The sequence below is a fragment of the Plutella xylostella genome, chromosome 23 (assembly GCF_932276165.1).
Source record: "Plutella xylostella chromosome 23, ilPluXylo3.1, whole genome shotgun sequence".
Taxonomy (NCBI): Eukaryota; Metazoa; Arthropoda; class Insecta; order Lepidoptera; family Plutellidae; genus Plutella; species Plutella xylostella.
Window position 1 is genome coordinate 7,670,311 of NC_064003.1, and position 144,179 is coordinate 7,814,489.

At 38.0% G+C, this 144,179-nt stretch overlaps 11 protein-coding genes across 20 annotated transcripts; 5 read left to right on the forward strand and 6 right to left on the reverse strand.

Annotated features, from left to right (window-relative positions):
- The first annotated feature begins 3,515 nt into the window (after positions 1-3,515).
- On the forward strand, positions 3,516-27,673 carry LOC105383941 (apoptotic protease-activating factor 1). Of its 4 annotated transcripts, none has more exons than XM_048629664.1 (22): positions 3,516-3,672; positions 7,608-7,765; positions 8,077-8,307; positions 9,828-10,036; positions 10,273-10,579; positions 10,964-11,196; positions 11,462-12,029; positions 12,380-12,570; positions 13,141-13,258; positions 13,689-13,739; positions 14,293-14,491; positions 14,751-15,107; positions 15,227-15,488; positions 20,531-20,683; positions 21,137-21,431; positions 21,777-22,116; positions 22,706-22,875; positions 23,948-24,076; positions 24,522-24,662; positions 25,010-25,284; positions 25,631-25,795; positions 25,947-27,673. In XM_048629664.1, exons 2-22 carry the CDS (start codon positions 7,628-7,630, stop codon positions 26,110-26,112), a joined length of 4,698 nt encoding a protein of 1,565 aa, XP_048485621.1. In that variant the 5' UTR covers positions 3,516-3,672; positions 7,608-7,627; the 3' UTR covers positions 26,113-27,673. The 4 variants fall into 4 exon arrangements, with proteins under 4 accessions (XP_048485621.1, XP_048485624.1, XP_048485623.1 ...); XM_048629666.1 differs by lacking the exon at positions 3,516-3,672 and adding an exon at positions 7,268-7,324; XM_048629665.1 differs by lacking the exon at positions 3,516-3,672 and adding an exon at positions 7,327-7,453.
- A 1,031-nt stretch (positions 27,674-28,704) lies between these two features.
- LOC105383943 (cell division cycle protein 20 homolog) lies at positions 28,705-37,616 on the forward strand. Its single transcript, XM_048629674.1, has 10 exons — positions 28,705-29,193; positions 29,298-29,404; positions 29,914-30,081; positions 30,419-30,512; positions 31,010-31,239; positions 31,677-31,823; positions 34,462-34,589; positions 35,240-35,387; positions 35,884-36,083; positions 36,571-37,616. The coding sequence occupies exons 1-10, from the start codon at positions 28,899-28,901 to the stop codon at positions 36,668-36,670; spliced, it is 1,617 nt and encodes a 538-aa protein (XP_048485631.1). The 5' UTR covers positions 28,705-28,898; the 3' UTR covers positions 36,671-37,616.
- A 326-nt stretch (positions 37,617-37,942) lies between these two features.
- Positions 37,943-52,138, reverse strand: LOC105383942 (sodium-dependent transporter bedraggled). Of its 4 annotated transcripts, none has more exons than XM_048629671.1 (17): positions 51,836-52,138; positions 49,870-50,932; positions 48,917-49,047; positions 48,179-48,460; positions 47,277-47,476; positions 46,798-46,935; positions 46,332-46,566; positions 45,878-46,003; positions 45,355-45,446; positions 44,816-45,010; positions 43,935-44,016; positions 43,280-43,407; positions 42,856-42,923; positions 42,114-42,240; positions 41,738-41,770; positions 41,299-41,483; positions 37,943-39,320 (listed from the first exon to the last, which is right to left on the reverse strand). In XM_048629671.1, exons 2-17 carry the CDS (start codon positions 50,883-50,885, stop codon positions 38,885-38,887), a joined length of 3,474 nt encoding a protein of 1,157 aa, XP_048485628.1. In that variant the 5' UTR covers positions 50,886-50,932; positions 51,836-52,138; the 3' UTR covers positions 37,943-38,884. The 4 variants fall into 4 exon arrangements, with proteins under 4 accessions (XP_048485628.1, XP_048485629.1, XP_048485626.1 ...); XM_048629672.1 differs by lacking the exon at positions 51,836-52,138 and adding an exon at positions 51,280-51,326; XM_048629669.1 differs by lacking the exon at positions 51,836-52,138 and adding an exon at positions 51,011-51,216.
- A 1,228-nt stretch (positions 52,139-53,366) lies between these two features.
- On the reverse strand, positions 53,367-68,035 carry LOC105383974 (exportin-4). Its single transcript, XM_048629678.1, has 15 exons — positions 67,792-68,035; positions 67,250-67,528; positions 65,998-66,825; positions 65,739-65,905; positions 64,772-64,939; positions 63,332-63,438; positions 62,664-62,820; positions 59,764-59,923; positions 58,820-58,989; positions 57,866-57,996; positions 57,321-57,472; positions 56,812-56,981; positions 56,347-56,446; positions 55,853-56,038; positions 53,367-55,444 (listed from the first exon to the last, which is right to left on the reverse strand). Exons 1-15 carry the CDS (start codon positions 67,837-67,839, stop codon positions 54,971-54,973), a joined length of 3,297 nt encoding a protein of 1,098 aa, XP_048485635.1. The 5' UTR covers positions 67,840-68,035; the 3' UTR covers positions 53,367-54,970.
- A 5,260-nt stretch (positions 68,036-73,295) lies between these two features.
- Positions 73,296-75,503, reverse strand: LOC105383944 (acetyl-CoA acetyltransferase, mitochondrial). Of its 3 annotated transcripts, none has more exons than XM_011554086.3 (3): positions 75,367-75,503; positions 74,808-74,996; positions 73,296-74,634 (listed from the first exon to the last, which is right to left on the reverse strand). In XM_011554086.3, the coding sequence occupies exons 2-3, from the start codon at positions 74,982-74,984 to the stop codon at positions 73,612-73,614; spliced, it is 1,200 nt and encodes a 399-aa protein (XP_011552388.1). In that variant the 5' UTR covers positions 74,985-74,996; positions 75,367-75,503; the 3' UTR covers positions 73,296-73,611. The 3 variants fall into 3 exon arrangements, with proteins under 3 accessions (XP_011552388.1, XP_011552386.1, XP_011552387.1); XM_011554084.3 differs by lacking the exon at positions 75,367-75,503 and adding an exon at positions 75,211-75,353; XM_011554085.3 differs by lacking the exon at positions 75,367-75,503 and adding an exon at positions 75,078-75,199.
- Positions 75,504-77,084: 1,581 nt separating this feature from the next.
- LOC105383945 lies at positions 77,085-78,508 on the forward strand. Its single transcript, XM_011554087.3, has one exon. It carries the CDS (start codon positions 77,194-77,196, stop codon positions 78,079-78,081), a length of 888 nt encoding a protein of 295 aa, XP_011552389.3. The 5' UTR covers positions 77,085-77,193; the 3' UTR covers positions 78,082-78,508.
- Positions 78,496-80,922, reverse strand: LOC105383946. Of its 2 annotated transcripts, none has more exons than XM_011554088.3 (5): positions 80,669-80,922; positions 80,370-80,441; positions 79,881-80,093; positions 79,434-79,586; positions 78,496-78,894 (listed from the first exon to the last, which is right to left on the reverse strand). In XM_011554088.3, the coding sequence occupies exons 1-5, from the start codon at positions 80,771-80,773 to the stop codon at positions 78,547-78,549; spliced, it is 891 nt and encodes a 296-aa protein (XP_011552390.3). In that variant the 5' UTR covers positions 80,774-80,922; the 3' UTR covers positions 78,496-78,546. The 2 variants fall into 2 exon arrangements, with proteins under 2 accessions (XP_011552390.3, XP_048485634.1); XM_048629677.1 differs by having other exon boundaries at positions 80,655-80,790.
- Positions 80,923-81,382: 460 nt separating this feature from the next.
- LOC105383947 (protein inturned) lies at positions 81,383-89,991 on the reverse strand. The gene is made up of 13 exons (XM_048629673.1): positions 89,885-89,991; positions 89,404-89,576; positions 89,116-89,249; positions 88,072-89,010; positions 87,626-87,867; positions 87,346-87,436; positions 86,790-86,970; positions 86,206-86,473; positions 83,823-83,919; positions 83,553-83,638; positions 83,181-83,363; positions 81,847-81,996; positions 81,383-81,591 (listed from the first exon to the last, which is right to left on the reverse strand). The coding sequence occupies exons 1-13, from the start codon at positions 89,983-89,985 to the stop codon at positions 81,486-81,488; spliced, it is 2,751 nt and encodes a 916-aa protein (XP_048485630.1). The 5' UTR covers positions 89,986-89,991; the 3' UTR covers positions 81,383-81,485.
- A 388-nt stretch (positions 89,992-90,379) lies between these two features.
- LOC105394991 (UDP-N-acetylglucosamine--peptide N-acetylglucosaminyltransferase 110 kDa subunit) lies at positions 90,380-105,782 on the forward strand. Its single transcript, XM_038113220.2, has 11 exons — positions 90,380-90,695; positions 90,965-91,175; positions 92,975-93,158; positions 97,823-97,891; positions 99,600-99,796; positions 99,998-100,392; positions 100,555-101,801; positions 101,931-102,222; positions 102,939-103,119; positions 103,881-103,985; positions 104,184-105,782. The coding sequence occupies exons 1-11, from the start codon at positions 90,548-90,550 to the stop codon at positions 104,341-104,343; spliced, it is 3,189 nt and encodes a 1,062-aa protein (XP_037969148.2). The 5' UTR covers positions 90,380-90,547; the 3' UTR covers positions 104,344-105,782.
- Positions 105,783-106,300: 518 nt separating this feature from the next.
- Positions 106,301-110,796, forward strand: LOC105394987 (toll-like receptor 7). The gene has a single exon (XM_011566904.3). It carries the CDS (start codon positions 106,735-106,737, stop codon positions 110,479-110,481), a length of 3,747 nt encoding a protein of 1,248 aa, XP_011565206.3. The 5' UTR covers positions 106,301-106,734; the 3' UTR covers positions 110,482-110,796.
- Positions 110,797-114,454: 3,658 nt separating this feature from the next.
- LOC105383976 (facilitated trehalose transporter Tret1-2 homolog) lies at positions 114,455-118,257 on the reverse strand. The gene is made up of 7 exons (XM_048629675.1): positions 117,852-118,257; positions 117,315-117,544; positions 116,489-116,812; positions 116,061-116,190; positions 115,558-115,781; positions 115,055-115,249; positions 114,455-114,728 (listed from the first exon to the last, which is right to left on the reverse strand). The coding sequence occupies exons 1-7, from the start codon at positions 117,940-117,942 to the stop codon at positions 114,471-114,473; spliced, it is 1,452 nt and encodes a 483-aa protein (XP_048485632.1). The 5' UTR covers positions 117,943-118,257; the 3' UTR covers positions 114,455-114,470.
- Between the last annotated feature and the right edge of the window lie 25,922 nt (positions 118,258-144,179).

Sequence of the window (144,179 nt, forward strand, 5' to 3'; positions counted from 1 at the left end):
AGATAGAGAAATTTCAACTTATCTTAGAAGATTAAGACTCAACTTATCTTAAATTTTGTAAGTGGGCCATTTTAGGAATAGGGCCATCTTTGGCGCACGTACCTTATTTAAAGCTATGGCTGTCTTGCTGTGACACTATATTGTGAAAATACGCTTTTTGATTGCTTAAAGAAGCTATTTATGTTTAGGTCTTATGAAACTATTAACTACCTATATCTAAAGTTTCATTTTCCAAAGTAAATAAATATGATAAAGTAAGACTGTTAATTTGAGAGTGACTTGTAATAAAAAAGTTACTTATCGACGAATGGATTTTGACTTTGGTAACCTTTGTTAACCATTATTTTCAAATAGTTTTTTATAAAAAGTACCTACTGATATTCGCAAAACATTCACACCAAATTTTGCGAATGCGAATGCGAATGCGAATATCCAAAAAAGTGCGAATATTCGCGAATGCGAATGCGAATGCGAATATTCGTTACATCACTACTAGGCAGTATGTATGAAATGTACTTATCAAATAAAATCTGCACCTTACCTCGCCCCTCAAAGAGGGCTTAAAAGTATATTCTATGCATTTGTCAACTTACGTGTTTCATTTTATACAGGGTGTTGCAAAATTGGTATACTAAGCCGAAACCTACACTAAAATAAATAAATTAAAAAAAAATAATAATAAAAGTAAAAGTCACGTGACCAACAAAGCTTCTATGGAAAATGAATTTTTTTTTTCGCGAATTTTCAAATTCTGATTTCAGTTTCGGGCTTAGATATAACATGCTGCACATGTAGGTTTCGGCTTAGTATACCCTTTTTGCAACACCCTGTATAGCTACCTAAGTTTTCATATATTCATCATATTACCTACTAGCTGTTCCCGCGCGCTTCGCTTCGCCTTAAAAAGTTTTCACGTGGGAATTCCGGGATAAAAAGTAGCCTATGTTCTTTCCCAGGGTCTAAACCGTATGTATACCAAATTTCATTCAAATCCGTTCAGTAGTTTTGGCGTGAAAGAGTAACAGACAGACAGACAGACAGACACAGTTACTTTCGCATTTATAATATTAGTTAGGATATATGGCTACGTACGTGCCATGGAAACTAACTGTGTGTGGAAGCACCCGAAATAACCAATTGTCCCCATCCTTACTTTTTACCGTTAATGCACAATAAAATGTTAGTGTAGTTTAAAGGCGATAAGACTGGCTTTCAAATATATACAGTAGGTAGGTAAATAGAGTATGCTTGGTACCTCCAACAATTATCGAAATAATAATCGGCTAGAAGGACCATTAAAGTTGTAAAAGCACGCAGGAACACTAACGGTGATAATCGCTTGAAAGCAATAAATTGTGATAAAACTGTTTTTATTACCCTTTTTAGTGTTTATTCAGCAATAGAATTGTAATTTGATTTCTCTTGAAAGTGTTTTGTAATGAATCAGAGATAATAAGTAGTTCCCTAAGTACGGAAGTGATAATGCCATCTTGAAGGTATAAGCCACATAAATTAAGAAACAATATGAGTATGGCGGCTAGTCCTATTCCTACTCTCATCTGTGCAATGTGCGTGTGCAACTGTGCACGCACCGTTAATAAATAAAGTATATTAACCAAGTTGACTTCGTTAATAGTTAGGTATATATATAATCCGCTACTTATTGAATTAAAAAGCTTTTCGCAGACGAGATTTGCTTTCGCTTTTTTTTATCATACTTTTTTCAGCATATGTTGGCTATCTACTTGTTTTAGTTTCTCACGAAGACTTTCCAGTCAATACTGGCCAATATATCGCACACCGCGATTTTTTACCCTTACCAGCTGCACCGCTGTATAAACATCAATTTTTGACTTTTCACCGCGAACAATGAAACCACGAGACCACACAAAGCTCCATTTACCGCCAAGAACCTTTACACCATTGTGATTGTCACAACAAGATCGGTTACAATAAATCTTATTAAAATACTTACCACCCCGTGAATGCTTGATCCTGTAGCTCTTATTATAACTTCTCTAAAGTTCCATTTTGCACATGAATTTGCGTGTTTAAGGTTAGCGACGCGCTTGCCCATTCATATGCCTCTAAGATATTTTCTGAAAATAATAGTGTTTACGTTTGAGTCTCAAAGATCTTCGGATAACATCTGCTCTACCTGGCCTGCGGTTGATGTCCAGATAAAAACCATACGTCTTGTAATTATTGCGGATATTGCATCTCGATTGATATTGATAGCCATTGCTCAATGTAGGTAGGAGGTAGCGGGACCATTAAGTCTTGAACTAACCATAGTTATGTGTTAACTCATAAATATTATTTATGTTCAATCATCACCAGCCAATGGTCCGATCTCATCTGCAGGGTTACGGGGAAGCAGTGGACCAGAGCGGCACAGGAACGGAAAAATGGCATACAAAATATACCAACAGTCGGCGATAGAAGGCTGATGAAAATGATAATATGTTAGATAATCATCATCAGCCGTCCACTGGCTGGCTGACTAAGGGCTGAAGGGCTCTTCTAAGGAGCCACAAAAACACTTTATTTTCGGACTCCTCATCCAGTAACTACCTACCAGCTACCGTTTAGGTCGTGGGGTCGACCCCACGGTACGTTTGTGGTCTATACAGTGTACAGTATCCACTCGAGAAATATTGCATATACAATAATACAGGGTGGAATTTTATCAGTGTACGGTATCAGTTTCGGTGCGGCAGGTGACTGACCACTGTAAGTCTGTAACTCAACTTTCAATATGAAATCGATAAAAACTAAAAACGTATTTAAAATTTCAACTAATTAAATTTGATACGTGGGTCTAAATCTAAAGTTAACTAGTTTGGTATTGTTTTAATTAATAGTACCTACTTACTTAATGCTGTTTTGAAATTTTAATAAACTTTAATATCTATAGGTAATACTTACACAAAGTAGTTAACTAGATGTTGCAAAAACTTCACTTTTGAAATGTGATGTGAAATAAAAATATTGTTGTTATAACGCCATCTATTAATATTTGATCGCACTACTTTGAGTAACTCGTGAAATTACCATATTATTGATTCAACGCCATCTATTAATATTTGTTTACATTACTATGTATAACATATACAAAGTCCTTGGTATAACGTTTGAAACTATAAAGTAACGGAAGTTTTTATTCCGAGAGCCAAATGTTGAAGCGTAAAAGCGGAACGGAAGCATTTGCGATCATGAGTGCGACTTTGAATATCACATGAAATAACATCACATCATTTCATTTATATTTTGGAAAATAAATATTACGGGCTTGAGGCTCGTGTAAATCGAACCTAAGGATGTACCTAATATTTTCTTTACTGGCAACATCGATAAATGTCAAGCATGTTTTCAATAGTTTTCATTGACTGACTCTGAGTTAGAAGTACAATAAAACTTTTCAGCCAATCACGTTCGTTTAATTTCATAGGTTGACGAATCATTGCCTTGTATGTTCAAGTATTATGCATCAAACATGTCCATCGAAAACAAACCAAACCATTGCACTTTTGTTTGTTGTATGCACTTGTTGGTTTGCTCGTATTTTTAATTTAATTTCGAAAAAAACTAATTTGATGTGGATTGTGAATAAATAACCATTGATGGCTTCGATGTGGAACCAATAATTATCATTCTTCTCTTAGGAAATGGGTAAGTAGCAGTGTTAGAAATATTTTGAAACTTTCGTCAGTTACTTGCATCGGAAGACAAAAAAAACACTTCTCAATAACACAACACAGTATCGGAAGCATTTATTTACAAGTTATTTATGAAAACTAGTTTAGAATGCAATAATGTGAACTGATTTTATCGTATGGTTAGTTTAATTTTCTATACCACCTGCAATTCACTATTGCAGTATTTTATTTAAGCACAAAGACATCCCCTAGTGCAAACTAAAACGTAATACCTAGGTACCTGATAATTATTTCCTAGGACTACTAACAGTTACTTTAATTGACTATATGCAAAGTAAAGCCATACAATTAAATGTATGATACAGTTCTTGTACAAAATTTAATGTATCTTGCACTGCACTCACATCAATGTACATAATTATCTAGTGTGAACCCAAAATGATCCACCAACAAAAAACTCAGTTTGTGAAATTGCTATCTCACTAACATATTCCATGTATGTATGTAAAGATGTTATTGTGGACAATTTGGGTTTTGTTGACGTTTTGCCTCAGCTTTTTGAATGATTTCTTGTGGGAATTCGAGACTTAAAGTACCCGTCTCACTGTAATTCTGTACTAGATAGCCTGCCCATTATTATCTCAAGTTGTCACTATATTATGTAGTCTGCAAGGCTCACACAGCCGGACAAAGGTTGGTCACCGTGGAGAAAGGATTTGCCAGTCAGATCAAGTCTCAATCAGTGACTGCCATGAGTGGGGCCAACATTATTATTTATAAATATCAGGTGATACATCACTTCAGCACCAACCCACACTAGGCCAGTGTGGTGGACTAGGCCTAAAACCCTTCTTTCATTAGAAGGAGACCTGTGCCACAGCAGTGGGGAAGTGATGGGTTGTCAAAAAAATAACATTACTTGGGAAGGATTTTTGGCTTAAGGACTATACATAGAATTATTCTCAACATTTATGGCTTAAACTTATGAATGACATGAAATATTATTTATTGGATGTAAAATTTTACAATTATTTGTCCACTGTCATAATATATTATCACTCTACCACCATTTCACAAAGGCCCCGTCATTAAGGAGGAAAGAAATGGCGAAACAAACTCCTCGAGCATCTTATCAACTTTTTGCTTATATCCAGCTTTCCAACAATAATATAGCTTATTTCACTCTCCTTTTCATCATTTACATTCTATTGTAACTGCAAAGAAACAACATTTAAATCTACAAATATAATAAGTAATAACATAATTGAATGATTTTAAAAAATTACCACAAAAGGAACTTCTTATCAAATGACACCAATAATAGTATGCCCTTGGCATAGAATAAATGACCAATAGGTAGATAGTAGGTTCTACAGGGAACATTAACACATGTTAGCAATGCTTATGATATGACTCATCAATGATTTTATTTCTTTATCACTATACCTACTTAGTGTAATCTCTTCCTGTCACCCTTATTTATTTATTTATTTTATTTATTTATTTAGTATAAGTAGTAGCCTATATTATTATGTTAATCTAGCTTCCTGCTAGAGGATAAAATCCTAGCAAAAGTGGAAACCATCAACGCCAACTGGAATCACTGGACGATGCCCACTATCACTTGGGTGAACGGGGTACCTGGATGTGGGAAGACAACCTGGGTGATAAATAACTTCGATGTGAGCAAAGACACCATTATCACAACAACAACTGAGGCGGCCATCGACATAAGAAACAGGCTAGCGCATCGTATTGGTGACATGGTCAAAACTAGGGTGCGTACCATGGCATCAGTCCTGGTAAACGGCTTTAGAGAACATGTCGGTTGCCAACGCCTGATAATTGACGAAGCCCTGATGAACCATTTCGGGGCAATCGTAATGGCCGCCCACCTGTCTCGTGCCTGTGATATTGCTCTGATCGGAGACATCAATCAGCTACCATATATCGACAGAGAGAACCTATTCGAGCTTAGGTACAATCGCCCAACACTGGTAGCAAACATCACCCAGGAGCTGTTGTGCTCATACAGAAACCCCATGGATGTTGCATACGCCCTAAAGGAAGTATACTCAGGCATATACGCAGCCACAGCGTGCATCCAATCCCTGCAGCTGAAAAGGTTAACAGACGCAGTAATTCCCAAATCCCAAACCAACACTCTGTTCCTGGTACATACACAGGAAGAAAAAGAGACCTTGACCAGCCAAGGGTATGGTGAAGGAATGGGCTCACGCGTCCTAACCATACACGAAGCACAGGGATTGACGTACGAATCCGTTATTATCATAAGAACAAAAGATAAAATAAAGTTGCACGATAGCATACCTCACGCAGTAGTGGCGCTGTCGAGGCACACCACCGCCTGCACCTACTATGCGGATGACACCGAGGACGCTATCGGCAACCTCGCTAAAACGGCAATAACAGCGCCAAAGAAACGCATCCTCGAGTACAATCTAAAAATGGCAGTTAAGAATCGAGACGAAGAGGTCATTGCACTTTCTGGGGAAATGTTAAGAAGGCAAAACGGGGCGGAATAAATCATAAAATATAATTTTGGTTAAGAGCGCAAAATATAGGTCAAATTGGGAAAATAATTTATATAACTAACCTATTGATTATTATATCATAACTAACAATTAAAATAAGTTATCTTTAAGAACAGAGTCACACACTAACATCAGGCAAAACATGACCTATAACGACTGAGGGGCCGAGCCATTGCCAGGTGTCTACTAAGTTCTCCGAAGACAGCTGGCATTGGCCCTGTCCTTGTTAAGTTTGTTGCCATTACTAATGTAAGTGTGACTCTGAAAACCATTAATTTAAAAAAAAAGGAAAAAAAAATCTTGTATAATGAGATACACGGCTGGGGGTTTTTAGTCGGTTAACGCCCGACACTACCTGGGTCCTCTTCCCAGGTGTCCATGTGGATTTTCCCCCAGCAGTGGAAAAAAGAAAAAGAAAAAAAAAAAAAGAATAATATATATATAAAAGATAGAATATATATACCTATATATAAATGAAACTTCCTTACCGAGTAGAAAGTAGATAAAAGAATTAAAAACTATCTCATAACCACTCTTACCACTCTTCAAAAAGCACGGACATAAAGTCTGTGGAGTGATAACAATTAAAAAAAAAAAAAAAAAAAAAAATCTAGCTTCCTGGTATTTAACCAAAATTTCATCAAAAACTGCTCCAGCCGTTTCACAGATCATGGTAGAAAACTAGGTGTATTATTGTTTTTATCTGAATGTGTTTTTGATATTTATTTAGGTTTATCAATACGCTCGCACCGCAACTACCTATAAACTACATATTTTTAAAATCTCTCCATCTAATGGTTGTCTGGAAGAGATTGCAACAAGTCCACCTTTTTTCTTTTTAAGTATTATTTCTTCTATGTTTATTGGTTCAAATAAAGAGTATTGTATTATTTATTTTTTAATAGTACTTACCTATACATACTTGTTTATCGTCTATTTTAGTTTTATAAACAGATCTACAAATAGGTACTATAGGTAGTATAGTTATCATTATCAGCGGTCTCATTCGGCCTTCGCGGCCAGCGGTCAATGTACTCATGTAATAATTGAAAGATTTCGGAGATGTTTGCGTATTTTGTTGACAAGCGCAACGCAACCTACTACGTACAGGTAGGTATCTCCGAAATCTGCCCATGTGGGAGGCACAAGGTCATGGTGAACTCAGTTTGAATTCTAATTTGTACCTACACAGACGCTTCCAATCAAATTTCAATTGAGGAAAATATTTTATAAACATAGGTATTGGACACTCAGTTCCTCAGTGGTATTGAATTTCTATACTGAAGATTGTATTTACCTACATTCTACCTACATTGCATGCCATAAGTTTTGGCATCATGGAAAGTTTAAAGTAAGTACTTAATTAATTGATGTAATCTTGTTCTTGTTCTAGATGAGTGGTGATTTAGAAAAATGGATATAAAGAAGAAAGGATTGCTGCAACAGCACCAGAAAGATGTAGTTAGAGATCTAGACATAGTGTACATTATAGATGAATTATTTACCAACGAAGCCATATCCAAAGAGGATTTCGATCATGTCTTTACCCTGGTAATTTCATTATTTATTGACTTTGACTTTGCCTTTACATAAACTTGATTGTTTTATTTTACCAAAGGTTTTTAAAAAGTATGATATAATTTACAGCTTGTTTAATCGTTTTGAATTGTTTAGTTAGTGAAAATAAACATTTTGTGTGTACCAAGACCTTAGAAAGATAGCTGGTAGTGGTTTTATGGAGTTGCAATGCAACCCAGAGATTATCCTGAAATCTAGCCACACTAGGCTTCTCCTTTCCACATTATTCTATACTATGGGTACAATATTTTCATTCTTTCCTCATCTAACTACGTTTCTTTCAGACGAGCCGCGCAGAACGCACCCGGTACCTAATCGACACCCTGATCCAGAATGGCACCAACCATTCCTTCGAAGTGTTCGTGGACACTCTACAGAAGGACCACCGCTGGCTGTGGGAGAAGTTCACTATAGACAACATGAAGAACCCTGACTTCAATGACAGCTTCGAGGACAGTCTGAGCCGCGGGGATGTGCCCAGACTGCCCGACCACTATGTGCCGAGGATGAAAGTGGTAAGTACTGAACGACTATTGCCCCTTGTTAACCGTTAATGGGCGCATAGGAATGTGGATCTCCTTTTGTTCTGAACTGTACTGTAAGGGGGAAAACAGATGAAAAATTTGAAGTAGGCATGGGTTTTTAAGGGTTAATAGCGAAGAGATAGGACTTGTTGACCATCTTCGGCCTATTTGTCAAGCCTCAACTCCGTCCGTCTGAAGTCTAGGCGGAATGTATGAACGAGACATACTGTTGGAGTATAGTATAGTAATAGATTTTAAATCACTTATCAGTTGGGCTTTTAAACAATTATTGGAGTGTTATTTGGCTTTATCCAAATAAGTGTTTATGAATGATGACTACCTGTCCAAATCCGACCAGTAATAATTACTCATAACGATAACAAAGTACTTAATATTTAATTATAATTACTACATCCCTTTCTGGGATTGCCATTTCATATTTTATTAGTACAATAAATATGGGAGGATGTACAACATTTTAATGCTCCTACTGAAAGAGTATATTCCAACAAAGCCTGTTTGTTCTGTTAATTGATAAAGTACACATTCTCAACACGTACATTGTAATACTGTAGTTAGCAAGGGAATGTACCTCTAAAAATTTTGTAATCGCGTAATGCCGAGTGACTCACACTAGTCAATACCCTATCAACATCGACCAAAAACAAAAGTCATAACTACTGATTACATTTACAGGTGTATTCCTAAGTAAGTACATTAAAATGATTCCGTTTTAGCTTGGAGTAAGCCCCGATAAAGCTCTAAATCCATTAGTGGAAAACATATCATATTAGGTACTTATATTTTCGTAGCTTTGCTAAGCTATTGCTAACGTACACAATACAGCCATATAGTATCTTAAAAAGTCCATTCATAAAACCAAATCATCCAGCTAATTTACTTCTGCCCAAAATGCGTGTCTGGTGTGATTCACATATGAACTGTTTTGACATTGCAATGCTCTGTTTAACTCATGAATAAACTTCATCAAGCGGACATGGTACCAGATATTTTAGCCCAATTTATTCTGAATTACCGTTGTTAGCATGATGCAGTTTATTAGTCTGTTTAATGAAAGAAATAAGACACATTCATCGGGTATGTTTGTACTACATATTCCAAAGAGAGCTTATATCATCCATAACCATCAGCCCAGCAATTGTTTCCTCCTATGCATAGTCCTCTTCCAAGGAGAACCACAAAACTATACCCTTTACCTTCCTTGCCAACAACACTTCTTAACATAACAAAACAACAACTACCGAATCTATCCTAACTAATATTATAAATGCGAAAGTAACTGTTTATGTCTGTCTGTTACTCTTTCACGCTAAAACTACTGAACGGATTTGAATGAAATTTGGTATACATACCTCTAGACCCTGGGAAAGAACATAGGTTACTTTTTATCCCGGTATTCCCACGGGAAATCTTTTTAAGGCGAAGCGAAGCCCGCGGGAACAGCTAGTCTTCTATATGTACAATCTAAAATCTGTACCACCACCTTACAGGAGCAAGAAGTGGCAGCCAAGTTGAAACTCCTGTCTCGGCACAAGATTCTGACTCTCCACGGCATGTCGGGTTCTGGCAAAACGTGTGTGGCCATCGCAGCACTGAGGAATAACCCGGAGTTGATCACTAACAACTTCAACGGAGTCGTCTTCTGGCTGAACTTGGGCAATGTGAAGAGTGAGGATGATGTCTTCTTGCAACAGAATAAGTGAGTTTTTTAATGTATTTGATAAAGATCTATGTATTAGGTGGTGAGTAATTGAAGAGTATATTGCAAATAGGGGCATTGACCGATTATAGTAATAGTGTCGTCACATTCGCAAGGTTACTGTGTTAGTCAGATTACAAAAATGGGTACACATTTTATTTATAAAATGTGGTTCGTCATTTCGATCATGATAAAACTTCTCCCTATCACGTATCTAACCTATTTAACTCCCGCAGGCTCCACCGCAAAGCGTCATCAATGTACACGCACCGAGACAGCACTTTCATGAACAGCTCAATATCCATGTCCAGCATCGGCTCAAACAACGACAGCCATTCCCTAGCCAGCTACGAGTGGTGTAGACAAGACCTTAAAGACACACTCAAGTCCGTATTCTCTGAGCCAGCGTTGAAAGACTGTCTGCTGGTCATTGATGAAGTGAATGAGAAGCGATGTGTGGACGCCTTCGATATTGGATGCAAGATGCTGGTCACGACTAGGGATACGGACGTTGTGGCCAATTTTCATCCGCAGATTGTTAAGGTAAGGAATAAAATGAATTAAGTTTTGTGACAGGAATATACTAATAAACATATTGTCAGTATTTTGAGGCCCCGCAACTAATTTTACAAACTTATTGCCTTTCAAATGCTAATCGTTGTGGTTGTTTAACAAACACTTCATTAACATAATCAGTAACGCCATTTGTTTTGCCTTTAGACGTACAAACGTACATTCTTAAATAATTCTCTAAAATAGGAAAACGATTCCTTGAAGAACTACAAAATCACTGTAGTAGGTATTCTTCTTCTTAGCATGTCGGTGAAAGCATCAGCCAGTCAGGATAGCGTCGTTCACTGACTGCCCCTACAAAATTCCGTTGATACGTTACTCGAGCAGGCTCCTAACCTTCTTATGACCTTACAGATAGAAAACCACTTCGAAGAGAAGGAATCCCTGCAGCTACTAGCTTCATGCCTCGACATCGACGTGTCTCAGCTGCCGCGACAAGCCAGGAAACTCAACGAGATCTGCAAAGGAAGCCCGTTTCATATAGCGCTGCTTGGGGCTCAACTGTGCGAGAATAAGGAACGACTGATTCATGACACGAGTCATTGGAATTTCTATATCAATAAGCTGGCTAAGAAGGATTTCTTTTTGTGAGTTTTGTTGTTGTTTTTGTTTATAAGTAGCTTAAGTTTTGTTTATAAGTTTGTGTTTTAAGAGCGAGGTACAGACCTTATTTACTTACCTCTGAGTATGGTAAGGTACTTACTTGTTTTTTTTAACAGTATACAGGGGGTTGCAAAAGGGTTCAACTAAGCCGAAAGGGGGTTACGCAGGGGGTCATTCTGAACACCCCCTTTCTGAAACATCCTTTATAACAAAAATCTAATTTCTAAATATAATTTGTTCACATTGCAGTAGCCTATCAAGACACTCGGACAACCCGATGAAGACAATAGAAATGTGCATCAACTCTCTCAAACCGCACATCTTGCCGCTATTCAAAATGCTAGCGATTCTGCCCGACAACGTGAAAGTATCCGCCAAAGTACTCAGCAAACTGTGGGACAAACCAACCACTGACGTCGAGGTCATCATGAAGCAACTCCGAAGCAAATCCCTGATCATTGAGAGCTACAATCAAGAACTAAGGAACTACAGCTACGAAGTGCATGACCTAATCATGAATTACCTCCGAACATGTCTGAGTGACGATGAGATTAAAAAGCTGCACGTTGAGTTTTTGAAAAGCTACAACTATGATACGCTGGATACTTGTCCGCTGGAGTTAGTAGATGATGGTTATATAGCGTTCTATATCGGCCATCACATATTTCACACGGCGGATCTGCAGAACAAGTGGAATTTGTTCAGGTTGTATTTGAATCTGAAGTTCTTGGGCAATAAAGTGCGACTGACGGGTCCGGCTGACGCCATCACGGACTTTCAAAAGTACGAGGCCTATATAGCCAGGGGTTTGCATTCGGTAAGTTCGATTACGTATGTACTATTCATAATTTTAATGGTACGCCGTACGGAGGCAAATCCGTAATTATAGTTGTAGATGGCGCCACTAGTATGTTTGCAACAATACTATTTTACTGTGAAAGTAGTTTACGAAAATTAGCCTGAACATTGGCTTCTGCATTATGCACGATTTGTTAAAAATACACTTATATGAAAAATATATTCCTTCCACATCTACCTCCTGTCCTCCACCCAAAAAAATATTGCTTTTAGCGATAAGACCGCCTATTGAGTAATTTCCACAGTATGAAATTGGTATGTTGTACTCTGTTTTATCAATAAATACTAATCATTGTTAAATACTTTCAGGAGATAGATCGTGAGCTTCTTCTGCACATCAAGGCGTACCTGAGCACTCACGGCAACGATCTCTACCGCTATCCTTGCACCGATATAGTGCAGAGCATACTGCAACACGAGTCCAAGGGAATACTCTACAGCAAGGCGTGTGAGATAGCGCAGGACAACTGTGCCAAGAATGAGCTTTACTTTGAGTTGCTGTAAGTACTTATGTTAACATATCGCTTATATATAACTATAACGTTCCACAACACACTTTTACATATTTACTACACACATATTTGTGTTTGGTTGAGGCTCCACTCCCACTCACTAAATTGGTCCTGGCCGAATACCAGCGCTGTGATTATTTAATTATAATCATAGTATTATGCTGAGTCAGAACCCTTTTGCTAAAATGATAAATACACTTGTTGCTTATCTATCTGTCTGTTCATAATAATATTTTGTGTTAATGTAATCTTAAACTTAATGTTAGAAATCTTTCTGTGTAACCTGTGTATGTGTTGTGTTAAGTAAATAAATATCTTATCTATCTATCTATTCACCTGTGTGGTTTTCATGTACCAGAATGGCAACCTTTTGCAACAATCTGCCTATTTAGGACAGCTTTTGTCAATTGCGTTAGCGAAAATGTTTCCCGCTTTCTTTTATCATCTGCCTACATTTTCGGTCAAATGTTTTATTATGGTTTCCGCTAGAGGCGCCACTTTGTATGTAAGTAAAAAGTATCCTATTTAATCTTCCTGAAAAAAAATGTTTTCTTTCAGCCATGAACAAAATGTGGACGAAGTGAAACATTCGACGATCGATGTCAAAGAGCCTGTCAACTGTGTGTGCTTCCTCGGAGATTATGTGCTTGTGGGGACCACTACCGGAGTCATCAAGGTAACATTACACATTATAAACTACATTGACGTTTACATTTTTTGGTCTTCTAATAAATAAATAGTTACATAAAAATGTAATCGTATGCAGAAAGGTTATTGCCAAAAGTCATAGCGCAATAGTGGTTATAACACCTGATAAACCAGGGTTAAACTTTTTGGTAGCAATAAAATATGTGTGTTATACACGAATTATGTGTAGAACTATCTCTTATGGTTACAAATTAAGAATTATAAATCCGCTATTGCAGGTGCAATAACCACCCGCCTTGAAATATGGTAAGCTTATGTTTGGACTAGGTTCCCGTAATTTGATCATCGATTATCGGGACCACTTTTATTTTAACAAGGCACTTTTACTTTCCATACTTTGTACAATGTATCCAACTAACTTTTTAAACTTTTAACGTAATATAATTATACTTACATAGGTGCTGCTAACACCGTTACAGTTTGGTCGTTGTTCCAGAATAGATAAGTTTGTACGTTATCAGTAGTTTTGTGTGTTGTTTGTATAGCTTAGTGTGTTATGTTTGAAAAAATTGTCTATGTTACCTGCGTAAAGGTTTCATTCATTAATTTCATAATTCATGCTAAAAGTTCGAATTTTCTTTTCAAGAAATGCAGTCTCTGACCAAATTTTTTCAATCTTTACTAATGAGCCACTAGCACTTTGTCTCGTGTAAACTTACCGAAAATTTACTTTACACATCTCTGTATTTATGCGTATAAGAAAATTTTATGTTTTAATTTGTAACATATCACTGGTGATCTACATCAACAACCATGACTTTCGTCATATTGTGTTCGTATGACCGTATTTTTATGTTATCTGTAACTATTCTAATTTTACTATCTTCATCTTTGGCACTCACAAATTGTATTGTTCTTTTATTGTTAATGTAGCAACAATAATTAAATTTTAATAATAAAGTAACTAAGCTTACCACTACTCATTCACTCGCCTAAAACCACAACACCTTCACACATTATCTCCAACAAGAAACCCCTCAACAAAACCCTTAAACATTCCAGGTATTCCACATCCCGACAAACAAGCTGAAGAAAGACCTGCCCAGTTCCGGAGACCCCATCAAGTGGATGGCCAAGTGTCCGTCAGACGCGCTCATAGTGGCTGCCTTGAATAGTGACGGAGTCGTGAAGATATGGTACATGGATGAGCTAGAGAACGATATACATGACCTGTCCGATAGCAATACTATTGATGAAGAAGGTATTTATTGTGTTTTGTTATAAGTGATGTGTTTATGCGGGTGTTTTTACATGTACATTTTACATGGATTGTAACAGCTCATTGCTTTGAGTATCCTATGAAATTTGGATAGGGATTTATTATGTTCATGATTTACTAAGAATCGCAGAAAATTAGGTTGTATTTGAAAGTATATCAAAATTTGCCTACTGTTCGTATGATTTATTAATTTCCAATAAAAACTAACCCATCACCAACTAACATTATCCCCTAATCACAGAGGCAGAAGAGAGCATATTATACGACAACTACACGCCACCGCCACCCGTCACTATCTACCCTAAACTCGGGCCTTTCATCAACTGCCGATGGGCCAACAACGAAGAAATGATCATCACACACACAACCAAAATGATCATCTTATACGGCATAGACGGAACTGTGAAGAAAGTCCTCGATAGCTTCGAAAGGGATAAGGAAATCATAACTTGTATTCCGTCCAATGATGATAGACATTTGATGGCGGTTACTGTGATGAATTCTACACACTATGTGGAAGTGTTCGATATGAGGACGCGAGAGAAACTGATGTCGTTTGAAGAGAATATTCCTATTATGAATATTTTGAATGTTCCTGGTAAGTAATACTAATATATTTAATCACATTTTTAGTTTCATTAAATCCAACATCGATTAATCGGAAAAAAAACTCCTAAAATAAAAAACCCAAATCCTAACTCTAGCTTATCTTTTCAGGCACCAACAGACTCCTAGTACTAAACGAAAGAGAAGTACTAGAACATCAGTTCAAAATCCATCCGTACTCAACGATGGCCTACAACACATTTACCAGCAAGAAAATCATATCCAGTAACGAAATAAAAGAGAATCTGCTCTTTATATCGGCCATTGTGAACAAATCTGGGACGCTATTGTTCATATCGACTAATGACAGTCGCGTTATCTGCATCGATCTCAAGACTAACACTTATGTGTTTGATTTGGATAATAGGAGAGGGTAAGTTTATTTACATAACACTTTTTATAGTATTGAACATGTGTCAGGTATGTTAGAGGTCCCAGAGTGATTCATCATGATATGAAAAAAAATGGCGGCCATCTGTTTTATGGGAGTCAGCGAAGTCTAGTACGACGACTTCGTGCCGGGCTCGGACCTTCATTAACTAACTATAGCAACCAAATTCTCAAGAGACTCTACTTTCCCACCTTACAACAAACTTCAATTTCCAAAGTGCCCAAGTCAGCTGCAAGAATATTCAATTCAAAAAAATTCAATTCAAAAATGTTTATTTGCGATAAATAGGAACATGCATACATTAACCGTGATTGGTGCCTCCTTTTAAGGGGATCCCTAAAGCTAAAATGCTAAAGTCGGCTTGATATACTTGATTAGATTGGAAAAACGGTGGCTTCTATCACATTGATAAAAATATATTTTGTAGCAGAGGGTATACTGAACATGTTAGTTGCTTATAAATTGGTGCAGGATTATAATAAGTATGTTAAAAAAAATTGCAAACACACCATGTCTTTTGCCATTTTTTGACTTATTATGAAAAAACCCTCGAAATCAGAGGGCCCATTTTCATGGAATCTTATATGTATGTGTAGGTAATTAAATTCTTAACAAAGTTACCTTAAAGAGTTGGATTTAATGGACCAGAAGTCAACTTTTTTTGCAAAAAACTAATAAATTCCGGTTTAAAAATGATGACACCGTGACAGATTTCAGATTTCTTCAGTCGTCGCCCTGGTGGCGGCCTGTTAGGAGCGATACCCACGCCATTTTATTTTTTATCAAATATTTCACAAAAACTGATTAAATCAACAAATTATGACTACAAGTATTATAATACATATGCATTTGCTATGGAAAGTTAATTTTCTAATCATTTTAGATGCAGAAAAGCCGAAAATTCTTAGAAAACATTTCGCCTTTTCGATTTGTTTACATTTTTTACTATAGAGTTACAGATGCATAGATAAAGGTAAACATTGCACATAATGACACTTATTAGATTCTCCGAATAAGAACTATACGGTCAATGCAGTATGCCAAAGCGCGAGCCTGTTTATATTCTGAGGGGTAATTTATTTTATTTTAACGGTTGTGTATGGTAGGTAAGCTACACAATATACAGGGTGTTGAAAAGTAAGTTCATAATTTGTTTTAAATTTGAAACCAAAAACCGTAGTTAATTAAAAATATATATATTTTAAGATGTGGTAGCCTGTACACTACAGGTTGTTAAAAATAAGTAAGTATTTTTAAAAATTGAAGATCTAAAATTTACATAATTTTTTAAATCTATTTAACAAGCTTTGCAAAAAAGCGGTTAAGTGCGACTGTATCTCGCCATGAAAAAAATGAAATGTTTACTGTAGCTATGAATTTAATGCGTTACAAGTGGAATAAAATACCGCATAATATTATGTACAACTATGTAAGAGCCTAGTTTTAAAAAAAAAACTCATAAGAAAATATTAAATACACAGGTTTTTTAACCCCTGAAGGAAATAGAGGGGTGTTATAAGTTTAAAGTAAGGGCTGAATTTTTTTTTTAAATTAGGTTGATAGGTAATGTATATTTTTAATGATTTTTTCAAATAGATAAATGTTATACCATTTTTAAATTGCCATAAAATTACCTATAGTTATAGTTATAGAAAAGGGCAGGGCTACCAGTGCCCATTCGCCACTGCAACCTAAAAGATCTATAAATTATGACTCCCCATGCCGAGTCTCACTCTACAGGCCCAGGTCTTTTATAAACCTGATATTACCTATACAGGATGTTGCAAAAAGGGTATACTGTGCCGAAAGGGTTTGACTCAGGGGTTATTCTGAACAACTTTTGTTCTCCAAGTTTTGGAAATTCTCGAAAAATAAATTCGGTCTCTATAGTAAAAAGTCACGTGATCGAATAAGTTTCTATGTAAAAGGTTTTGTTACGTGAATTTTCAAAATTGTAGAAGAAAAGTGGATCAGAATGGCACCTAAATCCACTTTTGGCTAAGCTTTATACGCTTTTTTCAATACCTTGTATAAAATATCGTCAGCGTCACCTTAGATCGTAATCATCGTAACTCCTCGTGACCAAATTTTAGAGGAGACAAAAATACTGTTTTATTTGTAGTTCTAGTTGGCATACTACCCACCTAAAGTTTTTTTTAACTAGCCTAAAAATGATTTGTTTAGACAGTCTATCTTCCTGTTCAACCGCAGCCTGAGTGCCAGTGACTCAATGACTGAAAGGAGGCCATTAGTGCTCCTAAATAAATAAAGCAGGCCTGTAGATTATCTTTCAGTGTACCGACACATCTGATTGCTGTAAGAGCCTGATAAGCTCTTCGAACGAGTCATACCTCTGTGGTGGTACGGTTTCGACCTTTCGGACAGTCAGTTTGGCATCCGAAATGCGGATTCGAATAGTGGGTACAATACTTTGCGTTCGTTCACTGTCGGAGCAGGATAAGAACCACGGGCGAGTTGTTGCGCTGGCTGTTTGCTTAAAAATAGTAACCGCGTTCAACACTATCCCCTAGAGGGCGAACCTTTAGGGCGGCTCTTGTATACCATCACTTGTCTTCTTATCTGCAGAAAATTGACAGAGGTCATACGTGTCTAACAAGTACATTAAGGATGCGAAAAGAGAGGGTTTGTTTTCACTGAAGAAGTTCAGTTGCGGAGTTCCACAGCGGTAGGTCTTGGACCCCTCTGCTGTGGAACTTGGCATACAACGCGGTCCTGCAAATCAAGCTCGCAAACGGCGTTAGCACAGTGCATTTTTCTAATGTCACACAGGTCGTGAGGTAGGCTGAGAGCCTCCTTCGGGGATGACATCCCAATGATTCATTACGAAAAAATTGCTGCAGCTGTGCTCGCCATGCAGTGCATGGGCTACTTCCGAATCTGGGGGGCTGTTGCAAAGGAGTCCGTTGCCTCTATACGGTACGGGTTCCGTGCGATCTATGATCCTTCCGGGAGCACCTGTCTTGTCAAGTCGAAGAGAATGGCTCGTATTCGACGCAACCTGCAGTACTGGTGGGATTGGTTGGAGGACAGGACACCAGGAAGCTGCAGCAGCCGTCATGCTGTGATTCGACGCATAGATGCAAAAAAAAGTTGAAAGTAACTTCATGTTAATAAAATATTAGATCTTAATTTAACAACATAACATTGCAAAAAAAAAAATAACATTGTTGAGTATGTTATTGTAATTTACTAAAGTAGTAATAAAAACAAAGGCTTATTGCATAGTTTTCGTTCACGTTCGCCTACATCGCACGTTGTATATGAGAATAAAGGGTATAATTACTAAGTTTTCTTGTTTAAAAATCACGGTTTGGGGTTTAGAGGAAAACAAATGGTAAAATGCGGAATACAGTTTTTTTTTTTTCGAATAAAGAGGAAAACATGTGAATTCAAAAAACGTTTCTATTGACACCAAAGAGTACTTTTCGCCGAGAAAAGTGGAGTTACAATGTTTGCGATCTAAAGTGATGATAGAAGAATATGAAGAAGCGTTTTTTTCATGAATATAAAAAATTACGTAGGATAAAAGTTTTTCAGAGTGACGCCTGAGTAACGCCCTTTCGGCTAACTATACTTTTTTTATTACACGGGGGCAGAGTTTAATACAACACCCTGAACTATTAAACTCTGATAATATTTTCGCGATTTTTTTACATTCTGATTTCATTTCCTGGCTTAGAAATAACATCAATAACATGCTGCACACGTAGGTTTCGGCATAGTATTAAACCCTTTTTGCAACAACCTGTATAAATATCGGCACGGGTACGACTTTATATATAATTAATTATTAAATATTAAAAATACTTTCAAATAAAAATAAATATTTTCGTATCACAAAACAATATTACTTACTTAGTATATTTTTAACAAAGTGGCATGTCTTCACTTTTATGTTTTCGAGTACTATGTTAAAATTTCATGTCATTGTCCGTAGAACGCCCCGCATACCTCAACCCCCCCTCACTAGATTTGACAGATTCTGATTTTCTTCCAGCTTTAGTGACAGCCTTAAGCAGAGCCTGTGACAGGAAGCACCGCTCTTCCTTAGCTAACAGTTAGTGCAAATAAGCAATTAATTGCTATTATAACAGCATTTGGGTAACTACATATAGTTATTACACTACGGGCAACAGTTTACAATAGTTTGCAACACATAACTATACTTAAAATTAAATCTAACATAATGAAATTTCAAATTTCGACAGTTTAGGTATTTATTACCTACTTTTTTACAGCAGTTCGGTAAGTATAACGTTAAGTAATATTTTAAACCAAAGTAGGTACAGAAGAAAAATACTATAATTAGAATTAAGTAAATCTAAGCAAATTTTGGTAGTTTTAGATAGAAGTAGGTAGGTATATGTGAGTGAAAAAGAAATATACATGGTTACATATTAATACAAATTAACATACTGCCTTATAAGTGTTTGCGTCTGTGTGTGTGTGTTTGTGTGTGTGTGTGTGTGTGTGTGTGTGTGTGTGTGTGTGGGTGAATGTGTGTGCGATGATATTAGGTTACATATTCCAGTAGTGCCTCAGTTTCTTCATAATTTTTATTCTGAAGCCATCTAGATAGTATATGTTTGACTTCATAAAACGGTTTGTCATATATTTCAGTATATTTATTTATTTTATTATAGATATACGCTGAGCGTTTGTTAAACTGTATGCTCGCAAAAGTGGTATTAGTAGCGGGAATCCGTACTGCTTTATCTTTTCTTCTTTTTTTGGTGATATTAACATCACAAGGTAATGTTTTATGTACTTTGAGAACAGTTGATATTATGTAAAGTTTCCTTACGGAAGGGAGTTTACAGGTTTCGTATAGTAGGTTAGTAGGAAAAAGTTTATTTTTGAAGTACATGACCTTAATAAGTCTGCGTTGTGCACGTTCTAAATCCAGGAATCGTGTTTTTGCTGCTCCACCCCATATGTTTAAGAATATCTACTTACTTACCTTAAAAAACGCTCATTAATCTCATTATCATTTTTTTTCTTAGCAACGTAGTTTCTATGGGAGTGAGCGAAGTCTGGTACGACGACTTCGTGCCGGGCTCGGACGTGTTGCTCACCGGCACCGGGTCAGTGGAGCCCTCGGTCAAGGTGTGGTACCTGGACGCGGCCTACGTCGCCATGACCACGAGGAGACACAGGTACACACACACACACACACACACACACACACACACACACACACACACACCGGCTCCGTGGAGCCCTCGGTCAAGGTGTGGTACCTGGACGCGGCCTACGTCGCCATGACCACGAGGAGACACAGGTACACACACACACACACACACACACACACACACACACACACCGGCTCCGTGGAGCCCTCGGTCAAGGTGTGGTACCTGGACGCGGCCTACGTCGCCATGTCCACGAGGAGACACAGGTACACACACACACACACACACACACACACACACACACACACACACACACACACACACACACACACACACACACACACACACACACACACACCGGCTCACTGGAGTCACTGGTACCTACATTATATATAGTAAGCCGAAAAGGGGGGACTGAGAGGGTTGTTGGGAATAGCCCCCAGAATTCAAGTTCACTTGTTTTTACTCTGCCAACAGAAAAGTCCGCTTGACCACAAACTTCGACGTCAGCTTTCTGTCAAGCGTGTCACCAGTAACACCTTCCGGCCACGCCACGCCCCCTAGCGACCAGCAAAGCCTAAGCTCCACCCCCAAACGACACCAGTCTTTCATCTCATACAACGAAGTGGAAAAGAAAAGGACAGCGAAGAAGACTATGAGTCTAGATCGGCATTCGCTGAAGCCGCTCAATTTGAAAGGCATTTGCAATGGTAATGATGAATGTGGCAGTCTTCCACTGTTGGCCGTTGTTGATGACAAGAATAATATACAGGTGAGTGAGTTTATAATAATTTTATTTTCATCAACTCCGTTATAAAATTCTGTATGTAACTAAATAAAATCAAATGGTACGCATAAATCGTATAATATAAGGTTGGCAATCTGCTATACAATGCCAAAATAGACCAATAGCGCGCCCCTATTGTATCTTTTAACAGTTTTAACACATTACACCCGTACTTCCAAATGAACCTATGTTATTCAGTAATTCATACATGTGTAGTTCCTACTAGAATATATTTTGAATATACGGAATTTATCATTTAAGCTTGTCGAGATTTTCACGAGCTAGAGATAAAAAATATGCAGGTACCCAAGAAATTTATATTACTTTCAGATAATCCGCGGAAGAAAAGTCCTCACAGAAATAACATGCACATCGGACGACAAAATCACCACAGTTAAACTCTCCCCGTGCAACCAATACGTCATATACGGACTACAATCTGGCACTGTCAAGAAATACATCCTACGCTCCAAAGAGACAAAAATTATCACAGACGTGGCTAGTACAGTCCAGTACCTAAGCTTTGTCACGCCGACTTTGTTGATGGTTGCGGGTAAAAACAAGTGTCTGATGGCGTATTGGCTGGCCAGTGACGGGGAGTGGAAACTGGAGATGCTACAGAAGGGCAGCATGAATCTGGGATCGCAGGAAATCTTGAACGATATTCAAGGTGAGTGATGGTGTGGGTTTTTGTTATAGAATACATGCATATGCTTACGACTATTATCCCCGAACGGGTACTCAGAGCCACCCGCTTTTCGCTGTACATTAATTTAACTCACGTGATAATTTGCAAGCCGTATCCCCATTTGTTTATGAGTACAATGCACTTAGGTTACAGGTCTAGAATCTAGATGTGCAGGTTTCCTCACGATGTTTTCCTACATCGTAAGAGCACGTGGTATAAATTGTACTATAATTGCTTATTTCTCAAAAATTGCTACATTGCAGGTAGGGATTGCAATCCGGGTCACTAACCACTACACCATTCGGAACTATAACTACACTAGTCGGATTAGATAGAATAGATAGATAGAATATTCTTTATTTGTACACAAGAATAGATTATACAAAGCTTAAATACAAACACATTGGTACAAAAAAGGCGGTCTTATCACTAAAAGCGATTTTTTCAAGACAACCTTTGGGTGGAAGAATATTTATGTTCAGATAGGGTCAAGTGTACTAAAGAATTTATTAATTAACTATAAATACCTACAAACTAAACAATATAAATTCTAACCAACCTTCCCTTCCAGGCAACAAAAAGAAGAACGGCCAGCCCGACACAGTGTCCCACAGCGGCAGTGAAGACAGTTCCAAGGAGCGGCTGTTCCCGCACGAGCGGCCGCGGCTCAGCGCCGGCAGCGGGCTCGTGCGCTGCTTCTGTGCCGCCGCCAGCGTGCTCACTGTCGAGAACAACGCCACGGTATGTAGAGCACCATGTCACGGTATGTAGAGAGCAATGATACGGTGTGTAGAGAATAACGTCACGGTATGTAGAGGACAATGTCGCGGTATGTAGAGGACAATGTTGCGGTACGTAGAGAACTACGCCACGGTATGTAGAGAATAATGTCACGGTATGTAGAGAGTAATGATACGGTGTGTAGAGAATAACGTCACGGTATGTAGAGGACAATGTCGCGGTATGTAGAGGACAATGTTGCGGTATGTAGAGAACTACGCCACGGTATGTAGAGAACTACGCCACGGTATGTAGAGAACTACGCCACGGTATGTAGAGAACTACGCCACGGTATGTAGAGAGTAATGACACGGTATGTAGAGAACAACGCCGCGGTATGTAGAGAATAATGTCACGGTATGTAGAGTAATGACACGGTATGTAGAGGACAACGCCCTGGTATGTAGAGAACTACGCCACGGTATGTAGAGAACTACGCCACGGTATGTAGAGAACTACGCCACGGTATGTAGAGAACTACGCCACGGTATGTAGAGAACTACGCCACGGTATGTAGAGAACTACGCCACGGTATGTAGGCAACAACGCCACGGTATGTAGAGGACAATGTCGCGGTAGGTAGGGTGCAACGCCACGGTATGATAGTTTAACAAGAACAATGAGACACAGTATCACACAGTAGCAGTGAACATAGTTGCGTGTTGACAAAAGGTATGGCAGCCAGATCCATCATCAACATGCTCCACTCATAAATAAGTACATTTTAAACACAGCTATTAGGTAGAAAGTGAGGTAGTATTATGGTTAGGTACATTGTTTTACTGTTACCACAATAATAAGTGAGTATCCCTGCCTCCTTCTGTAAGTACGGCCCACGACGCTCAGTTACCTCACGGTTTCCTAGGAAACGTTACAGCACATACATACATACCTAAGTGATGAGCGTAGTAGTTTAGTTAACAATGTAATTTTGTACCTATTCCTCGTGCAACTGATGTATACTATACATATATTTTTTACAACAAAGCATACATTCAAAAAGGTATATAATTAAACAATCTTAATTTTCCAGGTGAAGCTATGGAGTTCCGAGATGAAGTTAATCTGCGTACTGAACGGCCGGCAATCTGATGTTTTCATCAACTGTGCTGCCTTCCAGAAGAATATACTCGTCATTTGTGATGACTACGGGAAATTCCAGGTTAGTTACTAGCTCTGTTTCAAAAAAATAATCTGTAAAAATTTAACAAAAACAGAGATAGACAAATCAAGTCCGAATTGACGGACTTATGTACGCCGCGAGGCAATGAGCCTCCCCTAGTGACGTTCAATTGTACCTTATAAATATTATACTTTCGGCGCACCCTGAGCAGTCCTCGACTGATAGCTAACTGGCAAATCCTTTCACAACGGTGACGAACCCTAATCTGGATTCTCTAGCGCTTATCACCAAGAAATGCGTGAATATGTTTATATACGCGAGTATTATTTTGTAGTTTTAGATCACATTCATCTCCTAAACCTCATGGTCGTCCAAACATTACGAAGAGTAGAGGACCTAACAATGATCCCTGTGGAACACCGCTATACCTGATCCATACCCTTTTAGCGTAATACAGAGCTAACAACAACCCATTTTCTTTCAGATATTCCAACTAAGAGAAGACGAGTCTGGCGTGTCCTTACGTACTCTTCACGAGAACAAAGTGAACAACAAGATAGTGTCGTGTGACCTCACTGCGGACGGACTGGTGCTGGCACTCGGGCTCGACTCGGGCGATGTCGTGGTAAGGACACCGCTATAGAGTGTCGTGGTATGGACACCGCTATAGAGAACAAAGTGAACTACAAGATAGTGGCGACCTCACCTTCTTAGTTTAGTTACTGTTCGTTTCATGAAAGAAAAACAATATGGCGGCCGATGGCATAAATATAACACTCCAGTTAGTCTTCACTTTAGGAGCGCGACAAAACTGTCTGCGGCTTCCTCTTTCAGCTACTACCGGATACCTTTCTTAGGTCGTCTACAATGCACCACTCTTTTACCGATTTATGACTCTTTCTAGTAATGTAGCTTATACATAATTCCCTCGTGAAAACTATCTAGGAGTTTTCAATTTATCTCTCCTTCCAGATATGGAACGTGCCTAACAAGTGCCAGCTGTACTACCTCCGCCACCACAAGTCCAAAGTGCAGACTTGTTTCTTCTCTCCCGTCCCCGACAAGTTGTATCGAAGCAACAGTACCGCCCAGTCGCCTGTAGTTGGACAACCGATGCTGAACTATTCCAGTGCTAGTGTGGATGAGGAACAACCCCCGTTGGTGCTGGTTACCATGGCAACGGAAATCGTGTGGTGGAATGTGACTTATTTGATGAAGATGCGCTCGCAGAACAGGAATTCTTGGAGGTTTGTTAGCGTTGTGTTTCTGTGAAGTCCAACAAAACAATGAGACCTCATCATTTAATTCATCAGCTAACTTTACTGTTCAAGTACACAAACTCCATTCCTCATACAGAACACGTGTGAACGGGCAAGATCAATAATCTATCATTATTCATCATCATCAAACCCCGTAATTTAGCTAGCAGCTAAACATATACTTTTTACGAAGGACACCACAATACTCTGTCCTCAAATTTCCCCATCAGCTAACCCTACCGTTCAATAACCTAAACCCCATTCCTCAGCCATTATCATAATTAATTACATAATTTTACCATTTTCTATAATAAATATAAACCTCATTCCCCAGAACACGCGTGAACGTGCTAACCCCGCTCGCGAGCCCGCTAGACAACCGCAACGACATCACCACGGCGCTCGGCAACCTCAGTCTGAACAGACCTAACAACTACTTCTTTGGAGAAGGGGATCAAAACGCGCACGGCTGTTGGGAGGCGGTCTGGAAGAATAAATGGTAAGTTATTATATTAGGTGTACATGCCGCTTTTTGGCAGATTATAATGTAGTTGTAAGAGTCTTGACAGATAGAGGATATCGCGACACCGCCGCTGCAAATACGGTCAAACATAGTACACTACTTAACTTCCAGCATCTTCTTTTCACAGTTGCAAGGAAGGCTCGAAGAGGAAGGAGATACTAGCGTGCATCAAGCTGTCAGGAATGAACGCTAAGAAGCTGTGTCACGACGATAAGTTCTGCTGTTTCGTCACCGTGGACAACCCCGGACATATCCACATTATGAACGTCATGAAACCCAATAACTGTTCATAGCACACACTGCCACACGCATTTAGCTGGCTGCCTAAAGTCTTATGGCATAGCCTAGCGTTTTTCTTATAGCAACCATTTTAAGTAAAAAGTTCTATTGAACGGGCGAAGACTTATGCGGAAAGGTGCATGGAATGAAAGTGATATGGATAGTAGAATTTGGAATGATTGGACATTAACCCTCAATTAGAGATTACTAAAATCTTCTTTAGATCCAAGCATTAGAAGAGGGTAAGACTGGGGATAATGCGAAAATCAATTAATATATGTGCATGTTCCAACATTTTGTTCAATCAAAGCCAGATTGTATACGAATGTAATATTTTATAGTATAGATTAATTATCTGTAGATCAAATTTAATAATTGTAAGTACAATGCGTTTATAATAATGGATCAATTTAAGCAATTTCAACTGCCAGTTGCAACTATGAACAAATATTACTCTACTTAAGTAACCTCTTGCTCTCAATGTGCATTTCTTTATTTTACTTAATGAGTAATCGCTTCTTTGTCATCTATTGATACAACGAAATATTATTGCTCACTATTCTAAAAGACATTGTGATATTTTTAAGTTGATGCTAAAATACGGTGCCTTTTTTGGTTAATGATATATTTATTACCGACATGCGGTCTAATTATATTATTCAGATTAAAACCCAAGTTTAGTTGATTTAAAGTAAGGTTGTTCTGCTTTTGTATTAGATTTACAAGTACTTACCCACCATATGATATTCTTAAGCATATAAATTAGGAGGACTTATTGAATTCAAGGGGACTTCAAAAATGTAATACTTTATATTTAATACCAATTATTTGATATTTAAATTCAAAATAAATTTTACGGTAAACTTAAACATTTTTATAAATCAATTGTAATGTAAAAGCTTTCTGATGATGCCTACCTACTGCCAGGGTCCTGAACTGAGTCAACTAATGAACGGGTATATTCTAATAAAGCCATGGTGCTGCAATCTGCAATTAGCCTTCACTGGCCAAGCCCATATACAATTTTACTTTGAAACAAAGTAAGTCCATGTACTTTAATTTGTCATTGCTATATGTACTATGCGCTAAGTTTTTGGCACTGTGATATCGTTAGCATTATTCACTGTGCCATTACTTGTAAATATCGTATAAGTAGAAACTTTCATACTTTAATTAAAATAGTATCCAATGAAGGATCTCTATAGTTTAAGATGTTATGCATAAGAAATCGTGGTGCTATATAAAATCAATTATATGGATAATCGAAATTAAGTGATGTGATCTATAAATGAGTGCACAAATTATAGAAATATTTTTAGTCCGTGGATCATCAAAAATGTCAATGCTCAATTACGCATTTTAATTACTCGTTCCTATTTTTTATCAGTTTACAATACATTTAAATAGTATGAAAAAATAACAGATGTCTTATTCTTGAATTATGTAGCAATAATGTAAGACTTAACACATTTAATTAAATTCGTAAATTTATAAATATTTTATTACAATTTTTAAGATGTTTATTTCAATACTTATGTATGTTTAGTAAATAAAGTTATATGATCAAACTTGCAATATAGGTATTACTCTTGTAAGCTCTCTAATTATTATGTATGTGGTGTGATGTGAATCCAGGCATGTCAAAGTGCATGAACAGGCCCATCTTACTAATGATAGCACAGATTACTAAACGACACCTACCTTGAAAAAAGTAAACTCGTGTTTACCTTCATCTCGGGGATAATGGTGGGCTAACTCATAAAGCGGGTCCACACATGTATCCTTTGCCCGATCCTATCACCGTACGGTATCTGCGTATTGTATCAAGTTGTGGACGCCTCCTCTTTATCCGTATCTTCACATTAGTCAAAATTCCTTTGATGATCGGACAAAAACCGATTCGACATCATGGGACGGGCCATATCATAACGGCGTATCGAGATCGCGTATCATTAACCGTCTACATATGCGATCATGATACATATCTGGACCAGCTTAAGTTTCATATACCTATTTCATCCAAAGTAGAAAAAAATTCAAAGTTGGTAGATGCTTATACTCAGACATGGGCATGGGGCTCCTGCACCACATTGCGCGGGGCTGTTATTATTCTGAGATAGCTATGATGAATGTGTGAGATGTGTCAACGATTTTTTTTTCTAGTTGGTCATACTAATAAAAAATCAATGGAAATTGTCTATGGTTACTCATTCAATAGTGATGTGCTAATGAAATTCATTTCATAATCGATTCGTAGATTTATAACGAATGAAAAAAATATGTATATTCACTCGACTACTAAACGATCGTAGTTAGAGACTACGATGTATAGGTACTGTTAGTTATCGACAAATAATTGTAAAATTTTACGTCGATTAAACCATTTGAATTGAATTTGTCTGTCGAGTATAAGTTGGCTTTCCTATGGAGGAAAAGGTAGCAGTTAGTATCGTCCGGTAAAAAGTAAATTTTTAAGAACTTGTCGGCTTGTTGCAGAGTTATCGTGGTTTGTTTATCGTAAAATAAACTATAAATTTATCGATTATTTTGCTACATAGGTACATCACTATTCCTGTTATATTTTTTGACAGATGCTTTTGCTTTTGTCATTTTGTAACGGCTGTTTCATTTTGAATATTTCTCGACGTTGCTTCGAAAAGTTGATAAAAAGTTGACTTTTTATTTAGACTCTGCTAATTATGTGTACAATTTAATAAAAATACAATATATTGAGACTCAATACACTCATATCCACTCTAAAACGTGTGTGTAAAACATAACAGTGAGTGTTCGGTGAACAATGGCCCAGTTCAATTACTTGAACGAAATTAACAGTTTAGCGACAATGGACGGGCCAATAACCAGGGGACCTCTGCAGAGATGGGCTAAGAAGACAAACGAGAACATAAATCCTTCTTTGAGCGCCTCATTCAAGAATATTTCTAACGCTAACCTGAGCTGCAACCAGTCGATGCAGAAGCTCTCGATATCCTCGAATCAAAGCTGCAACAACAGCGTCCTCTCCAGCAACAAGACCCCCACGAGAAATGACAATAAAAAGGGAAAGAAAACACCTTCTAAAAACAAATCCCCAGGTACGTACCTACAGTTTTTCAATAAACAGTACTGTAAAATGGTAGCCTCCGCTGCCATAATTATGCCTTTAGAAATCTGTATTTAATATTTTGTATAACTTCAGGTCGCTCTACAACGCCGACGCCTAATAAAGCCTCCAAGACACCCAATAAAGGTGACAGATTCATACCATCCCGGAGCAACTCCAATTATGACTTGTGCCATTACAAGGTAAGCTATTTTATACAAACCAATCATATTCTAAAGGCAATGATTTATATGTATACTTAAGTGTAAGATGCTCGAGGAGTTTCTGTCGCCATTTCTTTCCTCCTTGACGGAGCCTTTGTGAAATGGTGGTAGAGTAATATTTTGACAATGGACAAATAATTGTAAAATTTTATGTCCAATAAAATTCTATTCTATTCTAAATATAGAATAGAAGAGAATATTTAGAATAGACTATTCTATTCTAAATATTGTATTCTATTCTAGTGTCTAAAGTGTGTAGGTGAGGTGGTGACCATTAGAGTTACATGTCCACTTATCAAGTTTCATACTGTCAAGCCATCGCCACCAGAAAATCATAGTGCAGGAATAATCTTTCATCATAACCCTCTGGTTACCATTGATCCAAACAGTAAATATGAGTTTACACTGACAAGTACTTAAAATTTATATCTCTTTAGTTGTTATGTGTTTGTCTTTTTTTCTTATAACAAGTGAATACTCAATTGCAGATGAGCCGAGATGATGACAAGGGTGAAGAGGGAGCGCAGACGGCCGCGGCCGAAGCCCTCGGTCGAGCGTTGACCGACACAGAGCCCGGGCGCCTGCTGGCATACACCTGCAAGGCACCCGCCGCTCCTGAAGGCTACCAGAACAGACTTAAAGTTGTTTACTCACAGGTATGGATTCATTATTTTTTGTTACTGGTTATCTGTAGGTAAATTAGAAGTAGACAATAAGATACTTTTTAGAAAAACTATTCTTTTTAATTAATAAGAAAGCAGAGTGTGCACATGAGAGAAAAAAAGAATACTTACTGATAGTCTTACCTATGTATTTAGAAACTTGGAAATATCTGTGCTCTGTGCTGTGCTACTATTTTGTTAGACAATAAAATGTAGGCATTGCAGCTTACGTGGAAGACTGCCGTGTGTCAGGTGCTTGATGCAAAAGTAAAAAAAAACACTACATCACTATATTTTTTTTTAAATCTTTTAACATTTGTATAATTTGCAGGCCAAAGTGCCATCGACGGTGAAAAACACGAGCCGCTACATCCCGCAGGCGCCCGACAGGATTCTGGACGCACCCGACATCCTCGACGATTACTGTAAGATATTGTTTACAATCTGAAATTCACCTTTTCATCAACTTTTATCTGTATGTATTCCTAGCAAATTCATCAGATTCTTGGACAATGTTCGTTTACTGCTGGAAGTAGGCCTATCCTTATGATCGCCACAACACTGTGGCTTCCTCATTTAAACTATAACTAACTATGGGGATGAGAGTTTTAGGGCCTGTTTAAGAAGCTCATTCCTTTTTATTTATCGTTTTTTTGTGCACACTTTAACATAATTATACCTAGTTACCGTTATATACTGGTTTTCAAACAATTTTAATATTTATAGGTATATGGGTAGATTGAGATCAATATACTCCTTTAGTACGGTAGGTTATTTTACTTGACAAGAAGATTTTTTATTTAGGTTATTGGTTGTTGTGTACTATCATTATTCGAGAGTAAGCTATATCTATCATCATAATCATCATCACACACGTCACCACCTGTCCACACTCTTAATCCACCCACATTTCTCCCAACAGACCTAAACCTAGTAGACTGGAGCGCGTCCAACATCTTAGCCGTGGCTCTCGGCTCAGCGGTCTACCTGTGGAACGCAGGCACGGGGCAGATAGAACAACTCTGTGCCCTGGAGGGGTCAGAGACGGTGTCTTCAGTAGCGTGGGTGCAGGGGGGTGGGTCGCACTTGGCCGTCGGGACGTCTAGCGCGACTGTTGAGCTGTGGGATTGTGAGAAGATTAAGAGGTTGAGGGTGAGTGTTGATGTTTGTAACGTAATTACTTGTCAAAAACATAAACATATCATCTTCTGCCAATATTTTTGCATTGATGGACATATTTAATTCCTAAAGAAGTCTTATTCGTCATCGAACTGCTTGTCGATAATAGTCGTCCTGTCTTAAAATAAATAGTCTACTTAAAGTACTGTAAGCTTCAAACAGTTAAATTTAAGCTTCTTTTCCGCTACTCTTACAAGGTGTCTAGGGCTGACCCCGCTATCATTTTCTGTCGCTGGTCAGCACGATGATCTTTATTTATCCCTCAGATAACAATATTTTCAATCGGACTATTGAAAATTCGGTTCTAAATACAATTTAAACTTTTAACACCTACGATATTTTAATGTTCGTAGGTACCTATATTGTGAATCTAATTTCGACACAATACGTAACACAATCTACATCCGCAGGTAATGGACGGTCACACGGGCCGCGTGGGCTCCCTCGCGTGGAACATGTACGTGTTGTCGAGCGGCGCGCGCGACGGCAACATCGTGCACCACGACGTGAGGCAGCGGGACCACGCCGTGGCCACCATCGCTGCTCACACGCAGGAGGTAAATAAATAAAATAAATAAATAATTTATTGATCCAAAAACATGTAAAAATATACATCGAGTGAACACTATAAATATGGTAAACCTTGCCACCTAAACTAGGTTTAAGGCCTGTAATATAGGTGACAAGCTCTTCCGTTAAATCTAAGTAAGAGCATGTGAATGTATACAATTTTACAGACTAAAGTATTGACAAAAACAAGAACATTATAAAAATAACATGCAAACTTAACTAACTATAATATCTTTTGAAAAACAATTTTGAAAGTTATATTATGTAATATATGTATGTATATAATCACTAAGATTATTTATTTTTATATGTATGTAGGTATCTAGTTAGTAGACTAAAACTAAAACTGTGAACATAGGACTGAGTGCGTTTATCCACCACACATCCGTTACGTCGCCGTCGCGTGTTTTGAAACTATACAAGGCCAGAACGCAGAGAGTGGGACTGCTCGCGTATATTTTCAAATTAAAATGGTGCCATGATTTACTTGAAAGTATACAAGGCCATTACGCACTAATCGCGTATATTTTCAAGTAAGTTGGGCCAAAATTATGGCTTGAAAATATACTGCAGCAGTTACCACTGCGTACTAATCGTGTATATTTTCAAGTGCCAGGCGGCAATGCGAGCACTTGAAACTATACGTGATTAGTTACCAGGTAGTTATTTTGAATTGTTGCGCTCTCTTTCTTTCATGCGAAATAGTAATAAGTCTTATGCTTTCTAAACATTGCATCATCATTCCGCACTTGGCATTGTTTTCGTAACGTGTTTTTTGTTTACATCGTACAGTTAAAAAGTAAATTGATTTAAATTAAACTGTTGTAAATAGTAAAAATTATCTCAGAAGAGGGTGTAAAACAATTCATAAAAGACAATTAAGTACGGTGAATTCAAAACTGATGAAAAATATGTACACACCTACCTACCTACTACACTCACGAGCAATGAATAAGTCCAAGTAGCAAAAAGTCTAACACACCAAATGACCCCAATTTTAATAAACATTTAATTTAGGAATTGATCAAAATTTACGTTTTTTGATGGTTATAACATAGAATAACGAGACTAGCACTTGTTATTCTATGGTTATAATAATATTTTGATGCGTTGTTAAATGTACTTTAATATTGCCGACGGCGTCATTAAGCTAGTCCTTTCCGTTCAGGAGCTATCGTCACTGGAATTTTTCTTTTTCATTGCTCGTGAGTGTAGTAGGTATTACTCTTAATTCATATAAATAGTAAGATATTAGTATTCTTATTTGCAAGTATGATTGCTATAAATATCAATTTATCGATCAAATTAGAGCTTGTTCATCTTTATTCAATAACATTCTATAGGTATGACAGGCAGAACAAGTAAATTGTAGTCAAATAGTCATGTACATTTGGTTAATTTGCGAGGCCGCTGATTGGTTAATTTTCGTCGCGCGCCAATTTGGCTCCGCCCCTTTGAACATTTTTTCATTAAATTTGTAAACTCATATATTAAATTGTTAACAAATTATAATATTTTAATAACTGAACCTATTAAAATGTAACTACTGCAATGCTGACAAAATATGAATTAAAAAGAAATCGCAATATGCGACCTAGAGTCAATATATTTGCTGGCAAATCTACTATTCTGCGGGCGCAGTTATTATTTATTGAGCAAAAATAATATTCTGCAAATAAAGTTTTTATTTATGTAATAAACTCAAATTTTTTGGCAATCGATCTATTATTTTAGATTTTTGTATTGATATTATTTGCTAATTCATACCAGAGGACACTTTTTATTTATTTGAGGATAAAAATATTTAGTTACGGTGGATCTATTAATTTGCTGATACAAGTTGATGACAAAAATAAACTTTGCTGGCAAGAAATATAGTTCCCAATCAGAATCAGCATGTAGGTATAAATTATAATATGCGACAAGTACGCCAATCAAGCAATGTGCGTAATAGCAATGTATATTTTCAAGTACGATTCAGTAAATCCCAACTTGAAAGTATACGTGATTAGTACGCACAAATCGTGTATATTTTCAAGTAAAATAATATATTTTTTCACTTGAAACTATACAGTGCTAGTACACTATGGGTGCGTTCTGGCCTTGTATAGTTTCAAAACACGCGTCGCCGTCAAATCATATTAAACTCAGCTAAATAATCTCGTTCTCGGTGTCGCGTGACGATGATTGCGGCGGTAGACAGACGCACTGATGGTACACTGTGGACATAACACTGCTCCCGCAAAATTACATCTTAATAGACGTAGAAAACACTTTTCATAAACTACCCTCTAATCCAAAACAAAACTTAGTAGCCTTAGCGCCAAGAACATAGTAGCTTCAATATGCTGCTGGCTGTTGTCGATCCTACACTATGGAACTTGCTGTCTAGTATTCCAACAAAACAAGTCCTGTGTAAAAATACAACAATAAGTAATTAGAATGTTATTATTAATAAAAGAGAATAGAATGTTCCAGAAACATTAGTGAGGAGCGCAACATGGTAGGTGGAATTGATAGCTCGCCGATCATTATGTTCACTTACATTGACTTTCCCCCTGATTCCCGCTTCAACATTTTCAAATCAACTCCTAAATTCTCTACATATATATATCTTCCTTCCAGATCTGCGGTCTCAAGTGGTCCCCCGACGGCAAGTACCTCGCGTCCGGCGGCAACGACAACCTGCTCAACATCTGGCCGCTCGCGCAGGGGCAGCAGTACTCGCAGCCGCAGTATCTGTATTCATTCAAGTGAGTTCGACAGATATTATGCATGTTATTATAAGTTAATCATCGTCAGCGGCTTCATTCTTCTTCTTCGGTGACAAACATTATATCCCATTCCACGGGGAAAGACATCTGATACAAACTAAAAGTACCCTAATTTGAATGTCAAAAGGGTTCTGTCAGATGTCTTTCCCCGTGGAATGGGATATAGAGCTGAACCAGGGTTTGTCACTGGTAAAAAGCATGGCCAGCCAGCATGCCTAGGACGGGGGGAGGCAAGATGTGGGAAAAGCATCTCACGCCCTGTGTTAGGTACACAATGACATATAATATTATGTTGTCACGTTGTCAGTCGCTGACTAGTTAGGGTGCGAACATAATGTAAGGTACAGTTTATCTGCGGGCTCTAGTGGTCTCCAGACGACAAGTACAGTCAGCTGCATAAGTAGCTATACACTTTTGTACCTTGTCAATCTGAAACCGCCTATCAATTCATTTAAAACTTTGACGGTTCGTTAGTTTGACAAGGTACAGAAGTGCATAGCTACTTATGCAGCTGACCGTACATAGCGTCTGGCGGCAACGACATCGCTGGCCTCTAGCGTAGTAAATTATTATTAGCTGATAATGATTTCATTGAATAAAATAAATAACCCCTATTTTCCCCCCTCCAGCCAGCACCTAGCGGCGGTGAAGGGGCTGGCGTGGTGTCCGTGGAGCTCCGGCATATTAGCGTCGGGCGGGGGCACCGCGGACCGCACCATCCGCATCTGGAACGTCAACACCGGCGCCAACATCAACACTGTCGACACTAAGTCTCAGGTATGTGGCAGCAAATATTGCAAACATTGGGGCAGCTACTGGCGGCGATAAAAATTGTAACCATTTTTCAATGAATTTCGAATAAAAATACTAAGTTTTTGCGCAGCTCCTGCTACAATTTGTATCTTAATATTCTTAATCGACCTAGATAAACTCGACACTCTAATCAAATTGCTGTGTTTTACGTGAATCCCCATGAATATTGTAATGTTTATTTAAATCGATAGAGATTTGATGTCTTAGCCATAGCCTATGCAGACCTCTTTACATCAAAGATACTTAAAATTGGCTCTGCAGAAGTTAGTCAGGTATTTCTGTCATGAAATCGTTTATTTTTTCGACGTAGAATTAGAATTACTTATCAAAAGTCATAATCTACCACGTCAAGAAATAGCCGTACTGTGACGCCTACTGGCAATGAAAGCCCTTGCTTGGCCACAAACTACGGTCACAGCTTATCCCAATGCTAATGAAAATCCTTACTTATCCCCCACAGGTCTGCTCAATCCTATGGAGCACGCACTACAAAGAGCTAATCTCCGGCCACGGCTACGCACACAACCAGCTCATCATCTGGAAGTACCCGCTGATGTCCCGCGTGGCGGAGCTGTCGGGGCACACGGCGCGAGTGTTGCACCTCGCCTTGTCGCCCGACGCCACTACAGTCCTGTCTGCAGGCGCCGACGAGACGCTCAGGTAGGTTTATAATATACAGGGTGTTGCAAAAATGGGATACTAAGCCGAAACACCCTGTATATAGTATATAGCACTACACTCGCGAGCAATGAAATTTAATAGTTCCAGTGAGAAAAGCAACAATTACTCCTAAACGGAAATATGGGTAGGTTGATGACGCGTCTACAATATTGTATTCTACAAATACGTTTAACAGCGTATTAGAATCTTAGCAACCTGAAAGTAAATAAATTGTGTTAAAATTTTCAATAAAATGTTTAAAAAATGGAGCCATATATATATATATGGCCTTAGCATTTTGTAGGTGGAACTTTTTCATTGCTCGTCAGTGTAATAAATTATGGAGGCGGGTTTACACACGGCCATCCGAACCTAAACTAGGCAGAGCCTGTAATATGAGTATATCTACACAGCACAGGGTAGTGCATCCATAGTGCAATGCAATACTGCTTGACTTTCTTGCATAAAAACATCTTATGTTTTACAGGCTCTGGAAATGCTTCATGGTGGACCCATCGAAGAAAAAGGACCCCACCGACACCAAGGCAGCTAAGAGTTTACTCAACCTGAACTCACTCATAAGATAATAAACAGGTACGGGTTATCTTGACTACAGTCAAAGCAAATAAATGACTACAATATTTTGTATGTTAGATATGTTTTTATCTATTTAATACTAGGATAACGTGTTTCCGAATTGTATTCATTCCATTGCGTCTGACTGACTCTGTTTAACTATGCCATATTATTATGTTGCCTCCTTCTTTTAACATATTGATGAGATATTCTTTGAACCGATATAGCGACATATAGGTATTATAATATGTTTTAGCAGACCGGACAATCGTAGTCCATCGTTAATCAGTGCTTAGAATATTTCCTCAATGTACGGATTCTCTCACAAAAGCGTAAAGGAGGTTTATTTAATAATTAAACGCTTAAAATTTAATAAGTATGTTGACTGACAAATTGTGATTATGTACAATTTTAGTGATAATAGGATATTTTAGTTAGGAATGTACGAGTATTAATTTCTAATCTGAATAATGTACTTTTATTTCATTTCCAGCTATGTTGTGTTTGCTGTTATTTCTTAAGTTCGTATTCTCAATTTTTCCTAAATATTTTCTGACCTGTAGTAGCTACATGTTATTGTTCAATAAGGAATACTTATGATTTTTGTAATCTTTACAGAAACGCAAGAGTTTTTGAATTTCTTTTCGATTTTAGACAAAAAAGAGAAGTTGAGGTCATAAAATGTGATCTCCTATTTATGAGTTCTTAATTTTCTCTTTCGTTCTTATCCTAAGTAAAGTTTGTTTTCTCTATCTCTTCTTTCCAACATCATAAAGCTACGTTTCATAACCTCGGCTTCCTTATTTTAAGAACTTTATAAAATCATGTCTTGTGTAAGTTGTGTTGTTTTACAATTTGTTTTACATTTTAAGTAACATATGAATTGATGTTTAATAATTTCCATTGATTATTATGGTGGATTTTGATAGTCCAATTAAATATACGACTAATAAAGAACTCGAGCTTTCCTATTTTCTAGACAAAAACACAACACAGGTTGTATAGTGAAAAACTTTTTATTATAAATATGTAGACAGTTACCTAACACAATGAGGAATGTAAATAAAAAAGCAGAACACATAAAAACTAAAAAACAAGTGCAAAAATAAAAGTAGTGTGTAAAATTTATATATTTTTCATATTATTGTGATTAGCCGTGATGTTAAAAAAACGTGGAAGAATGTGACTAGAACTAAGATCGAATAGAAACAAATCATTTTTAAGTAACAAAGGAGTAAATGCACAAAAGGAACTAAATAGCTGCCTCATTCACGTGATTTTAAAAAATTAAGGCAAATTTTAATTACACTAAGTGGAAATATAAAACTATTCTAAAAATATTTTAACTAATTCATTGTACTCAAAACAATGGGCTCATTTTTACACTCGGAATTCCTATGGAATGTTTTAAAATGTGATGTACCTATGTATAGTTTTCTGAGTGTAAAAATTAACTTGCACCATGGGAACTCTTCACATTCAATCAATATTCACTTAAATTATATAAGGCAAACACAGTATACTTCTAAAATGTTAAAATTCATCTTTTTGGGGTTTTAAAATGCATTACATACAAATTGTCTTATTATCTTCTTCTAAGCTCATCTTTTAAATGTATACGATTACCATGTGATGCTATATTTTAAGTAACATCTTTAATTAACTAACAATTAATAACATGGCGTTTAATAATACTTGTTACTGTAGATTCGTGGCATGATATCAAATGTTTCTTACAACTAACTAATATCTAAAATACCCTATAAGGGTTATATTAAACTGTGAGATTCTAAAAACAAGGGCAGTCTATAATATACAACAAATATTATGCCATTATATGACGAGGCACTAAAATATGAATGATTATGTAAGTGATGATGATTATTATTTGAGTATATGAAATATATTCGACATAATGTGTCGTGTCTTGTAAAAGTTTCACAGGCTTACCAGTAAATTGTAAAGTAATTTCGTGGCCATGCACACACCGAGACAAAAAAACTATTCGCCAAAACTTCAGCATTTCAACAAAATTTCATATTCTCGTCTTACATATTTCTATCATGGTTATTGCGAGTTTGTCTCATCAAAAAGTAAACTAAAATTGTATTCCGTTAAAAAGCGCCTGTAACGATGACTGGCTATAACAAAAACAATTGGGATAGCTTTTCGGTTATGCAAAATACTTGGCCCAGTGAACACGCAAACTACATACCATAAAAATCTTATATGACCGAGGCGCGACTGCGCGCGTGTGGCGACCCCTGCACGTCCAACATGGCCGACATGGCCACGGTATTCGATATCGGCTCAGCATCTCTCACCAAGTGTTCGTGGCTCGTCGTCAACGCACCTCCGTACTTGAAACTCCTTCGCAAGCTCGACCGTATGCTCTTCACCGAATCGCTTTTCCTCACAAACGATCTGCGCAAATATTCGCGGGTGAAGGCTAGTGAGTTGCGGGAAGTTGAAGAGATTGGGCGGGGGTTTCTGGAGTCGGTTTCGTCGGTGACGGATATGGAGGGGGTGCCGAACATTCCGGAATACTCTGGCGGTTGTGTGTCGGGAATTATTTGACGCTCGTTGTCGACGGTCTCGCTCAGTGTGATGGGGATTTGTGATGTGTCGTTCTGTGATGAGTTCGCTCTGCCCGGTCTTAACCTGGAAACGAGAGGACATATTTAATTTGATATGTTAATATTCAACATTTTTCTCACCTGAGTAAATACGGTATTTTTTACAGCGCGGGAGAATCGGTATCTAGAGACGATGTTGTAAATCAGCGCCGAAAATTCTCGTTTTCTTTTACCTGTTCGAACAATGAAAATACCCATTGCACTAAGCATCGAAAGACATATTCAACTAGCTTTCGGATTCGCATGCGTAAATTCGTACACATAAACGTCCTCTTAAATCACTCTATATACACTCGCGAGCAACCAAATCGACTCAAGCCTTCACGGCGCACATATACATTGATTTTCCTAAAACGATAAATGGTAAATATAAAAGTGATATGTCATTCGAAAGCTGAAGAATTAGGCTTTCAATTAAGATCAATACCATAAAAAAAAACTAAGCGCAGATTTAATGACGCATTTTAATTGCCCGTCAGTGTTAATTACCTCATTAGGAATCCACGCCTTGCGCTACCTGATCCCGCTATAAAACCTTTCCACATCCGGTGTACCTTATCAGTCGCTTGTTGCAAGTTGACCGGTACACATCTCGTTGCATTGTATTCCTTGTTTTCGCAAACCCATGGATACCACACCAGAAGAAGCTGCTCAAGTTGTTGCCTTGCTTGCAACAAGGGTTAAGTCAGCGAGCAGTCGCTGCCCAGCTCCACTTGAGCCAGTCTGCTGTATCCCGAGTATACAGACGGTTCCAAGAGACTGGTGCCTTCAATCGAAGACCAAGAACGGGCCGCCACCGCTGCACTTCAGAGAGAGACGACCGCTTCATTGTCTCAACCTCGCTGCGCAATCGACACCTTACGGGCGTTGATGTGCAGCAAGAACTGAGACGTGTACGACAAGTGGCTGTCAGCGAGTGGACAGTGAGAAGACGCTTGAAGGAAGCCAACTTGACACCAAAAAGACCTGCATCAGGCCCCAAATTGACTGCAGGCCACCGACAAGCGCGTCTTCAGTTTGCTCGAGAGCATCTCGATTGGAGCATTGCGCAATGGCGGTCGGTCCTGTTTACTGATGAGTGCAGAGTGTGTCTGCATGGCAGTGACAGGAGAGGCCGGGTCTACCGGCGTCCGGGGGAACGATTTGCCCAATGTTGTTTCGCTGAAACAGTAGCATATGGCGGCGGTTCCTGCATGATGTGGGCTGGTATTTCTCTAGAGGGAAAAACCGCACTTGTTTTCGTGCCTGGAGGCGGCCGAGGAGGCGGGTTAACAGCTGATCGGTACATCACCGACATTCTACTCGGTCATGTTGTGCCCTATGCAGAATTTGTCGGTGAAGACTTCGTGCTAATGCACGACAATGCCCGCTGCCACACGGCACGAGTCAGTCGGCAGTTTCTGAGAGAGAAGGAATTGCGCACGATGGACTGGCCTGCGCTCAGTCCTGACCTGAATCCCATCGAACACTTATGGGACGAGCTCAAAAGAAGAGTTCGGGCCAGGAATCCAGTCCCTGCAAGCGTGGACGAGCTGAAGACAGCTTTATTAGAGGAGTGGGACGGCATTCCTCAGGAAACTGTCAAAAAGTTGATAAGGTCTATGAGAAACAGGCTGCAGGCTGTAATTAGGGCAAGAGGGGGCAATACAAAGTATTGATTTAAATAAATAAATTTTTATCTTAACATTTTTTGTTTAATTTGTATAATACGATACCCATACCCTTTTTTCCTAAATTCCCGTTTTTCCTACAATTGCGTTCAGACATCATTTATTTCAAAAATGATGAATGGATTTCAATAATAATGATATCAAATTAAAGCTGACATCTTAAGCTTTTAAATGACATATCATTTTTATTATTTCTATTCATAATTTTACTTGTATTAATGTATGTTTGCGCCGTCAAGGCTTGAGTCGATTTGGTTGCTCGCGAGTGTATTTGAAAAACCGCATCAAAATCCTTTGTACAGTAAGTGTAACAGTGTTGTTCAATATCCTCACCTGCGCAAAGTCCGAAAGCTCTCCCTTAACGTGTTTCTAATAGCAGCAGCAGTAGCGGTCGAATACGACGGTGGTGGCGTGTACTTGGGAGGGGGGTCGCGAGGCGGCGCTGGCGGCGCGGCGGTGGCGGGCGCGGGGGGCAACTCCGGGTCGCCTATGCGAGGCCGGTAGAGGTTCTGGATGCGCTGAGGAGAATTTGTGGGGGGTTAATATACGATCTATGGGTTGGTCTTTTAATCTATTGACCCTATTGGATGAAAAGAAGAGAGCTTTTTAGGTTTCCCGCATAGATATATACATTTAGAAGATAAATAAATGACGGCATAGCATAGACGATAATGAATTCGTAACAAATAATAAAAAAATAGAATGATAACAGAGTCTATTAATGACGATGATGGTGACTATTATCACCTATTTAAAATAAGGGTTATCTTACCAGCTCTTCCAGACATTCGGTTTCGTCGTAATCCTTGCAGCGGAAAACCAATATAATATTAAATCGTCTCTAGCGATATGTACTTACTTACTGAGTAATTATTTCTAGCATACTACATAATACATTTTCATCATTAGAGAATTATGGAAATGGCGATTGCCTGTTTTTGTAGGAGTTTACAGGAAAATTCTAAATCTGCATTAATTAAATTATGTCGAAAATTTTATGACTGAATCGCACTGCATCAACTTGAGCTCAATGGCTCTATGAAATTGTACTCAGTATTCTTCGCTCAACATTCCCTAGTATACTTGCAGTTCTAGATCTTCTAGCGATACTCACTAAGCCAAACCTTAGCGCAGTAAAATACACTTACGTCTAATATATCCGGCGGTCCTTTGCTCATGTAGAGCCAGGTCTGTATGAATGCAGTGACAGGCATCGTCAGTATGAGGCCTTGTTGCATCAACACTGCCACTTGGCGGCACCATATCGGCCAGTAACTGTCGACAAGATTAAACCGTAAATATTTGGCTTGGATACAGAATATTTGCAGTAATATGTCATTTAAAACTACAGTAACGGCACCCTATGATCGACAGATTTCAATTGAATATTCACTATTTACTAGGTAAGTATATTGTTTCTACCTTAGGGCGCCTTCAAATTAGTCGCTAAGTGTCGCGCGGCTGCAGCGCTGCAGCCGCGCTGCTGTCTAAATTCCATATAAATTATTAACGCGCGACTGCAGCGCTGCTGCGGCGCTGCAGTCGCGCATCTTTTAAATTACAAAATTTATATGGATTTTGACAGCAGCCGCGCGACAATTAGCGACTAATTTGAAGGCGCCCTTAGTTAGATGATGCTGATGCTAATAGGTTCTGATCTACATTAGTTAATGGCTGCTCAACATTAGTTTGTTGATGTTCTTCAAAGTCAAATGTTTTTATTCAACATATAAATATAAAATTTTCTGATGAACGTCAATTTTTCAAACTACTCTCCGTTCGGATAAGGGGCTTTTTCTGCCTTAGGAGAAGAACGGAGGTAAGAAACTCCTGAGTCATCTTTTCAAAAAAAGACTTAAAACTAGTTGGTTAAAATGTAAGAGTGTTTACCCTGGCGCCTTCCTCCAGTTATAGAGCACCCGTTGTTGTCCGGCGCGCAGGTCCACTACGCTGAATACCTGGAAAAAATAGAGAACATAAAATATACATAGCTACGTAATCGTGATCAGCAGCTAAGAGAGGACTGCTAACAAGTGATAATCTTGCTGCAATAGACGAATAGCAACCGAGCACCAAAGGCGTCGCGTGTGGGTTACTCTATCCTAACAGACGGAATGTTACTTAAACGAAACGAAAACGAACGAATCTGACATAATTACAAGGATATGATTGTGACAAGCGCAGTTGACGACCGAATGTTGTATCATATTACAGGCTCTAGTTTAGGGTCGGATGGCCGTGTGTAATATGTCCCCACATATTTTTTGTTTTCATAGTGGCTAGAGTCTTATTATCGTGACTCATCTAAACTCACACAGAGCGTGGCGGGCAGCAGCAGGCTCCAGAGGAAGCTGAGCGCGGCGGCGGCGGCGCGGCGGCGGCACAGCGCGCGCGCCACCGCCTCGCCGCAGTACGGCCGGCCTCGGATCAGGAACACGGCCGCTGGAATGGGAAGATAATATTATTTTTTTACAATACAATCCTCTTTATTTGCACCAAAATCAGAAAAAAATACAAAATAAAGCTTAAAAATAATAACAGTACAAAAAGGCGGCCTTAATGCTTAAAGCAAACTCTTCCAGATAACCTTTGGATGGAAGAGAGTTTAAAATAAAATAAAAATACTGAGAGCAAGATAATAGTGGGAGGCAACCGTCTTCAGCCTGCCCGAGCGTGTTTATGTCACGTTATTCTTCTTTTTGTGACCAATACAAGAGCTACAGTCATGGAATGCTACTTTAGGATTAACTAACTGCCCAGGGTACGCCGGTCGTTCATTTCGTGCACCCCAATGTTAGGTACATTATAAATTGTATAGAACTCACTTAAGACACAGTAGAGCATTTATAGTACAGTAAGGGGCAGACAAACCTGACCCCCCTCAGAAGCATTGTTAATGAGAGGGGGGTCAGGTTTCTCTGCACTTGACCGTACAAGCCAAATTATTATCCATGAATGTAGCAAGTTACCTAGCAATGCGATGTGCACGCAGCCATGCACCCAGCAGCCCGTCGCCACGTAGTCTATGAAATGGACGATACGCACTCCAGCCTGGAATAAGATTCATTGGTTAGGTTAGAAACGACGCTACATAGTCATTTGTAATAAATATGTTGTAGGAAATAATAAAATAATAAATAATAATAAATAGTCATTTATTTCAGGTAATGCAGTACCCATATTGTCTTAAAACTAGCTAGGTACAATAAAAAAAATCTAAGTCTAAGGTCTTTTGCAAATAACCAATATAATGTATAGGGTTATACTAGTCACTTGCAAAAGACAGTCATTTACGATTCGCGTCCTGATGAACAGATATGTAACTAAAGATAAGATTAAACTATATAGGAGTTCCCTGATTATCTTCGAAAATTCCCATTTCATAAATAAATCCAGTGTCGGACTTGACCTAGAAATAGTGTTTGTTTACATTCAATAGCAGACACAGATAAGAGCTGAGTTTGTCTGGTGTCTTATCCAAGGAACATATTATTACTAGGTCTTATCTTATAGTGCGGATACTGTAGTACTTGTAGTTCTGGCTAGACATAGTGTCGCCAGGAAAAAGATAAGTGGGCAGACATTTATGAATAACGTATTGATACTATGTAAGGTTGTTTATTCTATGTGCTTCTGTATTTATATATTAAACTCATCCGGATATTCATACCTATGTCAATTAGGGATACTCTACATAGTGTTGCAATGTGACAATGTGACTATTCTCTTCACCGTGAACAACGTGTGCTCTACGAACTTAACAAACCATCGATCGACGCTAAAAATACCTTCCTACACCACAAAATAATAACTAGACACAATGTATAAGCTAAACCACACTCATACTCACATCAGTAGTAAGAAACAGCCCCACAACTAATCCGAACACGCAACTCAGGAAGGTGATCGTGGTCTCCCAGACCCTCAGAGCCTCTTCATTGATGGCCATGATGCCGGCGACCACGCAGTGCCACACCGCCAGCTGCTGCGCCAGCCCGAACGAGATCAGGATGAAGTAGAAGATTACGGCCCAGACTGGGGATAGCTGCAACAAGAATAGAGTTTGAAATGAAAAGTATGTTTAGTTATGAGTTTTTTCTGCTTTTAGGAGGTTTCTAGTCAATAGACAGACAGTCAGCTTGTTAGTCAATCTGCCATGTTTTGTCTATAGAAACATTCAAAATACTTCCCTAGATGACGAATAAATATAAGCACAACGTGTCAATGTGTTGAACGTGCCAACTTTAGATAACTGGGCTATACTAAATTACTTACCCTGTTATTCATAAAACAGATATTGAATGTTCCAATAACTTGTTTATGAATAACAAGGTTTAGAATATAAGAAATAGCAACACATCTCTACATAACGACAGGATAGTAACTTACCAAGTTAGCGGGCAATACAGCTAACGTGGCGGGAACTATTTGCGTAGCCAACTGCAGGGGTTGCCAGCCGCTCACTGTTTGCGCCAATGTGCCTGGAACAAATATTATTATATTGATTATCATACTTTCAGAAGCAAAGGCGGATACAGAATGATTCCGAAAGTTACTGATGGACAGCCTGTCAAATGACAGAATTTTAATTTGAACTAATAGATAGTGGGGCTAATAAAATTGTTCCGGTAGTAAATGCCCTGGGAAATTACCAAAATAGAACCACTACTGTGAAAAGGACCCCAACCAAGTATGATGTACTGCACATAACTTCTCACAACACAGCTATTATATAAATCTGCCTTTACCTGTCTTCCACTGCGTGACGCCGATGAGGCTGCCGTAGTGCAGCGAGTAGCGCATGGGAGCGGACGCGGTGACTCCGGCCGCGGGGTCGGACGTCGGGAACAGGAACTGACTCAGCATGTGCTGCAAGTAAATCTCATACCCAGCTAGTATGTAATGCCTATACCTGTCTTCCACTGCGTGACGCCGATGAGACTGCCGTAGTGCAGCGAGTAGCGCACGGGAGCCGACGCGGTGACTCCGGCCGCCGGGTCAGAGGTCGGGAACAGGAACTGACTCAGCTTCACGTTCTCTGTCGAAAGGGAAGGTAACATTAACGAAGTATAGATTTTAGATGACCTAAATTAGATGGGTTTTTGGTATGTGTTATAAGATCACACAAGTGGTCGTCGAGAACAAATCTTTCAGGATTTATGATGTACAAAATAAATAAAAAACTACCTACAAAGACTAAAAATTATGTGAGGCTTAAATATGTAATGGAAAAGCAAGTACATAAAGTACATATTTCATTGTTATTCCAAAATCTATGATCAAAGATGTTCAGAATAGCCAGTTGTGTCACTGAGGAAAAAAAACAATAAGTTGTGTTACCAACTGCATCAATCGCATCTACTCACCAAAACTCCCCGGCACATAATTATACCCATAATTCTTCAGTATCTGCACACAGGCATTCGCCAAAAACGACGCTAGAAGTAGAACGGCAAACGTGAACGCCACTATACAGGCGCATTCTTTCTTCAGCATGGATCGGGACTTCTTCCTTGCGTTCTTGTGAGACGTCAGTTGTTGCACGCATGAACCAAGGAGGCCCCAAGTCAGGAATGTCTCTTGGAAAGCTGCCACCCAACTCTGAAATCATAGATAAGATTTTTACTGGGAGGTTGTATTAGTGTAAAATGTGCGAAAATGATTTTAGTTTTACAAGAACTTAAAAATATTTTTATTGATTTGTACAGCTAAAATATACCGAAGGATATCAGAAAATTGAATTAAATTGATGCATAAATTTGCTTTAAAAATAACAAAACCATGAGCTGAAAAAAATATTAAAAGAAACAAACCAAACTAATAAATACTTACATTGCTGTTAATGAAGAACTCATTCCAATCAGTCTCGGAGAATATGTTCGTTACAGAGTCGTACGGTATAAGTGTCAGCAATTTGGTACACAATATCAGCGTACCGCAAATAGGCAGGAAAATTAGCATGTAAACTGCCTGCAATCAAGAAACAAAGACTTCATTAGATGTAGTTCGAACTATGTACATGAGTACTTCGACCATCGTCGTGAGATGGTGTAGAAACAATGGATAATAATGTAATTGGATAGATAAAAGGTACGATTAATAAGCCGGTCCATCAATCAGGTCGTTACGTGAGTGGCCCTTTAAGGCTAACCAATAAACGCAAAACGCATATTGAATGTTAAACAATTACAAATAACATCAGTTTTAGGATACTTTTACCTTTTTTATCTCAGATTTCATGATTATCTCAAACATCAAGTCTTTTAGAGATATTATGTTGTGAAATAGCCAAAACTAAAGAGCCAAATTACCTTCCCATAAGATCTTAATCCTTTGCTGAGTGCGACGAAAACGATCATCCAAACGACCGCCAAATTGAAGGCAACTTGAAACTTAATTGTTCCGTAATGCGTGTTGTTAGAGGCCAAGTTCCTTTGCAACACTTCGCCGTGGAAGTATTGGGGGAGCGTCTCCTCTATCTTGAATGTTCCGTTCAATTTGGCAGCTGCATCTGAGAGTAGAGAAATAAATAATTAGATATTTTTTTTGGGAGAAGGACAGTGTAAGTAGGTCTACCTATTTCATGATTTTTTAAACATAATTTTATATGATATATGAAATGTGTGATTATAAATTTGCTGAGTATACTGAAAAGTTTAAATTACAAACATTCATAAACATAACAAAAGCACACAAAGCAATTTAATGTTGTTAACTCTTGAGAGTTATGAATCAGACTTCTCCGAAATGAATGAATCATAATAATCAGAATGAGGTTGTTGTTATATCAATATTTGATCATGACCTTGATTCATTATTGGAGCGATATCATTGAATCACATAACAATTTCATTTGTATCTTTGTCTATATACATAACATTCTGTTGTCATTGTATTACTATTTGTTTCTGTATCTTTTTGGTTTTGTTCATATATTTTTAGTTTTTATTTTTTTTATTATGTAGATTGTAGATTATTAAACATCATTAATGCAATACGTGTACACCTTCCTCTTCTACTCAATAAGTCTCTCATTCACCCAAAGGTTGCCTGGAAGAGATCGCTTTTAGCGATAAGGCCGCCTATTGTGCTTACTCCTTTTGTAATTTAATGTATGTTGTGTGTTTTGTTCAATAAAGTTATATTGTATTGTATTGTATTGTATCATTCATTACTTTCAAAAAATCACACAGTTAATTAAAAAAAAACTCACCATCAAAATTAAGATCATGCGGCAGCGCCCATCTATACCGATCACCGGCATTTATAAACGAATCCCTGAAGTAAACGAATATCCACGACAGCCCAATAATACTATACACCCCTATAGCGGCTTGTATGACGAGTAAAGCCACGCCCACTCCTTGAAATATAGGCGAGATTTCCCACATATCTACTGGGCCTTGCCCCAGTATCTGTCCAAGGCACATGTATAGCAGAAACATCGGTATCCCAAATAACAGGGACAGTATAAAAAATTGCACTAGGAAACAACCTGAAACAAGAAGAAAAATATGTATTAAAATAATAGCATAGGTGCCTGCAAATATAGAAAGAATTTATGATAGGAAGTTTACACGTGGTTTACACAATGATAGGGACAGGTGATCTCACACAAACATGATAACTAAATGAATTTAGCTCTAAGAAGATTAACTCACAATTCGGCACCCTATGCTTTGTTATGTCTGAGTAAAATATACCACTTTATATCCGAATTTATTAAAGGAAAGCGCAGATTACATGAAACATCTAGTTTGGGTTCTCTTCCTTAAAATAAAACATGTAATTCTAGTAGCTCTATTCTATTTTGGGACGGGGTCAGCAAGCCAGCATGCAAGAGTTGAACCAAGAGAAGATAATCTTGTTTCTTCTAGTTATAAAATTAAATCTCTAATCAGTATTCACACTATGAAACCTAACCTACGTGTGCATATGAATGACCACGTACCTCCAAAATGAACACTAAACACGGCGAAGCGTGAGATGTTGAACAGCCCTACAGTGCAGCTGAGGCAGGCGAGCATGGCACACAGCCGGTGCGGCCACGCGCCGAACGGGGGCCCTTCAGTCTCTTCGTTTCTGGGAACATTTATCATTATTTACATATCGTCGGTTGACAGGAAATTTTTCAATAGTCAGATGAATGTAATTGGTGTCACTGTCTAATCCAAACATTCATATGCGACAGCATCATAATTATTCCCCAGATGGCTTTTATCTGGCTATTGAGAGATCTGCCTTTGTGAGTCCTGTCAAGCGACGATACACTTGCATGCAGCAGGGGGGTCACTCTTGATGACGAAAAACTAAGTTTTCGCAGCTAAGTTGCTGCGCGAGTTATGACTCTAACTCGGTGTATTAAAAGTGCCGATTGCACGACAGCTGCCGTTCGTTCGTTTTTCGTCAGTATAGAGTAACTATCCAGTCCCCGCTGCACGGGTCTATTGACGGAGATAAACGTCACTATGTCCTGATTCACGATAAATACGGCGCTGTGATAGGTGAAACGAGATTATGACGTCAAGGGCTATTTTCAACCACCCGCTTTCGTAATAACTTGACAGTGCAGCGTCATAAGTAAATACTCATAACATAACGTAATAATAATAATGACCATTATGCAAGGAACTGTAAGTTGTAAGGCTTGAATATACTTGAAAGAAAATATTCATGCCAACTTCGTGGACTCAATTTTGTATTACGAAAACGGCAGTGAATTTGAAAGACCTTTATTATATTCAGTATGTTTGTGTGGTTTCAGTAGCGCACTTTCAAGGTCATGCAATGAGAGATGCGCAACCTATGCAATTATGCAAAATAAACCATCACACTTCAAAGCATTTATAAAATAAGTGTTTATTAGTAGCTCTACTTGCGTATTTAAAAAGTGTCAACACTTACCTATCTTCAGTAGCACTGGGTAAAGGTTGGCTCGGAGGCAGCACTCCATTCAGAGATTCAGTAGAGGAACTGGATGTGCTTGTACTTCTAGTCTCACTGCGGGCCGTGTTGCGCCCCGTCCAGTCCCCCGTCACATCACTGTCACCCGGAGATGGCAGGGATAAAGCTCTATTCATTAACAGAGCTCTACGCCCCACTATCAGCGGCCCAGATGTCCCATCTCCACTTAAATTGGCTGCAGTTACTTGCAGCTGTATTGGGGCACTTGTTGGTCTCAAGTTCACATGGTGCTCCAAGAATAATATCACTGGTAATGTCAGAGGCTCCTGTGCAGTGATGGCCGGAAGCACTATAGGATCCAGTCTTCTCATTGAACCCCTCACATCATCATCCACGGTGGCTGTCCTCTCTAGAGGTATTACAGTTGGGTTGTTGCTTCTGAGATCTGATAAGCTTTTTGACCTAACAATGTTTGGAGGTGTCCATCTTTCTGGCTCCTCATCAAAATCCTCCATAGGTGGCGCCGAGGGCAGAACATTACTACTGAAGACAACTTGAGCGTCATCATCAATAGACACAGGACCAGTTTCATATTGCTGTGAGGTGTGTGCATTTGTATCATAGTCATTTGTTTTACAAATCACATCCTCTTCATCACTGTCCAAGGTTTTGACTTCTTCATCTAAACATGCTAAGAGAGATTTGTCCAGAACTTCATCTAAGTCATTGAGGATATCCATGAACTGACACAAGGCTGAGGCTTGAAATTCTTCATCATTACTTTCACTGGATGTATGTGATGTGAGTTTAGCATCAGATTTATAGCACTGAAGTACTGTGTTCTGTAGATCTTCTTTGAGGTCTTCATTTGTCCTGTCTAGGTCATCAGTCATCAGATCTCCGCTCTCACTGCTGTCAGTTTCTGTGCTGCTCGAGTCCTCTGACCCCTGGCTGCTGCTCGGCAGGAGGCTGTCATGTTGTATGTAGTGGCCATCGTCGGGGTTCACCACATCCATCTTTATTGCGTGACCCAATTCATACCCTGCCCTTCTTGGGTAGAACCCTGAAACAAGAATGGTACACTTTACACACACATACACAAAACAAAGATTAAAAGTATTATTGCAAAAAAATAACCTACAATGTTTAGATACAATAATTTTCCACAACTTATACATGTTAGAAATAAGTAAGTCTGGTCTAGTGTTCGTTTGTATGAGAAATGGAGGCTCTAATGAACATAATTACTGCAGTGTACTGCTCACAAGATGGGTCATTAGCAGAGCAGTGTTAGTAACCAGATTTAAAACAGATGGCTTGTATGTGTGCCTTTAGCCGTATCTAATCTTTTTTGATGATGATAAAATTATTAAAGTATGCTAAATAAATTGCACTAATTTTTCAACTTACACTGATTGTTCTAGTATCTAATCTGTACACTTTGAAAATAAACTACTTTTTTATGTTGATAGGCCAATTCAAATACCAATACAAAAAAATATATCTTATAATATTTTAACAAAATTTGGATATGATAATCACACTATGGGTATTTTATCCAAGTACATAAATGTGATACACAATGATATGACTGAGCAGACTAATGGACTGGAGGATTGCTCAGTTTTCAGAAATGATTTGTACATTTAGATAATAGCTTTGCAATACTGGTGCCACTGAGGCAGATAAGGCACAACATCTGATATGGTTGGATAATGTCAACCTTTATCTTATTGCTATAATACTACCATCTTATAAGATTTCTTGTTTGTTTAGTACCTACTATCATATCAATCGATAAATAATTATGTTGGAATATCTAGCTGCATGACTAACTACACATTTAGTAACTACTGTACCTAACTGTTTTGTATTTTCAAGGGTAGCTTACATACTCTACCTACTTATCTTAACTTTGTAGCCTTTTGAACAGAAATTAACGTTTAAGTTATTTGTCTACACTTACCCCTTTACAGTCATATAAACTTTACTATCAGTGCATCACAACAGCTTTGATTTAATTATTGCACTATTGTTTCCATTTTGCTTCGCGAGTGCACACCCATACACTACACCATTCGATTCGTACGTCACGGAAGACCACCAATTTTATAAATTAAACTTCTACAACAACTGACAACACTTATTTACAGCAACTTTATCAAATAAAACAGGGCTAGGGGCATTTATTACTTATTTAAAACAAATTAATAATATTCAATAGAAGGCAGAAGCAATAAAAAATGCACTTGTTTTTTTTTATTTTAGTGACGACCTATTTTAACTTTTACTTTATCGATTTAGAATCGATTGTATTCTTGAAAAGTATCGCATTCGAATGAAAAGTGTTTGAATTTAAAACCAAGAAACCTTTTTTTAGTTTGAACTGTGTATTTAATACACATAATTCCACACATTAGCTAGCTAGAGTAAACGCACGTCAAAGCAGTGAAACCATAAAAAATTGCTTTTCAAATTTCAATTTGAGCAAACTTTTGAGTAAAGGATGTGATGTGATTCTGTGTGATGATGATGATAGTAATTTTATGTATGTATTTATGTATGTATGTAATGTATTTATTTTGGTATCATGTGTATATTTATATTGTATAGATAGGTATATATTTCCGTTAAGTACTCAATATAAACCATCTTCTTTCTTCAAAGCCTTAAGCACTACCAATCACTTTTTCAACATCACCAAAGGTTAACTGGTAGAAAATGCTACCACCGTACCAATTTACTTTGTGCAATAAATAATTTAATAATAATAAAGGCTTCCAGCGGCCGATTTTAAGCATAAAGATCGATTCGAAAAAAAACTGTAAATATGTACATCCCTATTAAATGTCAAATGTCCCAGCAAACTACACAGATTGTTCCGTTTATAGACACAGAATAAAAAATGCATATTAAACTTCTTCTGAGTAATCATCTGCATGAGAGAGTCGTTTTTTTTTTGTATAATATGCCACAAGGTTGTGGTTGCCTCCACTCTCTCAAAGAAAAACTAGTCCACGACACGATAAGAAGGGCCAACAACGTAGATGTACAGAGCGGCGCGGCGCCGGCGTAGCTCTGGGCGTAAGTACCCGCTGCAAACTGGATGAACCCTGAGTCACTCTCTTTCGGCTTACTATACCAATTTGCACCACCTGTATATCTGCTGCTGGAAATCGAATCAACAGGGTGAAATTTATCAGTGTCAATGTAGCACGTAGGAAACCCACTGAATAAGTTTTATAATGGTACCTTCTTACATGGTACCAACTACCAACACTGAAATGGCGAAAAAAAACATCCAATATGTATTTGATCAGCTGTTCTTCTCGCGATTATAGTTTGGCTCATAATGAAACTTGCGTTTGTCGGATACATTAACATGCTGACGGGAAGTACAGTAGTAAAATTCCATCCTAGTTATATACCTACCCTTATCATAAAATGAGCATTAACTACATCCATGATTATGTTTGGTTGCGAAATAAAATAACAAATGAAAACTGTACAGTATAATTATTTGAAAAGAGGAAGTAGGTATGCATTCACATGTACATACAATATCGTACGATTAGCTTTGAGATTGGCTGAGTATTTACAAAATTGCAACGGGCATTCATTTAAGGGTGGTTTAAGTATTAATATGTAAGTTAATAATTACGACCATGACTACAATATGAAGATTAGCTGTATAAAACAGGACGTTTTTTGTGTATAAAAGTAAAACCAGCAAGTAAAAAAATACTAACATAAACCAATTTTATGTGTGAACAAATAAATGCGATGTGTAAAAAAAGTCTACTTAATAATTAATAACAGATAGTAACTTATAGATTAAATCATAATTTATTTATTTTTAAAACAGGAACAAGAATATTTATGACATAAACGCAAACATTTAAAACGTGTGAACCTTATACAACTTCTGAAACCTTAACCGTTTAGTTAAGTAATTAAAAGGTATCAAGGTCTTATTCAATATAATAAATGTACATTATGTACAATTACATTACCTAAATAGAAGACAAATATGATGATTTGACTACAAGTGTAAATTTTACTTATTTATATAAGGCAACTTACAAGTTGCAATAGCTATAGCTCGTGAAGTCTTGATAATAATGTGAAAAACATCTTTTTGCAGGAGGTAAAAGAGAAAATATTTAAAAGCTAATTAATGATAGGTTTAAGTTTTCAAAATACTCAATACATTTTTGAGTGGAAACCCATCGATTGTAAATATTTAAGTAAATTCAGATAGTAGGAATCACAATAATAAATTCCTTCTAGCTAGTACTAAGTGTACTTTTGAATCTAAAAGCTAAGATCTTGTAAAACTACGCAGATTCATATGTTCATTTTACACATTCACAACCACCATTAGAATAACACTCCAATATTCGTTGTGAAAATAAATATTTTCATTCACCAAGCGCGTAAAATAGGACAACTTAAATCTTAAATGACTGCTATTCAAATATTAATACTAAATTACAGCCTGGCAAATAGGTGGAAAAACTAAAAAGGATGAATTTGGCAATTTTTCAAACACTCTCTGATATTAGATAATGTCAAAATAAGCTACTGATCTCTAAATATATTTGCACTAAAACAAAGGTAGAAAATAACTGTTGGGTTTCCATTTCCATATTCTACACTTATTTGCCAGGGTATACATAATTTTAATGTCAAACTGAAATAAACATACTCATTTCAAAATCACTGTCATCAATAAAATTTAACGTAACCATTAATAATATATTGCGATCGATAGATAATAGTAATATTGGAGTCACTCAGCACCCTGTAAAAATTTAGGCCACAAAGATTATAATAAAAAGCAACCGAAACAATGGGCGGCGATCTACCAATCATGGCACCTAAGATATACTCTCTTATGTACCTAAATATAAAATACACAGCCCTAGGAGGGACCAATTCAACCTCAAACATTCCAAATGTCAAAGAAAAACCGTTCAAGTCTTAGCTCTTTTTGGTTCACATTCAGTTCGTTTCAGATCAATTTGACTCATTGCTCTCCAAACAATATCAGAATAAACTGACAGGCAAACAATACCGTTAATATTAATAAGAATACACATTACTTGACAATAAGAAAGCCGTGTACGCTTGCCAGGAATTTGTCGAAGTTATCTTGGAAGCGTATCTTGTGTGGTCTGAGTCCGTCGAAAAGTACCCCATTAGTTAGTATTCCAAAGGCTTCCTCTAGTCTGGGGACATTAGCGGGGTCATTGACGGCAAAAGCTTCAATCAATTGTCGCGCTAAGCCTTCTAAAAGTGCTGGTTTCACACAAGTCAGCGCATAAATGGCGGCACCGGCCGCTGGTATGGAATCCGGCGGTATTTCCATCTTTATTATCAACATCAGTAGTAGTTCAGCTAATGTGAGAAGTGATATAGCGTATGGGTTGTCGTCTCCCAGAGTCCTGGCTTTGGTGGACAGGCCCACGATGGTGTCGCAACACAGAGTAGACACATCGCAGGAAACAGCTGTCAGGCCGACGCGTAGAGCGTTTACCACCATGTTGAAATCTTCTATCGGGAGGTTGGTTATCTGTGGAGTAATAATAAAATCACATTATATCACATTATTGAACAGAAACATATTATTAGAATTATGTGCAAATATCGGAAGCGTTGGGATGAATGATCTGCTTAAAACAGCATGATGTCAATAAAGTAGACAGCTCATTGACTTTACAGGGGTATACGTTAGGAATGATGATCATTCTTCAGCTATCCTAATTAAACTATCCTGGTCACGGCACCAACTGTACCAACACGCCGATCTCGTGTTGCCACCATCTTGTACATACATAATATATTATCAAAGCAGCAATAGACTGCGCCTTATACAGGGTGTTGTATGTTTTCATTTCTGGGCTTAAATTTTACTTAATTATACACGTAGGTTTCGGCTTAGTATAGCCCTTTGTGCAACACCCAGTAAAGTATATTGTACCTGATCAGCAGCCACAAGGTCCCTCAGCATCCGGTAAGCTATATGCGCCAGTCTCGGCAGTGCCAGTAACTGTGTGGTGATGAGGGGCAGCACCAGCCTCACTCCGGTGGCGCAACTCCCGCCGGCCTGAGCGTCGACGCCGCAGCGGGCGATGCTGCAGATTACCTCCATTAGGGCGCATATGTCCTGGGGAGGGGAGGTTTTGGTGGTTATATGGGTGGTTGGTAAAAATTATTAGAAGTTATTCGTCTAAGATGAATACTCCCTTTGCATCTGAGGTAAGACAGAAGTGTGATGGTAATCATATAGGATGATGAAACATTTAATAAAATTGATTTCTTTTACATACTATAAAGTCTATTCCAATGCAAAATCAATTTGAAGACTACATTTAATTTAATTTTGCATTTGGTTGAGCTACTTGTCGGTTGTTCCTGTATTTTTCTTGCCTACTTCTGAAATCTTAATTGAATCTATTCTATTTAATTTATTACCTCATAAGCTTCCTCTTCCGCGTCTTGTGGGATGCTGGATATTTTGCCGGAGTTCCATCTCACGTACACTTCAAATGTTGTGTTGCAAACTTCGAGGTATCTGAAATTAACACGTTTCCGTTAATAATTATTACAACTTTTCGTTGTATTGTTATAAAAACCACTAGATACTATCAACGAAGAATAGTAACGGTGACTTCAAATAATAAATGCGCATCAGATTCCCATTTTTGCAAAACTTAACTAAACTTAACTTTGTGGAAACTTTGTACATATCCCCTTGATTTCAGCTCAGCCAGCTTAGCGACACCCTATATACAGCTTATATGGTTTTCAACACCCTATATAGTATATTTAAGCTCTCTCACAGCACGACGCCGCTGTAGTTGTGGTAGCGGTACACTATGCGCAGCACACCCTGTAGCGCCGACAGCAGCATGTCGCAACACCCTGTATAGAACTCACTCGGTCTTGTTGGTGTGCAGGGTGGAGTGCAGCATCCTCTTGGCGTTCTTGGCCAGCAGTGCGAGCGCCGGCAGCACGACGCCGCTGTAGTTGTGGTAGCGGTACACTATGCGCGGCACACATTGGAGTACTGAGAGTAGGATGGCTAGCTGCTCGTCCATTGTGCCCACCTGTTAGGATATGGAGAGTTAGGATTAGTTCATTCATTCGTCAGGAATAAATAAAAAAATAATAAATTCACATATCACCATATTTGAAGATTTTATTCGGCGGTTTGGATTCAATATTCGGTCGGGAAGTACTGAATAAAAACGTATACGGATCTATAAAATGGACCGCTCTGAGAATGACGAGAATGCGAAGCGAAGTTCGCGGGCAAAAGCTAGTAATTGGTATTTTACTTATGGACGACATCGGTCTAAAGATAGATAGATAGATAATAAAACCACACGACTCCTTGTTGTTCTGTGCTTTTATCCAATAAAACATAACAAAACCAGCAATAATACCTCGTGAACACCTTCAGTGACTCCTATAAAGCAGTCCAACGTGTCAGCCAGCATATTCCTGACGGGTTCCGTGTCGGAGTCCATGTTGATGATGTTCATCAGTTTCTCCTTCAACGCCACGGTACCCTGGATAAGTCGGTTGCGCACATCGCCTGGAAATAAAAAAATTAAATTGAGATAAAATTTTATAACAAAACCTCAGGTTCTAAAAGATATTGCATAATATTTTTGAACAATTTCAGACAATCACTAGGCCTCCAATTTTTTTCATGAAATAAGGCGAAATGGCTCCTTTACAAAATAAAACCATAAGCATTCAAATAATTTTGATGTGCGTTTTTTCCGTTATTGCTAGGCACTTCTAATGTATTTCTACGTAATATCATCTCAGCATTTTTCACATCTCACCCTCAGCATACGTAGCGGCTATAAATTATAAGCATTATGAATTAACCATTCACACATCCATTCCACATTACCATTAGGTGACAATTTAACCGTTTTCGTAGGCACTTCTAAAATATTTATCATGTTTCACATCTCACCCTCAGCATATGTAGCGGCTATAGCGAAGGCTCTATGCAGCTCTTTCCTCTGTTCGCCGGGCAGGTTGCTCCCCGCCGCCTCCCACGCCACCAGAGCCAGGAACTCTTCGCAACTCGCTATGGGGTTTTGTCTGTGGGCAATAAAATATATTTACTTACTCAGTAAAGATATTTATTATGAGTAAGGTGGAGGATCTAATGGTTTTGGGCTTTGACCGAGATCCCTGTGTGTAGCCGTAGTAAGTCCGACCCAGCGACTCCACTTTTAGTTTAGGTCCTACGTAAAATTACAAAGTTAAAGCTATGATCTGGGCCATCTAGTAAAACCACGCGACTTACTTGCACTCTATGGACGCAAGGGTAGTTAGTATCTAGTCTATGGTGTTATGCAACCTCATATACGCCTTTCAAACCGGGGACAATCATGGAGAAATTGGCGGACGCACCTAAAAACTGCAAAACTAAAAACCCATAACAGCGCCATCTAGTGACAACCACCAGAGTTTCTGGCACTGTATTGAATCCACCAAGGCTTTAGCCGCGGGCTGCGCGCTCAGATAACGTTGGCTAAGCACGACTCATCTTAGTAACTATAGGTATTTCTGTGTCTACGGTTCAAAATAATTACAAAACTATATAACAGCGCCATCTAGCGCTAACTCACTTGCACTGTATCGAAGCTAGAGTAGTCAACAACTGCATGGCTTGTGTGGCGGCGGCGGGCTGCGCGCTCAGATGACTAGACGACGCCATCTAGTGACACACACGTGACTCACTTGCACTGTATCGAAGCTAGAGTAGTCAATAGCTGCATGGCTTGTGTGGCGGCGGCGGGCTGCGCGCTCAGATAACGTAGGCTAAGCACGACTCATCTTAATAACTATAGGTATTTCTGTTTCTACGGTTGAAAATAATTACAAAACTATATAACAGCGCCATCTAGCGCTAACTTACTTGCACTGTATAGAAGCTAGAGTAGTCAATAACTGCATGGCTTGTGTGGCGGCGGCGGGCTGTGCGCTCAGATGGCGCAGGCACGAGCCGGCGCGCGCCACGAGGCGGGACACGCCCCACGCCACGCCCATGGACTGCCGGCCCCAGGCACACTCGAGCACTGCTGACATCTGGTGGGGATAACGATAAAAAGTTTATAAAATAATATTTAAAGTCTGTCACACAGGGAACAACAACAAAGAAAGAAAGAAAGAAAACATTTATTTGACACAATGTACAACAAAAACAGAAAAAAGAAAGAAAAGAATGCAACAAAACAACATTGTAATCTATTAAAAAACCATCTCTTTTATAACCCGACACGGAAAAATAGGGGTGTTACAAGTAGAACGTGCCTGAGTATGTGTGTATCTGTCTGTGGTAGAGTAGCTCCCAAATGGCTCAACCGATATTCATTTTGTTTTTTAAGGGTCATAGGACAAGAGGTTATGTTCCGGATCCGATAATCGGATTAGCTGTTCAATAGTTGTTATGTGACTCTTTGTGTTGAATGTTGGGGTTAGGTTGTTGTTTTGGAAGCGATGATGGATGGTAGACTTATAATATGAATGCCATCGTACGACGGAAACATTGTGTATCGTGTACGTTGTAAACAATGTCTGAAACAGTTCTCGTTCCAGTTTTATTAAATTATACCCTTTCTCCCGCTCACCTCAGAGTACAAATTCGGCTGCAGCATCAGGTACGAGTTGGCCCAGATCTTCAGCAGCCACGACATGGTCGCCGACAGTTCATGGCTGAACACCGAGCTCAGCCCCGCTTGTTATGAATGTGTAATGCCACCGTCAATAATAAAATAATATTCATACCTACGCCAAAACACGGCCGCAATGTTTGAATCGTCAACCGTTAACTTTCCATATTATAACCCTTCTCCCACTCACCTCAGAGTACAAGTTCGGCTGCAGCATCAGGTACGAGTTGGCCCAGATCTTCAGCAGCCACGACATGGTCGCCGACAATTCCGGGCTGAACACCGAGCTCAGGCCCGCTTCTAGCGCGGCGCACTCCCAAGCGCTTACTCGGAGAATCTCGCCTAGTATCCTGTGGGATAGGGGTGGTGTTAGATTGAGGGATTCATCAAATATGTATCTATGTAGGTACCTGTAAAATTTGCTTTAATGGTGCAAAATAAAGAGTATTCTATTCTTTTCTACCTAATGGATAGCCTATGTCCAGTAGTAGGCGATTGCCGCCCGATTGGATATTCTTTAATCACTATGAGTTTTGAAGGATTGAAAATCTCCATATGTATTTATTTTGAATCTATTTCGATATTCATTCTTACTATCATTTTTAATGAAAATCTTGTCCCTGAAAAGTACCTACGTATCTATTTAAAATATCTTCTAATGCTCACAAAGGATCGACCATTTCTTATTCTAAACGTGTAACAGTCAGGTTAGCATAACAAAGAGATACTATCTGATAAGTTAATTTGAATGAATTATAAATATTTACGAACCACTTTGTTATTTAAATGTTTGTAATGTTAAGAGATCCGATAGGTATACGGATGACTGTTTACCATGATGTTAGTTTGCAAATACTCACCCAATACATTCCCTACATATACCTACATGAGTTAACAGAATATTCTAGACTCTCAGACAGAAAATTCCAAAGGAAATTCACAACAATATTGTAAGTATAACACCTAATAGATTTTAACCATGACAATCAGTGGACTCCACTCAAAGATCCACTCTTTTTACATTAAAACATAACTGTTAGACAAATTCCAAAGTCAAAGCCCTAGTTTCACCATAGTCTGAGAGATTACATTGTTAAGTGTCATCTAAAATAAAATTTATAATAATACAGGGTGTCCCAAAAGTCAACGTCATCCCTTAAAGGGCTGATAGGTCAGCTCATGAGAGGCCAGAATATCACAATATGACCTTAGTAAAAACTCGATAATTTTCGAGATATTGACACTTTTATAAATTTGCTGAAAATCGACACCTTTGATCAGTTTTTTGCGTGCCGCCGGTACAAAAATCCATATTGTTAGAATTTGTTTGGTGTTGCATCACCTAGCCCTGCTATTGATCGCAGTCAAAGAAAATATCGAGTAATGCTGTATGTTTAAAAAAAACACGGTTTTCAAAGTCATAAAAGGTAATCGTATTTTTTTTATAAACAACTTTGACTCTACATACTGTAAAAAAAATATACCACGCAAACCTGGCACCTTATTTGAAAAGATTGCTCATTTAATGCAGTTTCCAAAATGGTATGAAACGTTGCTATTGTTTCAATTAACAAAAAAGTTATTGCTATTTAAGTACAAAACGACCTCGATGTAAAATTGTTTGAAGGAAATTTATCTGACTGAATTTATTAAGGGTAAGTCATGTTGGAATAAGTAAAAGTAAAATAGGTGGTGTGGCCGGGAGTGGGAAAAGAGACATCGTTGTCACAGTTAATAAAAAAAACGCATTTTGAATATCTTTCTCGAAAAAAGTGGACTATAGCACCTCCACATTCCCCATAAATGTAGCGCATGGTCACGTACATTCCTGAGTAGTGCTAATGTGTGATATTGTACAAGTAAAACGCTTACACATGTACATTGTAAACCCACAGTATCCAAAAAAGGGACAGATCAGTTTGTCATTAACATTACCTCTAATTACTTGTAATTTATTTTAAAGTTATTGTTAAATAAAACTCTCAAAATTATGATTATGACCATTAATGAGTATTATTTTTTGCTGATTATGTACTTAATATAATAATGTGGTGTTATAATTTTGAGAAATAAAAATTAAAGTCAATAAATGTTTGTTTTTTTAAATAAGGTGTAAAAAACGCAAAATATGTTTTATAAGAGTTTGGTAAGGTTTCTGAGTGTGAAATGTGCTAAAATAATTATGATATTATTTGCATAAATAAAATCATGTAATACATTCTGTGATGCGCTATGTATTGGGAATCCCATGATTTAGATTATAAAACTTATTTGTGCTTGTACCATTCATCAAAATCTTTTTAACGAAAAAAAAATCTTTAATTAATTTACTTTTGAACCCTAATATCTCAAGAACCCCATGGTTTAGATTTTTTAATTTTTTTTTCTCTGATAACAGTCATTATTATCAATAACTTAAAATAGGTTTGGTTAGTGGCTGCTAACTTATGCAAAGCGGGTCAGGTTTCGCCATTCTTCTTTCCTTCAAACAATTTTACATCGAGGTCGTTTTGTACTAAAATAGCAATAACTTTTTTGTTAATTGAAACAATAGCAACGTTTTATACCATTTTGGAAACTGCATTAAATGAGCAATCTTTTCAAATAAGGTGCCAGGTTTGCGTGGTATATTTTTTTTACAGTATGTAGAGTCAAAGTTGTTTATAAAAAAATACGATTACCTTTTATGACTTTGAAAACCGTGTTTTTTTTAAACATACAGCATTACTCGATATTTTTTTTGACTGCGATCAATAGCTTGGCTATACAGGGTGATGCAACACCAAACAAATTCTAACAATATGGATTTTTGTACCGGCGGCACGCAAAAAACTGATCCAAGGTGTCGATTTTCAGCAAATTTATAAAAGTGTCAATATCTCGAAAATTATCGAGTTTTTACTAAGGTCATATTGTGATATTCTGGCCTCTCATGAGCTGACCTATCAGCCCTTTAAGGGATGACGTTGACTTTTGGGACACCCTGTATATTGAATTCTTGACAGATGCGTCAAAAGTCAACAACTAATCCCTTGTTATAATGTAACAGACTATGGTGAAACTAGGGCTTAACATAAAAATCACACTCACTTGATGATGGGATCGACATTCTCCGTCGAAGTGGTCTCGCCCACCAGATACTTGAGTGACGCGTCGATGCTGCAGTTCTCTACGAGACTGTAGTGGATGATCTCCGGAGGGATCATCACCGTCTCGCCCTCCGTGCAGTCTATCGCTATGAAGTGGCCTGGGAACCGAAATAATGTAATTACACTTAGTGCGTAACAAAGTCTTCTTCTTCAGCCAGATAGTAAGAAGCCAGCCAGTAAGAAGAGAAAGTATAATATACTTATTATATATTTATTTAATACACATTCATTACGTAACAATACTGTAATTTGCCCTCTTTTAGGGTGGCTAGTGCACCCGCTAAGGATAGAGAGTGTCCATCTTTTGGACATATCCAACAACCAAGTGTTAATAAAAGTCTGCAGCGGCCGGTAATCAAAACCTACCTAAATTATTTTGGTATAGTTAAAAAATACATCAGATCGCAAGCAGTATAGATTAATCGGTAGAATAGAAAATATACTAATTTAGTACATAGTAAAATTAATTTATCATTCCCAATAATTCGCTAGCCAATCATTACACCATGGTTACAAACCCAACTTCCTAGTCTAGGACTAGGGCTGATACCTACAAGCTATGAAGGTAAAAAATAAAATAAAAAAACTCGCCAGCAAAGTATTTCATACCGGTAATCATGAGAATCCAGTGCAAGTCTTCGAAGAGGCTGACTAATTGTTCTCCGCCGCTCACTGGCAACTTGCCCATGTGCATCAATTGTAGCTGCGACTCCAACCTACGGGTGAATAAAAATATTTTATCATCGTCTTGGTAGGCATAACGCGAATACAGTTATAAGTAAGCGATATGAAACTTTCTCGGATAGACTCGCGACTCCAACCTACGGGCGAATAAAAATATTTTATCATCGTCTTGGTAGGCATAACGCGAATACAGTTATAAGTAAGCGATATGAAACTTTCTCGGATAGACTCGCGACTCCAACCTACGGGCGAATAAAAATATTTTATCATCGTCTTGGTAGGCATAACGCGAATACAGATATAAGTAAGCGATATGAAACTTTCTCGGATAGACTCTTGCTATATTTCCCTATCATTTTAATATACTTCGTAATAATTTTATTTAAATACAATAATGTTTTCTATGATGGCGCCATCTACTTTTTAATATAGATTTTATTAATTAATCCACATCATATTATTACTTATTAGCCAACAATCGGCCACTGCTGGAGAAAGGTCAACCCTCGGCCTATCTGTTTTCTTTATTTCTGTGAATACCACAGTTAGTATTCACATTTCAGTTTTGAGAGAAATTAATCGATTTGCTGCCAAGGCAATGCTTTTTATATCTTCATTTGCAATTCGCGTGCTGGCTATAAAATTATGATATTCATAAACTTTGTTGTTCTTTGGCAAACCCGCTATTTTTGTAACATAATACATACTGCTAATTTAAAAGTTATAGTTACGAAAAACACTTGTTTTTTTCTTATTAATAGTTATTAAGGAAAATGTAAAACAAAGCAAATGGGTAGCATGATTTACATAGGTATACCTAATTTAGAGTATCTTCCATCACATACAACATACAATGCAGTAATATAATACAAAAGTCGCATAAAAGATACAAAAGATAAATTCTAAGCCACTTTACCCTATGACCTTTAAAGTATTACGTCTTGTGATGCTGTTTCTGAACTATAACCTATACAAAGGTAAGAACATTACGATGCATGTTATTCCAGATCCGAAAACAGTTTACGACTTACAATGTCTGCTTTTAGCTTGAAATCTCTTGGCATTGCCGTGAAGTTCAGATTTCATTGTTATACCTACATTTAAAAAAAAAACTGGCTCAGGGCTTATTCCCAAAGGTTGAGGTTGTACTGATGATATTATGAGCTGTATATAGGGTGGAAAATATAAATAGGAAGCCGAAGTACCTTTTCAACCCCCGACAGAAAAAGAGGGGTGTTATGAGATTAACGTGTCTGTGTATGTGTGTCAAATAATACAATGAGGTTTTTTTTTTAAAGAATGTACTGTGAATGTGAACAATAACTTTAACTTTACCAGGACAACATAACCCACCAACGTACTTACCTCTTGCTCCGATCCTGCAGCAGAGTGAACAGCACATGACAGCAGTGCGCCGGCGCCTTCCTCGCCACCGCGCCTATAGTCAGCAACACATTGCTGTGCTGCTTGCGTTCATCCTCTTCTATGTCGTCCTTTATGTCGTCGCAGGAAGCTTCGCTGTTCTCTGTGCCCCTGGTAGGTTGGGTGGAATTGTTAGAATGGTTTTTAGTCAGTTATGGCGACATAAGGGAGGGTTCGTGTTTTTTTAGGGTTTTGGTTGGCCTGTAAGGAGACTTCCTATGCAGGTGTAAGGGGAAATATGACTATTGAATATTTTCTATGTTTTGATGAGTAGGCAACACATTGCTGTGCTGCTTGCGTTCATCCTCCTCTATGTCGTCCTTTATGTCGTCGCACGAAGCTTCGCTGTTCTCTGTGCCCCTGGTAGGTTGGGTGGGATTGTTAGTTGTGTTTTTGGAGGCTTATGGCGAAACAAAGGACCGTTCGTGTTTTTTAGGGTTTTGGTTGGCTTGTAACGAGACTTTGTATGCAGGTGTAAAGCAAAAAGGACTATTTAATATTTTATATGCTTTGATGAGTAGGAAGCAGTATACAAAAGTACACACTGTAAGACTGTAAACGCGTATGGCAACGTCGCCAAGAGAGGTACTGTAAAACTAGGAAGTGGATCCTAAGTAATTTTTAATGACCGTATCTAATCGATCTATTATACTTATTTATTAAAGGACAAATCCGTAAAAAAACATTTTCAACCGGTATTTCATTTTTAAAATGTATGTAAAACTAAGTAAATAACTGACAATGATAAAATCGCACTCTTTATTGTCAGGACTTTATAGTTCGACTGTAGGTACTTACCATACCTTTCAATACTACTCCTGGAGGAGTCCTAGTGAGGCACTGTTAAAATCAGTAGGTAACATATTATTGCGTGAATGTTGCTACAATACTAGAATTTCGACATATTTACCTAGTCCCATCAGGTGGTGCCAATCTGCTCTGCAGGTAGGTGTTGAAGACCTCTATGCAGGGGTTCTGGAGCGCCTCAGTAGAGTAGCCCTCAGTGTCGTGAACCAGCGAGCTCCATGTGTGCAGGAATTTGTTCAGGGACTCTCTCCATACTGTGTCGTCATTAGCCTGGGAATGGAAACATTTGGTTAGGCAGTTGCTTTTATGACAATGGAAATAAAACATTATTTGCTTTGAGAATAATAGAGTGAACAACTTACCACTTCTTCAATCACAGATCCTCTGATACAATGACACGTCAATGAAGTTAAGTTCTGCAGAAATGCTGGAGGCAGTGCCGCCACCATGGATGGGGAGAAGAACTGTATGAGTCTCCGGTAAATATCAGATATCCCAAGCATCTCTCTGTCAAATGGCTGAATGTTGCTCATCATGTTCAGGAAGCTATTTACGTAATTCTCTAGATATTGCTTTTTCAAGTTGGCGTCAGACACCACAATGCCGCTCAAGCTAGCCAGTTGCACCAGACATGTTAGAGACGGGTTAGCAAGGTCAGGGTTGGATCTGACATACATGTGAATGTCAAAGAACAGGGCAATGACCTCTGGCTGCAAAATTGTGTCTCTCCAATTCAAACTCAGCCTTAAAGCTGGGGCTGTGTCACTCTCGTAGACTGCCTCAAAAACACCAATCAGTCTTTTCGGCAACAGTGGGGAGACCTGGCCCCAACACAGCACTGTCTCAACAATAGTTAACAGTTGTTTTGTAAGCAAGGCTTGTTCACCCTCAGGGCGGTGGCCAGATCTTACAATCTGCTCTAGGACTCCAACAGTGAACCTAAAAATCCTTTTCAGGTCCATTGCTTCAAATGACTTCTTCAGTCTGAAATGTATTTCCCATATAAGGCCCACATCAGCAGATTTCACAGTGATGGCATACTCTTGCATGATGGCCAGGATCAAGGAGCATGCCAGCTTCTGCTGACCTATTGGAGAACTAATGATTATTTTTTCTAATTCACCAAGCAAAGCCTTTCTTTCCCTCCCCCCATCATCTATGCTGCCTCGTTTGATGATGATGGCAATAGTCTGAAACAAAACAGTAATACATTTTCTAATTGATCCTTACTAGATTACCTAACAATTTCATCATTATAATTAGAGGGCTAAACAAAACAAAAAAAAAAAAAAAAAACACGCACTCACGCCTTGTACTAATGTACTCCCTTGTGGGGTAGGCAGAGGTGCATTGCTGCACCCACTTTTCGCCAGAGTGTTATGTTAGTCCCAATGTAATAGGAGGCGGGCCTATTGCCATTTTACGGGCACATCCAAGACCCGAGAACAAATATCTGTGTTTAAACAAATATCTGCCCCAGCCGGGAATCGAACCCGGGACCATCGGCTCAGTAGTCAGGGTCACTAACCACTACGCCATTCGGCCGTCTTGCAAAAAAAATACTGAAAATATATTTCGAACTGAAATAAAATACAACAATAACTTAGCACTCACTTGTAAGAGTTTCTCTCGTAGAAATGGTGGTGTCTCTTTCCTCATGAGATAATTCAGCAAGTATTCCCTTAGTGAGGAAATGTCACTTTCAGTCAGGAGGCTCCACTCTCTAATGAGAGCAGTCTTCAGTAGCCCAGCAGCCTCAAACAGCACATAGTCAGAGGATGATTTCTCCAGTATCTCTCGACATAGTTGGTATGGATTCTTCGTGCTTCGGAACTCCATAAAGACACTCTCGGCTTGGTGCCGTTGTTCCGATGACACCAAATTAGGTGGAGCCTATTTAATGTAATGTAAATTATGTAATAAATACTATAAATCATTAATTAATAAATTAAACATTTTAGTCTGATTAATAATAAAATTATTGTTTAATTTTAAAAAAATATAAAGTTATACTGATGTACCTAAGGTTCACCCTTGTTCATCCTATAAAATATGAAATACCATTCAATGATAAACATTTGCTCATTCAGAGATCTTTGCTAAATAGTTGTTTGAAGGTTTAATTTACAAATATTTACTATTCCGTAGTAACTTACCATCAACATCTGTGCGGCAGCCTCCAGTGTTTGTATTGAGTTGTCCATTGTTACTGACAAGAAAGAAACTCGAAAATATTGGATGAAGATGAATGAGACTTAGCTTTTAGGGTGATTCTAATGCATATCACTTACTGTGGACCGCCTAAAGCAGCATACTTTTAAAGAAATGATCAAATAAAATTATTTTCGTAATTCCCCATGACAACCTTTTTGACATTTGATTCCATATTTTTTAATTCAGCTTTATGGTTTTCAGCACATTACATGAAGATAAACAGCCATGTTTTAATTTTTTTATTGTTTAATATAAAATGAATTTTTAATGTAATGTAAATGATTAGATATAAATTATGTATATGTTTATTAAAATTAAGTATATTCGATTGGAACACAATATTCGAAATCAATGTCAAATGTTCGCTGCGGTTTACCAAAGGATCATGTAACCCACTGCTACAGTATTCTGTTTCTGTTAGTAGTTTAATATTAATACTTTAGTACTTATTACCATCTATGACAATTTTTACAAGCAGTGGTGGTGGCTCCCTTGCTCCTCAAACGCTCCAACCCCAACCCAAAACAAAGTTATTATTCTGAGCTTCTACTAAGTTGAACTGGAACCAAGGGAACATACAAACTTGTAAACTGGAACTAACTTTGGGATCTAACGGAAATCTCGCTGACTAGGCCGCCGGCGGCGTTGCCGTTGGGTTTGAAACAAAACACATATTTTTGTAAAAATACCTGCGGGTTATCCCACACGGTATCTACGAGGACCTCATATTAATCGTAACTCTACATGATTGTAGTAACTACCTACTTAGGTACTTATAGGCATGGGGTATGTATAGTATTAGGATACGTAAATGTACAATCATGATCTTCTCGTTAGAAAAGTAACTACTTATTTAAGACTGAGTTATGTTACATGCTCATGATCATAATACCTTGCCCTTTAGCATGAGGGTAGTTGATTTAGTAATAGGTACTTAAGTAGGTAACTACCCAGGTAGCACACTGGCTGATTAGATGTCGAACCTGCCTCTTATTTAAGTGTAAAAGTGTTATATAAGATGTTTAATGGTGTTCGTACCTTCAATAAGCTGTTATAAAGCTTTGAAATAAGTTAATAACTTAATGGTTGGTAAAAGGTTCATCTAAAATACGTTATTAAGCTGTGGGCTGCATACGAGTTCATAGTTAGTGTTTTATAACGTTTTTTGCTGTTGAATGGCTGAAACATATTCTTTTATACAGACAACTGGTTAACAGTACGCCCCAGTGGTTTTCTAACGCTAAAAGCTGATGTACCATCTTGAAGGCATCTTTTATCAAGCCATTACACTACTTGTGGTCTATTTTGAAACCAATAACCAGATGTCTGGTTAAAACTGTAAAAGAAATACTTTAAACAGCCCGCAGCTGCTTAAAATACTTCAAAGTTTAATCTTATTACACCTGCAGCTGTAGAAGCGTATCGAGTCGTTTATTATAACAGCTTGATTGCAAAGCTGATTTGTGTAATTTTACAAGTGGTTTATGATTCTTATAGAAACATAATGTCATTTATGCGTACTATTATAAAGATTATCGCATCCCGGTAAACCCTTATGGAACTTGTTGCTCTTGATGATTCCATTTTGCAGCTTTTCTTCCCAACATCAGTAAATCAATTTATGTTGGGGTCCGTAGCTTGCAGTCATAATCATTATTCATTGTTTAATACAGATACTTACAGTTAAATAAAAAAGAAGAATTTATTGACATTCCCTGGTCAAAAAGAAAACGAAATGGTGCAATAAAAAGAAAATTATCAAGGAGATATGAAGAAACACAAGAATCGTCATTTGATCAAGGTCTAAGGCTCAAACACTTACTACCACTTGCAGAAGAATTTCTTAATTTCGTTGTGCATTATAAAGAGTTTTATGGGGAAGGCTACCTAACGAGTAATGTCCATAATGTGCTTCACATCGTTGAAGAAGTACGTAGATTTGGATCGTTACAAACATTTAATGCATACCCTTTTGAAAATAAACTTTTTATGATTAAACGCCTTTTGAGAAGTGGACCAAAACCATTGGCGCAAGTAGCGAAAAGAATGAGTGAATATGATTGTATTAAAAAGAAAGAAAAGAAGAGTTCTGTGCCATATGTAACTAAAGTTGGAACCACAAAAATATTAAATTTTGAAAATTTTGTAGTGTCCACAAAAACAAAGGACAGTTGTTTTATGACAAGAAACGGTGAAGTGATGAAAGTCAAAGAAGTATTAGAAGATATGGATAGCAAGACTATAAATATTCAAACCTTTGAAATAACAGACCTTGTTGATATTTTTGACGTCCCAATCAAATCATCATACATAAACATGTACAAAACCATGGTGACCAGTAACAGATTAGTCGAGAAAATGATAGCTCCTAAGGATGTGCACTTTAAATTTGTTTCCATTCAACATGGATGTGAATTGTTTTTAATACCTCTTCTACATACCTATTTGGATTAAATTATTTTAAAATAAAACAATATTATACCAAGATAAATACTTTTATTATTAAGAAAAATCTGTGCGAGAACCATAACAACTTGTAACAAACTTGACAACCATAACATTGTAACTGTCTGCTATATTTTTCTTATAACGCACATGAACATTACTATTGGTATTATTTTCGCCATTGTCAGTGTCACTTGTATCGCCATCATCTCATCAATAATTTCGTTTGCCTGTTTATATGTAAAAATGGCGGATCTTTTCACTTGACATTGCATTGTGGGCCATTCGTGGCTTGGTCTAGAATTCCCATCGCGATAAAGCTTATAGTCCGAGTTCTTCACAGGACATTTCAGAACTCTTTTACTCTCCCATTTGTTGGGGACGACACATAGTTTGTATTTCCCATCTTCAAACATTTTTACTATTTTAAACGACATCGCATCGCATGTGTAATCTGAAAAAATAGACAATTAGTAAGGTAATGTATTATTCCGTAGACTATATATAATTTTTATTACTATGTATAATTGCACACGCCATTAGTACCTATTTAATCAATGGAAACGGTTTTTATTATTTGTCAGAGGAACCCCATTATGAACCCCGATATGCTGCATAAAGTAGTGGCTGAAATACGATATACCTCAATAATAATTAGAACTGCGTACCCCAAAACCTTGTAAAAACTAAAAGTGTACATGAAAGTATCCTATGCAGAACATAAGCAGCTTGTGGCTGATTATTAGAATTATTTACAGCAAATAGAATCACAGTATATTTTGTCAACGACTTAAGCTGAAACCTTTATGGACGCCATAACTAACCTATAAAAATAATTTTGAATGAAATTTTAAATCGAATATTCTGCAAAACTACACATTTATTTCAAATATTACCTATTTTTCAACTTAAAATACGTTCGTAAAAGGTTATTTCATATGATTACAAGTAAAATTTTACAAAACGCTTTTTCACTCGAAATTTATTTACACATTTCTTTCAATATATTTAAATACTTCTAAGGGCGCATCAATTATTTGTTATAAATTAGTATAAACTACACGATAAAGTTGCACTCGCAATCAGAATCTGAACTTATTATTATATTCACTGGTTCAACTTACCGTAACTCCAAACACAATATTTTATTCAAAATGGATGCACTGTTAAATAATATCAACTTCTTTCTTTTTCTTGTTATGACGTGACGTCTTTGGAAATATTTAAAAAATAATAAATATTTTCATATGGAAAGCTGCAAAAAAAGTTGTAATTGGATACCGCGTACGTCAAAAGCTGCACAAGGGCTGGATATGATAATCTTAAGCAGAATGAAACGTTTAGGAAGAGTTTATTGCAGCTTTAATTAAGCCTTTTTTAACGTAAACCACAGCCAATTTTCAGCCATTATAATACCAAAGGCTGGTTAATTTGGGGCCCTTTTTGGCTGAAACAGAGCCACTACAGCTATAATACAGCCAATTTAAATACTATATTGCAGCATTGGTATTCTTTTACAGCACTTGTTCAGCGCTTAAGCAGCAATTTTGTGCTACCTGGGTAGCTATAACGAATTCGAGCTCAGTCATTGATTTATTATACGTTCTCCGCCGTTTGTTCGAACGTCTTTCCACCAAGCACACAGGCCGCTATTGCTGGATACACTAAAGCCGCCGGGGTGGGCGGCAACGAACGATGTGTTGTGTCTTGATCCATCTTCTGGCTTTCCTGACGTGATCTCTTCACATGTGATGAAATAAATTCTGCTCTACATAAGTACCTATAAGTAGGTACTTTAGTTAGACCTAGGTAAGTACTTACGTCTACCGTTTTCCTAGATGTAGGTAGAGGTAGAATATATAAACTACAAACATGATATTCATCTGTATTCATGATATTAATAGAAATTATAATGCAGATTGCAAATTTATCACTTGATTTGCCTAATGCACATGCATGCATGAATATAAGTACCTACTAAAAGTACCTAGTCATACCTAAGGCCACCGAGATCCAGTATTTAGATAATCTTGATGTCATTATTAAAACCTTAGTAGGTAGATCAATAAACATAGGTAGATGCTACGACTGTTATATGTAGAGTTACTTAAGTATTGGCTGATCGGTGTGTGGAATGTCCCAGGTTCGATGTTGTGTCGGATTTTGGATGTGCTGTTATCTTTATAGAGGTACTTACCTACTTACTTCGTGTAATATTATGAGCCAGGTGCAGGAAGTGACACCCCACAAAGAATAGAATAAAGTATCAAGATTGGTCGTTTCATTTGAATCGAGTTGTCCTCCAGTTTGATCTATCTACCTATTGATATCATTATATAACTAACTAAGTACTTACCTGCACTCCTATTATTGTGTGCTGTAGATAATAGGTTGATCATAACAGGTGCAAAATAATTAGGTAAATATTACATATTAGGTACATGAATAATAGATACCTCCTGTACTTAATCAGCACTATCAATATTCCATGAGCATCAGATTGCGAAGTGGATGAGGTACAGAAGTAATATATTTTTATCTTATCTCTTCTATCTATTTAATCTTCTCATTTACTTACCTATATACAATACTGTGTATTCATTACGATGATAATTACAATGACGATTTCATTTAGGGTTTTACATAATTATTGCTGAATTAACTAATGACCTATTTCCTCCTCAATCGCTTTTAACCTCCTATCTAAAGCGTTTTTGTCCAGTCGATGCATGCATAGGAATTTTCCATTGAGGAACAATACAGGAATATCATTTCTGTACAATCGCAGCCACCTCACATTTTCTTTTTCAGTAATATCAACTTTTTGAATGATTACTTTATCTTGGTAAGGCTCCAATTCTTCCATAACTATGTCACATAGTTGGCAAGGGTCTTTGGTATAAAATGTTATGACTGGAAGGCCTTGTATGGGAGCTTCTGGCCTGAAAACAAATGAACAATGCATATGTATACAGGGCATTAAATGAAAATAAAATTTGAAAACGATTCATAAGTTTATTTTCCATTCATACAAAATGTAAAATCTTTAAGGCATTGATTATAAAATTATTATCCTTGTCATAAAGTTATACAAATGACATAACAATACATAAACTATATACAGTACAGATTTACATTTAAATTCATTCTCCTTATACTGTTAAAGCTATAAAGCAATACAGAATAACATTAAAACTAACAAAAACAGTGCTAATAATTTTAGTAAATGGTTAAATAATAATAATAACTTAGGGGTAAAATATGGATCAGACGAAAGCAGAACAAAACCATTAGTGGGTCAGGTCAGTTATGTTGACTTACAATTTCTCAATCATAATGGAAGAGGCACCACCACCTCCATTGCAAATGGCTGCTACACCTTTCTCTCCCTTCTTAAGAGCATGACATAAGTGGACTACTATTCTGGCTCCAGACATACCGATTGGATGGCCAATGCTCACAGCACCACCATGGACATTTATCTTGGAAGCATCCAGATCTAGGATCTTCTGGTTAGCAACAGCAACCACACTGAATGCCTCATTCAGCTCCCACAAAGCTACTTCTTCCTTCTTCACACCAGTCTTCTCTAACAGCTTAGGGATAGCTACAGCTGGGGCAATGGGGAAGTCAATGGGATCACACTCTCCATCAGCAAATCCAACTATTCTAGCAATGGGCGTTACATTCAGTCTCTGAGCAGCATCGGCTGTCATTAGAACAACAGCTGCAGCTCCGTCATTCAGGGTTGAGGCATTCCCAGCTGTTACTGTGCCATTTTCTTTCTGGAATACTGTGGCTAGTTTGGTGAACTTCTCAAAGTTGACTCGTTTGTATTCTTCATCTTCAGCAAATATGACAGGAGGGGCTCCCCTCTTCTGAGGCACTGGCACTGGGACCAGCTCATCTGCGAATGCTTTGTTCTTGTAAGCTTCAGCGCTTCTCTTGTAGCTGCTGATGGCATATTCATCCTGCTGTTCTCTGGTGATGCCCATTTTCTTGGCGGTGTTCTCAGCACAGTTTCCCATGTGGAATTTGTTGTAGACATCTGTGAGTCCATCATGGACAATGCCATCAGTTAATTGCACACCTCCGTATGGTGTTTCTCCCCTCTTTAAGTAATATGGTACATTGGACATGGATTCCATTCCACCGGCCAGCATGACATCCTGGGCTCCAGTCTGGAGTCCCTGTGCGGCGAGCATGATGGACTTCATGCCGGACGAGCATACCTTGTTGATGGTGGTGCAGATTGTGCTCTTTGGGAGGCCGGCTCCCATGGACACTTGCCTTGCTGGAGCCTGACCCACATTTGCTGAGACAACATTTCCAAAATATACCTGAAACAAATAATATTTATTATTATTTAATGGCATTTTGGTGGTAAGTAGATCTTTTTATTCAATTATGTATAAGTTTGTATAAAAAAAATTGAGTTAAGTTGTGGACTATAACTGTTAAATAGCTCATTAGTTAGGCGAAAGTAGGTGAGGAATTTGTCAATGAAACTTACCTCTTTTATTTCTTCTTTAGGAATGCCAGCTCTCTCTATCGCCGCCTTGGCAGCGACGGCGCCCAGCTCCGGCGCGGAGAGACTCGCCAGGCTGCCTCTGAAGGAACCAATGGGAGTCCTCACGGCAGAGACAATCACCACCTCGTTCAGGGAAACCTTCGTTGCGTACGACGCCATGGCGCTCCAAAACTGTGGAATGAAATGGAAGTTAGACTACGTGACCGAACTTTATAATAAACCGTTAATCATGCGCGGCAGACACATCAGCACCTCAAGATTCACGTTAAACCTGTTCGGCGCCCGCTTGCCGGCTGGTTCAAGCGAGACTGCCGAGAATCACTGAGCGGACAAACACGACAATTCCTATACCATGCTTCATGCTATAGTCTGAGTAAACACGAACCTTGGTTGCTGGACGCATTCTAATGCTAATTATTCTGCTTCCTTTTTGAAAAATCATGATTGAATCCTATCGAAAAATCAGTCCTACAAAGAGTCGTAAAGGCACAAAAGCAGAGGCACAAATAGAGCTTATCGTATAATTTAAAAGAATATTTACATAAACTTATCAATTCGGTACCCGCAAGATAAATTTGCGTTAACTAACTTCATTTAATTTAAGCTTTATCACAATATAAAGTATGTCGACTTTTGAAAAACATACTACAAGTTTAGCACTTTGAACCTTTGATGACGTAAAAAAAATCTAGTTTTGCATAGTGGTGTTCCTGTAGGTGCAGAGACAGATCCAATCTAACCGATAATTCGAGTACATAATCGGATAGGTATCGATAAACAAATCACGCTCAAACATACCTACAGCCTGGCAACGGGTAATCAATCGGTATTTTATATTTACAGTACTTATCTTTAACAAATGGGTACCTATATAAAATATGAGTCTGAGACTAATAAAAAGTCTTTACAAAATTTTTCATTTAGGAGCTCAGCTGTCACATAGGTAATTCCCCATGGTTTTCCATCAGTCTCGCAGCAGCAGCGGCAGACACATGAAAAGTACCATAAGTACTACATTTTTTAAATGGTTTCATTTTGCTAATGGTTCTTATGTCATTTTAAACCTACTTTTTAAATAAATGCAATTAAAAAGATACACTTGATACCTTTTATAACAAGGCTAAAAATAATATTTATATGTAGGCAGTTTAGTTAGACCTTGGGGGATATGCACAAAGGTTCAATTCGAGAGGGCCAGGTGCAGGTACTTACACCCCCGCAGAGAATAGAATAGAATATGTAGTGTCATGCGATGAAGGAGATATCATCCGATTAATCGAATATCCGCTGAAAGCTACCTACAAATTCCGGTATCGACCCATCACTAAATAGTTTTAAGCTTAAAATAAGTATTATGACCACAGACTAATTGTGTTGTTGATCTGTCACTGTCAAAATGTGACATCTGTGTTGAACTCTCAATTTAGTCTGTGAAGTTTAATAGAGCTGTACTACAAACGATATTTTTTTAGGTGATAGGACTCGTCTCTCTCGATTGCACTCCGAATCCTCTATTCTAGACATTATTGATTAATATGATATGCGTAGATGGCTGCATTCTATTCTCCTTTCATAAACTGACTAATTAACGTATTAAAATTAGGGATTCTTAGGTCATGACAGCTTTAGGGCCAAATTCACCGAACTCATTAAACTTGGTTAGAAGGATCGAAAACGCAGTTTATGCTCTAAACGAGCTTATACGCTCATTTTGATTTTCACAGACCAATATTAAACTAGATTAGAGCAAAACGCAGTTACAGCTCTAACTGCTATAAATTGGCTAGTTAGCGTTCCTAAACACAGTTATAGAAGCTGTCATTGTCAAACGTCATAAACAAAGCACTGAGCAAATAAAAACTAACTGACAACGACATTATGTTATTTTTTTATTTTATAATGTGTCAAAACGTTTTGTTACTCCATTGCTCCAATTCAAAATACGCAAAAAGTAAGTACGGCGCGACGTAATAACTAAACGCATTTCAGTGTTGCCGGCTCGTCTGTGGATGAAACACCGGTGACGTAAACGAGATTAAAATTGCACCGATGAATTTCAGGTTGCTCTAAACGCGTTTAGACGAAATGGGTAAACGTGTTTAAAGAAACTTAGATTTCTATGTAACCTATGAATTTGGCACTTATTTGTTAGTTTTTATGTCAGTGAAAATTGTATCGATTCCATAACCAACACATCCCTAAAGTTTGTGTCCATGAACGATTGTTCTGTGAACTCAAGTCAAGCTGTCAGTGCTGTCACTGTCACTGTAATTTTCAAGGGTGGTAGAGAGAGATCTTCTTTTCTGAAAAAGCTGTTTTTTATTTACTTTTATCTTCTCAAATTACTACTGAATCATATTTGTTCCTAATGGACACAACAAAAGATACAATGTCGCTTAATTCATCTGTAAACTCGGCATTACAGGATCATAGTGAAGATTTAAATACGGTATCGACAAAGAACTACGTGAAAGAGTTGCTGAAGTCAAGAATATTTTTAGGCCGCTATGTAGAGCGTAGACTTGTCGATAAATATATCGGTTATCGCGACATAATTGTACTAAGTCCAGCAGAAACAGAACTAAGAAGAGATTTAGAAGAGAGTTTGCACAAACTGCGATCACTGAACAGGTTTAGATGGATTGGTATTACTGACACTGATAAACTGAACTACAGCCCTGCAGGTATCTGTTTGTGGTGTGAAATAGATAATCAACCGTTCGGACCTTTCTGGTTCCAAGTTAAGACAGTGCAATACAGAAATGATGAAGTTATTGTGAAAGTTAAATGTGTGAGACACATAACAGATGCATTTTTGGAAGCTGAGCCAATATTGACTGGTAAAGTTAAAGTAAATGCAAAGGCCAGTAAGGTTGAACAAAGCACTGAAAGCCTTGGTGAAGCTGTAACTGCAATAAAAGGGACATTAGCTACTGCTCTATCAATTACAAATGTAAAAGAATTTGTAACATTCCTGATAGCATTGGTTATTGCAATATTTACAGGGAGTTCAGCATTTATAACATTTCTGGGTAATTTCACATTGGCATTGGTTAGAGAAACATCTTATCTCATTAAGAATTCAACACCTATGTTCCTAGGGTTTCTGGATTTTATTAGTAAAATAATTGGTGGTTTCTATATTCTTCTGGCCATGTTCTTCAGGCCAAAACCGGATCCACCTACTAATAGGAGAAGAATATCTTACTATGCGGAACCTAACCATACTAACTTTGATAGTAGATGTATTGACTGAATGAATTTTATTATTATCTTACCTATTCTTTATAAACAGGGGCCTTTTGTGATTTTTAGATCTCTTAAGTTGGTGCACCAAATATTTTGACGCTTTTTTTATAGTGCTGTTGCTACAGCCAGCTTTTATTGTCTGTACATTATTGTATAAAAACTATTTATTATTTAAGCATTCCAAGGTTTACTGAACCTTCATGTGGGTATTAGAGGGAGATTTAGTAAAAATAGTATATACCTGATGGTGAGACTGGAATAAAACAACTTATTGTGTATTAAAATTATTTATTTATTTATAAGACCCTGTACTATTGTAGAATGTGTTGTGTTGTTACCTATTAACTATTATTTGTTATATTATGTATGACTATTACTGCGGGAAAGAGGTTAATGAATTAGTTTATTACAGAAAATATACTTTTTGTATCACAGTTTTGACTTTTATTGTTTGTAATTTTTCAAAGTATCTCTACTCTGTATAGCGTGGTATAATTTTTTCTCGTTTCTTTAAAGGTATATAACTATTTAAACTTTCATTTGGGATGTCTGTTTTAGTTTCAGTTTCTTTATTAGAAAACTTTGTATCTGTATCTTCATGAATTTTGCAGGTGAAAGATACAATAGTTGGGTTTGCATTTGACAGGGGACAGAGCAAATTATATGTTGCATTCAGAATTAAAAGGGTGTTAGCTTCTAACACAGTATCCAGCTTTCTTATGATTTTTCTTAAGTCAGATGTGATTTTTGTGTTTGCATTTAGATATTGTCTGCCTCCTTCTATTTCTGCTATTTTGAAAAGAACCATAGCTGCTAAAGCCTGAAACAAAATGATAATGTATAAGTGTCCAGTTAAAGAAGACTGCAAAAATGTGTGATGATTATGTACGTACATGTAAATGGAAACAGTACATTATTGTGTATTGTAGCCCCCATTCAAAGGAAACACTATTGACATAGCAAACACGACGCTCTTATTGACTATGTAGGTACTCTGAGAGTGCAACCTTGATGAACACGTCACTTACGTTACGTATCACATAAGTATAGGTAGGAACCATCAAAGTAGAAAAAAAGGCGGAAGGAAGCTCACTAGCTAAAAACTGAGGCACCCTAAAGTAAGTCAATTTCATTGTTACGACGAGCCGACACACATCATATATATTCACACTCAAAGTAAGTCAGTTCGCCGCCATTTACCAATTACATCGCACCTACGCTCCATGTTGTGCCTCAGTGTTTAGTTAGCGAGATTCCTTCCGGCTTTTTTTCTACTTCAACGGTAGGAACCTTAACTACTAACTCTTCCACCATCGTGGTATATGTAGAAGTGCAAAATTCCCGAGTTTGTTTAAGTACCTGAGTATTGTTATCGCCGTAAACTGCGTATTTGCATGGTAAAGAGATGCATTGCATTGCCAGGGACGTTCCTTCGAACACATTGCATACGTCTGCGCGGATGCACCCATCTATTATTTCCTTTAACTCGTCTTGAGATGAGCTTTGCAAACCCTGAAATAAGGTGAAAAAAATAGCTACATAGGTCTCCTACCTATGTATGTAGCAAGGACATGTCACACCACTTCCACTGGTCATGTTTTTGGTAACCCTAGACGCTTATTATCATTGTAGCGATAGCATTGGTTGATAAACTGCTAGCTATAGTAGCTAAGCTATAAATACTAATACATATAATCCCTCACCCATAAGCTCACTTACTGAGACAACAAGCTATCGTAATGAATCATAATTAATACATTATTATTACATAAGTACTTACTTACCTACTTATTTGTAGACACTTACCTCCTCTAAGAACATCAAGGCATTTTTGCAATAACTGCCTCCCATGTACAGAAACCTCTTCAAGATGCGAATGTTTTTAACAACTTCGCCATCGCTCCGCAACTCGTATTTGGAACCTTCGTTAAAGTGAATCATTAAATCGTTGTATTCAGTGCGGTTCATACAGTTGCATTTCCTTGATAGCCTATTGTATATGGAACAACTGTGATATTCCTGGAAGAACTTAAAACGTTAGTATGCGTATGTTGTTTAAAATTGAAGATATCATGTAAACTTCAGGCATACAAAGGTTTGTAATCCAAAGAACCACATGTACTTATTTTAAGTAGGTATGACGCATGTGGATAAAGAAACAATATGAAAATGGCGGATACTCATGTTGTCTCACTCTAATCACTGCTCGGTATATTTTCCATCCTACTCATACTTATAGAACAGCCACCATTTTTATGTTGCTTTTGGCCTGGAACCAGTGAAAAATAAATTCACCTGCTCAGAAAATGTCATAGTTAAATTTTCTTCCAATTTGGATATGGCACTTTCCCAAATCATGTGAGTCCCCTGAAATAAAGATAATAGTAAGTAAGAAAATCGTAATGAAAAGAAATAATAAATATAATTATTATAGGTACTTAACTAAGTACTTACTTAAGCGTTGGATCATCATAATCAGCCTGTAAAAGCTAGTCCACTGCTGGATGTAGGCCTAGGCACAATCATGGACGTAACGCGAAGGCAACATTTTAATTTAAGATACTATAAGGATGTAGGTACCTATCATCTCTCACCTGCAAAGTATTATAGCTACTGCCTCCTTCATCTAGAATTTCATCCATGTTTCTATCACCAGCTGTTTTCATTGCAGTTGAAGAATTGACTTCTATCTCGCTCATAGTTGCTTTGTAGGTAGAACTTTGTAGTGTTATGTTATAGGTCGATTATTGGTTTTAGTGGTCAGGTATTTAAGTTACGAGGTTTATTGGGGTTGCTACTTTCATATTTTTGTGTTAGGTTCTATTATAGAAAGAAAGTTATTTTGGGAGGCATTTTTAGGTTGTACCACTTGTACCTATGTACTATTTTACGGGAATGGAAACATTAAATTTCGGCATTTTTCGGAAATAAAATTGTGGCATTCTTGTTGACAGTCAAAGACTAATTTATAACCCAGTGACATCTGAAATATCCATAAATTACATAGACCCAAGGACTTTATATTGCATAGATCATAACGAAATCCCATCCCTATCTATAACGCAAAGAGCAAAATATTTTTGTCAAAGTTAAACAGTCCTTGGTCCATCCTTAGTCAAATTAAATTAAAAAAAACCCTGAGAAAAGTTTTTATAAATTGTAATCATAAATATTTTTTTTCCACACTGTATACTGTACACTATACTTTTTTAAACACATGCAATGGGACGGATTAAAATTTAAGATTAAAGTATTTACCCTGTGAAAATACATTGTAAAAAATACACATACCTATCACAATTAAAAAATACACATACCTATCACAATTATAATAGTAACACTAATAATGTATTCGATATAAAAAAAATACTTCTTCAATAACATCATCAATACTCTTTGCGCTTATAAAAGCTACTCCAAATAGGACAATAAATAGGCCACTTCAGTGAGATCTTGAGGCACCGACTCGTGATAGCACAGATAGAGCTCCCTAGGCTCCGGTTCACTGAATATACATCTGTAATAAAATTATATAAAACTTGTATTCTTCCATACAAAATGCATAGCGTTGCCGTGGCCAAAGCGGCGTTTATGCGACAGGGTGTGGCCCCATTCGAGCGTTGCGTCGTCACTGCCCTCTATGACCGTTCCTTTTGGACGCAACGCACCAATGGGGCATCACCCTTACTATTCGGATGCAACTCGTTGTGATTTAAACTAAAATTTAAAGCGAATAGCCATTACAATGTGAGATTTTAGCAGAATAACTTACCCAACGACCCAAAACAGGAAAGGCTCAGTATTCTTCTTGCTGAGGCCGCATTGATTCAACACATCTTGGGGTGCTTGGAACAGCATACCATATTCTTTTACTGCCACCAGTATTTTGTTGAGGTGGTTTGATGGGGTGTCTTTTTTGAATCTGCGGAGTGAAATCAGGAATATTGTTATTTGGATAAAGGTGGCCTATGTAACTAGGGAATACAATCCCGGCCTTTATTTGGGATCCCGGGATTTCGGGACTGGATGAAGACAATCCCGGGATCCCGGGATAGTCCCGGGATTAAGGTCACAAACAAAAACACGTCTAACGAATCAACGTTTTTAGGTTTATTGGAGACACAGTATTTATAATTTAACTTTGTCAGACCATACTTAGTTGAAAAAAATATATACTTCTTAAAAAAGATAAACAATAGGCTACTTGACTCCTTTTTAAAGTAGGTCTAATATGATTAATAATTTCTCTATTAGACCAAACAAAATAATCTATTATTTTTTTGGACCTTAGGTGGGTCTACGCTAGACGAACCGAGCATGAGCGGAGCCATTCAAGGTTTCGTCGTTCACGGTGTCAGGTGTGGACTTATGTACAACGAACCTACAACGATCACTGTCCTCGAACACTGCGAGCGCGAAGCAAAACCCTTTGTGTTCGTCAAAAAACTGACAACAGGCGGAACGCAGCCGAGCAACGAACGAAATGTTCGCAGTGCGTTCGTTCGAGGCTTGTAGGTCGGTCCACACTGTACGAATTGTGTTCGGCTCGTGCTCCGCTCGTGCTCGGTTCGTCTAGCGTAGACCCACCTTTGCCAATTGCAAAACTTTAACTTAAAAGTTCTATTTTTCATAAACAGGCGAAAACGGTGTCAGCCATATTTGTTTATTAATTATCACATCTGTGACGTCACACGGGTAGAAAACAATCATTTGACATTTAACTAATGACAATAAAGCTACGAGAATACCCTTACATACTAATTTACCCTTTTTTGTCAATCCCGAAAATCCCGGGATTGGCAAATTTTAATCCCAAAAATTTCGGGACTGGAAAATGACCGGGATCCCGGGATCCCGGGGAGCGGGATCCCGGGCTTGTATTCCCTATATGTAACTGTTATAAGTGCCGTTGTTTCGTTTCGAAGTTATAACGTAACAAAGAAACAGGCTAATAAGTTATTATAATTCTGTCCTCAAATATATAGATAAAGGCAACCGCGTCATAGAGTTGTAGGTATTTAAAACTAACGGTTAATCGGTTTTATAAAACGGATAATGTGTGAATGAATTCTATATTTTTGTAATTAACTCTAATCTGATTCTTACCTTATACTATGTTGTAATAGTTCATGTATTTTCTTGCTGGCGGATCTAAATGTCTTCATGATATGTGCATATAAGGCGTTGTTGCACTGAGATTCTATGGTCTTCAAGGGAGCTAGTAAAACGCCCCTCTCTGATTCTAACTGAACAAAATGGAATAAAACGTTTTCTTCGCCTGCTGTTATTCTGAAAGAAAAAAAAATGGTAAGAATTCTGAGGCTGAGTTGAGACTCATCTTATAAAATAAAAAAGTAGTAAGGATTATGAAGGGAAAGTTCTATCAAACATGGCGAAATTACGCTTTTTGGGGTTATTCGTCGGAGCATAAGTTGAGTTTATAATAGATGCCTAAATTAATTTGCAATACTTATTTACCTGTGCGTAGTGACATGATTTATCTCGTGTAGCAACGACTTCCTCACGTCCGACATGTCTATACTTCCACTGGCTCTACTTCCTTCCTGTAAAATATTTCAATAATTTTAAAATCAAACGTTTCTGTTTTCTTTCAGAATTATTTTTAAGATAGTTTCCGCTAGAGCTACTGCTACTTTGTATGCGATAAAAAGTTTTTTTTAAATTTATAATAGACGGACTCTTGCGCTTACAAATATTCTATGATTCTAAGAGAATAGTTTACTATACCTGTCTGTCCCAATCTGAGTCAGAGCCGGAGGAATCCCGGCGACTCCGCTGTTCTCTATCCGCGCGACGACCCTGCACTCGCTCGTCGCTTATTTCACTGGAAAAAAATAGGTAATAAATATAATAGAAGTAGTATTTATTTATTACATACATGGATCCTTTATGTAAGCCTGGGCAGTCAGCGAGTGACCCTTTTCTGAATCCTTTCACCACGCTGACAAACCCTACTACCAGCTATTTCTCTAAGATTGTCGAGTCGTCACATGACATACCTACAAATTCCTTTCGGCTGTCCATAAAGTCAGTTTTTTTTGCCATTAGTCCCCCAGAACGGGACCGTTATCAACGTAGATAAACGTTACTCAGGGTGTCCACTCAAAATGCTTCAAAAAATTCCCTGATTTTTCCCTGACTTTCCCTGACCGTTTCAGAAAATTTCCCTGACCAAAGATCAAAATATAAACCTAATTTAAGTATTTTGAAGACGAAATCTTGATTTCAAAGTTTTGCGTCCATTTGTTTGACACTTATTAAAACTTGATTGCGTAAAATTTGTATACAGGGTCGGCAAAAGTGGTATATTAAGAGGGAAGTATAGCACTTAACACACACTAACGTCGTTCTACTTCTAAATATTATAGGTACAATCTCCATGATTTTTTAGGATATTAACGACACAATAAATTACTAGGTCTATAGTTTTTTTCTTTCCTCTAATTTGCTATAGATTCAAACTGATAGGCACCTCAAGCAACGCAATTTTTGTGATCAAAACTGCGAATAAGTTAAACAAAAACAATGTACTTATTTTTTTTAAAGCGAAACCACAACTCTTGAATATATTATGCTGAAGCGATTGACATCAAAATCAAAAAGATTTGTTGATATTTACCTACTTGGTGAATAACGATTTCTCCCGAAAGTTTATCAAGGAAAGTACCTATGTCAGTCACGAGCTGCATTTATCTCTATAGCACCCGAGCCCCGGGGGTGAGTGCACAAACGATAGCAAATGTTTTTCTAAATACGTATTTTTCTTAAGCCTTAGGAGGTCATTCTAAACTTTTGTCGTGCGAGTATTGAAAATTTCCGAAAAAAAATGCATCCGCCTTGCAGCTTCCGTAGCCCAAGTTGCTATACTGCCTAGTTTAATAGTCTCATCAAAAATTCTACTGATTACCATCGAAGTAGAAATTGTCACCGAAATAGAAATTGAAACAACCATTTTTTGGGTATTGCTATCGTCTGTCTGACAAAGTTGTTTGTTGTGTAAGTATTTTTTTATGAAATTTGATTGAACATGCAGTAAAAAATAAAATAAAGTTGTTTCGCTGTGCTAAATTATAAAAAACTGGATTATTGATTAATAGATGCCGCGCGGAGGCAGCGTATGAAATATCTTTGACATATAAAACAATAAGCCAATTGAGAACCTCCTCCTTTTTTCAAAGTCAGTTAATGAGCGCGGCTGCAGCGCGTCTGCACCAACAAAATCACGTTATTTTTTTATCACAAACTTCTAGACTTCTAAAAGTCTTTAAACTAAATTTGTTTTGATTGGAGAGATCCATGTATAAACCTGTCTATACGGGATTCTGGGAGTCTGGGATCTAGCTAATCTTTTAGAATTCCTACTTTAATTTTTTAAACTTGAAGCCTCGTATTCACTAGGCGACAAATCGTCGCAGAACCTGTCTAGGCACATGTCGTCTACGTGTCGCCGCGACGTCGCGCTTTGTTCTGCGACGTCGCACGCGACTATACAGCGACATCTGTCTAGCGACCGCTGTTGCAGAGTGTGGACGCGTGCGCGACTTCTAGTACGCAGCACTAACTGCCACGACAACCTCGGGCTACATGTCGGCGGAGACTGGTGTGGACAGTCAAAATGTATCACGACATGTTATCAAAATGTTCTGAGAACACGCACCGTAGATGTTCTGTAACAGTCTCAGAACTTGTGCCCTAGTGAATTCGAGGCTTAATCGTATACTTATTATATAATAGTAAGGATCAGTCAACAATATTCCAAAACTAAACGACATTTTATTTTATGACCTATGTTTTTCACGTAAAAAATAAGTATTAATAGTGAAGGAAAGTACTAAAAAATATGCTAGAAAAAGGTAATTTTTCCCCGACTTTCCAGGTGGCCCATCAATTTCACTTACTTTCCCTGATCACCTAGAGCTTCCCTGACTTTCCCTGACTTTCCAGATAGTGGACACCCTGGTTACTATATCGCGATTTGCAAATATGGCGCTGGGATTGTTGGAACTCATTCGAGTTTATCGACGTCAATAACGGAACCATACCGCGGAGGTTCGGTGTAAACAAAATACCAATATCGCCTACAAAAACCTATCCTAATTTACCATCTTACCTGTTACTTTTACAGCTATTAGAATCTTCCGAATAACTGACGTCCAAGTTACTGGAATGCCGGTAAGATTTCTGCGGCGGATTGTACCACTGGCTGTGCAGACTGTGAATATTGTGATGGCTGCCGACGTAGCTGGTGTTTATAGACGTTTCACTGGTACTGGAGCCGAGGTGGATCTGTTCTGATGAGTTGTGCCGTTTCTTGAGATCAAGTTGCGATTTCGCCAGTTTTAGCGTTGAAAGTTTCAGCGTGTCTGTCGATTTTGACACTGGAATTGAATTAGGGATAGTAAGATTAATACGTTATATGTAGACTTATAGTAGTGGAAACAAATACATTTTTTAGAAAACAATGGGAAACTACTTCCTCATTTTTACGTACAATAATCATACAGTCTGCCAAGCAGATATCTGACCTCGTTTAGGTATTTGAATGGCAAAAAGAGGTTAAATTTAACAATTTGTCTATTTACTAGCCAAGAATAGTCAATGAGGCATGGTAGTCGTTGCTTCTTAGCTAACACTACCTAACCTTAACCACATCCAGAGGTCACATATCTCTTTTACCTCCCGTAAAACACTCACAATGGTCCCTAATCTTCTTCCCCTGTCTGGTGAGTGTCTCCGGCGATGTCTGAATCTGCGGCCGCGAGTTGTGCGCGAGCCACCGAGCCAGGTACTTGTCCAGTTCCACGTCGTATAGTGTCTGTACGCAACTCTCGCACTCTTCCACGTAGAAGGGGGATGGAGGGGTGGTGCCGACTGCCTGGAATGTTTACATGGTTAATTATAATCAGTACAGTTCACAACTTTGAAGAAATTAGGACTCTTGGATTCATAATGTGACTTTCCAGTAACATTTAACAGGCTTAAACCTTTATTTCATAAACTTAAGTTCATAAACACAGCCCCTAAAAACAGCTGGCTGAAGTAAGTAGCATCTGGCCGGCCAGGTATGCTTAATGGGTCGGAGAATATGGTGGGGTAGCCAATAGTAGCTAGATGAGGAAGATCACTCTTTGGGGGAGGCCTATGTAATTGTATAGCAATGGACAATTATGGGTTGATGATGACGATGTTTATTCATAAATGTGAGAATCAAGTCATGAGGTTGCACTAGATAGCTCATTTATAGACTTACATCTTCCGTGCACCCTCCAGCCTCCATGAGTGTTGCCAGAATAAAGTGTCCTTTTCCCACGACTAATAGAAACCATCGTCCATCGGGAATCCTGTATAATAACCAATCTTCATTTTAATTTGTTAGCACGAAAAATATTGAAATATCCATCTTACATACTAACGGAAAAATGTCCGCCAAAAATCCGATGGTGATTTTTTTTCTCTGACGGTCAAAAGCCGGATTAGGTAGGATAGCGTAAACTTTGTAGATAATTTAGGTACTCATATTACAAACATACCTATACTCTTTAATATCCCCAGCCACCTGCTTGCGATGTTCACTGATAAACACTTCTTTCCACATAATGAACTGTTCGATATCTTTCTCTTCACTCAGTTTGAGGATTCCATTCAGCCACAGTAATGCGTGTATTTCCTTCTGGTCATCGTCTTGTAGGTGGGAGGATAGAAGGTGGCCTGAGTAGTATAGACTGGCCCCTACTATGGTGTAGAGGCGTTGGTAGGTGTCTATATCGTCTGTCTGTGGAGAATGTTGATAAATTTAGTTGTAGTCAGTTCTAGTGGCAAAATCCAGAGTCGTAGTATTTTTTAAATAGTTCTTGTAGTAAAATTATCAAGAAACTAGGTATCATCATAACCAAAATGGTGGTCAGATTTCACAACAATTTGTAGTGAACTTGCAGGTTGGCTTTAATTGGTTAGTTTTTTATATATTTAAACTTACCCATTCTCTATAGTCGGCAGCTTCTAGCTCAGCGATGGCTTCATCGATTTGTATTTTCACATCCATCGGAAGGGGAACCGAGTGTGAAGCCACTAAATCCTCAAACTTTATCCTATCCTTCTCATTTCTTTTGTTATGTATATTACTAGTATGATTTTGTTTATCCATCAACAAAGTAATAAAAATTCTTGAAAACAAACAGTCCAGTTTATCAATATTGTTCGACTTTGTAAAGCAAGTTTTCAGTGATCCATAGAGAAACTCCAATAGTTTTACAATATGCACTATAACTTTTTTTGTTGTGAACAACTCCACTTTGCTATTTGGGAAAGCAACCAGAAGCAAATCATTTGAGTTTACAGTATATGCTATATTAATCAAGATGTTATTGTTAATGACTGTTGTTGTAATTGGATCACTAGTGCCAAGAGATTTCGGTGCTAAATGATTTAACGTCATATACGCCCCTCTAGTGTTATACAGAAAGTTGTGGCTAAAAGGCCGGGGGTAGCAATACAAGACACCTTTATCATCATTGGTATCCAACTCAGCATTGTTGTTAGAAATATATATCACAGAGCATTTAGATTCCTTTATGAATTGCGATACAGTGTTATCTGGTCCATCTTTCATAGTTAAAAGCTTTTCTGTATGAAAATATATTTCTTCATTCTTCACTCTGAATGTTAATTTAATGTTGTCAGGGTCCTCTGTTACTCTTTGTAAGACCATGTTGATATTGCAGGTGTTGACTTCAATGCCATTTATTTTGTACAAGTGGTATCCTTTCTTGACTTTGCTGTTATAAATGTGTTGTGCTTCCGGCAAGAAGTCTGATATTACCAGTGTTTTACCATCAGAGTATGTTTCTACACTGATACCAAACAGTTTCTCTAACTGGCAGTTCTTTTCACTGCTGAAAATCATGTTTTTACTCACCTGAAAAAATCAACATAGATTAAGATTAAATAATAAATATTACTCTTGTACCAAAAATTTGTCTTGTAGGTACCTATTAAACTTCTTTATACATAGATTACTTACTTGTATAACAACCAGTTGGTTATTGCCTCCTGCCAATAGGATCTGATCTGATTGGCCACTCTCATTTTTCTTTCTAAGTTGGGTGTTTTCTGCATGTTTAGGCTTTCGAGACCTCAATACTTTGAATATGCTACCTGTAATATAAGTTTTAGGGTTGTTCAGACTACATAATCTTCTATACTTAAATAAAATAATGATAGCATTATGTACTTTATAAGCTCTAATATTATTAATTTCAGAGCAAGTAATATTATTGTGTATAATAATAATTGTAATGAATGAAATTACCTTTAGTGGAATGCCGTGCAGAAGATCTTTTGAAATTGTTTCTAAGTTTGAAAGCTTCACAGTTCTCGAGTAAAGGAGCAGTGGATTCGGAAGGATTTGCATCATCCTTTTTTAGTTTAATGTACATGAGCTCACCATCTTCCCCGATATCTGAGTCCCATTCCGGAACTGAACTGAAAGTTTAATGATAATGGTTTCTAATCAGTAAATCAGATACAATGCACAATATGTTGTATTTTGTAGTTGTTAGTTTTTTTATCAAAATGATGAAATAAACCACTATTATACATCAAAGAGCGATAAGTTTACACTTTTCGCCAAAGGATAGAACCTACTTAAAACATTTTTGGACAGTAGATAGAGTATGGAATGCCTTGCTCTCCCGTTGGTTTTGAGAGGTGGTCAGCAGATGATAGGGAACAGTTTAGATTTTACATGATAAGTTATCAAATATATTCTTATTTACATGTTATTTACTAACCTTTCTGAATCAGAATATTTGGAATCTCCCGATGATTCGGTCCAATCATTATCAGAGTCGCATGGACTATCATAATGAGACTTAGCTTTAAAATTATTCATATCTTGCAATTTATTTATTTATTTATTTATAAGCAATTTGATAAGTCTTGGCAATACGACAACTTGCTATTTACTACAGTATTACACACTTTCATCACTTTAAAATAAAATAAAACTAAAAGGAAACTATGAGAAATCGTAAACAAAACAAAAAAGTTCTTGAACTTGAAAATTTATTCTGATCTGTGAGATTGAATGAACGAAAAGGTGATTGAATGATTTCCGGTTTCCTAGAAATGACTCCCTATTCTGTCACTGTCCTGCTCACTGTCCAATTATTAAAACCTTCTGTCACAATCGCAAGTGTTTGGACACCCTTATAATTTGTTTATGGATCGTTTCCGTTTCCGTTGAAGATTCTGACGTTTGACTTTGTTCTCTATGGTGTGATTGAATGAATGAATGAATGAAATTGTTGTTTGCGATTTTCGATCATGGCTTCCGTGGATTATTCCGCGATGGAAAATTGTTGTTATTACATCTTTCTTTATTGATATAAATTTAACATTTTCGTGTGGTTATTCGCGATCAATGTGTTGATTGTTGTGCATTGAATTGAAGTATGATAACAAAAATGCAACCTCAAGCAAATGTCGCTGTGCCCCAAGCCGTCACGACGCAGGCTCAACAAATCGTCGGTGTGGGCCAACAGATCCCCGCCAACGCCGTAATACTGAAAATGTCTGATATTCAACAAATATCCACAGTCGGTATGTAAATTGACTACTTACCTTCCATCTGATACCACCTATCAACCTTTCTTTGACTGTTTCATACACATTTCAGGAAGTCCTTGGATTTCTCAAGATTTTTCTTTGTATGGTGCATTTGGTATGCATTCATAATAATATTATCTTTCCATAGCATTAGACCACCTCACCTCATTTCACTAGTTACTACTACCACTCCACCACCAAACCAACCTTCCATTGTTTTACCCAAGTAGCTTACAACCTATTTAACCACAAGCATTCCCCAGGATTACTAGAGCTGGCCCACCGGGAGTACCAAGCCGGTGACTATGAGAGCGCGGAGTTGCACTGCATGCAGCTGTGGCGGCAGGACAGCACCAACACCGGTGTGCTGCTGCTGCTGTCCTCCATACACTTCCAGTGTCGGAGACTCGACAAGTCCGCTCACTTCTCCACGCTGGCTATCAAACAGAACCCGCTGTTGGCTGAAGCTTATAGGTAAGTTGTATGGATGTTGTACAAATTAACAGCATTCATTTAACATTAATTTTATTGGCATTGTATTTGTTAGGTGCAGAAATAAATGCATGTTCTGTGTGAAAATTCTATTGATTTTGTTTTCTTTTTAGTATGTCTTTATTATTATAGACATTATGATTGATGGATGTTGTGACAATTTATTTGAAGATGAACAAGGTTACAGAGCTGTGTTATAATTATAAATAAACATGCTCACACCTCTTGTGTTACTAAAATATATTAATAAGTGCAGTAATTGTTGGAAAATGTAATGAACTATACAATACAATACAATAATCTTTATTTGCACACCATAAAAAACTTAAATCTAACTTAAATAACAGAGATGCACAAATGGCGGTCTTATCGCTAAAAGCGATCTCTTCCAGACAACCGTTGTAAGAAAAGAACTAAACATAGAAAAGGGCATTTACAAGGTGTATTTACAAATAATATTTTAAAAAGAAAAATACATATCCAAATAACATTGATACTTACTAACTATTATTAATTAAATACTCATATAAATACATACAATAAATACATAAATAAATAAATATATAATATATATAGATTATATACATATATAGTATGGATAAATATACAATATACCTATATCAGCTCAAAGTACGCTTAATACAACAAAAAATATATTAGATAAATAGAATTTAACATAGATTAATAAAATAATATATTTATTCTTGAAGATAATGGTTTTTTACCATGCGTTTGAAAGATGCAGGTGATGGCATGCACTATTGTCAATATTTCACCTAAACTTTTTCAAAAGAACATCCTTTTATGGCATACTTATAATATTTGTACAATAAAGAGTTAAATAAAAATAAAATATATGGGTAAATGTAACAATTATGTAATTTATACCTGCAAATACATAATTATTGAGGAGCTTATATTCTTCACTATTTAGTTTTTTCATATTTCTGTATCTCAGTCAGAGGCAAACAGTAATAAGCCCACTTTTTTTTAGTCTCTTCTTTTTTTAGTCTTTTCTTAGTACAAGGCGTGAGTGTGTTTGTTTTTTTTTCTCTTCTTTTTAAACTTATGTGATAGAGTTCATTCACGCGATCTCAATAGAGTTAAAAAAAGTGAACTTACTGTTTATCTCTGAGGTACAGATTTTTAAGTGCTCATATTATGTCCTTTCTGTTCATTCCTAGACTTCCAGATATTATCTAAATCGCAATATACATGCATGCAAGCAACATTTATCTGCAATAAAGAATTGAGTCCTAGGTTAGGTCACAGTGATCTAATTACCTGCATGCTTTATGTAACCTAATCCATCATTGTCTTCATAAGACGGAAGACTCAATCTAATAATGATTTATTATTGTGGTAAATCAAATGTAGACTTAAAGTCATGGGAATATGGTTCAAAGTTGCACATTTTTTCTTTGGATAGTCAGATAATTTTAATTTCTCTGTTAAATTATGATGTTAGTCTTTGGTACATTATGTATAATATGTCTCTGTACATTATGGTTATCTATCTAGCTTTTTTCTATAATTTGGTATAGATAGGCAAAAATCCCTTTATAACTCCTCCACTCAATGTGTGACTAAATGCACAAGAATCAGTGATTTCCGCGTTCTGATTGAGCATATTGAAAAGCCTAATGCAGTGAATTTAACAATCATAGACCAGAAAAATACCGCCTGCCACTGAAAAATACTGCAGCCTATTATGTATAATGTCTTCTGTAATCCTTGCAAGTCTCACCCTCAAACCAACAACACTCACCCCTCCCCAACAGCAACCTGGGCAACGTCTACAAAGAGCGCGGGCAACTCCAAGAGGCGCTGGAGAACTACCGTCACGCGGTGCGGCTGAAGCCCGACTTCATCGACGGCTACATCAACCTGGCGGCGGCGTTGGTCGCGGCCGGGGATATGGAGCAAGCCGTCCAGGCGTATGTCACCGCGCTGCAGTATAATCCGGTGAGTTTTGTAGAATATTTTTACCCCCGACGGAAATAGAGCCGTGTTAGAAGTTTAACTGTCTGGGTATCTGTCTATAGTGAACCGATTCTCATAATGTTACACCGATTTTTCTTCCCCATGTTTCATAAAAATCGGATCAGCTGTTCAAAAGTTATGCGACTTTTAGTGTTGAATGCCGGGGGTTTTTAAGCGTTGGTTTGGTTATATGTATTAGATATATGTAAGTTTGGAACACGTCTTCTTTTTCTGTTAGTTTATTACACGTCTTTCTTTTGCCATGGTGGGATATGTGTGGAGTATGGGAGTTTGGCAGTCATTTGGCACTTTTTAGGTGAACGCAAATTGTGATGAAGCGAAGGTTTGTGAGTGAACACCGATTTGTAGGCTACGGATACGGACATTGGTCAGAGAGTAAGTAGGTAAACTGAAGTCGCCGGCCTCATATTTCCATTAATTTGTTCGGGAGACCTAGACATTTGGAGACTATGCAGACTGTATTTTTCGTTGGGGGCAAAAGTGGCTGGCAAAAGATAACAAAATTTTCTGGACGCGTTCTGTGGCGTGCCTTGGTAGAGGCCTATGTCGCGTGGTACACTGTGACTGTTGAAACATGAGTTGGCCGTTTGACCGTTAAACAGCATACAATAAACCGTAAAGTTATATTTCAATAGCGTTAACACGCGGTTTGCGTGTAGGATTCATTGCGTGCAAGATTAACAAACTTTCGCATTTATATTATCAAGTTTATCAACATAACGATGCGTTTATATGCTAAGAAATACCACTTGCAAGGGGCGTATACAGTATAGTAAGCCTCCGGAGATAACTGAAACTACATCATATTATATTCTAATAGAGAAACTCTCTTATGACTTACTCACATACTATGACAAGATCAACGGCGATATTTTTCAAGATAAAAATAAATATGTAAACTTACATGAAAATGAAAGCATGGTGTCTTATACATATATCTATATGTATAATACCTGTTTAGTTTGTTATCTGTATTTACAAGTCCATAACAGAGGTTTGGATAAAATAAGGTATAGCAAACAAACATAGGAGCTCATTTTGTACTCTGTACAGTAGATGGTCCAAAAAAATAAAGGCTTGTATTTAAACCTCCACCAAAAAATATTCAATTCTGCCTCCAATAAATTCGAAATCGCCGCCAAAACGGATAAATCGTCACCAAATCATGTGTCCTATAATATTGCAGAAATGAACCAATTAATTTTTTACTGTATGCCATAAAACTATATCAACACCATTTAAATTTATTTGAAACCGGATAAACTATATTGTCGCTAAGTAGATGTAACCAATATTTTATTTTATGAGTACCATATTAGTAACCCTGCTAAGCCAAAAAAAAAAAATTGTACCCTAAACCAAAGTCACTTGTTAAAATACTTTTAGAATTAAATAATTAGTAGGTACCTACTATAATATATCTTTATATCTTCAAATGAGGGTGGGGATAGGGATGTGAATTAAGATAAGGATGGGAATATGTACGGGGACGGGGACGGGGACCTTGGCGACCTTGGTGGCCTTGGGGATTTTGGGTACCTTGGCGATCTTGGCGACCTTAGGCACCTTGGTTACCTTGGCGACCTTGGCGACCTTGGTGTCCTTAGGCACCTTGGGGACCTTAAGGACCTTGGGAACCTTGGGGCCCTTGGGGACCTTGGGGTCCTTGGGGACCTTGGGGACCTTGGGGACCAGGGGACCTGGGGGACTTTGGGCATCTTGGGGACCTTCGCGACCTTGGGGTCCTTGGAGACCAGGGGACCTGGGGGACTTTAAGCATCTTGGGTACCTTGGCGACCTGGGGGACCTTGGTGACTTTGGGGACCTAGGGGACCTAGGAGACCTTGGGGACCTCGGAGACCGTGTGTGTGTTTTGTGTGATATTCATATATTTTTTATGTAAATAGTACCAACATTTCTACAATATTATAGGAAACACGATTTGGTGATGATTTATCCGTTTTGGTGACTAAAAAGAATATCTATTGTAAACTTGCAATTATTTGGAGGCGTGTTTAATTATTTTGGAACGTAAACATTTTTATTTGGGATTTTGATTTTGGGGTTGGTTTAATTAATTTGGACCTAATAATTTTTTTTGGTGCTAGGTGCTAGCGGACAAAAAATTTTTTTGGTGATGATTTAAATTGTACCCAAAAATAAATAATAGTCCGATTATTTCCATGTGACCACGTGGTCCCACATCACGATATAAAAATATTATGTAGGCGTGGTTTATCACAAATTAAACAACTTCTTCCTAACATTATATTATATAGACCATTTTTTTTAAATACATTGATAAACAAACTTTGAATAATCTTGAAAGCACAATCCTATATTTATCGGCCGTTATTTATATCGAAAAAAAACGTATCATAGTCGATGTTAATCTATAATTCACTTTCGCGTTGGGAAAGGTTATTTTAATTTTCACTGAATAGGCCAGCATTATACAAATTCTACTTTATCTCGTATATTTTCAGATTCCATTAGACACGTAATTGAATGAATTAGTTATTCCCCGGCGAAAATTGCCGTAGATCAAAATAATGGATACTTAAATAATTTGTCTCGCGAGGGTTCCGCTCATCTGGCATAATCTTTATTGACCAAAACTCATTTCGCATAACTCGTATGGTCTAAACTTTTTTGGCCGAACCATCACTTTGCCAAGACTTATGTGGCATAAGGCTCGTTTCGTCTAAAACTCTTTAGGCACAATCTTAAAACACCTAAGTTTCGTTTGCTCAAATTTATTTTCGTCTATACCTATGTATAATCTTGTTTATCCTAATGTTATCTTCATAAATAATATATTAAGTATGTAGTAAATGTACAAATTGAGGCATTTTTCTCCTACATCCCGAAAATCACGATATTGTATGATCAAAAAATCGAAAGTTAACTACCAATATAATTATTACAAACCCCATGAGACCGAAACCTAAAAATAGGTGCGACGACGAGCAAAGCGAGGAGGAGCGTGTTAGGTGCACATGTTCATCAAAACCAAAGCGGAGCGCAGCGAAGCGGAGCGGAGCGTTTTCCAAACAGCGGAAACAATACAAGGCACCAGTTTGTGCTATGTAGGGAGACGCTCCGTCAAAGTTAAAGCCAAACGAAAATTATTACTTTGTATAAACCTATGCCATAGCATTATTAGGCTATTCAAGATTTGGCCATACCATTATTAGGCTAAACAATGTTATGCGAAATAACTTTTTACTAAACGAGATTTATGCCATACGATTTTCGGCGTAACGAGACTTTGACCAAACGTTACTATGCAATACGAGATTAGGCAAAAAAATCTTATGCCAAAAAAGGTAGAACCGTCTCGCGACGGCTGGAGGTCACACCAGCGTTGAGTGGAATGTTTCTAATAAGTATTCCATTACCAAAATATTGCACCAAAATTTCCATCATGTTGTTTTTATCGAGTTTTATTTCGCTTGTTATAGTTGGAGCTGATAATACGGTCGGCCTTGAATTTAAAACAATGTCGTATAATTTCCGTGTAGCCATAAGCCATCGTTGTTTACTACATAAATCATGTATGTGGCACTCTGCCTTGTAGTTTTCCATTCTGTAACTTTAATGGTTCATTGCTGTAGCTTATTATATTATTTTGTTTTATTTATAGCCATGGATGAAATGGATCGGCATTAATCATGTGAAATGTTTAAGCAGATTATGATGATGCATTCGTGAAATGTTTAAGCAGATTATGATGATGCATTCGTTAGAATGATTTGTTAGTTAATATGCAATTATAATCTGTTCATTTACATAAAAATTTGTGAATCTATTTTTATGCCCGATTATTTAATTTGTTTAGAATTTATTGATTTCAAAAACAACCAACGTACGAAAAGCTGCCATTTACATAGAATGCATCTACATTCATTAAAATGAGGTTATACGTAGACTTTAATACTAAATATTGTACTATAAAAAAACATCGTTAATCGCAATGGGCTAAAAGGAATTTGAAAAACCCTATACATCATAAATTCCTCAAAATTATTACGAATAACAAATCAAACTGATAACATGTGAAACCATAACAGTGACAATCACACGCGTCTTGATAATTTCCATTACCCACGCGCGGCCTACAGTCGCGTCGATTGAATCACATTTTCCCCTCGCTATAATTCTCATTCTCTCCGTAACGTCTAGAACATTCTCTCTAAGCCAGGCGGCACAAAGGAAGCGCGCGGGCCAGCCAATAACTGTAAACAAGGATTTTCTGTTCCTTTGTAAGCTAAGAGAAGATGAAAACTGGCGAGATAATAAAATCCGAGTTAATATTATGAATGAGAGAGTGTTTTTGCTATTTTGTGGAAAGGTTCTTTGCATTCACTGGTATTGATGGCTTTCGTACACAATACAGTGAGGAGTGTCACTGTTATTTAGAAAAAAAATATGAATCATCCATGACAATTGAAGGCCACTCCTATTTGTTAGATCCTCTTGACCAATTACACGTAGCAAGGTATCTTTTACAAGTTTGTGACTGTAGGTCTATCACAATGTTACTATGTCCATCATACGTATAACTCTTAGGGATACGTCAATGACAGTAAAACAGTATAAATGTATAAAATATCTTGTTTCAGGATTTGTACTGCGTAAGGAGTGACTTGGGAAATCTTCTAAAGGCTTTGGGCCGTTTGGACGAGGCGAAGGTAAACATATTTGTGCTCACAGCGATTATGTACGACCGGAGGGCGCAGGACTTACTATGGGTTGCTTTTGTATTGCGTCAATGTGTACCTTTTGTTGCATCTGCGTACCTTTAGCCCATGCGTACTCTTGTGACTGACGCTCAAATTCGAACCTAAGTACTCGAACTTGAAATGACAGAATTCATTAACACTTAAACAATAGTCAAAACAAGTGAAACCAATTATCGAATGCCAAATAAGGCAGAGCATGTATTTTAGCGTCAATCAAAGCTGCTACAATTTGCATAGCGCGTGACTTTAAATGATTTCAACAATGCTAACCATTGGCGTTACATTTGTTTACTAAATTCATAAAATAACACGGATTATTGTTGAAATCATACGATGCATCATTTGAATCGGAGACCAGCGCGATCGATAATATTATGTTAACTTTCGCACTCGGTTGCGTAAATAAACTGCCACAGAGTAAATAACGGTGCAAAATGGATGTTATTGCTCTGTGGTGATTGCGATTTGCGTACTGAGTTTATTGAATAATCTTCGGCACAACATTGATCCACTTCCATGCGTAATATAAATAAATAACAATGAATCAATGACAATGTATACTTTTACATGAAGACTTCTTATAGAGTAAGCTTTGGCCCCCAAAACCTTTCATTGGTACCCGATTGAATATTGTGCAGAAGATTAGATGTCAAACAGAAGGTACACTATAGTCTGAGAGTAAATAATGAATGTAGTGCAGTGAGTCCTGCCTTCTCCGCCACTTAACTTCTATTAACTTATTTACCATTTGTTGTGCTTGTAGACTTTATACAGTGGAGGATCAAAGGACCATTACATAGTCTCATTAGTGGTACATATGACGTAGTGAGTTATGTTTGTTTATTATATTTTGGTCATCCACATTACCGATGGCGGCCTCTAGTCGAAGCTCACCCGCCATGTTGGTCCTCTCTAACTTAGACTAAGACGACGTTCGGGTGCAATAGTGTAACACAAAATCAACTAATTGTATTATATTTTCACAAGGTGTTGTCTGGTAAGACATAGGGGTGGGTCACCCGCTGTTTGTGGCTGTAACGGTGGGTACGACACGGTATGCCGCAGCTCTCACGACATACGATCACTGCAGGTAAAGTGAAAAAGGTTTGCACGTCTAGTTACGGTCTTAGTTATTGGTTTTGATTTGTACGTTTTTGAGTTGTCATGTCGCGATCACCTCATCGGCTGGGAAGTGGAAGCGTCGCTCGGTGCGTTGTTTAGGCCTAGTACGGGTTTGATGGTTTTCAGAAAGCTATGAAAGTTTAGGTTTTCTCGCATACAAAGTGGCGCCACTAGCGGAAACTATTATGAAACTTTTGACAGATAACAATGTATGCTGATAACAGAAGAAAACGTAATCTTTTTTAGTTTATGTAAATTGCAATCCCGTACTAGACGTTCTTGTTCATTTCTGCCGCGAGTAGTCCAGTACGATCGTGTATGCGTTTGCATTTCCTACTGATGTTTGCAATCGGCGTAGTTTGTCGTAGGTGCATTTTGGCGTAGCGCCGTGCGTGGTGGGGGGTGGGCACCCGCCATCATGCCCGGCCCAGCTCTAGCAAGCTCTGGCGTAACACATTCCAGATCTCTTCGTCATGCAACTGTGCACCTCATACACACTGTTCAAACTAATCACATAGTCCTTTTCCCCGTGTAGGCATGTTACTTGAAGGCCATAGAAACGCGGCCGGACTTTGCCGTCGCATGGAGTAACTTGGGATGCGTGTTTAACGCACAGAGTGAGATCTGGTTGGCCATCCATCACTTTGAGAAGGCGGTGGCGTTGGACCCCAATTTCTTGGACGCATACATTAATCTCGGCAACGTCTTGAAGGAAGCTCGGATTTTCGACAGGTGAGAATTTTACAATCATTAGTCTCGCGCGCCCAAATTAGACGCTTGTAAAACACACTCGTGCCGTAATAATTACTGCAGTGGCATTATCTCATTACACAGATCGTGTCTAATTAGCTTCGGACCAGTAATTGCACAGCCAACATTTACTAATTAGCTGTTAACTTGAACAAGCTATTAATCTTTCCACATTTCCTTCAGAGCGGTGGCGGCATACCTACGGGCGCTTAACCTGTCTCCAAACAACGCAGTGGTCCACGGCAACCTGGCCTGCGTCTACTACGAACAAGGACTCATCGACCTGGCAGTAGACACTTACAGGAGAGCAATAGAACTGCAACCCAACTTCCCAGACGCCTATTGCAACCTGGCAAATGCCCTCAAAGAGAAAGGCCAAGTGGCCGATGCAGAGGAGTGCTATAATACGGCGCTTCGGCTCTGCCCGTCTCACGCGGACTCGCTCAATAACCTGGCCAACATCAAGCGGGAACAAGGGTACATTGAGGAGGCCACCAGACTGTACCTGAAAGCGTTGGAGGTGTTCCCAGAGTTCGCCGCCGCGCACAGCAATTTGGCATCCGTTTTGCAGCAGCAAGGTTAGTTTTACTATTAGCGTTTTTAATAGCTGCAGTTATCTCAATACTTAGCTTATGTTTTTGGCCAAGTTCCCTAATATCTGATATCTACACCCTAATCTTTTCCATATTTGTCTTCATTATTATTGTGTAGTTCATTATATTTGTTAATTTACTCTACAGGAAAGCTGACAGAAGCCCTCATGCACTACAAGGAAGCGATCCGCATCCAGCCCACATTCGCGGACGCTTACAGCAACATGGGCAACACTCTCAAGGAGATGCAAGACGTAGCGGGAGCCCTACAGTGCTACACCCGCGCCATACAGATCAACCCGGCCTTCGCTGACGCTCATAGCAACCTAGCCAGCATCCACAAAGACTCCGGCAACATTCCCGAGGCGATACAGTCTTACCGAACCGCGCTCAAACTCAAACCAGACTTCCCCGACGCGTATTGCAACCTCGCGCACTGTCTTCAAATAGTATGCGACTGGACCGACTACGAAGCTCGCATGAAGAAGCTCGTCAGTATCGTAGCTGAACAGATAGAGAAGAATCGGCTCCCGTCAGTGCATCCACATCACTCGATGCTGTATCCACTGACGCACGAGTTTCGGAAGGCGATCGCGGCGCGTCACGCGAATTTGTGCCTCGAGAAGGTGCAAGTACTACACAAGCCCCCGTATAAATTCCCGCGGGACTTGCAGTGCCGTTTGCGCATCGGTTACGTAAGCAGCGACTTTGGGAACCACCCGACGTCTCACCTGATGCAGTCAGTTCCTGGCCTTCATGACAGACAGAAGGTAGAAGTCTTCTGCTATGCTCTCAGCCCGGATGACGGGACCACATTCCGTTCTAAAATAGCTAGAGAAGCGGAACATTTTATTGACTTATCCCAAATGCCGTGCAACGGGAAGGCGGCTGATAAGATCTACGGCGATGGCATCCACATTCTGGTGAACATGAACGGTTATACTAAGGGTGCTAGGAATGAGATATTCGCCTTGCGGCCGGCACCCGTGCAGGTTATGTGGCTGGGCTACCCCGGGACTAGCGGTGCCAGTTACATGGACTATCTTGTGACAGACGCTGTGACGTCACCAGTTGAACTAGCCAGCCAGTACAGCGAGAAGCTAGCCTACATGCCCCACACATACTTCGTGGGTGATCACAGACAAATGTTCCCGCATTTGTCAGAACGACTGATTGTCAGTGACAAAATCAAAGGACACAACAGTCTGGGCGGCCTAGCGGACAATGTGGCTGTTATAAACGCGACGGATTTGTCGCCGCTGGTTGAGAATACTGATATAAAGGAGATCAAGGAGATAGTGCGCGCGGCGCGTCCGCTCGAGATATCACTGAAGGTGGCGGAGCTACCGACCACCACGCCTATTGAAAACATGATCGCTTCCGGACAAGTTCAGGTTGGTACTAATCTATGAAGTCTGACAGATATTACTAGCAAGAAATGTTATTCACATATTCATTATTAATTCATGTTTTTACAAAACTCGATCTGAATTAGACTAAGCTTTCTTTCCACTCGTCCACAGACCACAGTAAACGGCGTGATCCTCCAGAACGGCTTAGCAACAACACAAACGAACAACAAAGCGGCAACCGGCGAAGAAGTGCCCCAATCCATAGTCATTACCACGCGACAGCAATACGGCTTGCCTGACGATGCAGTCGTGTACTGCAACTTCAACCAGCTCTACAAGATCGACCCCCTGACGCTGCACATGTGGGTGTATATTCTGAAGCACGTGCCGAACAGTGTTTTATGGCTGCTGAGGTTCCCGGCTGTCGGGGAGCCGAATCTACAGGCTACTGCTCATTCGTTAGGTGAGATTTGGGTTTTATTTATTTAGTTAATTTTATAAAGTTGGTCCAGTCTAGGTGTAGGTATTTTCTTTAGAATGATTTTATGCCAATTACGAATAATTACATAAATAAACAACGAATGTACTCGTTGGTTGGTTTGGTCAGATATAATGAGTTCAGTATTATTACAATAACAATGGAATTTTTTGTGGAATAATTTATATTTTATATGGTAGGTAATTAAGTATAATATATAAGTCAGTAACAAAGTTTAGTTTTTAATTGAAATTTTTGTTGCACTGTCTGAATACATTGCATTCATAATCTCGAAGTAGTATAAAATTATTTCCGGCGTAACAATAATATTATGACCAACACAATGCCTATTGTTGCCTCGGTTTGTTAACAAAGAATTCCTCATAATAGGTATGTATGTGCTTACCGAAATAAGAACCAATAATAATCAACATATAAAGAATTAACTTTTCCCGCGTGATTTGCTTCTTCTTAAAAGGGTTTCCCGTGGCAATTACGGGATAACATGCAAAATTAAACCTTCTTAAGTAACTATCTATTAAAAACTGATCTAAATCGTTGTGTAGTTTTTATTTTAAAGATCTAATCTAGATAGAAGATACAGACAGGGCGTGCGAAGCGACTTTTGCTTTATACCGTGTAGTGATTATTATACTTCAACAACACCTACAAATCCTAACACCATCTCCTTATCTCTCCAGGTCTCCCCCCCGGCCGCATAATCTTCTCCAACGTGGCAGCTAAAGAAGAGCACGTGAGGCGCGGGCAGCTCGCGGACGTGTGTCTCGACACGCCGCTCTGTAATGGACATACGACCAGCATGGACATACTGTGGACCGGCACGCCAGTTGTGACCCTGCCCGGGGAGACGCTCGCTTCTAGGTGAGATATCTTGTGTATTGTGGACGTGTGTCTCGACACGCCTCTGTGCAACGGACACACGACCAGCATGGACATACTGTGGACCGGCACGCCAGTTGTGACCCTGCCCGACACTCGCTTCTAGGTGAGAGTTGTTGAGTATTGTGGACGTGTGTCTCGACACGCCTCTGTGCAACGGACACACGACCAGCATGGACATACTGTGGACCGGCACGCCAGTTGTGACCCTGCCCGGGGAGACGCTCGCTTCTAGATGAGATTTGCTGGGTTTTATTACAGGGGAAGTTATGCACATTCCTGTGCAGAGTCAAAAACATTGAAGCCTTGTTGGTGAGCTGTATGCAACTGTCATTATCATCAGCCAAAACATTATACAAGTTTGTGGTTTGATGTGATATTATAGGAGGGTTATGCACCTGTAGATAGTTCTCTAGAGTGAAAGCCAGCAAGGGTTTTGCCCTTTCAACCCTTGCTGGGCAATACAACTAAATGCATATACTATTAAAGGCAGTTTCATTGTCATGAAAAGCCACAACAGATATTCTGCTGCTATGTGACACCTCGCCCAAGGAACTTCTATAGTGAGTTAGGCATCATAGCTCTCATAGCAGTTGCATTATCTATTATATAGCGGTGATCGGTCCAGTAGGCTGGAGTTTGACTAATTAATGTTTTTTCAATAAAACTCTGATTGGCTATCTCTTTACCATCTATAATAACAGTTTTACTAAAATTATATTAAATGCTTATTTTTGTTGCAGGGTGGCCGCTTCTCAACTAAACACACTCGGCTGTCCGGAACTCATTGCGAGGACAAGACAAGAATATCAAGACATAGCTGTAAGACTCGGGACTGATAGAGAATAGTAAGTATCACCCACTAGCTATTGATTAAATTAGTTGGTTATATAATATGGTTATATAGTTGGCTAGACCGTGGAGAGAGAGATCCTTCTTATGAAATGCGATTAAAAACGCAAATATATTGCCTAAACCGAGTTACATACTTATAATATTTCTAAAAAACTCTAGAAATCGAATCTAAACCGAATTTTCCTTTACAGCTTGAAAGGCATCCGCGCGAAAGTGTGGACAGCACGTATGGAGAGCCCCCTGTTCGACTGCAAGGCGTACGCCACCGGCCTCGAGATGCTCTACAACAAGATGTGGCAGAAGTACGCGAGGGGCGAGCGGCCCGACCACCTGCAGGCCATCGACAAGTAGACCAGTGCGGCCCCACCCTTACAGTGCTAGACTACTCAGAACAGTGATGTGAGTGAACTGTTGTTTATGGATTAGATATGAATTAGAAGTGATATTTTTTAAATGATGTGCGTATTTAATTATGTATGATTCTATTTTGTCTGTGATGATGATGATTATGTCCGCCACTTTATGATTTGTGGGTATTGAGTATAGCAGTGATGTTTTCGACTTGTAATAGTTAAGTTGGAAAGAGCTATTGAATAACGGTTGTCGGTATAAGTGCATTGCTACTGCAGTATCCGGTACATTGGGTATAGGATCGTATGTCGGTATGGGTTTTCAATGTGACTCGAAATTCTCGTGACAATATTCTAATATTATGTAGCTTGGTGTAAATTTTGTTTCTAGTCAATAGCTTGCATCTTTCCGACATCCCCAAGTTGAAATATAGTTTAAATAATTAAAGCAATAACTAATAGTGTCTAGTGAAGTGGCCTTTTAACAAATTAATGTGTTACTACTAGGTATTAAGAGTTGTTTTGCCTCACAGTAATGAGAAGGAAATTCTTTTTATCTAGCCTCAGGAATATAATAAGTAAATTAATGCATAAAGCTATTGTCAAACAATATCTAACAACCATTCGGCAGCCATTTTGTACATAAACATACGTAATTAATTTTGAAAAAGTCGTAAAGAAGCTAGATTAGAAACAGACCGCCGCGTCTTTCTGACGTTAGTTCGTTTAGATAACATAGCAAACGAGTATTCTACAAATAAAGTAATGTGTATAACTATAGCCAAATATGCCGAGATAATCTAACGTATGGTATTCGTGGACAACCAGTGACAAATAAATAATATTGAAATAAAATAATTTAAAGTTTATAGTATACGTTACTTTGGCAGTTTATGGTGGCTAAATATGAAACCCATCGATTTGCTAATGGATTAGCTTATGTTAGAAATAAGTTTGGCTTCAAAGTTTTAGATTCATCGAATTATTTTGTAAATACCTAGTAAAACTTTGAAGTTGGTGTAAATAATGATTTGTTTAATGAAATTTTTGATATGATTTCTTTAATGTGGAGAAATTGAGTGTCGGTGTTGCTTTATACGAAATACAACATTTCCTAATTTAGTTACAGTAATTTAAAAATATACCTACTTATTTATAAATGCAATGGGTAAATTAAATAATTAAAAATTGCCATATTGAGAGAGGAAACATGAAATAAAGTTAAATTACCGTTAACTTATTCGTTTATTCTAACTTATTGTAGAAGAGGTTCTATGTTTTCTCTTTCAAGTATCAATTGACACCATTATCACTCGATAAGTGTGTGACTTCGAATTCACTTCAACATGCATTGACTTTTTAAACTTAGTTACTGAAGCTCTTTGTAAATATACGCTTTACGAGTTAGGTAATAATGGTTAATAAACATGAAAAATCTAACGGTTGTTTTAATTTATTTTAGAAAGAAGCCTTTAAAGTCAGTTTATGTTCTCCTTCTAGATATAAATAACATTCAAGTCTAGACTGGGTCACTTAAAAACAGTTATTACAATTTATAGCCTGGTATGCTCTTCAGGCCGATATTATCTCGGAACAATTTTTATTTCTAGTTATTCGTGTCCAGATGTTATTAACTAACCCAGTTATTTCATCTGTTGTTAAACTGGGTTTCAGGCATAAACCAAATTGGATTTGCTTTTGCAACTAAAGTAGGTTTAATAACAGTTTTAGGTTTCGTTCTTTACATAAAACATTTTTAAAAATTTAACGAATGCGTTGTGTGTGGCAAGATAGTAATGCTATTAATTAAGAGTTAAATTTAATTACAGAGACAGTTAGCTTTTCTTAATCTCTCTTTAGTAATGACTGACTCATTTACTTCGTTCAATTAACGGCACTTTACTCAAGCAGTTACGTAAATGTAAATAAGTGTTCTTAACTTGTTTACATTTTTCTGATAACAGCAACAGCAGCAGTGTCCGTAAAGATCCGTAGTTTTAAAGTTATCTTAGTTAGAAAGTATTTCACAAGCTCTACATTTCACACCAAAACACAATAGCTACGCACAAAAAACACATGTGATCAAATGATCACACAACAATACGCAAGCACCAACTAATAATATTAATGGAATCGGAGTCACGTAACGGTTTCCGTTTTTTACGAATGCCGAAAACTAGGGAGGGTTAGTTAGTATGCGGCAGCGGCGGCGGCGGCGGCGGGGCGCGGGGACCGCAGTCGCGCCCGGGCCGCCGCGCCGGCACCATGTCGTCCGCACACGCAATGTTTATCTCACGCACTGCCATTGTTATCGAGCGCACCCCCGAGCGAACAGCTGGACATGAGTAGCCGACCGCGCCAGTGACAGTTCATAAACAGTGACGAAAATGACATGGACCAAGTGTGTAAAATGATAGTAAAGGTGGTATTGTTTTGTGTTGTGATGGGTGCGGCGGGGACGGAGGACGGCTGCATGCGTACGCCGGACGGGGTGGTGTGTGAGGTGCCGGTGCTGTCAGCTGATGCTGAGCTGGTGGCGCCGGAGCGGGCGGCGGCGCTGCGGGTGGCGTGCCGCGCGCCGCGGGAGAGCACGCTGCGCGACCACCACTTCTCCCGCCTGCAGGGGCTCGCCGACATCACCCTCACCCGCTGCCACCTGCTCCGCCTGCCCGGGAACGTGTTCGAGGGGCTGCGCGGCCTCAAGTCGCTCACCATCCGCTCCATGAACCACGAGTGGGGCCCGAATAAGGAGCTCGAGCTGTCCCTCGGTGCCTTCAACGGCATGCGCGAGCTGCACACGCTCGACCTCGGCTACAACAACATCAGGAAGATACCGTCGGACTTGTTCTGTGCGCTCGAGAATCTCATTTCGTTGAACTTGACGCGGAATAAAATAAAGTTCGTGGACGAGCTGGGGTTCGGGCACAAGTGCGGGTCGACGCTGCAGAGTATAGACCTGAGCGAGAACGACGTGATGTCGCTGCCGGCGGACTCGGAGCTGCTGCACCTGCGGCGGCTGGCGCGGCTGTTCCTGCAGGGCAACAAGCTGGCCGCGCTGCCGCCGGACGTCTTCACCGATCTGCTCGAGCTCAAGCTCGTCAATCTCTCCAACAACGCCATCCGCACGCTCCCCGACAGACTGTTCCACAACACCAGGGAGATCCGCGAGATCTACATGCAACATAACGAGCTCGAAAGCCTGCCGAGGGGAATATTTAATCGGCTGGAACAATTGCTCGTTTTAGATCTTTCGGCGAATAAATTGAGGAGCGACCACATAGAAGATGAAACGTTCGGCGGTCTAATAAGATTAGTCGTGCTTGACCTGTCGCACAACCTGGTCGCGGGTATTACCACTAAAATGTTCAAAGATCTGTTCTTCCTGCAAATACTCAATTTAAGCAATAACTCTATAGATCATATCGAGGACAACGCGTTTTCGCCGCTGTTTAATTTACATACGCTAAATCTAGGCAATAATAAACTTCTAACTATAGAAGGGCATGTGTTTAACGGTTTATACATTCTCAATAAGTTAAGTCTGAATAATAATAAGTTATCCTTTATCAGTGAGCAAGCTTTCAAAAACTGTTCCGATCTGAAAGAATTAGATTTAAGTTCGAACCAGTTGACAAAGGTACCTGAAGCAATATCGAAATTGCCATCCCTGAAATCTCTAGATTTAGGGGAAAACTTATTGACAGACATAACGAATGGCTCTTTCGAAAACTTATCGCAACTGACGGGGCTGCGGCTCATCGACAACCAAATAGGCAACCTCTCTGCGGGCATGTTCCGCGGCCTGAGCAGCCTGCAGGTGCTCAATCTAGCCAAAAATAAGGTCCAGGCCATAGACACCGAAACATTCCAAAGAAACACGCAGCTCGAGGCTATTAGGCTCGATAGTAACTTCATATCGGACATTAATGGGGTGTTCGTGTCTCTCACCAAATTACTGTGGTTAAACTTATCCGAAAATCACCTCGTGTGGTTTGATTACGCTTTCATACCGGGAAGTTTGAAGTGGCTGGACGTTCACGCGAATTTCATAGAAATACTCGGAAATTACTATAAAATTCAGAACGAGCTGCACGTAAAAACTTTGGACGCGAGTCATAACCGGCTCGTCGCGATATCGCCCATGGCGATCCCCAACAGCGTCGAACTGTTGTTTATAAACAACAACTTCATTTCAAACGTTGACACGGATACGTTTTTAGAGAAGCGGAACTTGACTCGCGTGGATATTTATGCCAATGAGATCGAAAACTTAGATATAAATAGTTTACGTATATCTCGAGTGGGGGCCGAGCGCGCGCTGCCAGAGTTCTACATGAGCGGGAACCCGTTCCGGTGTGACTGCTCCATGAAGTGGCTTCTGACCATCAACGCGGTGACGTCACGGGAGTACCCCCGCGTCATGGACCTCGACAATGTCATCTGCAAGGAGTCCTACGTCCGAGGAGCCAAGTTCCTCCCGATACTCACTCTACAAGCTAAAGACTTCCTCTGTAAATACGACAACTATTGTCCCGCCAATTGCGAGTGCTGCGAAATTAGCAGCTGTAATTGCAGAACGGTTTGCCCTAAGAACTGCTCGTGCTACCACGACGCCACTAAGAGCACTAGTGTAGTCGACTGCTCGGCGCAACAATTAATTGCTGTGCCACATAGTGTTCCGGTCGACGCAACACACATATATTTAGACGGAAATGTTTATCATGATCTCAACGAGACTGCATTGAGTTCACTGCACAAAGCCCTTGTTTTGTATCTAAACGCAAGTCGCATCGCTACCATTCACAACAACACGTTCAATGGGCTCGGCGAACTAAGAACTCTGCATTTGGAGGAAAACCAACTCAGTAGGCTGCGGGGCCTTGAATTCTCAAAGTTGAGTAACTTAAAAGAATTGTTTCTGCAAAGTAATGCAATCGAGTTCATTTCCAACGAAACTTTTTCCTTTTTGGGCGTGTTGGAAGTTTTACGCTTGGACGGAAATAGACTTGCGAGTTACGCGCTTTGGCATTTGGACTATAACAAAAAGTTGCAAACTCTGTCCGTGGGCGATAACCCCTGGTCTTGTGACTGTAAATATTTGCAGGGTTTCCTTACGTTTGTTACTCAGAACGTGGAGAAAGTTATCGACTCCAACAACTTGTATTGTGTTAATGGCAACGTAGCGCCGGCCGTAAAGAAGCCATTAAATTTGAATGTGACGGTTTGCAGCGAGATAAGCGGCAAGTCGGTCATTAGCGCTCTGCTGGTGTCCCACAGCCTGCCACTGCTGGCCTCCGTGCTTACCGGCCTCATGCTTATTCTGCTGATACTGGCTCTAGTCTTCACATTCAGATACGCGTGTAGAATGTGGCTCTACTCGAACTGCGGCATAAAGCTCTCCCCGCTAGCGGGCTTTGAGGACGCCGACAAGCTTTACGACGCCTACGTCTGCTACAGTCCCAACGACGAGGAGTTTGTGATAGACACGTTGTCGCGAGAGCTAGAGACAGGTTACCCGTCCTACCACCTATGTCTGCACTACCGCGACGTGCCGCAATTCGAGGCGACATACGCGCAGTTCCCAGACCTAGTCGTTGAGGCTACAGAGGCGTCGCGACGCATCATAGTCGTCATGACGAAAAACTTCCTCAAAACCGAGTGGACGCGGCTCGAGTTCCGGCAGGCCCTGCAGCGCGCGCTGCGCAGTGACCCGCACAAACTGATCCTGGTCACAGTAGGGCCGGTGCCGCGCGATCCCGAGTTCAAATCGCACTTCAAAACAGGTTTGGAGATAACGTGGAAAGAGAAACGCTTCTGGGAGAGGTTACGGTACGCGATGCCGTCGTCTAAGCGGCGCGGGCAGAAATTGAAAAGGTTGAATTACGGGAGGAATTCGAACACGTACACTATGGACGCGTCCGTGCTGAATAGTACGTGCCAGACGCTGTGCGGCAAGTCGGCCACGTCGGCCGAGCGCTCGCCCGCCGACCGCCCGCTGTCCGAGCACATCTACTCCACCATCGAGTCCGACTACTCGTCCGAGCCGCGCGACTACCCCCGCGACTGTCCGCGCGACTACCCACGTGACTACCCGCAGGCCGTGGTCCACGAGCACACGGTGCAGACGTACTTCGTGTAACACCCCCGATCTCCACTAGACTACGTCCGTATAACCCTAGCCGTAGCCCTAGACAGTTGCCGCATAAGTCCGTTACATTAAAATTCCATTAAATCTGTAAATATTAGCGCTAAACATGTTAGAACTTTTGTACAATAACGATACCAAAATAACGCATTTCGTACGATTTGCTTCTTCGTATTTATTGAAGTTTATATAAATATTGATTAACGTAAGTATTACATAATTCAGAAGACTGTAAATTATTGTGTAGTTGTAATTTTTCAATTCGCTGAAGTTTGTATAGTTAAATAATTAAAGGAGTTTATAAAGGTGCACCTGATTTGTTATTCCGTTAGTAGAACCTCGCCTTACCGGGCTTACTTTTAATGAAGCAATAAAACGAATATTGTGATGAGAGTGAGCATTAAAAATACACGTTTTATGATTTTTCGGGCTCTGTTTTTACGAGTCAAATGGATATGGAACAGCTGGTGGCTCGAGTAAACAAATAAAAATGCATGAGTTGTAACATCCATGTTAGACATAATCTACGCTACGAGGCTCCGACTGGCCGCGGGACGTCGGCTTCACCAACATTTCCTTTCACACCAGCGTAGTTTCACTTATTGTTTCTGAATTGTTGTAGCGTTTTACATTTTATGTGCCACAGTTTTGAAACCCACTGTTTATGTTCCAGTTAAATTTATTTTACTGCATTTCTCATATTGTACGTACGAGCGTAAATGCTAACTGTAATTGGAAACCGTGAAAGCGGCGGGTCGGCGGTCCTACAACAGAATCATTGCCGTAAATGTGAATGATTTGGGTCCGTGAGAGAACGCTCGATTCTCGCTGAGTCTTTCATCTGAATATTTATTGTGTCCCATCTGCACAAAAAGATGAAAATAAATGAAAAAAATCCGGTCACGACGACGGAGACTGTAAAAAATAAGCGAGTGAGAGTTTACCTACGCACAAATATCAAGTTTATACGTAACATTTCTTTATGCATGAATAGGTAGCTGTACAAAACATTCTTGTATAAAAAGAGGTCTCAGATAAAAACGCTTTTGTATGGGTTTTTCGTTACCATCATTATGGGACAGTTACTCGAGCGAGGCCATTCTCTGGTTACCGAGCAACTACCTTCGACGTTTATTAGTACAAAGTTTGAATTCAGTATTTGATACGTAGGCGTAATGACACTAATGAATGAGGTAGCTCGTAAGTGTGTAAAGTAGCGATTATGTTCAAACGTAACTGGATCGCGCAAGGCGACTAAATACTGGATTACCGTTCTTGTGTTACAGTACTTACTGACAATCGATTGACTTGTTTAAAGGTCGCTATGAGCATTGAATTACAGTGTACAATAGGATACTTCCGATATCGAGAGCTCTCGGGTCGAGAGGCAGAAATTGTTTCGCGATCAGCGCTCCGCTTTATTAGGTGACCGTCAGGGACATTGTGGAATGGGACTGAAGGAGGTCACATGGGTCTACGTGGCGTGGTTGATGGTAAGTAGATGTAGGTAAGTATATTATACTTATACAGGGTGTTGCAAAAAGGTTATACTAAGCCGAAAGGGGGTGACTCAGGTCATTCTGAACCAACCTTCGGCTTAACAACCAACTTAGTACCTACATACCTATACCCTTTTTGCATCACCCTGTATATTCTCTTAGTTCTCAGCTGAGCGAGGCGCCAGGCCATATAACAAGCAAGGTTTCAGCTATCTACAGCGGTTACTATTTAATGTGCCAGTACTTGAGAGCAGATCAATGAACTATACTCGAAATTGCGCTGTTTTGGTACAACGCTTCCGTGTATTCAACTATTCATGGTACGCTGAATTTCCATTATCGTCCATTTTCTTTATTTACATTATATTCTACCGAATTAGCTATTGACCGGAAGCCGAGCCGTCCCTAAATTACATCACTATTACGTGGAATGGATGAGTTAAAAAGTCGCAAGTCATTGTCCAAATCCCAATACTTAGTGAGGTACATTACGGTTAGAAGGGACATACAGAGACATAATCGCTTTCATAATATTATGATGAGTTAAGGGTTCTCTACCTGACCCACACATTCTTATGTTTTTTTTACGTTTTATATTTATTAATATTAAGAGATACTTAACTCTTTATCTAAGTAGGTACGTTCTTATTGAAACTTTTATGTAAGTATGTTTTCTCTCTAAATATCTAGCTTATGTTGAGGCCTTAAATTTTGAACTTTTATTTCGTAACTGCCAAACCTAAACCCTCAAGGCGCCTTTAAACACATCACAGTTTTGGAACTCGCAAAGAACAACTTTTCTATCAGAACTCAGCAAGCGTGATCAAAGACGTGATTGGTAAACACTAGACAGCTCCCATGCCCCTCGACTGTTTGTTTATGCGTTGATCGAGTAACTTTAGCCCAAATGCACCCCCAGGCCAATTACTAAACTTGATTTTTAACACCCTTCACCAAGTTCAAAACTCAATTAAAATTGGGTGGTTCCATGTTCGTTTCATTTGTAGTTCTTCAAAATATGGCGGTGCTGATTCATATTTGGTATTTGGGTATAGCATGCTGATAATATTCAGAATACCTACACTGAAAAAAATTAAACCACGAAAACCGTAAGTAGTGAAGTACCTATACTTATTGATTAATTTACCACAATTTAAGCACTTAAAGATCTTAACTTATGTAAACTATGGTAGAATGGAAATGTCGTGAAAGTAAGTTATTTTTATGTAGCCTGTTTAGTTTAATACCTAAACATATTATATTTTATATATTTTTTAAATTTCTATGATGCATTTTCCCAAAACGTAATTTAGTAAAGTCGCAATATTTGACGTGTCAATAGCGCGCCCCTAGAGGAAACACGGTCCTTGTCGTTCTAACAAATATGAAATATACCTATAGAGCTCTTGCCTTTAATGCAAGTGGATAGAGTCGTTATTACTGTGGCTGTATTATTCCGATACAACACAGATCCCTAGGAAAGGGCCCAAAATTTCAAAACCTGGGGCCCAGCACAGCGGGAGCATATTAAATTTATTGCCAGTAAAACGAGGAGCTAATTCCAAGTTACATTTTATTGTGTTAACTAACTAGTACAGCGGTGCGGGTCTGAGTCAAGGGAGCGATCAAACTGAATGCATAGGCGCATGAGATTATTTGACGTAATAAAGCTTTCGGTAGTTAAAGACTTTTATTTACTAGCTACTACTATTTACAACTTGATTTATTGACTTTGTAAGTATTGTAGGGGACACTAGCTAAGAGTAACATATTGAAATTACTATTACATAAATAAAAAAAAAAATTAATAAATTAAATAAAAATCTTTATTTTTCTCTCACACAGATGTTTACAGAAAATGTATAGGTTGTTATGCTAAGATTAGATTGTACATTAGTTTTGATCTATGTGAGAGACTGGTGTCCGTACTAGGAGACCTGTATGACGGATTACCAGCCTCTCCTACTCTGAACCATGTGGACAATGGATACAATGCGTCTTAACTGATAACAATGAACATTAAACAATTAGTTTTACATAAAGTAGGGTGTGAGGGTATATGTATGCGTATGTGTGTGTGTGTGTGTGTGTGTGTGTGTGTGTGTGTGTGTGTGTGTGTGTGTGTGTGTGTGTGTGTGTGTGTGTGTGTGTGTGTGTGTGTGTGTGTGTGTGTGTGTGTGTGTGTGAGCGTGTGTGTGTGTGTGAGAGTGAAAGAAATAAATCCTTTTGTGGCATATTACATAACTATATACCTACATACTAAAATGTAATGTAAGTACCTAACTAACATTTGTGCTAATTTATAGAAATCAACCACATAATTTCGACTTCTAATATCGGCAAACCTGCATCTATCCAACATTTTAGCATCTTACAATTAGTTAACAATACATAATTAAGAACAAGGACAACAACCTTTCACTAACAAAACTAATAGACTTTAACTTATTTATATATGTAGTTACTTCTGTCTGTATTCCCTACTTACAAGACAGTCGAACAATCAATATCTTCTGTCTTCTTCTCGCCTCTCATCTCCGCGTATATTTCCTCCACGCTCTTGTTCCGAGTCTCTGGCACACAGACGATGGTGAAGACGGCACAGACGAAGCCCACTGCAGCGAAGATCCAGAAGGCCCCGTGGAGCCCTATGGCTGCGTTGACGTAGGAAAACGCCTCGGTTTGGACGAAATCTGATATGCCGGTCAAAGCGATGGTCAGCGATGATACTGTGCCTCTTAGCTGGAAAGAATAGAAGATCACCATTTAGTATCTTCATCATTATCAGTCTATAGATATTAGCTCGATGTTGCCTGTTTTTCTGCTATCGAAGGTCATAGTCACTCACTCACTAAAAAAACCTTGCCTGTTAAAAAAAATAATAACGCTCAATGGCAATGGCTGCACCAACTTTTTATCAAGCTATTATCCATCATCAGCAAGCGGTCGTCTACTGGAAATAGGCATTTTACAAGGAGCGCCACTACAACTCATTTTTCCCATCCATATGCAAAACATTCTCTTCACACATGCTAAACCTCACCTCTCTATGCAAAATCCATACAAACCTTAAAGGTAAACATCTCGGGCATAATAACAAACGGCGTGGGTTGGAAGCCAGCGGCGGCACAGAACAGCGACAGGCCCATGGCGGTGATAGGGACCCAGCCGGGGGCGCCGTGGCCTCGTGACGTCACGTAGAACCAGCTGCCTAGGACCAGCATGCCCAGCCCGCTGAGGGTCGACGTGGCTGCCAGGAGCGGCTGGAAGAATGGGGGTTTTAGAGAAGGGAGGTTAGGTGAATGAGGGTATGATTAGAGGATAGGGTAAATGACGGGATATGACGCACAAAGTCGACCCTCATTAAGGAGAAGGCTAGGAAGAACACATTTGAAGTTTACGATAAATAAGCTTTTCTTCTCTACATAGATTTGTTCACGTGGGCAAAATTTCTTGAGATTTAATGTGCTGTTTTAATTTAGTTATGCTCCTATGTAACCTACTTTTGTGTATGTTCCAATGAAATAATTCAATTTAATTAACATTTGCTATAGCAACCTATCGGACTCACCTTCCTCCCAACCTTTTCGATCAAGAAGCACGCGCAAACTGACCCAATAAACAGCACACACCCCAGCACTATGGTCTGTTCATTGGCCGTCAGCGCTGACCCCACGTTGGCCTTCCCGAAGACTGTAGAGGCATATGTGAGCAGTATCAGGTATCCACAGAACTCTTGCAGGATGAGTATGACGGCAGAAATGTAGAGAGCTTTCCGAGTAGTCCTGTCTGAGACTGTAAAATAAGGGGTGTGGAGGGATTTAGTGTTAGGAAGCAAGGGAGATAGATGCGTTGTTGTCATTGTTTATAATAGGGAATAGTTAAAATCTTGCAGTTATACTAGTCTACAAAGCCTGCTGGTAATTTAGTCTGTAAAAGTCTGCAAACGACTTGTAAATGCATCTGTGTCAATTTTATCAAATTGATATTCATTTGTTCCTTAAGTACTTATCTCTTTTGTTTACTGTACTAATTAAACATTTTCATAAGTAGAGCTCGAAGTGAGAAGCTTACACAAGTCCCTCCAGGCGGGTTTTTCATTGGCTTGGTCCCGGTCGTCGGCTTGCAACTTGCTAATCTCTTCGGTAACTCGTTTGTCACTCACTTCGACGCTGCGCAGCCACGCCAAAACCTCAGCTGCTTCCTGGAATATTCATTATGAAGTTTAGTCACGAGAAATGTGGTAAGTAGAGTAAGTACTACTTAATTAATTATAAATAAGATTGAATTTATGTGTACTTATGAAGAAGCTATATCGATAGATATCCTGCACAACTCGACTCTAATGCGATGATGGCATAGGTATATATGTTGATTGTTTGTGGCAAGTGATTTCAATCCGCATCGCGACACAAACTTTGAACTAAGACGTTAAAACAATCTTATAGTTGACCTAAATAAGGCCACATTATGCCCAGCACTTCAAGTAGAATCAAACTCACCTCATTCCTTTGACACTTGATGAGATACGACGGCGTATCCGGCGCGTTCAGAAACACCACCGCGTGGGCCGCAGCCATGGCCAGCGACACGTACGCCACAGAGTAGAAGTCCAGCACCGTACACAGAACATACATGATCACGAAGCCGAGGTTCTGTGCCAGGATGAGCAGGGAGCCCAGGGCGCCTCGGATGTCGTCGTCGCTGACCTCCTTGACATAGACTGGTGAGATGGCGTAGCACACGGCGGCTGCAACGCCGGTGATCGTGCGAGCGAGGATAATGACTGCGCTGTTCGTCCAAATGATTGTTAACAGCCAGCATAGCTGAAAGTGAATTATATTATTTTGGGAAACAATTGGCGCATTTATGTTTAATTACGTTAGTTAGTAGGTACTAGGTACTCTAACCTAACTGAAGGTATTTTAGGTAGATTGAAAAAATACTCAGCCTAGAAACAATACACAATTGACGTAGTTAGGTAGTTAGAAACATATTTGAGTAAAGAGATGCAATTTGTACGTAAGTATCTAATATGAGTCTGTGCCATGGTTATCCTTGGAAATCTTACTAGTATGATCCAGTTATGACCAGCATGCCTAATAGCCTATAACTACTCCAAATCGGCTAGACATACGTAATCAGAAAATAAAATTAAAAAGCAATAAAAATGTAGGTATGTCTATTTGTGACTAAACACATTTATACAACTATAAATGAGAATATACATTCAGTATGATGTCTATGTTAGTCACTTATACATTACTTATGGAAGATACGAGGCAATAGTCATTCCCTAAGACACCCCTTTTTCCAAAAGCCACTCACAGCAATGCTCAACGGCGCCATCATCAACGTAGCCTTCCGTCCAATGCGGTCAGCCACCACTCCGCTGACCAGCATCATCGGCACCGCGGTACAGAAGGCCACGGAGGCCATCCACCCCAGCTCGCCGTCGGTCATGGGCCGCGGCAGGGGACCCTGGGCCGACTGGAGTTGCGGCGTGACGGGAGACACCCAGCCCATGAGCATGCCGAAACATACCGTCGGGAAGTTCACTGGTGGAGGAAAGTGTTTTGAGGTCTATTTACGTCAAACGAACACAGAGATACAAGTATTTTCTAAAGTATGTAACAAAGAAAATGTGGTTTTCCAGATATTTTCCTTCGTTGGAGAATTTACCTAATTTGGTGGATTCGCATTTAACATATTTGTTGTTCGAAGGTTATTTTTATCAGCTACCGAAATAGACGAGGGTATGGAGTGAAGGACTCACTATGTTCTCGAAAAGCCTATGTAATCAAATAATTAAAACATCAGAATTAAATGGATAATTGTGGTAACTCATATAAGTATGCGACATACCCAGAACCCCCATGATGTACTGGTTCCCGCGCGATCCCTCCCGCCACCGCAAGTATTTGAACAGTCCAAGATTCCTCATTCCAAACAACATCTTATATTTCTGACCGAGGTAGTAATCTCTTGTGTAGCAAACACTTTAACAAATCACGTTCACGAATGTTTTTGTAGCATTTTTGCACTGGATTTTACGAGAAAATAAATTCTGTGATTGTGGAAGTTAAACCGTTTTCTGCTACGAAGTGCGGCCTAACTAGAACGTTTTACTTGCCTTACTGATAACAAGTAACTTGGTCATTGGATGCAACCTAAGTGGTCTGAAACAATTTAGTCTTTTTGTCAATTTGTATTGTTTCCTTAACAATGTGAGCAAGGTCGGAGTCGACGACTTTTCCTCAATAATTGAAAACAAAAATTTTGTTTATATTAAATTTCTGCTCTACAAAATATACCTCTTATAGATATCGAGGCACAATGATGTGAAACATAAAAGAAACAATTTATTTATGGTTATATTTTAATGCATCATCATCAGCTAATAAATCGTCGACTGCTGGATTCATTGTCCCTCCCAAGGAGCGCCAGAAAACTATCGTCGGCCTTCCTCATCCAATAAATGTTGTAGGTACTTACCTAGGTAGGTTTTTTATCTGCATGTTACAATGCATGCGATTGATTTTTACTTTTCACTACAGAAATAGAATATGCATAAAAACGGAAACAAGCACAGTTTAAAATAAAATTTTATCCAGTTTCTTATGTTATTTGCTATAAAATGGTCTTCTTAATTAGTGTTAATGACCCTAACAAGATTAGCATTCATACTAAGTTAGGATTTACTGAAGCATTGTTCTTGACAATTTAAATTCAATATTAGAGTGCAATAAATCGTGGAGCGAAATGTCGGACGCGTGTCGTGTGCGTGCGCCGCCTGCCAATACCATCGAGGGTTACTCTGTACTGAAAAAAACGAACGAACGAGAGCTGTCGTGTAATCGGCACGTTTAATGCAACGAGACAGAGCCGTGGCTCGCACAGCAGCACTCTGAACCCCCTGGATACTTACTTGGTGGCGCGGCTTTGCCCAGATAAATTAAGGGCTTTTAACGATATATTAAGATCACTAAAGTAACATATCACTGGTTCTGTTGAGTCAGGTGCCTAGTTTGCCTATACTAGAGGTAGCTAACTCGGGTTGTAGATTTTGAAAGAATTACTTCAATAACAACAGCCAATCCAGATTATATCTTGTCATCATCAGCTAAATATGCAAACAAACAGTGTCTAACTTCTTTTATTTTTATATTTTTATACTCAAGTATAAGTACCTACCTACTTGAAAAGTGATTCGGTCACTAAAATGTGTTAGGCATAGGTCTTTTTTTCTACTTCCATGGGCGTAGGTATCTATATATCTGTATAGCCAAATGATGGACTGATGTGACGGAATGTATTTAATCCATGTATAAATTCTATAAACATAGTGTATTAGGTATGTGTGTCGAAAGTCGAAGATATATTATTATGTGAATGTGAAGCAAGCATAGTTATGTGTACCTATAATGTGTATAATCTATACCTACAATTGACTTCTATTGAAATCAATCCCTATCTTACAATATAAACCAGCCTCAATATTTCCACTAATAATTCCTATTAGTCTAAAGTTAACATAATAAATTTCAAGTTGTAGTTTACGGGCGAGATCGGGCGAGTGGGCGGTACAGGAAGAGCCCGATGGCGTGCTTTATTTAGATCACGGATGATATAGGCGATGCTGCATACAATATACACATACAGGCCAAGTGGTTCATGCGGGATAAACCCGAGTATCGATGGTTGAGATATCGATCGAAGTGTCGGTTCTGTTTTTTGTACTTACATAAGTAATTTTTCAGGTTATATTTAAAAAAATATATGACATCAAATGAAAACTTATGTTTGAATAAATATAACGTTACCGACCAAAGCAAAATATATGTGTTTGTCAAGAGGCGATCGATATCCCGACACTGAATCAAGGAGATATCAGTAGTAGGTAGACCCAGTGCGGCTGTGCCATTTCAAAACCTAGTAAGCGCCAACTTAAAAAAAAACGGGTCTTTGATTTATACATTATTTTAGGCGATTGCGCACAAAACTGCATTGTCAGAATATCAAATAACCGCTTAGAAACAAAATTAAAAATTCTGAAAACCTAGTAACTCCACCCTGCGATATCAAAAATGCCACGAAAACCATTCTAAAACATAGTAAGAGCCACCAACCATTTTAAAACACAGTAAGTCATTTTCACTTACTATGTTTTAAAATGGTCAATGGCTCATACTAGGTTTTGAAATGGTCAGCAAAGGTCAATTTTCGCCCGTTAATTTTAGTAAGTCACAAATGGCATACATTATTACTAATACTTTTTTTTTTTTAAATATCGGATATTTCAGAACAGATATTTATCTTAGAACCAATGAGACCTAGAGAGTTGAATTAAAAGTAGAACATAAGGAAATTTTGTGTTCTTTATAAAAGCCATAGAGACCTTTCTCGTCAGAACCTTTTTACTAGCCCTTTTTTGCATAAACCAAAAAAAACTCAAACATAGTAAACTAATTTTAGCTCAAAATTTAGGAAATATTGTCTAGGCAGCCATAAATATTGTTCAGACATGCCTTCTTAATATGGCGATTTAGTTAATTTAGATAAAACAAAAAAACAAACTTAAAAATATGCCGGTATTTCAGCTATTAATTATAGTGCGGTCGTGTAAAAGTGCTGCAAAATTTGATTTATATTATGTGAAGGATCCCAAACATATAAAAAATTAATAAACATATAAATTATTACGTAATTATTGCAGTGTCAATATACTTAACTTGCCTTAAATTACACAATAATGGCTCTTACTAGGTTATGAAATGGTCAGTGAGGGCGGTTTTAGGGTAAGAAAACCATTTAAAACCTAGTTAGTGTTTTCTTTTGTGCATTACAGCAACAATATTAGTCATATTTAAATGAAATAGTATTGTATGTAAAGCCTTGGTTCTGCCGCTTCTTTTAAGCTTACATTCGTTGAGATATGTATCATAGTTTTACCAGGGCATTGAAATGAAGGGACAAAAACGTTTTTTGGCTCTCCTGAAAATTTTGTCTCTTGGCTGTTACTGTGTTTTGAAATGGCACAGCCGAGTGGTAGATGCGGTATACGGTTCCTTCCATTACTCCTAGATAGTAAGTACCACTATATCAATTGTAGGTAGGATTTCTCAGCTCTTGTTGTTTATGGTGTAAATTAAAAAAATAGTGAATAAGCATTTTCATTATTGTCACGTTACATTGGCGTTGGCCACGCGTTGGCTCTGCCTCTTGGGGTCGGATGACCGTGTGTGAGATATCTCCTAAGGTAACGGGTCCATATATCGCGGTATTCAAAATGGCGTCCTTATTTCGAGTTATATTTATTTTCATGATTATTACTCATTTTAATAGGTTTGGATACTCTAAAATTACATTTAATCGTTCATTATCTTTAACTGAAACTACTTGATGTAGTAAATATGTTTAAAATTGCCTAAAATTACTAAAAACTCATGTAATGTGCCGTGAGGGCGACGCCGCCATGTTTTTCATACAAACGCGACCCGGCTTACGTAAGGCCAGCCATATTTAATAATTGTGTTTTTTAATATTTATACGACGTTCAACTTTGTAAATAGTTTATATTTAGTTTATTATATTCTTATACTTACATTAAATTTAAATTTTAACTCTTTTTAAACTAATTTAACCCCTTTAAACTCAAAAACAAAATACCTCGGTATAAGGGCCTGATTTTTATACGTTGTTCCTAACTCCGAGTTACCCTCGGTATAAGGAAAAATACTATGTCATGATTTTTAGCTTATAACTTTACAAATAATAACATTTGAAGTATATGCTTGATTACATAATAATAATGATGAACGTGACAAGCTTATAACCTAATTCGGCGGTACAAAATATCCTCTAGGAATCTTAATATGACACGATAATTGTTGACCCAAAAATCATGGTTACATAGAAAACCTTAACTTAGTATGTATATTTGAAATGATAAAAAACAGTGTTATTTCATCGCTATTAACGTAAGTGATACATAATTTTACCAATATTTTATGTATGATTTGAGTAACAAATCTATGTTGTTTCTAAATCGATAATTTGATAACTCGGAATATGGATTATTAAAATACTTGCTGAACCCCTAATATGGAGTATGACATTTTACATAGGTAGGTACCTCGGAAATCGGAATATGACTACATCACACCTTCGCAGTGTCATCCGATGCCGTCATCAAACCATAAAATCAAGATGAATTAGCGACTTTCTTCCTAAATATAAAAGGGGTGTGGATAGATATGCCTGACTTTACGAAACTACTACTAGATACATACTACCTACTTATTACTCTTTATAAAAGAAGAAAGAAAGAAATTTGTAGACGTAAAACTTTATTTGGGTGAATAAAATAACACACACGACCGTGGAGTTTTTATAACACTTATATACACAATTGCCTAATTTCATTTCTGTATTTTATTTCCATTATCCTTCTACTTCGAGGTCTGATGGCCGTTGTAATATTGTTATCCCAGAATTCCCAGATAAATGAATGTCCTGTATACTGCATTTCATGTTTGGTTTAGGGGTCTGGTTGATTTTTTCATTTTCTTGTTGTTGTCACTGAAAAATAAAGTAAGTAGGTAAATTGTATGGATAGTTGACAGAATTAAGCTTATCCTTATAAGTTGGTACCCATTTTCACAAAACTTAGTGAGTTTAGAAACGAAAACGCTAGAACAAAAACCTAGGTTAGTAACTAAACTGATGCCAAATTACTGATAAAAACATAAAAATATTTCCATTTTACGTAATTTCCTAAAATAATTCGCACACAAGCTTACCTTATCGATTTTCCAATTGCATATTGCAAATACAAACATAATAATTTAATAAAAGATGTTTGTTTTCTAATGTAAAGACTTAACAAAAATACTTTCAAAGAATAGCGGCAAACTTTTCGGCGGAAAATTGAACATGGCGCCGGCGCGCCTCCAGTCCAGCGCGCATGCGCCATAGAGATGTACCTAGTGCAATGTTCCTTGCTTCCGACCTATGCTTGAATGAAAAAATAATCGATGCTGGATCGATTCCTGGGTAGATACTTTTATTATAATCATATTCGTTTATGGTAAATACATTAGGTACTCATCGGAAATTAGTACTGATAAGGTATTTGGCTTTTGTAAGTATTCGATACTTTTCCTCATCCCTTACACATCTACTTTTATTACGTATCATCAACTTTTAAACATTTAAGTAAGAACATAAAATATCGTGGAAAAATTTTAGACCTTACTTAGATAAAAACTATAGTAAAAAATGTTTAAATCATTCGAGTTCAATAATCGATTATATTCGATTACTGTCACTATTTCATCAATTTACCCCATCTCTACTCTATTTTTTTTTTAATCGCTTGGAAAAGTCCATAGAACATCATAGAAGCATTATGAATATTTTTTCTAGCCAATGTTACCAGTTGCAATAATGAATTATGAAAATGTTACATAAATAATAGAAATTATCACGAAAACCAATATAAATGGAGAGTATTTAATTCTTTTCATTATTTTCAACTACCATTTAGAATAATTAAATTTATTTGGAGTACTTTAGGGTTAAAAAAGTATATCGATATTTTAGATTGTAATTTCCTTATGTTCATGGCCACACTCATGGAGCCACTGACAGGACTAACTCGGAATATGGAACAGGCTACCTCGGTATATGGAAGAAACCATAATCCTACCTCGGTATAAGGGCAAATCGACATGTGTAATAAATTATATTTTTTTAAGTATAATTAATGTGTTATCAATGAATCTGTGTTAAGAAATATAAAATTTAACGTATATTCTTACAGAAGACAATATTTCACATCAATATTGATGGTTACAAATGCTTATTTTTCTTACTTACTTTCAAATGTTGTTATTTACCTCGGAATATGGACCCGTTACCTTATATGGATATTGTGACGTCGATTTAGTTTAATATCCTGTTTTTGAAACTTTAGTTTTATTAAATTAGTGTAAAAATACTGATAGATGTAATAAAACTCTTTATGAAACGAACCTTGCCGCACCCATGTAAAATTATTTAATTTTCACATTTTGTTCTAGAAGAAGCTTAAAAACTGTGCCAGGCATAAAAATGTTGTAAAAACTTTGCACTGAGTAATTTTGGAAGTGTGATTACTTACTTTAGTACTTCTGTTTTAAGATGAAGATTAAGTTTTATGCTTCTATAGGAGTTCAATCACTTTATTTGTACTTTTGCTTTTAGTATCTGAGGTTAAACTTTTTGTTTTAAATATCGAAGTAGATAAGTAAGTGTAAAGTTCTTTCGTGATTTTTTTTCGGCTTCGTGAGATTTATAAAATTAACTAATAGGTCATATAGGTTCAAATTTGTATGTCTGTTTCTGTTCAACTGAACGAGGGGTACCTATAGGTAGCCACATCTTCTATCATACAGGGCATCTCATTTTCCAAGAAGCTTACAATTAAGGGACTAACTAATCATCCTTTGAGACACTTGATTGGAGCAAACGACTTTTAAATTGTAGTTAATTTTCAAGAAACAGACAAGAGCTTTAATTGTACCTAACTAACGTAATACTGTACCGTGTTTCGAATAACGATAAAGGCCCAGTTTTTCACTTTAGTAAATCTATCTAAGCGTGAACTTAATTCCTGTTCTTCCAATAACAGCGCTGAATTCCATATTTACTTAAATTTTATAGTGCCCAACATGAAATTCTGAAGTGAGAAACATGGTATACCTAAATGCCCTGATACTCTTATCACAAACTCAATAAATATTGAACTATGCATTAACAACAATATCGAGCCTGATATAGAATTCAAAGCGAACCGCCATTACAAGACCAATCTTGGTAATAGGGCCCTTACCACCGAATATGTTGCAATGCCAGAACAATGAAATAGAAGCGAGGTGAGAATACTATACATGAATATAGTATTATTATGTAAGATCACGCATGTATAGGAAGGCAAGTATGAGTTGGCTAAATAGTTGCTGATGATGATGATGATGATGATGACCTGGAAAGGCTTGTGATATCAGCATTTTACCTATACTCTTAACTGTAGAATACTGAAAGCAACGAGAGAAAACTGTGCACTGAAATCATTTGTGCTGAAAGTATAAGAAATTAATAAGTAAATGCATATTTTCAGTTGCAGTTTCACATCGTTTCTTCTCCATGTTCCAAGCTCACAATCTCTTAAACAAAAAAATATAACTTCCGGCGGACAATTCCCGGGTGGCGTAATCAGGTAATAGGCAAAGACATTCAATTTAATATTGTAATAGCAGCGCTCCGGGCAATTTGGCACGGCTGCGGTAGGAGTGGTGGATTGACTGAACGCCTACATAGACCTACATAGACGGTCCTACTGGGTGCCTATGAATGTACCTACTCTTAAACGTGGAGATATATCAAATGGAATTGGTTATTCTAATTCATGCAAAAGTTTATAAAGGAAGTCTAAAGAACAACTTTATCAACTTTTCAATATTTTTTTCCTTCAGTCTCACGTAAGTTGAGTAAATCGAATGTTTCAACTCAATCCGCCTATGCTTCAACGATTTGGGATTTCATTGTCTCTTAATGTTGGTAAGTTTTCTTCTTTGCCTCACAAATATACCTACAGTAAACTGTTAAACCTCAATTAGTGAAGCGGCTTTCATTACCAAGCGCACCACCATTCCAATGCCAAGCAGCCGTACTAAATACATGACTCCTTTCAATAATAACTCCGCCACCGTGGCCAATCAAATACCCATCCTACGGCAGTCGGCGGTAGTCAATTTGCGTGAGTCCAGCCCAGGAGGGTCACTCTACACTGACGAAAAACGAACGAACGAGAGTTGTCGTGCAATCTGCAAAAATACAGTAACGAGATAGAGTCGTGGCTCGCGTGGCAGCCTTCTGAAACTTAGTTTTTCGTCGGTGTCGTATAGAGTGACCCCCCAGTGTAGTGGAGAGCTCTCGAGACAAGGAGTGGAGCAATTAAAGAACACCGAATTGTTAGTTCGAGTGAGCCGCGCATTTTTATTATAGTTGGACGAGGTTTATTAGGTGTTTACTTTTACAGGCGAGCTTCACATCGGGATGGAAGGGGTTTCCCTAGTTTTTTTTGGATAAAATTAATGATAATGTCAAACTACAAATGTTGAAAGAATATTTGAATTTTAGGGCACCTATCAGTCTGGCTGGTGCGAATCTATAAACTCAGTGGCCACTTGCTACATAATATGAACATCTGAAAGCTCCGTCTGATACAGAGGGGTCACTATATGACGAAAAACTAAGTTTTGAAGCACTGCTGCGCGAGCCACGTCTCATTTTTTTTTAAACGGAATTTTGCATTGAATTTTTTGAGAGGGCTATGAAGTTAGACACAGTCAGTTAGATACCTAATTACTTTTTGTCCGTTTTAACGAAATGTGTATCTATTATTTATATCGGTACTTAGAACTTACATAATGCAAGGTGCGTTGCGTGTTTATATCAACTTACCATGTATAATTGTACCTACACATACCTATGATCTATGTTATTATTATACATAACTACACCTACACCCATAAAAATCTGATGGTCGTAGAATTTGTTACAGTTTTGCGTAACTAAGCACGCCTTTACGAAAGCTTAACGAATTTTATTATATCAGCCTTGTAGCCCATCGATTTCCCTTTCTAAGATATTCATGTCAGTAGGTAGGTATTGGTAGGTACCACGAACTATATATGTATATTTATTTTAATTAAACACTGATATGTATGGTATAAATACTTAAAACGCAAAAACGGCGGACAGTACCTCATGCCGCGAGCATGAGCCTTTTCGGTGCTGGGATGGGAACACACAACATTTGTTGAAAATTTGTTTTATAAAATTAAATTTCACTTAGTTGGTTACATATTATCATTGTATTGAATTGTTATTAATTATAAGTTATTTTGTTATTTTATTGCATTTCTTTATCTTGTGTATCTTTGGTGCTGGACACCGAATAAAGCTTTTTCAAAAGCTTTTTAGGTATAAATAGCTAAAGGCCTAAGAAATGTTAGCACAAATCAGCACAATACAAGAGTTAAATTAGAGGAAGGAACTGACTGACTAAGCAAAATCTATGGGCCATCTCATGGTTCGTGGCTTATAATACTTTCATTTTTAAAATCCCATTTTACTGAGTTCTTTATTACAAACTGTAATGTCTAGCAATGTTTGCCAAACTTTACAAGAATGTAACTATACATATAAATATAGCTTTGATGCGTGAAAATCAAGTCATCAGCGGCATCATCTGTAACTAACCCCCTACGGAAAATGGGGTGTTATAAGTTTAAGGTGTGTGTGTATGTTTGTATCTGTCTGTGGTAGCCTTAACGGCTGAACCGATTTTCTTACTGTTTTATTTTTATTTTACTACCTACTTTAAGCAATTTTAAGGTAGGACTGTTTAAATGATCATTTTTCTTCTTTAAGAATGTGCAAAATAAAGACCATTGTACCAACAAGGGGGCTAAAACAACAACTTCATCACGGTTCATAAACAATAGCAATTATCACGAACAATTTCCATGTTAGATTGAGAAGCGTCGCGTCGGAGTAACGACCGGCATTCGTTCGGTGTTATCGTCCGACGCCGCAACCGGAGGGTTACTCTACACTGGCAAAAAACTAACGAACGAGAGCCGTCGTGCAATCAGCACGTTTAATACAACGACATAGAGTCGTGGCTCGCACAGCAGCGCTCCGAAACGTGGTTTTTCGTCATATAGAAGTGACCCCTCCGGGATTTATCACGAAAAAAATTGAATGTCAGAAGCATGAGTGCCGTTTACCACGAGCCCGGTGCCCACGCTCCTTTATATCGGGGATTCGGGAAGCAAATGTACCTACGCACCGCTCTGTTTGCAGTGTTCGATTTAGCTGTAGAGAGCTTGATTATTATTATTTTGTGCTTTTAGTTAATAGGTTAGTATAGTAGGTCACTTTTTTATGTATAAGTATTATGCCACGTTAACTTTACGGTCGTAGATAAATATTACATGTCTAAATAAGCGGTTCATATTGAAATTCATAAATCCAAAAAGTACGCTCCACGCCACTTGAAAACATTCTGGAAATAAGTTTCATATTATTTCCTGGCTAAGCAATAACGCTTTGGCTACTCTTCTCTTATGTGTACCTGCCTAAGTACATAACATACAGGCTCTGGCCTACATACCCTACTCTACCAAATTAGGTAACACCTCTTACCTACATCTTTCAGTCAGAAGAGCGACCCTTTTCGTTTAACCTCAAACGTTTTTCCCTCCTATTACCCGCTAAACCCTGGTTAGCATACGGCTAGTAGCGAGGGTGCTAATGTGTTTCCTTCTAGAAAGTTCTCGACAATTTTGCGTAAACAGCGGTTCCTTCCAACGAGTGACAGAGCGATTGCAACTCTGCCATTCGCAGCTGTCGCCTCTATCTTTAATAAATGGAACTTGCCTCCTTAGAAATTTAATTTAGCTGCCTTTGAAAAGGTTAACAAATACTTAAAATGATTTTCAGCGCAAATTGCGAAGTTTACCGGTTGGATGTTAGCTATGCTATACTGCCTGATACTTTAGAGAAGTGGTGTAAATAGGGTTGCCGTTGTAACCCTAGGTGTAATTTTGATGAATTGCCGTGTTGGTTCTTCTCTATTCTCTACGATTGGATGTCGTAAGTCATTCATAAAATTAAACTTGCTCTACAAAACGCAATCAAGCTACGTACTCATTTATACTGAAAACCAAATCATGAGAAAGCCGACAAAGTTTAAAAAACGGCGAGAATTTTGAAGAGAGAACGCAATTTTCGGTCGGCTCCGATTGGTAATCAATTAAAATTGTTCGGGTTAATTACAACGAAATTGGACGAAACACGTCAGGCGCCACGGACCTCGTTTCTTAGTATTTCTTACGGTGTACAAAGAGGCCGGAGATTCTTCAACTTTTTTATACGTTTGGTTCATTAAAGCCGGCAAGGAGGCTGCATGCCTCAGGTCTAATGCCTACTGGTCATTAAAACGGCGACGTCGACTAGAAAACAGGAAATGAGCCAGTACTAGGTTACCTGCAATATCCTGCAGATATATTCTAGGCAGCACACGCTTTAGCTGTATTGATTAACAGATAAGTAGATGTTCCTCGCCTACGACACTATTAGATTGATAGATTAGGGCAACAATGTTGATGGGTCGATCAAAATAGAAAGCAATGTAAGAGATAGGGATACCCTAATATCTTTTAAATTGCCTAAGAGGGTTTTATGACAGAAAAAGGATGTTTTTTCGTCCTGTCGTATTGGACGACCTTCATTTGGGGGTAACTAATGACATGTTATTATTCTTCAAACCGACGCCGAAAAGTAAAAGCTTCAAATTATAGATTTTAAAGTCGTGGCGCCTGCGTCTGAGTTCGTCTGATATTAAATTATTTTAGGGCAAGTTAAAGTCTCAGTTCACGTGCATAGTGCACTTTAAATTTAAAATCAAATTAGGTACCTAATCATATTTTAGACTTTACAATGTTCATAAATTAACCACTAAAGTACCTACATAATTACTTAGCTTATTCACATCCACGTTCGTTGAATATAGATGTCCTGTACCTCTATGTATATGAACTATGTATAACTACATAATTATTCTTATTCAATATGGCGTGATGTGAACTTTTTCATTGCTATTCGTTCATAATCATCATATCTGAACGCGATGTGTTATAGAAATGATATTTTTAGAGTTTCCATACTAACTTAATGTAGAGCACGATTTAAGCAATATAGGCCAGAGAGAATATGGCGCTGCAAGAGAACTAAATTGCACATTAAAAGTGCTTCTTTTAGTCCTTATATTTTTAACGCTCGCCCCAGGAGCCAAGTCGGATGAAGTGGAAAGGGTGAAGCATAGTCGTGGACTTACAGGATGCTCCAAAAAATTGTAAATACTTGATCACAATTGCTACATAGGTATATAGGGTGTTTTTACCTTCACTGGATTAAAAGTTGTAAAACTTAAATAAAATTGAGAAAAGCTAATAGCTCAACTTAAAACATTTATATTAGTAGCGCATGTTAATGTACCCCACATACTGAGCTGAAACTGTAAACTTAGTAGGTATAGATAGGATAGGTCTTCGTAGTAAATTTTTGATCACTTTTAAATCACCATGTAGGGTATTTAAACTTTGGGCGGTTGAAAGTGTACCTCGGGTCAGTAAATCTGTTTAGTTCACCCGTTCTTAACTCCTGGGTTTATCGTGAAGCTTTTATTGACTTTTTTCATAGTTAACGAAAAGCTCTGTTTTAAAATAGACTGTTTGGATTTTTCATTGTTCCAAAGTGGACCAAACTACCTATTGCACCAATTGTTGACATGACCTTTTCAAATTCAAAAGAAGAGGGTTTCTCTGAAATTGGACAAACATGTTACTTAGGTACCTACGTATTGAAATATCGAAACCCACATCATTGGACGTTATTTATATCAAATGCACTAAATATGTAAAGTAATTGATCGTTAATTAATATAAAATAACTAATCGACGCCTCCGGCGACCAAAGGGCTGGCACATACCTTGGACAAAGGATAAGCCTCGCCATTCAGCGGGGCAATGCGGCCAGCCTCTTGGGAACCTTGCCAAACGACGGCGGTGACCTAGAAAATATTTTTTACCTATTAAGGTAGGTAGTGCCCTATGGCCTACTTTGTAAATAGTTTATATTTAGTTTATTATATAATAATAAGTAATTAAGTACATCGAAATTCAAAATATAATAATACAGGGTATGTAAGTACCTATTATTGTATCTAATGTAAGTCGGCCATTACTGGATCCTCAGAACGAGCTTTATGTTATGACTTCGTCAAAGGCTTTTAAAGAAGTTCTGAGGAGATCATTAATTTGTTTTATAACAGAGGTAGATTCGAGAGCTCTTAGGATAGGTGAGATATTTTACTAGGAATTCGTAAAAATATATTTTTTCTTTATATTATTATATAATTATAAGTAAACTGAGATAAAAATTGGTTTGTTAAACTAAATGCAGTAAGTTGCGAAATAACCTATGGTATGGTTTTTAAAGTGGCGAAAGCTGCTCAATTATAGTATGTATTTGTAAACAGCTTGTGTTTTATAAAGGGTAAATACCTAACGAAGTCTAACGACTTCTTTTAAAGTTTTTCAGCGTGACAATAGTATTTTCTTAAGTAAGTAAGTTGTTTCAAAAATAGGTAACTACATTTTTCAAAACCCAAAATAACATTTAATTAAATTTATATTATTAAATTACTATTTTATATTACTTAAAAACATGTATTATACATATAACGCTCAAGGAACAAAGGTACGCACAGTTCAAAGATTAAGTGACATCGTCATAAGTAAGTAGGTACTTACGACTTAATAATCCCCAAATAAATTAGAGCCGCAGAAGAATGTCTTTGTTCCGAGATGCATATTCATTCACATCTGCATAATACGCGTCGCCGGACGGATTATTATGAAAACATCTCGCCTTGGCTCTGTCTATTTTAATATTTACATAATGGAAGTATACAAAGTTAGAAATATTGTAAGAAATTAGATACATTATTATTGGATTTTTATTTATTACAGACTTTTAGAATGTAGGTACAGGAATAATATGTCTGGCAGGTCTAGAAAGATACAGGTTGTTGCAAAAGTGGTAGAGTAAGCCGACATGGAGCGACTCAGCTAGACATTCTGACAACTTTTGTTACACTAATTTGGGTAATTCACTAAATATCGTTTTCTGTATATTTTTCTGTCGGTCGAATAGACCTGCTTTTGTCTCGTTCTCTGATATAATTGCACTTACGTCTTTTTCTATTCTGAAGTTAAGCGCAAGACCGGTATCAGCAGCCAATAGGGAATCAGTGTTAGATTGCGAACGAGAAGTGCCGTGGGCTATCTGCAGTTAACTTCAGAATAACAAAGATCGTTTCAGTGTATGTTCTATGCGGAGAGCCTTGAGGGCAGTAGTTTCTCAATAAACTTACATGTTACATTGAGCTTCGTAGCTGAGGCCATAGCTTTAAGCTTGAAACGTAAACAACTTCTCCAAGCTTTGACCCATCAAAGCTCAAGCTGTGAAAACTTATGTGTAAATACATAACAGTCCTATGGCATCGATAATATTGCAGTGTCTACATTCAAGATCTATCGTATTTTTGGATACATGTATGTATCAACAGCTGCTATGTATTTCTGAGTAGTTTTAGTAGCGTCTTATTTCTGCAATTAAGAATATGGCTTTGTAAGTGAATTGGCTCTGAAAATTACAGAATAACTGGCTGTTTTTTTGACACATCGCCGGTCTTAAGGCACTAACAACCAACAAAACACACTTTCAACGGAATGAACAAGTGGGAAAATTAATTCAGTCAACTAATCCTCTCGGACTGACTCATACGAGCGTAAATGAGATAAATGGGACATCGAGATAACACGAGCAGATGAAAGCTTGAGTGACGACTGTCTGGTGTGACGCCAGTGTTAATTCGGCTAAGTAGCTCAGAGCAAGATATTAAGATATACAGCTAGCAGATTAAGTAGAAGTAAACAGGCAAACGAAGCGTGGGACGTCCTTGAGTGCGCTGGACTTTTGCCGACCTGACCTAATGTTGAGAAGCAGAAAGGAACTTCAAGCTAATGTCGACATTAGGTAAATCTATGTCTGTCACTTACTGTCCGATGTCCGTATACTGTCAAAGCTAGGCAGTTATACAATAGGCGGACTTATACTCTAATTTATAATTCCGCGGAATTCTGACATTTCATTAGTGATGAAATGTCAGAATTCTTATAATATAGAAAATTGACCGGATACAACTGATGCTCAGACTCGTATTGAAAAAAGTACCCAGCCAAAAAAGGTTTGTGATCTCTGACATGTCAAAAATATATAACTGTCAGAATTCCGCCGGATTACTAATTAGACTGTAGCTTTAAGTTCCTTTCTGCAACTCAGCGTTAGTCAGGTGGCAGGTAGCATGATAGCATATTATAATGGTAGTGTTCGGGGTCAGAGTGTTGTGGTGTCACTTGTGAGAGGCCTATGTCAAGCACAGGATTAAGTACTATTGGCTGATAATGTAGATAATGGTGGTCAAGCAAGACGCTATCATCATTTCAGAAGCTGTCTCAGGTATTTTAAATAAAAAAATAAATAAATAAATAAAGCCTTTATTTCCCCGTAGGGTAATAAAACATGCATAATAATTAGGTACATTTAATAATTATTATAACTAAAAAAATCCAATTAATTAAATAGTATTACATGCACACATTAAATAAAATTGATTCAATATAATAATAAATATACAAGTCATTAATTATAAATATTAAATTAAATACAAAAATTTTTATTTGAAATTAATTATTAATTATTATTAAGAAGGGGTACCCATTTTTGGGCAAAGGCCTCCTCCAACCGCTTCCAGCTTGACCTCTCCTGGGCTAGGCGCGTCCATGTGGCCCCCGCCACTGCAGTGATGTCGTCCCGCCAGCGCCGCCGCGGTCTCCCGCGCGGCCGCACGGCCTCGTACGGGTGCCAGTGCAGGATCCTCTCGCTCCACCGATTGTCTCCAGCCCTGGCCGTGTGGCCAGCCCATCTCCATTTTAATTGACATGAGAATTCGACAGCATCTATAATCTTTGTTTTTTCTCGTATATCTTTATTTCTCTTTCGATCTCTTCTCTTAATTCCTAGCATGCTTCTCTCAGTTGGTATGTATTTTAAGTTATATAAAATAATAAAAAGTTAATATACATATTGATATATAAAGGTTGTCCTTTATATATCAATATGTATATTATATATATATATATATATATATATATAACTTTAACTTGCTGATACGATTTCGTGCAAAACAAACAATGGAAACCTCAAGAGACATTATGATAAAGGAAATGAGGATAGTGATGCATAATTCACTACATCAAGTAAAAAAGGTCTCTCGCCCCCTACCAACGTCGAACACCAATTAACACAAGAATATTTTCTTTTCAGAACAAGTTGTCCATATCTGGATGGCGACTTTAGCTTGACGAAATACGAAATTTCGGAGAGATATCATGCAATCGGTATGTTTAATACCAGGAGATAGAGTCGTGGCTAGCACAGCATCGCCACAAAACTACATATTTATTGAAGCAACAGTAGACCAGCTGTGCTGGTGGGCGGCAGGTTTTATGAAGATTGAGTCATCAGAATGAATTTCTTGGAAGGAAAAAGTTCGGATTTATGTATATACTTGATTGCTTGATTAAGCAACTTTATTAACATTGGTGATTCATGGTGTGATAGTCATGATACCTAATATACTGTGTAGACACGTAAGGAACCTAGCTAGGTGGTACTGTGACCTATGGTTCATAATAATAATTAAGGTTAGGTTATTCGCGCTTTATGCGTGTGCACACCCTCTATTGTAACTCTTGGGTGGCGGTGGTGGACTATGTAATATCCCCCCCCTGTAGTGACGCTTCGGACTCTAACCTACCTATTTGAGACGTATTTTTTCGCCCTACATAAATTGGAACGGAACTGAAGAGAAGTTTTGTAACGGTATACGTGTTTTGCATTATTCGTTTGGCCAATACGTGATCGTCTAGTCTAGCGGTTAGGACTCTACATTTCCGAAGTAACTCAAGTTCTTTTAGGAGGTTGAGAGAATCCCTACCCTAGCACTAATCCCTAGAACCCTAGTTCATAATCCCTAGTTTATCTATTTGTTAGGACAACAGAACAAAGCTAAAGCAATAGTTATTTCTTAAAACATACATGATTTAATTAAACAAAAGTAATTTAAATATATACAAAATTATCTATAAAAAAGGGTTTTTAATTTGAATAGAAGGTGCGCCCCGCCTCGCACACCCTATGAAGGACGACCAGATCTGTCCACCAGACCCATCTACCTTCTCTAGCCCACTGGCTCTATTCAAACTGGTTTTTTTTGTCAGTCAGTCAAAGCCTAGGAAAGGATCTATTGATTGGGATCCAGATGATGTTAATAATATTTTATTCAGCTTCACAATTCAGCACGGATATCTCCTGAGCCTACTTAAGTATTTATTCGACACGGATATTTCCTGAGTCTACTTATGCATTTATTCGACACGGACACTTCCTGAGTCTACTTAATGTATCAATAATGTGTAATAGTTATTCGGCACGGATAGTTCCTGAGCCTACTTCTGTATCCATAATAAGCAATAATTATTCGGCACGGATATTTCCTGAGCCTACTCTTGTATTTTCGACACGGATATTCCCTGAGTCTACTTATACATTTATTCGACACGGATATTTCCTGAGTCTACTTAATAATGTGTAATAGTTATTTGGCACGGATATCTTATGTATCCATAATGTGTAATAGTTATTCGGCACGGATATTTCCTGAGCCTACTCTTGTATTTTCGACACGGATATTCCCTGAGTCTACTTATACCTTTATTCGACACGGATATTTCCTGAGTCTACTCATGTGTATCGTCACAGTACAATGTCTTCCAATAATGGACATAATTAGAATATAATTACTATCTCCCATTTCAGCTTGTGTCAAGAGCAATCACTCAAATGTATCTCTATATTGTAGATCTCAGAGTTATGTGACAATTAATATTTTATCGATGCTGGCTTGTGTCTACCATGGTACCTACAAGTTGTTCGAGGTGGTTTCCCTGCCTCTAATTAACTTCATCACAGTCAAGCTCAACATTACTTATTAATAACTAACTGTCATCATCTCCTCCTGTATATGGTATGTATATTGGTCAGTTTGTAAGAAGAATCCAATTCAGCAACTGCTTTCCTTTACCCAAGCTGATAAGAAGTCATTTCAATTAATTTATCGGTAGTAAGTAACTCATGTACTATGAAAATATTTTCCTATCTTATTCCAAACTTAGTAAATTTTATTTAGAATAGAATACAGTTGAAACTCTTACGGTCGCCAATCGCCTCAATGACCCTAATTATAAATTTTGTTTAATATTATCAACATCTTATCCAAACCCAAATCAATCATTATTAATATTAGCAGAATTAAAGGAGGATAATAAGTATAATAAATTATTACTAATCACTTCATATGTAAAAGTTGTCATGGTCACAGTCAATAATATATAGCCAATGATATCCATTTAACCTTCAAAAGTAAAATTGCATGAATATTCACTATGGAAATATTTATTTTATCTTTTCCAAATATTTCAGTTAACTTAAAATAGTGTTAGTGCTCCTATGGCCGCCATCCAACACATTGACCCTACGGGTATAAGTATCTAATTGAAGGTATTTATTTTATTTAATCAGACAAGTAGATCACTTTAGTAAAAGTAAAGTTGGTGCTCAACTAGGTCGGCAACTGACTCATTGACCCTATTATTTATTAATTTTGTTTAATATTCTTAACATCTTTTCCAAAGCAAAATCAATCTTTATTTATATTAATAAAAGGGTATAATGCAGGTTTTTAAGTATTATAAATTATCATTAACTTGCTGAATATATAAGAATTGTCTTAGTCACAGTCAGTCAGGTACAAGTTATGGCCAATATAACCATTGAATAAAAGGAATACTTACTAAATTACATGAATTCTATTCTGTTTTCTGATACATAACTAGTAATTGAGGTACTGAAGTAAATACCTATTGAATTCCAATAAAGCAAACTTTACATACTTAGGTGGGTAAGTAAATACCAAAATCATATCTATCACATCAATGAGTAAGAGGCCTAGATCCACTAACTATACATCAATAACATTCACCACACATGAGATACAAAAGGATAGCATGTTTTCAATTCAATAACCTACTCTCCCACAGTCTAAACCTAACTGCTTAGCATCTAAGTGGTTTGAAGATGAAATGCATTTTATACAACCCCACATTTTACACAATGTTCCTAGTATCAAGTACCTAGTAAGTAAGTATAAATTAAGAATCTGGGTTTCTTAGTTCTGAACTAATGTTTTGAAAGTAGATTTATTTTGCAAACAATACAACACTTAAATGTTTGTTGGTTTTGTTGCTGCCTAATTGTTAAGTATGGTTTTTTTCTTTTATGATAAACAATACTTCAAATACCTGAATTTACCAAGTGTAGCTAAACCCATAATAAAACCATAGAGAATCATTAAACTAGTGAATCACACAAGTACACACAATAATTATTCAAGTAGAAACATAATATTTTATGAAAATATGGTCCGGCCAATTTTCATCCCGGTGGAAAATGTTTAAAATCATTTCAAATATTAAGAATACAAGTAATAAGTAATGTTTATAATAACCACTCTTAGAGAATCAAAGTAGGTTGAGCTAGCTGTAGATTTTAAATTACTTAAGTACTAAATAGGAATGCTGATTCAAATAAGAATATAATTTTGCTAAATAGATTCATAGCTTAATATGAATAACCTGAAGCATATTCTTCATTCTGGTTTCAAGACTGAATAGATAAGTACATGCTTACATGAGAACTAGATGGAGTTGGTAGAAATAAGTTTATATAGTGTATCTCAGGAGATAAGTAAAAAAGTACCGACTACCTAGGAATATGAATCTTCTTGTAATCTAAACAATTTCAGAATGATCTAATATGTTACCTAATAGATTTACTTAAATTGCAAGCACTTATCACTGAATAGGATTCCACATAATTATGTTATATATCTGATGAATCATCCATTATTATTACTTAGGTACTTATTCAGATTGTTGTGCAAGCCTAGTAAGGTTGTAAACCAAATATGTTGGAACATAGGTTATGATCCACCACAATGAAACATAGGTACACCTAATGGTCTGTATTATGCTAATTACTGTTCTTTACTGGGTATGCAAAAACTGCTGGGTGAAACAATTTCAGGTAGATAGATTGCTGTGAGTAAAAGTAACATACTTAAATACTTGACTCATTAGCCATCATCTCAATAGAACATACTATTCAATATCTGTACTATATTGATATAAGTAACTAAGTTTATTCCTTCCAGGTAAACAAACATAGCTTGATGAAACAAGTGGGGTAATTTTCCCATAGTCGAATGTACTTATGCTTGTAAATTGATTGTTTTATGTGATAGAATCTTTAAGGCTGATTGATGAAGTAAAAGGTGGTTTCCTTGGGTCTCTCCTAATAAACCTAGGTACCCTAGCAGCCTTCAATTTCAAAATGGCCAAGATGCTGAACAATTAATAATGGGGAACAAGTGGATTTTAGGTTATGGAAATATTCGAATTTTGAAACCAGAACAAAATAAATAGATATTTTGATATTATGAATGGAGTGGAATATAGATAATAATATGCTGTGATACCTCGAAATAGTGGTTATTATAAAATCCAATCGACACTTAGCTGAGGTTCCTTGTTGCGCCGCCGCCGGCTGGTCGAAGCTGCAATCCACCGTATCCACACACTTATAAAAATACATTCTCTATCCCCTTTTCCCTTTAAATAAAACTCTAAAATGCAAAGGCTTGATGTTATCACACGAAATCCCGCGGGAAGCCCAAGGGCGAGTTTTCTTCCCGAAATCTATTTATATCCTCTACTTTATCGAACTTTATCGATTCAACTCCATCCCCAAGATCCTAGACTACAAGTGGCGCCACTGAGCTAGACAATAACACAACTATTAAATATTTTTAAGGTAATAAACCGATGGACTATTGTTCTATAATTATTGATAATTAATATTATTATTATTTAACTAGTATTTACTAATTTCAAGTCCTGATTCGATTAATTAGAACTAAAAGATACTCAGTTGAGCGTCAAGGAGGCGTAGTACGTAAAGTGTCGCGTAAATTAGTGTTGTGCAAATCTGATCCTCATAATAATAACTTATCACTATGGCGTCATTCATTTCAATAATCAAACAATAATTAACAGAGCCATATAAACGGTTGAAACATAATATAACCGAATCTAGTATGATATCTCTTTAAACTCTAAGCGTCAACAATAAGACTTGTACGTATCTGCCGATTCGAACGACACAACACCCCCCGAACATTACCATATAAGGAAATGCGTCATCGAGTCTAACCCACTGGATGGCACTAGTGTGGCATTTCTACATCGCGGTATGGTTGTGTTTTCCAACCAGCGTATAGTCTTATTTTGCTTTTAATAAAAATTTCGCCAATCTATACATAAATATTGTAATAATAATGTATAAGTCTGCTACGGACGGACTATGTTCCGTTACAACCACCCCCTAAATTTTTAGGAAATGCAATTGGATAAAAATTTACCTATCTAAGACTTATACATTATACATGAATAACGGTACATGAAAATAACAACCTAATATCAGAACCTTACAATACAAATAAGTTTCGTTACAACCACCCCCTAAATTTTTAGGAAATGCCATTGGATAAAAATTTACCTACTTAACTTGATAGACAATGATAACTCTATATCTTAGTGAAGGTGATAAACCCCAATACTCTCATATTAAATTTACTTAATTCATAGTATTGTAACCAGTGTTTTATTGTTACTTAGTTATATTAAAAACAGAATATTCGAGGTAACAGTCGCTGTACCCTTCGCTATCTCGAATATGCAACGAGTTCGAGGCCCCCTACTGCAGATAGATGCCACCCACTCGACCAGCGCACCCAATGAAGACAACAAAGGTGTCATTACCCGACAGGCGTGCACATAATCAATCCTATCATGTAACTCATTTGATAACTCTCTTATAAGAATTCATCAAACGCCCTATATGTTTCTCAGTGATTTCTCCATACGATCGATGCATTGGGTGAATTGCTTACTGTTTTCTTCCCAATGTCTTTGCAATTAAGAAAAGAAACTAAGTAACAAAGTTAAACTAAATACTTGAGTTGAGACCCATATCCCCTCTCAAATATGTGATCGATTAGAGCCCTCACTGTAGATCCTCACCGAATGTCCAGTCAAGCAGACACCATCTACGACACAGGTATCATTATCCAATAGGCTTACATTATCAGTAGTCCTGTTGAACAACTCATTCGATAGCCCCCTTATAGAAGCTCACCAAATGCCCTATGTGCCTATCAGTGGTTTACCCGAATCGTTTTACTTTTCTACTTGAATTAACTCCACTTCAACACCTTCACAACACTTTTATCAACAGAATTTTGTAAGGTAAATTTAAGAATCCCTGGGTCTTATCACCTTCAGCATTTACTAAACCTACCTAGCTTTATGTAAACCTGTAAGCTATAGTGACAACAGGATAAAAGTTTATAAGAAAAACAAATAACTGAACGAAACTTTTAACGAAAAGAAATGCATCTCTGGAAGTACTTCTTAATTATAGCTTAGTTACGTAAATATTAATTAATAAATTACGGCACACTAAAATTGTAACCAGTGGTAAGCGTAAACAAAGTATTCGAGATAACAGTCGTTGTGCCCTTCGCTACCTCGAACACGGAACAACTCCGAATCCCCCACTGCAGATTAATATCGCCCCACCAAACCAGCACTCCCGCGAAGGCGACAAAAGTATCATTATTCAAGAGGCTTGTATTTTTAGCCTAATGAATAACTCATCTGATAGCCCCCTTATAGAAGCTCACCAGACGCTCTATATGTCTCTCAGTACTTTCTTAGAACGATCGGCGCATTGAGTGACATTTAAATTAGTTCCTCCTCAATGTCTTTGTGATTTATGCAAATCAATAATAACTCATTAATGAAAAATATTTGAGTTGAGATCCAAAGTCACACTATTCCCTTCTCAAATATGAGATCGTTGAAAGCCCGCACTGTAGACCATCGCAGAAAGTCTTAGTCGGTCGAGACAATAAAAACGACAAAGATATCATTATCCAATAAGCAATGCTACTGGATAACTCATTTGATAGCCCCCTTATAGAAGCTCGGCAAATGTCTTATATGCCTATCAGTAGTTTATCCGAATTGTTCAGCAGTAGGTATGAATTTAAAAACCATCACTTATCACCTTCACAAAAAAATATATATATTATAAAATGTAATCTATCACGGTAAAGTTATTAAGTATAGGAAGAAGTACTCCAAAACTACATTCCATTTCATTACCATACCAAAGTACAGTCACCGACATTAGCGCGCCCAAAAGTATAAAATTTACAGGGCCAATGAATAAATGACACGGTTACACGGTGTGACCATCATCACTGTACCTTCAGATAACCTGTACCTAAACTTAAATCCAAGTAGAAACTTATTTACTATCCTTCTTGTGTAAGTACACAACACACCCCCTTGATTTAAGAATTTATCCACTCTCCTAATCACTAATCATAATAACAATAATCCTATTCTAATCCATAACTTTTAGTTTAACCCAAAATCCTTTACAAAATCAATTAGTTATTTAAAGGAGTGCAATGAGAATTTAAATCAGCTATACTCAACCTGCGGCCCGCGTACCATGACTTAAACGTGTTTGTGGCCCTTACATAAAAAAAAAGTTTGAGTACCAATAATTTAAATGGTGTATCACCCCCAAAATTAAACAACTCTAAAATATTTATCTATGTTGATGAAATACTTAGGTAAGTTAGGCACATTCGTTCACTCCAAGACAGTCAAATTTAAAATGCATTCAAATTGTCAAATAACTTAAGCTCTTATCTATTTCTGTAGATGAATACTCTCACCCCCACGTGTGTAACAACAGAACAATACTTAACCCACATTCACATCACAACCGTCTTTCCTATTTTATAGTACTCGTGTTGATTGACTCAATTCATTCACCTCACTACACTCTCATTCATAAACATTCCTACATTTTTAAACCATATTTACTAATTTTAAGACACACCCCCACTCTCATATGTCACCTATTCCTAAACACACCCTACTGATGATGATGATGATTATTATTATTATTATAAAATTGGAGCAGTCCATATTTACTCACTTTAAGCGACACCCCCACTCTCTTATGTCACATATTCCTAAACACACCCTACTGATGATGATGATGATTATAAAATCGGAGCAGCCCTAAGGATACCTATTCTGTGACATTTACCTAATATTATGTTGAACCGCCCGATGATTATGAATCTTGGCCATCATAATCTAACACATCATTATAATCTAATACACATATTATAGTTTATAAAATATAGCATGAGCCCTTTAAAATATACCACGTTTGATTGACAGATCTTCCTGGTAGATGACTATCGACAAATAATTGTAAAATTTTACGTCGACTAAACCATTTGATTACCGACATAGCTGTCAAAACATGCAAGCTGAAGCGGCAGTGGGCCGGTCATATCTGCCGAAGAACCGATAACCGTTGGGTTAGACGAGCCCTCAAGCGGAGACCACGAACAGGCAAACGCAGCGTGGGACGCCCTCCTGCCCGCCGGACCGACGAACCTAGGCGGGTGGCGGGTAGTGGTTGGATGAGGAAGGCCGAGGACCGAGTGTTGTGGCGCTCCTTGGGAGAGGCCTATGTCCAGCAGTGGACGATTATTGGCTGATGATGAAACCATTTGACTTTGACTTTGACTTATGCCTGCTAAATAAAGTTGGGTTTCCCTTGAAAGCGAAGAAGTGACAAATAAAATGTATGGATTTGACAGCTGTCATTCTAATCAAGCTATTTTTAAAGAACTGTAACATACATTCACTAGGCTCACCCCCACTATCTTATGCCTTCCAGCTTCCTCTCCTGGGAACAGTCCTAAACACCCCCTATATGTGATGACGACATTGAAGTAACCCTATGAATACCTATTTGTGTGTAACTTTTAATCTAATGATGTTACGGCCGATGATGATGATGAACCCAAGCCACCCTAATTTAACACATTGATAAAATCAGATATAAGTAAGTATGTAAATACGAACATAGTTTCCTTCACTAGCTCATTTTATTTACACCGTAATCTTATCATTCCTCTATCTCATAATATCCCTAATGTCGTGCACATTATTCACAATATCAATCCATACTCAATCGCACCTACACGCAATTAGCAATCCAATACCTATACTATATGTAGCTAGCACGCACTCACGCGCAGCCTGTATTTAGGTATACACTGCAGGACACGAACCTCCTCCAATTCCCCAACAACAGAGAGCCACCTCCACAATCTCCATGCACATAAATTTAACACCACAACACACATTGAACATCAAAAACCCGAGGATCGAACTCGAGACAGTAGTCAAGGTCACTATCCACCACAACATTCGGTAGTGTAGCCAGCTAAGTATTTACATACATGTAGAAACATAAGATCATAATATCATAACCTCTCTTTCTCCACATGCTAGGTATCGATTTCCCCCTCCTAGTTCCAATTATATACCTAATTACCTATACCTGCGTATTAGCAAAACGCATACCTACTACATACATGCCATTGAAGTAGGTACAACGAAAGGAGTGACATATCCACTGTACCCAACACACGAACAGTGCCTCCGGCATCGGCAAACAGCCACCGACAACTGATCCCACTACATAATCTTTTAACCACGGTGACAAACACCTTAGTGACAATCACTGGAGCTGGACAGTTGTTTGTCACTGACATTATAATAAGAAGTAACATTACCTATCATTGCCTAATTAAATAGGTACATACATGAAGGTCATTGAACCTGTACAAAACAGTCTTTAATTTTGACGACACGAATGCGGTAACTATATACATATTCAGTTAACCCCACGAAAGCTGAATATACTATTACTAAAATCCACAAAACTCATAACAATAATATTCGCTAAACTTATAACAGCCCTTTCCTTTGTCCGCAAGGTACCTACACGTCAGGTACCTAGAACTCACCTACATCCATACCAAATTCATGACACCAATCCCCTTCTATCGTGGGTAAAAGTCACCTTGACATAAGACCCAACACTAATCCTATCTTTTCTATGCTGGCAAAATTTATTTGTCATACATAACTAATTCTCATTACACCCCTTTCTCTAGCGTTGAAAGTATAAATATATCAGCATATAAACATACACCAAACCTATAACAACACTCTTCCTTTATGGTTTAATTAAACCCACATAACGGACTACCTAAATAAATGAGTAAGAAAATTATACAATGCAAAATATTTTAATATGTATACCAGC

Coding starts and splice junctions, on each gene's coding strand:
- LOC105383941 (XM_048629664.1), top strand. CDS start 7,628: ATGGATATAAAGAAGAAAGGATTGCTGCAACAGCACCAGAAAGATGTA. Junction 24,077..24,521: donor ATGACTACGGGAAATTCCAG/GTTAGTTACTAG, acceptor ATTTTCTTTCAG/ATATTCCAACTAAGAGAAGA. Junction 24,663..25,009: donor TCGACTCGGGCGATGTCGTG/GTAAGGACACCG, acceptor CTCTCCTTCCAG/ATATGGAACGTGCCTAACAA.
- LOC105383943 (XM_048629674.1), top strand. CDS start 28,899: ATGGCCCAGTTCAATTACTTGAACGAAATTAACAGTTTAGCGACAATG. Junction 29,194..29,297: donor TTCTAAAAACAAATCCCCAG/GTACGTACCTAC, acceptor GTATAACTTCAG/GTCGCTCTACAACGCCGACG. Junction 31,240..31,676: donor AGAAGATTAAGAGGTTGAGG/GTGAGTGTTGAT, acceptor CTACATCCGCAG/GTAATGGACGGTCACACGGG.
- LOC105383942 (XM_048629669.1), bottom strand. CDS start 51,047: ATGTATAAGTTGTGGAAAATTATTGTATCTAAACATT. Junction 43,408..43,934: donor CGTGCACATCGCATTGCTAG/GTAACTTGCTAC, acceptor TTCCCATTCCAG/CGGCCGTGTTCCTGATCCGA. Junction 42,241..42,855: donor AACTGGAGGAAGGCGCCAGG/GTAAACACTCTT, acceptor TCTTGTCGACAG/TTACTGGCCGATATGGTGCC.
- LOC105383974 (XM_048629678.1), bottom strand. CDS start 67,839: ATGGACAACTCAATACAAACACTGGAGGCTGCCGCACAGATGTTGATG. Junction 67,529..67,791: donor CTGCCGCACAGATGTTGATG/GTAAGTTACTAC, acceptor TACATTAAATAG/GCTCCACCTAATTTGGTGTC. Junction 57,473..57,865: donor AGCCGCTACATATGCTGAGG/GTGAGATGTGAA, acceptor TTTTATTTCCAG/GCGATGTGCGCAACCGACTT.
- LOC105383944 (XM_011554084.3), bottom strand. CDS start 75,267: ATGATTTTTCAAAAAGGAAGCAGAATAATTAGCATTAGAATGCGTCCA. Junction 74,997..75,210: donor GAATGCGTCCAGCAACCAAG/GTTCGTGTTTAC, acceptor TTCATTCCACAG/TTTTGGAGCGCCATGGCGTC. Junction 74,635..74,807: donor CTAAAGAAGAAATAAAAGAG/GTAAGTTTCATT, acceptor TATTTGTTTCAG/GTATATTTTGGAAATGTTGT.
- LOC105383945 (XM_011554087.3), top strand. CDS start 77,194: ATGGACACAACAAAAGATACAATGTCGCTTAATTCATCTGTAAACTCG.
- LOC105383946 (XM_011554088.3), bottom strand. CDS start 80,773: ATGAGCGAGATAGAAGTCAATTCTTCAACTGCAATGAAAACAGCTGGT. Junction 80,442..80,668: donor GTAGCTATAATACTTTGCAG/GTGAGAGATGAT, acceptor TCTTTATTTCAG/GGGACTCACATGATTTGGGA. Junction 80,094..80,369: donor CTATGACATTTTCTGAGCAG/GTGAATTTATTT, acceptor AAGTTCTTCCAG/GAATATCACAGTTGTTCCAT.
- LOC105383947 (XM_048629673.1), bottom strand. CDS start 89,985: ATGAATAATTTTAAAGCTAAGTCTCATTATGATAGTCCATGCGACTCT. Junction 87,868..88,071: donor CTGCCGACTATAGAGAATGG/GTAAGTTTAAAT, acceptor CATTCTCCACAG/ACAGACGATATAGACACCTA. Junction 86,971..87,345: donor CTGGAGGGTGCACGGAAGAT/GTAAGTCTATAA, acceptor TAAACATTCCAG/GCAGTCGGCACCACCCCTCC.
- LOC105394991 (XM_038113220.2), top strand. CDS start 90,548: ATGATAACAAAAATGCAACCTCAAGCAAATGTCGCTGTGCCCCAAGCC. Junction 91,176..92,974: donor CTGTTGGCTGAAGCTTATAG/GTAAGTTGTATG, acceptor CCTCCCCAACAG/CAACCTGGGCAACGTCTACA. Junction 93,159..97,822: donor CCGCGCTGCAGTATAATCCG/GTGAGTTTTGTA, acceptor ATCTTGTTTCAG/GATTTGTACTGCGTAAGGAG.
- LOC105394987 (XM_011566904.3), top strand. CDS start 106,735: ATGGACCAAGTGTGTAAAATGATAGTAAAGGTGGTATTGTTTTGTGTT.
- LOC105383976 (XM_048629675.1), bottom strand. CDS start 117,942: ATGTTGTTTGGAATGAGGAATCTTGGACTGTTCAAATACTTGCGGTGG. Junction 116,191..116,488: donor TCAAGTGTCAAAGGAATGAG/GTGAGTTTGATT, acceptor TGAATATTCCAG/GAAGCAGCTGAGGTTTTGGC. Junction 114,729..115,054: donor CCGAGATGTTTACCTTTAAG/GTTTGTATGGAT, acceptor TATTCTTTCCAG/CTAAGAGGCACAGTATCATC.